The 113,245-nt window shown below is 40.0% G+C and overlaps 1 protein-coding gene across 1 annotated transcript; it reads left to right on the top strand.

Annotated features, from left to right (window-relative positions):
• The first annotated feature begins 50,978 nt into the window (after window positions 1-50,978).
• On the top strand, window positions 50,979-87,635 carry MEP1B (meprin A subunit beta). Its single transcript, XM_049901346.1, has 15 exons — window positions 50,979-51,041; window positions 58,931-58,949; window positions 60,684-60,728; window positions 60,814-60,857; window positions 64,182-64,260; window positions 71,546-71,663; window positions 72,565-72,743; window positions 74,468-74,686; window positions 76,278-76,430; window positions 78,564-78,779; window positions 79,797-80,240; window positions 81,706-81,885; window positions 83,788-83,914; window positions 85,945-86,149; window positions 87,348-87,635. Exons 1-15 carry the CDS (start codon window positions 50,979-50,981, stop codon window positions 87,633-87,635), a joined length of 2,379 nt encoding a protein of 792 aa, XP_049757303.1.
• Window positions 87,636-113,245: the final 25,610 nt, after the last annotated feature.

The following is a 113,245-nucleotide window of genomic DNA, read 5'->3' on the forward strand; positions in this document are numbered from 1 at the left end:
CTCTAATGGCTAATAATCGTGAGCATTTCCACATGTATCTTTTGGCCACCTAAATGTCTTCTTTGAAATGTCTTCTTTGGTGAAGTGCCTGTTCATATCTTTGCTCATTTTTTAATTGGGTTGTTTGTCTTATTGTTGTTGAGGTTTTGCAGTATCTTGTAGTTTTTAGAGATTAGATGCTGATCAGATTTGTCATAGCCAAAATTTTTTTTCCCACTCTGTAGATTGTCTTTTTACAGTTTTGGTGAAGTCTTTGGGTGACTATAAGTGTTTGATTTTTAGGAACTCTCATTTATCTAGTTTCTCTTCTGATATTTGTGCATTGTTAGTAATGTTTTGTATACTGTTTATGCCATGTATTAGGGCTCCTAGCATTGTCCTTATTTTTTCTTTCATGAGCTTTATCATTTTAGATTTTGTATTTATGACTGATCCATTTTGAGTTAGTTTTTGTGCATAGTTTGAAGTATAGGTCTTGTTTCATTTTTTTGTAGATGGATATCCTGTTATGCCAGCACCATTTATTAAAGAGACTGTCTTTTCTCCAATTAATGGACTTTGGGTCTTTGTCAAATATCAGCTGCTCGTAAGTGATGAATTTATGTCTGGATTCTCAATTCCACTCCATTGGTCTATGTATCTGTTGTTGTACCAGTACCAGGCTGTTTTGACTACTGTGGTGGTATAATAAGTTCTAAAATCAGGAGTGTGAGGCCTTCCACTTTGTCCTTCTTTTTCAGTAATGCTTTACTTATCCGGGACCTCAGGAATTTTCTTTATGTGTCACATAAGTAACATGTTGTTCTTAAATGCCAGGTAGAGTTAGCGGTGGTGATAATGTAATTATTAAGGTATGTGTCAACTTGGTTAGGCCATGATTCTCAGTGGTTTGGTAGATATTACTTAATTAACCTCCATTTTGTGATCTGATGTGAGCAGCCAATCAGTTGAAAGGGGAGTTTCCTTGGGGGTGTGGCCTACATCCAATATATATGGAAGTTCTGGCAAAGCTTGCAGTCTCTCTATTCTGCATCCAACTCGTCATCTTTTGACCTGTGGCTCTTGGGTCGTGAGCTAGCAGACTTCCACCTGATCTGCTGATTTTGGGTTCATCAGCCTCTGGAACCGTGTGAGTCAGGAGAAACCTCCAGCCTGACGCCTGACCCACGGATTTGGGACTGGCCAGCCTCCACCACTGCACGAGCCATTTCCTTGAAATAAATCTGTCTCTCTATATTTATATTTACAAGCTTCACTGATTTTGCTCCTCTAGAGAACCCAGCTTAAGACATAATGAAAATGCAGAAGGTATTAGGAATGTCATCAAATTACAAATGTAACTAAGTGATATTCACATTAAAAGGTGACAGCATGGATGAACCTTGGAAACATGCTGAGTGAAATAAATCAGACCCAAAAGGACAAATTTGAACAATCTCAGTTATATGAAATACCTGAAATAGGCAAATGCATAGAGACCAATGTTTGGTGGTTACCACGGGCTGAGGAGGGGGGAAAGGGGGGAGTTATTCCTTAAGGGGCACTGAGTTTCGATTTAGAGGGATTAAAAATTTGGAAAAAACCCAATAGCTTGAACTTTGTCCGCCATGTTGGGCAAACATCGCCACTATGCCATGTGTTGTCCCTCTCAGGACTGATCTATGGGTATGTACTATTGGGAGATGGGAAAGCAGGAGAGTGGTGATGTTTGTAAGACATGGTGAATATAATTCATGTCATTGAATTAGGCACATAGAAAATATTGCAATGTAAATGCTTTATTATACGTATTTTTACCACTGAAAAAACAAAACTGGTCAAAATACATACACTAAATAGCCACAAGGTGGCAGCTTAGAACTATGACATGACATTATCGATGGAAAAATCAAAGACCAAACATTTTAGAATAATGGCCAAAGTGGAGAATTGGAGAGCAAGTATATTGGGGCAATTACGACGGGGAAAGGAGCCTTGGTGCCGCAAAATTAAGTGCCTGGCTGCTAACTGAAAGGCTGGCAGTTCAAATCCACCCACAGGCTACACGGGAGAAACACCTGGCTAACTGTTCTCCTAAAGATTACAGCCAAGAAAACCCTGTGGGGGCAGTTCTACCCTGTTAAATGGGATCGCAATGAGTCAAAATCCACTTGACGGTACCTAACAACAAAGGATGGGGAAGGGAGAAAAAACCATGATACGAAAAAGGACACACACATAAATACACTCATCACTCACATACCAGCAAAGTCTCATCAAATGCACATTTAACTAGTGTCTCTCTGCTCAAGGAGTATTAGCTCCACAGTGAGCCTGAGATGCAAGCGTGGGTTAGCTGTTTCCCCAGGTGGGCCTCACTTTTTTTGTATCTGTTATGGTATGATTTTACAGATTATTTAAGGGCATTTCAAGGGTGATTTTACTTATATTTGGGTAATTTTGTTTACATATTTACTTTAGAATCTAACCCTATTATAAAATACTACTCTCCTTTGCTTTTGAAAATGTATGATATATATAACATATAGTGATAAATCAGGGGACCAGTGCTATCCATCATGCCTTGTACACAGTAGGCGCTCAAAATATGTGTGTTGAATTGAACTGAAGAGAAACAGAGATGAAGTGTCCAGAAAAAGGAAGATGAGGACTTAGCAGCAGAGCAAATTCAACATAATGTAGAACATCTTAAAGGGGTAAAAAGCAACAAGGAAAAAAAGAGTGCTCACTTCTCAGAGCAAACCTGCTGTATCCAGGGGTTCATAAAACACAGTGTCCCCTTCCTAGTTTGCTTTTTTCATTCCCAATTTTAACCCACACTGTCACCATGTCCACTCATCCTTTTAGTGACTTGACACCATTTTTAGTAACATGATTGTGGAACTTAAGGATAAATAATAGTATCATGAAAGTAATTGATAGAAGGCAACTACCCAATAAAAAGCCTAAGAGCAAAGCACTGAACCACGAGAATATGAGAAATTACAGCAATTCCCATCCTAGAGATATACCAGAAGAAGCGAAAGCAGGACCACACACAGAAACCTGTATACCAATGTTCATTGCAACCCTTTTCACAATATCCAAAAGGTAGAAACAACCTAAATACCCATCAACAGATGAATGGATAAGCAAAATGTGGTATATGCATACAATGGAACAGTATTCAGCCATAAAGAGGAATGAAGTCCTGATGCATGCCACAACATGGATGAACCTGGAAAACATGCTTAGTGAAATAAGTCAGTCACAAAAGCACAAATACTGTATGCTCTGACTTATATGAAATAAGCAAATATACAGAAACCAAAGATTATTAGTGGGTACTAGGAGTGGGAGGGAGTACGAAAAAAGAGCTTTTGCATAAAGGCTGTTGAGTTTATGTTAATGGTGATGGAATAATTTTGAAAACGGGTAACAACAAAGGTTGCATGTAAAGTATGTAATTGATGTCACTGAATCATACATGTGGAAATTGTTGAATTGGTGAAGGTTTTGTTGTGTATATATTCACAATTAAAAAAATGTAGGGAATGGATGAAGTATTTAAAAGGAAATGTTATTTATAGTAAACCTTATATACCCACTCCTCACTTACTGTCATGGTTATGTTCCAAAAACCAGGTCATTATGAAAAACAGCATTATACAAAAAAGGAGGATGACCACATCAGATCACAAAATGGAGGATGACTCCATCATTACACGACTGCCGAATTACATCATTACATAGCTGCCAAACCACTGAGAATCATGGCTTAGCCAAGATCGCACATAACCGTAACCATCATAGCCAGCATTACTCTTGCTTCTCTCCTCAGCATTGGTTACAGCCAGATGTATGTTGTTAATGCACAAGACGGTTGGATAGTAGATTTTTTACTATTGTTGTAAATGTGAAATGGAGATGATGAGATACTCGATGAATGTTGTTGTTGTTATTAGGTGCCGTCGAGTCAGTTCCGACTCATAGCAACCCTTTGCACAACAGAACGAAACACCGCCTAGTCCTGAGCCATCCTTACATTCATTGTTATGCTTGAGCTCATTGTTGCAGCCACTGTGTCAATCCACCTCGTTGAGGGTCTTCCTCTTTTCTGCTGACCCTGTACTCTGCCAAGCATGATGTCCTTCTCCAGGGACTGATCCCTCCTGCCAACGTGTCCAAAGTATGTAAGACGCAGTCTTGCCGTCCTTGCCTCTAAGAAGCATGCTGGCCGCACTTCTTCCAAGACAGATTTGTTCGTTCTTTGGCAGTCCATGGTATATTCAATATTCTTCACCAAAACCACAATTCAAAGACAACAACTCTTCTTCAGTCTTCTTTATTCATTGTCCAGCTTTCACATGCTTATGATGAGATTGAAAATACCATGGCTTGGGTCAGGCACACCTTAGTCTTCAGGGTGACATCTCTGCTCTTCAACACTTTGAAGAGATCCTTTGCAGCAGATTTACCCAATGTGATGCGTCTTTTGATTTCTTGACTGCTGCTTCCATGGCTGCTGATTGTGGATCCAAGTAAAATGAAATCCTCGACAACTTCAATCTTTTCTCTGTTTATCATGATGTTGCTTATTGGTCCCTTCGTGAGGATTTTTGTTTTCTTTATGTTGAGGTGTAATCCATACTGAAGGCTGTGGTCTTTGATCTTCATTAGTAAGTGCTTCAGGTCCTCTTCACTTTCAGCAAGCAAGGTTGTGTCATCTGCATAACGAAGGTTGTTAATGAGTCTTCCTCCAAACTTGATGGGCCATTCTTCTTCATTTAGTCCAGCTTCTCGTATTATTTGTTCAGCATACAGCTTAAATAGGTATAGTGAAAGAATACAACCCTGACGCACACCTTTCCTGACTTTAAACCAATCAGTATCCCCTTGTTCTGTCCAAACAACTGCCTCTTGATCTATGTAAGTGTTCCTCATGAGCCCAACTAAGTGTTCTGGAATTCTCAATAAGTGAGGAGTAGGTATATATATGAGATATGAAACTTAACTTTTGTTAAGTTACTAACAAATCAAAATTACATTTTAGCAATATCACATTTTCTCAGACCGGCACCAGGCTAAAAACTATGGATATAGGCCAGAAAGTACTCTACCATCCTTGCCTTCGAGGAAATTTGTTTATTGGGAAAAAACATATTCAGCAATGTATGGCAAAAATAAGTGCTGTACATCTGCAGGAGGGACAGACCACTTAGTTGATATTAAGGAGGCCTCTCCTAGAGGACAGTGGTATGGCCTGGACTTTACAAGGTGAATCATACCTAGATAACAACAGAAGGGAGAAAAATTCTCAGTGCAGAGGTCCAGGAAGCCGACTCAGGAAGGCGTGTTCAGGAAAGGGTGACAGCAGAATGTCAAAGCAGAAGTTCATGGAAGGGTATGGCAGAAGATAAGACTATGAATCAGATGGGGACAGATTGGGAGAACTCCTGAGAGCCAAGTACGGAGTCTGTTCTCTACCCCAGAGACACAGATGGTCTTAGAACAGGGTAATGACCTGATGGAGGGTGCAAGTTACATAGATTATATTGGTCTGGAGTATGATTAGAGAGTTATATGGTGCTTTGTTTTACTTAAAAAAAAAAATCATCCAAATACCATCAAATGCAACGTGTAGCTACCACGTACACTGGTGGCACAGACAGTTTGTGTTTAGCCATGGGCACCCGCCCATTCAGTGGCATTGTGGGAGAAAGTCCTGATGATCTGCTTCTGTAAAGATTAAAAAAAAAAAACACCCACTTCCGATTACAGCCAAGGAAATCCTATGGAGTACAGTTCTATTCCGTGACACGTGGGGTCACCATGAGTCAGAATTGACTGGACAGCAGTGGGTTTTGTTTTGTTTTTTTAAACTACTATGCATTTATGACTCTGTGTATTCCTTCCATCTTCTTTTGATGCTTCCTGTGTCGTTTAATATTTTCCCCATGGAATCCTTCACCATTGCAGCTCGAGGCTTGAGCTTTTTCTTCAGTTCTTTCAGCTTGAGAAACGCCAAGCGTGTTCTTCCCTTTTAGTTTTCCATCTCCAGGTCTTTGCACATGTTATTATAATACTTTATTTTGTCTTCTCGAGAGGCCCTTTGATATCTTCTATTCAGTTCTTTCACTTCATCAATTCGTCCTTTTGCTTTAGCTACTCAACGCTCAAGAGCAAGTTTCAGAGTCTCCTCTGACATCCACCTTGGTCTTTTCTTTCTTTCCTGTCTTTTCAGTGACCTCTTGCTTTCTTCATGGATGGCGTCCTTAATGTCATTCCACAACTCGTCTGGTCTTCGGTCAGTAGTGTTCAATGCATCAAATCTATTCTTGAGATGGTCTCTAAATTCAGGTGGGATGTACTCAAGGTCATATTTTGGCTCTCGTGGACTTGCTCAGATTTTCTTCAGTTTCAGCTTGAACTTGCATATGAGCAATTGATGGTCTGTTCCACAGTCGGCCTCTGGCCTTGTTCTGACGGATGATATTGAGCTTTTCCATCGTTTCTTTCCACAGATGTAGTCAATTTGATTTCTGTGTGTTCCTTCTGGTGAGGTCCATGTGTGTAGTCGCCGTTTATGTTGGCGAAAGAAGGTATTTGCAATGAAGAAGTCATTGGTCTTGCAAAATTCTATCATTCGATCTCTGGCATTGTTTCTATCACCAAGGCCATATTTTCCAATTACTGATCCTTCTTCTTTGTTTCCAACTTTTGCATTCCAATCGCCAGTAATTATAAATGTCGTTATAACAAAAAGAATTAGTCGATATTCAACCATTCCAAGAGGTGGCATATGATCAGGAACCGATGGTACTGAAGGAAGAAGTCCAAGCTGCTCTGAAGGCATTGGCGAAAAACAAGGCTCCAGGAATTGGTGGAATATCAATTGAGATGTTTCAACAAACAGACGCAGCGCTAGAGTTGCTCACTCGTCTATGCCAAGAAATATGGAAGACAGCTTCCTGGCCAACTGACTGGAAGAGATCCATATTTATGCCTACTCCCAAGAAAGGTGATCCAACCAAATGTGGAAATTATAGAGTAATATCATTAATATCACACGCAAGCAAAATTCTGCTGAAGATCATTCAAAAACGGCTGTAGCAGTGTATCGACAGGGAACTGCCAGAAATTCAGGCTGGTTTCGGAAGAGGATGTGGAACCAGGGATATCATTGCTGATGTCAGATGGATCCTGGCTGAAAGCAGAGAATACCAGAAGGATGTTGACCTGTGTTTTATTGATTATGCAAAGGCGTTTGACTGTGTGGATCATAACAAACTATGGATAACACTGCGAAGAATGGGAATTCCAGAACACTTAATTGTGCTCATGAGGAACGTTTAAATAGATCAAGAGGCAGTTGTTTGGACAGAACAAGGGGATACTGATTGGTTTAAAGTCAGGAAAGGTGTGCGTCAGGGTTGTATTCTTTCACTATACCTATTTAAGCTGTATGCTGAACAAATAATACGAGAAGCTGGACTAAATGAAGAAGAATGGCCCATCAAGTTTGGAGGAAGACTCATTAACAACCTTCGTTATGCAGATGACACAACCTTGCTTGCTGAAAGTGAAGAGGACTTGAAGCACTTACTAATGACGATCAAAGACCACAACCTTCAGTATGGATTACACCTCAACATAAAGAAAACAAAAATCCTCACGAATGGACCAATGAGCAACATCATGATAAACGGAGAAAAGATTGAAGTTGTCAAGGATTTCATTTTACTTGGATCCACAATCAGCAGCCATGGAAGCAGCAGTCAAGAAATCAAAAGACACATCACATTGGGCAAATCTGCTGCAAAGGATCTCTTCAAAGTGTTGAAGAGCAAAGATGTCACTCTGAAGACTAAGGTGCGCCTGACCCAAGGTATGGTATTTTCAACCGCATCATATGCACGTGAAAGCTGGACAATGAATAAGGAAGACCGAAGAAGAGTTGACGCCTTTGAACTGTGGTGTTGGCAAAGAATATTGAATATACCAGGAACTGCCAAAATAACAAACAAATCTGTCTTAGAAGAAGTACAACCAAAACGCGCCTTAGAAGCAAGGATGGCGAGACTGCGTCTTACATACTTTGGACATGTTGTCAGAAGGGATCAGTCCCTGGAGAAAGACATCATGCTTGGCAGAGTACAGGGTCAGCAGAAAAGAGGAAGACCCTCAACGAGGTGGATTGACACAGTGGCTGCAACAATGAGCTCAAGCATAATAACGATTGTAAGGATGGCGCAGGACCGGGCAGTGTTTTGTTCTGTTGTGCGTAGGGTCGCTATGAGTTGGACTTGACTCGACGGCACCTAACCACAACAACAACATGCGTTTATAAGTGTTCAAACATATTATAACCAATAGATTCTCCACACACTTATGATTGATTACAGAATAAAGTTGACAATCACACGCTATTTTATAATTCAGTGTTTAACTTCTTGAAGAACTGCCAGATTGTTTTCCACAGTGGTTGTGCCATTTCACAATTTCACCAGCAATGAATGAGAGTTTCAATTTTTCCATATTCTTGCCAACACCTGTTGTTTTCTGGTTTTTAATCATAGCCATTTTAGTGGATGTGAAGTGGTATCTCATTGTGTTTTGTTTTTTTTTTGCAATCAAAATCTTTTTATATAAAATTACACTAGGTTGCATACAAAAAGACAAAACAAAGAAAAACCCCTGGGTCCAAAACACATTGGGACAAGTTTTCTATTGTTGTTGTTGTTGTTGCTAGGTGCCATCGAGTTGGTTTTGACTCTTAGCAACCCTACGTGCCACAAAAGGAAACACTGCCTGGTCCTGTGTCATGCTCACAATCATTGTTATGCTTGAGCCCATTGTTGCAGCCACTGTGTCAATCCATCTCGTTGAGGGTCTTCCTCTTTTCTGCTGACCCTGTACTTCACCAAGAATTATGTTCTTCTTCAGGAACTGATCCCTTCTGACAACATGTCCAAAGTGTGTAAGATGCAGTCTCGCTATCCTTGCTTCTAAGGAGCATTTTGGTTTTACTTTTTCCAAGACAGATTTGTTTGTTCTTTTGGCAGTCCATGGTTTATTCAATATTCTTTGCCAGCACCACAACTGAAAAGCATCAATACAGATGAAGATCAAAGACCACAGCCTTCAGTATGTATTACACCTCAACATAAAGAAAACAAAAATCCTCATAACTGGAGCAATAAGCAGCATCATGATAAATGGAGAAAAGTTCGAAGCTGTCAAAGATTTCATTTTACTTGGATCCATAATCAACACCCATGGAAGCAGCAGTCAAGAAATCAAAAGATGCATTGCATTGGGCAAATCTGCTGCAAAGGACTTCTTTAAAGTGTTGAAAAGCAAAGATGTCGCCTGGAAGACTAAGGTGCACCTGACCAAAGCCATGGTATTTTCAATCGCATCATATGCATGCAGAAGTTGGACAAGTTTTATGTTAGTGCACAATTATTTAAAGCTTTATACAACAAAATATATGATTACAGCTGAAAGGTTATGTGAAAACCAAAAATCAAACTAGTTTCGCCTGAGTTGCCTCTGACTCATGGAGCCTGTCTAAGTTATCTAGTGCTGCTGTAACAGAACTACCACAAGTGGAGAGTTTTAACAAACAGAAGTATATTCTCTCACATTTTAGGAAGCTAGAAGCCTGAATTCAGGGTGCCAGCTCTAGGGGAAGGATTTCTGTCTCTGTTGGCTCTAGGGGTAGCTACTTGTCATCAATCTTCCCCTGGTTCCCTGTGGTTTTAACTTTCATTTCCCTAAGGACTAATGAAAGAACTCCTGGTGGCACAACAGTTAACCCTCCCCTGCTAACCAAAAGATTGGCAGTTCAAACCCAGCCAGCAGCCATGCAGAGAAAGAACTGACAATCTGCTCCCATAAAGATTACAGCTTAGAAAACCCTCTGGGGCAGTTCTACTCTGTCGCACGGGGCCACTGTGAGTCAATACGGACTTGAAGACACCTAACAAGAAGAACAATGACTAATGAGGAGTCCCTTGGTGGTGCAAACAGTTAACAAGCTTGACTAGTAACAAGAAATTTGTATTTGAATCCACCGAGAGACCCCTGGGAAGAAAGTCCTGGTGATCTAGTTCCAGAAAATCTGCTGCTGAAAACCCTGTGGAGCACAGCCCTGCTTTGACACACCTGGGGTCACCATGGGCCAAAAACCCTGTGGAGCACAGTCCTGCTCTGACACCCGTGGGGTCACCATGGGCCGAAAACCCTGTGGAGCACAGTCCTGCTCTGACACCCGTGGGGTCACCATGGGCCGAAAACCCTGTGGAGCACAGTCCTGCTCTGACACCCGTGGGGTCACCATGGGCCAGAAACGACCAGAGAGCAACTGGTTTTTAATGACTAATAACATCGAACATCTTTTCAGGCATTTGTTGGCCATTCATATTTCTCCTCTGGTGAAATGTCTGTTCAAATCATTTGCCCATCTTTTTTTTTTAGTTGTACTTTAGATGAAGATATATAGAACAAACTAGCTTCTCATTAAACAGTACACATACTGTTTTGTGACATTGGTTACAAACCGCAAGACATGTCAACACCTCCCTTCTTGACCTTGGGTCCCCAATCACCAGGTTCCTGTTGCCTCCTGCCTTCTAGTCCTTGCCCGGTGCTGGTGTGCCCCTTTAGTCTCATTTTGTTTCATGGGTCTGTCTAATTTTTTGATGAACAGCGAACCTCAGTGACTACTTTACTGAGCTAAGAGGGTGTCTGGGAGCCATACTCTCAGGGTTTCTCCTGTCTCTGTCAGGCCAGTAAGTCTGTTCTTTTTTGTGAGTTAGAATTTTGTTCTACATTTTTCTCCAGCTCTGTCTGGGGACCCTCTATTATGATCCCTGTCACAGCAGTCAGTGGTGGTAGCCGGGCACTATCTAGTTGTGTTGGACTCAGTCAGGTGGAGGTTGTGGTAGTTGTGGTCCATTAGTCCTCTGGACTAATCTTTCCTTTGTGTCTTTAGTTTTCTTCATTCTCCCTTTTTCCTGATGGAATAAGACCAGTGGAGTATCTTAGATGGCTGCTCACAAGCTTTTAAGACCCCAGACGCTACTCACCAAAGTAGAATGTAGAACATTTTCTTTAAAAACTATGTTATGGTAATTGAGCTAAATGTTCCCTGAGATCATGGTCCCCAACCCTCAGCTCAGGAATTCGGTCCCTTAGGGAGTTTGGATGTGTCTAAGGAGCTTCCATGACCTTGTCTTGGTCAAGTTGTGCTGGCTTCCCCAGTATTGTGCACTGTCTTACCCTTCACCAAAGTTACCACTTAACTATTGTCTATTTAGTGTTTTTCCATCCCCACCCCTCCCCTCCCTTGTTACCATCAAAGTTCGTTTCCTTTTGTGTGTAAACCTTTTTATGAGTTTTTTTTTTATTAACTTTTATTAAGCTTCAAGTGAACATTTACAAATCCAATCAGTCTGTCACATATAAGTTTACATACATATTATTCCGTACTCCCACTTGCTCTCCCCCTATCGAGTCAGCCCTTTCAGTCTCTACTTTCGTGACAATTTTGCCAGCTTCCCTCTCTCTCTATCCTCCCATCCCCCCTCCAGTCAAGAGTTGCCAACACAATCTCAAGTGACCACCTGATATAATTAGCTCACTCTTCATCAGCATCTCTCTCCCGCGCGCTGACCAGTCCCTTTCATGTCTGATGAGTTGTCTTCGGGGATGGCTCCCATCCTGTGCCGACAGAAGGTCTGGGGAGCATGGCCGCCGGGATTCCTCCAGTCTCAGTCAGACCATTAAGTATGGTCTTTTTATGAGAATTTGGGGTCTGCATCCCACTGATGTCCTGCTCCCTCAGGGGTTCTCTGTTGTGCTCCCTGTCAGGGCAGTCATCGATTGTGGCCGGGCACCAACTAGTTCTTCTGGTCTCAGGGTGATGTAGGTCTCTGGTTCATGTGGCCCTTTCTGTCTCTTGGGCTCCTAGTTGTCGTGTGACCTTGGTGTTCTTCATTTTCCTTTGCTCCAGGTGGGTTGAGACCAATTGATGCATCTTAGATGGCCGCTTGTTAGCATTTAAGACCCCAGACGCCACATTTCAAAGTGGGATCTTTTTATGAGTTTTTATAGTAGAAGTCTCATACACTATTTGTCCTTTTGTGATTGACTTATTTCACTCAGCATAATGCCCTCCAGATTCATCCATGTCGTGAGATGCTTCATAGATTCATCATTTTTCTCTATTGTTGCATAGTACTCCATTGTGTGTATGTACCATAGTTTGTTTATCCATTCATCTATTGATGGGCATCTAGGTTGTTTCCATATTTTTGCTATTGTGAACAATGCTGCAACGAACACGGGTGTGCATATGTCTATTTGTTTGATGGCTCTTATTTCTCTAGGATATATCCCTAGGAGCGGAATTGCTCGATCATATGGTATTTCTATTTCTAGCTTCCTAAGGACTGGGCAGTGTTTCATACTGTTATACATAAGGTCGCTATGAGTCGAAACCAACTCAATGGCACCTAACAACAACAACACCAACAAGGAAGTGCCATATCATTTTCCAAAATGGTTGTACCATTTTGCATTTCCATCAGTAGTGCATAAGGGTTCCAATCTCCCCACGGCCTCTCCAACATTTGCTATTTTGTATTTTTTTTTATTTGTGCCAGTAATGCTGGGGTGAGTAATGGTGTCATAGATTGAGTTACGTTCCCCCAAAATACCTGTCAACTTGGCTAGGTCATGATTCCCAGCATTCTATGATTGCCTACCATGTTGTCATCTGATGTGATTTTCCTATGTGTCGTAAATCCTATCGTTATGATATAATGAAATGGATTAAATGAAATGGATTAGCAGCAGTTATATTGATGAGACCTACAAGATTAGAAAGTGTCTTAAGCCAATCTCTTCTGAGATATAAAAGAGAGAAGGGAGCAGAGATACATGGGGGACCTGATACCACCAAGAAAGCAGCGCCGGGAGCAGAGCGCATCATTTGGACCTGAGGTTCCTGCTCGGAGAAGCTCCTAGACCAAGGGAAGATTGATGACAAGGACATTCCTTCAGAGCTGAGAGAGAGAGAAAGCCTTCCCCTGGTGCTGACACCCTGAATTTGGACTTGTAGTCTACTAGACTTTAAGAGAATAAATTTCTTTTTGTTAAAGCTGTTGACTTGTGATATTTCTGTTATAGCAGCACTAGACGACTAAGACAGATGGTATCTCATTGTGGTTTTGATATGCATTTCTCTAATGGCTAGTGATTGCAAGCATTTCCTCATGTGTCTGTTGGCCACTTGAATGTCTTCTTTGGTGAAGTGTCTGTTCATTTCCTTTGTCCATTTTTTAATTGGATTATTTGTCTTTTTGTCGTAGAGATGTTGGATTTTCCTGTGTATTTTAGAAATTAAACCTTTGTTGGGTTTGTCATAGCCAAAATTCTTTTCCCAGCCTGTATGTTACCAAGTGGAGACCCCAGGTTCTTATTTGGCATGACTCGTATTGGCCAATAAGCGAGACTGAGGTGGGAGAACAAGAAAGGTACCTTTATTTTATCGTACAAGGAACCGGAGTCTGTCAGAGCTGCTGCTGCCGAGACTGCACACTCAGGGCGGGCAGATAAATTACTTCTAAAAGGGTTTATACAAGTTATGTCAGCAACATTCTTAATCATAGTACGCAGGAGCAATGGGGTTTACATATAACCTCCAAGCAAAAGCAGGATTCAAATGCAAAGCTGGCGGGGGAGGGCAGGCAGCTAGCAAAGGAAATGATTTTTTGATACAACATTGTAGGGGAGGAAGCCAGGTAAAGAATACTGCACTGTGGGGGCTCTGCCTCATGTAGGTGCTCTTTTTAGTCTTTTGATAAAGTCTTTTGATGAGCATAAGGGTTTAATTTTTAGAAGATCTCAGATATCTAGCTTATCTTCTAGTGTTTGTGTATTGTTAGTTATGGTTTCTATCCTATTTATGCTGTGTATTAGGGCCTCTAGAATTGGTCCCATTTTTTCTTCTCTGATCTTTATAGTTTTTGGTTTTATATTTAGTTCTTTGATCCGCTTTGAATTAGTATTTGTGTATGGTGTGAAGTATGGGTCCTGTTTCATTTTTTTACAGATGAACATCCAGTTTTGCCAGCACCATTTATTAAAAAGACTGTTTTTTCCCCATTTAATGGACGTTGGGACTTTATCGAGGATCAGGTGAATGTAGGTGGATGGATTTACAGCTGGGTTCTCCATTCAGTTCCATTGATCAATGTGTCTGTTGTTGTACCAGTATCAGGCTGTTTTGACTATTGTAGATGTATAGTAGGTTCTGAGCTCTGGTAGTGCGAGTCCTCTTACTTTGCTTTTCTTCAATAGCACTTTATTTATCCAGGGCCTCTTTCCTTTCCATGTAGAGTTAATAATTAGTTTTTCCATCTCATCACAGAATGTTGATGGTATTTGGATAGAGATTGCATTGTATTTGTAGATTTGTTTGGGCAGAATTGACATTTTCACAACATTGAGTCTATTCATAAGCATGGTATATTTTTCCATTTATGTAGGACTCTGGTTTCTTGCAGTCGTGTTTTATAGTTTTCTTTGTATAGGTCTTTATTTCTAAGTATTTTATGTTTTTAGGGGCTATTATAAATGGTATTGCTTTTCTGATTTCCTTTTCGTAGTTCTCTTTATTGGTATATAGGAATCCAACTGATTTTTGTATGTTTATCTTGTATCTTGCTACTCTGCTGAATCTTTCTATTAGTTCAAGTAGCTTTCTTGTGGAGTCTTTTGAGCCTCTCTATGTATTACACCATGTGAAAATAGGAAGAATTTTGCTTTTTCCTTACCAATTTGGATGTTCTTTATTTCTTTTTCTTGCCTTATTGCTTTGGCTAGGACATCAACACAATGTTAAGTAGGAGTTGTGATATATGGCATCCTTGTCTTGTTCCTGTTCTCAGGGGGGAATGTTTTCAGCCTCTCTCTGTTGAGAATGCTGTTGGCTGTTGGTTTTGCATAGATGCCCTTTATTATGTTGAGGATTTTCCCTTCTGTTTCTATTTTATTCAGAGTGTTGTCAGGAATGGATGTTGGACTTTATTGAATGCCTTTTCTGTGTTAATTGAGATGATCATGTGATTCTTTTGTTTCATCTGTGCAGTAGATTACATTGATTGGTTTTCTAATGTTGAACCATCCTTGAATTCCAGTTGGTTGTGGTAAGTTATTTTTTGATATGATGCTGAATTCTATTGGCTAGAATTTTTGAATCTGTATTCGTGGGAGATATTGGTCTGTAATTTTCTTTTTTGTGTGGTGTCTTATGCTGGCTTCACAGAATGAATTTGGAAGTATCCCTTCCTTTTCTATGTTCTGAAATAGCTTCAGTAGTACTGGTACAATCTTTACTTTAAATGTTTGGTAGAATTCTCCAGTGAAGCCATCTAGGCCAGGGCTTTTTTTTTGTTTGGAGTTTTTTTTTTTTACCTTTTCAATTTCTTCTCTTGTTATGGGTGTGTTCAGATTTTCGACATCAGTTTGTGTTAGTTTAAGTAGGTACTGTGTTTCTAGAAATTTGTCCATTTCCTGTAGGTTTTCAAATTTGTTGGAGTATTGCTTTTCATAATACTCTGTTATGATCCTTTTTATTTCAGTTGGATCTGTTGTAGTGTCCCCCATTTCACTTCTTATTTGGGTTATTTGTGTTTTTCTCCTGTTTTTCTTTTGTCAGTTTGGCCAATGGTTTGTTGATCCTTTCAAAGAAGCAACTTTTGGTTTTATTGATACTTTCTGTTGTTTTTCTACTCTCATTTAGTTGTGCTCTGATCTTTATTATTTCTTTTCTTCTGGTGGCTGTGGGCTTCTTTTGCTGTTCTCTTTCTATTTGTTCAAATTGTAGGGCTAACATTTTTATTTTGATGCTTTCTTTTTTGATGTGTGCATCTATTGCTATAAATTGACCTCTGAGCACTGCTTTTTCTGTGTCCCAAAGATTTTGGTATGATGTGTTTTCATTCTCATTTGATTCTAAGAATTTTTTTATTCCATGTTTTATTTCTTCTATTACTCAGTGGTTTTTAAGCAAGGTGTTATTTCCATTTTTTTTTTTCCTTGCTCTTCCTGTTGTTAATTTCTACTTTTATGGTGTTGTGATCACAGAAGATGCTTTACATTATCTCAGTGTTTTGGATTTTGTTGAGGGTTACTTTGTGGCCTAAGATGTAGTCTATTCTGGAGAATGTTCTGTGTGCGTTGGAAAGAATGTTCACTTTGCTGCTGTCGGGTGAAGTGTCCTATATATGTCTATGAGGTCAAGTTGGTTGGTTGTGGCCTTTAGATCTTCTGTATCTTTGCTGAGTTTCTCTCTAGATGTTTTGTCCTTTACGGAGCATGAAGTCCCCTACTATTATTGTGAAACTGTCAATTTCTCTTTATAGTGCTGTTAGAGTTTGTTTTATGTATTTTGGAGCCCTGCCATTGGGTGCATAGATATTTATTATGGCTATGTCCTCATGGTGGATTGTCCCATTAATCATTATACAAAGTCCTTCCTTGTCTTTTATGGTGGATTTTAAGTCTATTTTATCTGAGATTAGTATTGCCACTCTTATTTTTTTTGGTTGCCATTTGTTCGATATATTCTTTTTCATCCTTTGATTTTTAATATATTTGTGTCTTTGCTTTTAAAGTGTGTCTTGTAGACAACATATTGATGGGTCCTGTTTATTATCCTTTGTGTCACTATCTCTTTATGGGTACATATAAGCCATTTACATTTAGTGGGATTATTGATAGGTGTGAGTTTATTGTTATCATTTTGTAGTTTTTTTTTTTTTGTGGTGCTGATGTTTTCTTTGTTCCTCTTTCTGTCTGTGCTGAATTCCTTTTGTTTGTGGATTTTCTTTTTGTTTCTTTTGTTTTTGTAGATTTTGTGTTCACTGAGGCTTTATGTTTTTCTTCCTTATTTTGATGAGTAGATTTGTTGTTTCTTTGTGACTGTCTTGAAATTTACCCTTATCTTCCTAAGTTTAAAGCAGTCTTTTATTACTTAATATCACCTTGACTTCTTCTCCCTTTAAAATTCTATACTTACACCATTTATTCCCTCTTTTATTATTCTGACTTTATTGTCATTTCCAGATTGATTGTCTCTGGCTCACTGTTGTAAATCTTTTAGTTTTGTTTTTATCCTTGACAGTTCATTACCTATGTTGGTATCTGGCTGATGCTGTCCTGTGTCCTAGATTCAAGTTATTGTCTGATGTTGTTTGTTTTCTAACTGAAGGACTCCTTTTAATAATTCTTGTAAGTTTGGTTTGGCTTTTACATATTCCTTTAATTTCTGTTTATCTGGAAATGTTCTAATTTCACTATCATATTTGAGCGAGTTTTGTAGAATGTATTATTTCTGGTTGACAATTTTTCTCTTTCAAGGTTTTATATATGTCATTCCATTGCCTTCTTGCTTGTATGGTTTCTGTCAAGTTAGCAGAGCTTAGTCTTGTTGTTTTCCCTCTGTATGTGACTTTTGATTTTTCTCGAGCTGCTCTCAGGGTTTTTTCTTTATCTTTGGTTTTGGTGAGTGTGATTATGATATGGCTTGGTGAATTTCTTTTGGGGTTTATCCTATATGGGGTTCATTGAGTTTCTTGGATGGTCAGCTTTTTATCTTTCACAATATCGGGGAAGATTTGTGTCAGCAAATCGTCAATGATCCTCTCTATGTTCTCCATTTTGTCCACTTGTTTTGGGACTCTGATCACACACAAATTTTTCTCTTGATTGTATCCCACATTGTTCTCAGGGTTTTTTTCATTTTTTTCTTCATTCTTTTCTCTGATTTTTCCTCACACAAAGTGGTTTCTCAGGATTTGTCTTCAATTTCACTGGTCCTGTCTTCCATTGTTTCAAATTTTCTCCTAAAGCCTTCTATTGCACTGTTCATTTCTGAAATCTTATTGTTTACCTTTTGGATTTCTAATTGCCGTTTTTGTATGATTTCTAGTTGTTTATTTGTTTTGACATTTTGTTCCTGTAATAGTTTCCTGAATTCTTCCATTGCTTTGTTTGTGTTTTCCCTGATTTTGTCTGTATTTTTCATGATTTTGCCTATTTTTCTCTTATTATTGTCTGGTTTTCCTTAATCTCTTTCCTAATCTCTTGGAGAGCCCTGCATATTAGACTTTTGAATTCCTGATCAGGCAGGTCCAGTGACTTTTCTTCTAGCAGAAGGTCATCTGGTGTTTTATCTTGGTTGCTTATTGAAGCCACCCTGCCCCCTTTTTTTTTATGCTTTGATATTATCTTCTGTCTCCTGGATATTCAGGAATTCTTTTCTTTCTTTCTTTTTTTTTTTTTTTTTACTGATTTCAGATGGTTTGTTTCATTCTGCTTTTTTTGTTTTATTTAGTTATGTCTGGGTAGGTGGGCTGGGCGTGTTTTGTTACTTGCTTGTCTGTGTCCATGATATGCCTCCTCACCTTGTCCAGGTGGGCAGGGCCAGTCACTCTGCTATGGTGCAGCAGGGCAGGTCCTGTGGGGGGGAGGGGCGGGGTTGGGTCATTTGCAGCACTAACTGGGGGTGGCAGGTCCAGTGGGGCCAGCAGGGGCAGTGTGGTATGGAGTCTAGGGGTCTGGGGATCTGCACTGGTGCTGCTCAGGGGCACAGAGCTCAGTGTGCAGTGCAGATGTGCAGGAAGGAGGGGAGAAGATTTGATGTATGGAGCCAATTAGATATTGTCAAAGAAGAGAGAGAAACAGAGGCAGAAAAAAGCAAAAAAAAAAAAAAGGAAAAAAGTAAATAAAATGGCAGCATGGTGGGATTTAGCAGATGGGAGCAGGGCAGGCCTGGGGAGACCATATGCCATTGGCTCACTAGCTCAGCAGTGCAACACAGCCTGTCAAGAAGGGACAGAGCTGGCACACAGGGCTAGATGGGCAGGAGAAAGGAAAGGAAAGAAGGGATACAGAGAGAAAACAAACAAAAACCCAAAAATAAACAAGAAAATAATTATGGTGCTGAAGGAACCAGCTGGTGGGGGTGGCCCAGATGCTGGGAGGCTGTGTGGCAGTGGCTCTTTAGACAAGCAGTGCAACATGGTCCATCAAGAAGGGGCAGGGGCAGCACATGGGGCTAGGTGGATGGGAGAAAGGAAAGGAAGGAAGGGAGAGAGAGAGAGAGAAGAAACAGAAAGGAAAAAAAATGGCACTGAGGGAGCTGACCAGTGAGGGTAGCATGGAGCCGGGGGCTGTGCCACTGGCTCTCTAGCTGAGTAGTATGGTACAACCCATCAAGAAGGGGTGGGGACAGTGCATGGGGCTAGCTGGGTGGGAGAAAGGAAAGGAAGGAAGGGAGAGAGAGAAATGAAAAAAAAAAAAACTGTAGCAAAAAAAAATTAAAAATGGTGCTGAAGGAGCCGGCTCTTGGGGGCAGGGTGGATCCAGGTGGCAGTGAGCTTGTGTCTCACTGGCCAAATGCACATGGCCCATTGGAAAGTGGTGGAGGCCTAATAGAGGGGAAAAGGGTGGGGTGTGGGAAAGCATGTAACCTTGGTTGCCAGGTGCTCTCTCCCCTATTGGAAGCTCCGTGAAGTTGTTTTCCCATACTCCCTGTCTTCAGCTCTTGTTGGCTGTAGTCCAAGATGGTGAATCTATGCTGCATTAGCTGATAGGGGACCTCCATTCTGTAGCTATTCTCTGTTCTCTGTCGGTTGCTTATTGTGTTCTGTATTTGATCAAGTTCTTTATCCCTTCATTTGATGCTTAGGGTTCCAGGATTGACGCTTGCATCTGTTTTACTTAGTTTTTCAGGCCTTTGCCTCAGAGGGATGGCATGGTGATTCCATCTAGAGTGCCGTGTTGGCTCTGCCTCCATGTATTGGGCTTTTGGATGTAATATTGTGAGAGCCGTGGAAGTCAGGGAGAGTCCCCTGGAGGTGATAGTGCCTAAGTCAAAAATGGAAAGGTGATCAGGCATTAGTAGAGGTATTAAGCAGTTTGGGGCATGTGGTTTGATGGAGGGTTGTTGTCATTGCTTCATATTATTGGCATATAAATTACAAGACTGGGAGGGGCAGGAGATATAGCTAAGTATGGAGACATAGCACAGAAGGCTTTGAGTGCCAGGCTCAATAGATTGGGCTATATCCTGCAGCTTGCAGGATGCCCCTGAGGGGTCTAACTCAGAATGTGACATGGTATTTTGCATTTTGGACAGATCACCTTGTATATGTGGAAGAGAGATTCCATGTTGGCAGAAGGGTCCAGTTATTAGGCCAAAGTTAAGGAGTGAGATGCTGTGAGTTTTAGAAAGGGTAGAGTAGTAGAGATGATGGGTGCTAAGGAGAAAAGGAGGTTCCAAAATGTTGAGGAGGAAAAATGAGCCAAACTTGACACAGCTCCTTAGGTGTGAATATGAGGGAGAAGAGGAAATTTAGAAGACTAAGGAGTTCTGGTTGATGTGCCCAGGTAGAAGGAGAAGCCATTAACTGAGATAAGCAAGTAGGAGATAGAGTTCCATGGTGGGGGCAGGGGAAGGGGAGGAGGGAACAAAGTGAGTTGAATTCTAGGTTTGCTGATTTTGAGAGATGTACAGCAGGAACTGGATTTTGAATCTGAAGGTTAAGGATGGGAGGTCATTGAAACCATGTGAACACATGAGCTCACCCAGAAAGGTTTATAATAATATTTATTGTTAACATTGATTACATACCCTCACGTATGTATCAACTTAATTCTCCCAACAAATCTATTCAGCTGATGTTTTCACACCATTTGTGCAGAAATGAGAAGTTAGAAATAATAAGAAAAGAGCTTCCACAGCCTCCTGTTCCCCAACAACCTACCTATCTACCTACCTAATGTACTCAATCTACTGACCTTAGTACTTGGTCTACCATGGATGAAAGTTACTTTTCTCAGAATCCAATTCCTTTACTTGTATACTAGATTCCTCCTCTCTAACCTGCTAATGGACATTCCTTCAGCTGTTGTCTCCTCTTTCTGTCCATAAAAAAATTTTTTTTCTTTCTGTACTGGATCATTCCTATAGCATACAGACATACTATTATTTCTCCCAGTTCAAACAAAAACAAAACCGCAGCTCTTTCTTGACCCCATCCTGCCTTCTAGTTCATACTCCTTTTTTCCCTTTTACTCTAAAACACTTCAAAAAATTGTCTACACTCATTGTTGCTAACTCCTCTATTTCATTCTCATTTGAATTCACTCTGATAAGGCATTTATTGCTTCTAGTTTGCCAGATTTTATGTTTGGCTAAGCAGAAGGCCAAAGAAACAGAAATGGATTGACAACAATGGACTCAGACATGCCAATGATCGTGAAGATGATGCAGGACTGGGCAACATTAAGTTCTGTTATACATAAGATTGCCGGGTGTCAGAGCCAACTTGATGACAGCAACAATAACAACAACAGTCTGCCGAAATTGTTCTTTACGGGGCGGCCAAAGACCTCCATTTTGCTGAACGTAACAGTTCTCATTTTATTTGACCTCTCTGTAGCATTTGGCTCTTCTTTTTCTCACTTGCTTTGGAGGCTACCACGCTCTATATGTTCTTCTCTTACTTCTCTGGTCATTCCTTCTTAGTTTTCTTTGCTTGTTCCTCTGCGTATCCCTGACTTTTTAGGAGGAAGAGCCCTAGGGCCCAGCCCTTGCACCTCTTTTCTTTTCTATTTACACTCAGTCCCTTGGCGACATCATCCAATCTCATGGTTTTAAACACTCTCTGCAAGCTGTTTCTCCCTAGTGTGTACCTTTAGTGCATACCTATCCCCTAAACTTCAGGCACACAGAGATACAATTATTCATAGATCCAACTGTCAATTCTGATTTAATACCTAAAAGAAAGCTCAAACTTAATTTGCCCAAGCTGAACTCCTGATCTCCCCCCTTCTCATCCAAGATTGGTTGTCCTTCAATTTTTACAATTTTAGTTAATAACAACTCTATTATTTTAGTTGCATAGGCCAAACACCTGGATTCACGCTTGACTCCTCTCTTTCTCCCACAACACATATCCAGTCCAAATTCTGCTGACTCTACCTTCAAAAGAGATGTCCAATCCAACATCTGTGCACCATCTCCACTGTTACTCCCCTGGTCTAAACCATCATCATCTCCCCCATGGATTTTTGAAATAACCTCCTAGTTTGCATTTGCTGACCTTTCAATCTATTCCTAATATAGTAGACAGAATAATGCTGCTAAGACTTGTTTGATCTTATTATTCCACTGCTTAAAATCCTGCAGTGGTTTCTTATTCTACAAAGGGTAGAAGTCGAGGTCTTCAAAAAGGCCTACAACCTCTCCCCCCACACTCAGACCATCTGGCACTGTGACCTCTGACCTCCTCTTACTGTTAGTGTGGGTATAAGAAAGAGCACTGAAGTTCTTGCTTTTCCTTGGCTTTTCTGGTGCTTTTAAGTAAATGTATCATTTTTCAAATACTTGCCAAATGTTTTTTCTTCTCTTTTTTGCTCCATTTGGCACCCATGGATTTTAATCCTCTGACTAATCAGTTAAACAAATTTAAAAAAGCCTTTCCCCTGCTCTGGGGTTCCTTTCTTCAGAAGTAACTCTTATTGACAGTTTCTTGTGTATTTCTTATATAGTTCCTGGTCCTAGACGGTAGTCCCTAGGTGGCATAAACAGCTAAGCCCTAGACTATTATATAGAAGTTTGGTGGTTTGAACCCACCTAGAGGCACCTCAGAAGACAGGCCTGGCGATCTGCTTCTGAAAGGTGACAGCCTTGAAAAACCTATGAAGCCATTCTACCCTGGAAACATGGGGTCACCATGAGTTAGAATTGACTCTATGGCAACTAACAACAACAAAACAGGCCTAGATAAGGCCTCCTCCAAAACCCTCCAAAGGAGAATGCCCAGTGCTACCCAAAAGGAGGAAATACAGGCACAGCAATTTCTCCTCTTGGTATCACTACTCAAGGTGACAAAGATGGGCTTATCTAAGGTTTTTCAGAAAACCAGACACACAGCACTTATGATGGAGAGAGACAAAGCCAAGAGAGACAACTTACTCACCTTGACTCCCACAGGACTAGGTGCCTGTCCTTAGCTGTTCAGAGATCTGCGCTGCAGAAAGCCCAGCTAATATCCCAGTGAAGCCCGAAATGGTCGAGTTTGCAGAACCCTAGAAGAAATGTTAATGCTGAGACTTCTTCACCATCTCAGAGGGGATGAGGCCACCAGAAAGAAGAGGGCCGAGGGAGCTTGGTGGGAGGATTGGGAAACCTGTGAGAGTGAGTGGAAAGGGGTGTCAATGTTAGGAATCTTTCCAAGCCTAAATTCTGAGGCTGTGCTCCTTGTGTGAGCCAAAATGATGAGTTACAACTTCCTGTCAGGGCTGTCTTGAGACCTTTGAAGGCCTCTGCCTGCCCTCTTAGTTTGACACGCCATCACACGTTCTTTCAAAGATACTAAATGTACTGACAGTCCTCCTTAAATACGTATTTTTCATAGAATATTGCATGCATTTTTTAATTTTGCTTTTGAAAACATTTGCCTGTGAGTTACTTTTAATTTTCTATTCAGTTTCTTCACAATCATCCTTACTTGCAGGATATCTTGCAGAGTGAGAACATCTGATCTGTAGATAATATTTGTGAATATTAAATTTAATAACAAATGAGACTGACATGTAGTATTTGGTAGAGCATCTAATTAAGCATTTATTAATTTCACATCTATAGCTTTATTTTGGAAAACCTGGTGGTGTAGCAGTTAAGAGCTATGGCTATTAACCAAAAGGCTGGCAATTTGAACCCACCAGGCATTCCTTGGAAACCCTGTGGGGCTGTTCTACTCTGTCCAATAGGTCACTATGAGTCAGAATCAACTCGATGACTACAGGTATGTATGGTATATAGCTTTATTTTAAGTTTAGAGCAAATGTTTTTCCCCCCTAGGTCTCAAACATTTTTTTTTTTTAATTAACTTTTATTAAGCTTCAAGTGAACATTTACAAATCCAGTCTGTCACATGTAAGTTTACATACATCTTACTCCCTTCTCCCACTTGCTCTCCCCCTATTGAGTCAGCCCTTTCAGTCTCTAGTTTCGTGCCAATTTTGCCATCTTCCCTCTCTCTCTATCTTCCCACCCCCCCTCCAGTCAAGAGTTGCCAACACACTGTCCAGTGTCCACCTAATTTAATTGGCTCACTCTTCATCAGCATCTCTCTCCCCCCCCGCTGACCAGTCCCTTTCATATCTGATGAGTTGTCTTCGGGGATGGTTCCTGTCCTGTGCCAACAGAAGGTCTGGGGAGCATTGTCTCCGGGATTCCTCTAGTCGCAGTCATACCATTAAGTATGGTCTTTTTATGAGAATTTGGGGTCTGCATCCCACTGATCTCCTGCTCCCTCAGGAGTTCTCTGTTGTCCTCCCTGACAGGGCAGTCATCGATTGTGGCTGGGCACCAATTAGTTTTTCTGGTCTCAGGATAATGTAGGTCTCTGGTTCATGTGGCCCTTTCTGTCTCTTGGGTTCTTAGTTGTTGTGTGACCTTGGTGTTCTTCATTTTCCTTTGCTCCAGGTGGGTTGAGACCAATTGACGTATCTTAGATGGCTGCTTCTTAGCATTTAGGACCCCAGACGCCACATTTCAAAGTGGGATGCAGAATGTTTTCATAATAGAATTATTTTGCCAATTGACTTAGAAGTGCCCTCAAACCATGTTCCCCGGACCCCCGCCCCTGCTCTGCTGACCTTTGAAGCATTCATTTTATCCCGGAAACCTCTTTGCTTTTAGTCCAGTCCAATTGGGCTGACCTTCCTTGTATTGAGTGTTGTCTTTCCCTTCACCCAAAGCAGTTCTTATCTACTGATTGATCAATAAAAAACCCTCTCCCTCCCTCCCTCCCCCCTTCGTAACCACAAAAGTATGTGTTCTTCTCCGTTTTTTCTATTTCTCAAGATCTTATAATAGTGGTCTTATACAATATTTGTCCTTTTGCCTCTGACTCATTTAGCTCAGCATAATGCCTTCCAGATTCCTCCATGTTATGAAATGTTTCACAGATTCGTCACTGTTCTTTATCCATTGTGTGAATATACCACAATTTATTTACCCATTCATCCGTTGACGGACACCTTGGTTGCTTCCAGCTTTTTGCTATTGTAAACAGAGCTGCAATAAACATGGGTGTGCATATATCTGTTTGTGTAAAGGCTCTTGTATCTCTAGGGTATATTCCGAGGAGTGGGATTTCTGGGTTGTACGGTAGTTCTATTTCTAACTGTTTAAGGTAACGCCAGATGGATTTCCAAAGTCTTGTACCATTTTACATTCCCACCAGCAGTGTATGAGACTTCCAATCTCTCCGCAGCCTCTCCAAAATTTATTATTTTGTGTTTTTTGGATTAATGCCAGTCTAGTTGGTGTGAGATGGAATCTCATCGTAGTTTTAATTTGCATTTCTCTAATGGCTAATGATCGGGAGCATTTTCTCATGTATCTGTTGGTTGCCTGAATATCTTCTTTAGTGAAATGTGTGTTCATATCCTTTGCCCACTTCTTGATTGGGTTGTTTGTCTTTTTGTGGTTGAGTTTTGACAGAATCATGTAGATTTTAGAGATCAGGCGCTGGTCGGAGATGTCATAGCTGAATATTCTTTCCCAGTCTGTAGGTGGTCATTTTACTCTTTTGGTGAAGTCTTTAGATGAGCATAGGTGTTTGATTTTTTTTTTTAATTAATTTTTATTAAGCTTCAAGTGAACACTTACCATTCCAATCAGTCTGTCACATGTAGGTTTACATACATCATACTCCCTTCTCCCACTTGCTCTCCCCCTATTGAGTCAGCCCTTTCAGTCTCTCGTTTCGTGCCAATTTTGCCATCTTCCCTCTCTCTCTATCTTCCCATCCCCCCTCCAGTCAAGAGTTGCCAACACACTCTCCAGTGTCCACCTAATTTAATTGGCTCACTCTTCATCAGCATCTCTCTCCCCGCCGCTGACCAGTCCTTTTCATGCCTGATGAGTTGTCTTCAGGGATGGTTCCTGTCCTGTGCCATCAGAAGTTCTGGGGAGCATTGTCTCTGGGATTCCTCTAGTCGCTTTCATATCATTAGGTATGGTCTTTTTATGAGAATTTGGGGTCTGTATCCCATTGGCCTCCTGCTCCCTCAGGAGTTGTCTGTTGTGCTCCCTAGCAGGGCAGACATCGATTGTGGCCGGGCACCAACTAGTTCTTCTGGTCTCAGGATAATGTAGGTCTCTGGTTCATGTGGCCCTTTCTGTCTCTTGGGTTCTTAGTTGTCGTGTGGCCTTGGTGTTCTTCCTTTGCTTTGCTCCAGGTGGGTTGAGACCAATTGATGTATCTTAGATGGCTGCTTGTTGGGATTTAGGACCCCAGGCGCCACAATTCAAAGTGGGATGCAGAATGTTTTCATAATAGAATTATTTTGCCCGTTGACTTAGAAGTCTCCTCAAACCATGTTCCCCAGACCCCTGCCCCTGCTCCGCTGACCTTTGAAGCTTTCATTTTATCCCGGAAACCTCTTTGCTTTTAGTCCAGTCCAATTAGGCTGACCTTCCTTGTATTGAGTGTTGTCTTTCCCTTCACCCAAAGCAGTTCTTATCTACTGATTGATCAATAAAAAACCCTCTCCGTCCCTCCCTCCCTCCCCCCTTTGTAACCACAAAAGTATGTGTTCTTCCCCGTTTTTTCTATTTCTCAAGATCTTATAATAGTGGTCTTATACAATATTTGTCCTTTTGCCTCTGACTCATTTCGCTCAGCAAAATGCCTTCCAGATTCCTCCATGTTATGAAATGTTTCAGAGATTCATCACTGTTCTTTATCGATGCGTAGTATTCCATTGTGTGAATATACCACAATTTATTTACCCATTCATCCATTGACGGACACCTTGGTTGCTTCCAGCTTTTTGCTATTGTAAACAGAGCTGCAATAAACATGGGTGTGCATATGTCTGTTTGTGTAAAGGCTCTTGTATCTCTAGGGTATATTCCGAGGAGTGGGATTTTTTTTTTTTTTATGGTAGTTCTATTTCTAACTGTTTAAGGTAACGCCAGATGGATTTCCAAAGTCTTGTACCATTTTACATTCCCACCAGCAGTGTATGAGACTTCCATTCTCTCCGCAGCCTCTCCAACATTTATTATTTTGTGTTTTTTGGATTAATGCCAGTCTAGTTGGTGTGAGATGGAATCTCATCGTAGTTTTAATTTGCATTTCTCTAATGGCTAATGATCGGGAGCATTTTCTCATGTATCTGTTGGCTGCCTGAATATCTTCTTTAGTGAAATGTGTGTTCATATCCTTTGCTCACTTCTTGATTGGGTTGTTTGTCTTTTTGTGGTTGAGTTTTGACAGAATCATGTAGATTTTAGAGATCAGGCGCTGGTCGGAGATGTCATAGCTGAATATTCTTTCCCAGTCTGTAGGTGGTCTTTTTACTCTTTTGGTGAAGTCCTTAGATGAGCATAGGTGTTTGATTTTTAGGAGCTCCCAGTTATCTGGTTTCTCTTCATCATTTTTGGTAATGTTTTGTATTCTGTTTATGCCCTGTATTAGGGCTCCTAGGGTTGTCCCTATTTTTTCTTCCATGATCTTTATCGTTGTAGTCTTTATGTTTAGGTCTTTGATCCACTTGGAGTTAGTTTTTGTGCATGGTGTGAGGTATGGGTCCTGTTTCATTTTTTTGCAAATGGATATCCAGTTATGCCAGCACCATTTGTTAAAAAGACTATCATTTCCCCAATTAACTGACACTGGTCCTTTGTCAAATATCAGCTGCTCATACATGGATGGATTTGTATCTGGGTTCTCAATTCTGTTCCATTGGCCTATGTGCCTGTTGTTGTACCAGTACCAGGCTGTTTTGACTACTGTGGCTGTATAAGAGGTTCTGAAATCAGGTAGAGTGAGGCCTCCCACTTTCTTCTTCTTCTTCAGTAATGCTTTGCTTATCCGGGGGTTCTTTCCCTTCCATATGAAATTGGTGATTTGTTTCTCTATCCCCTTAAAATATGACATTGGAATTTGGATCGGAAGTGCATTATATGTATAGATAGCTTTTGGTAGAATAGACATTTTTACTATGTTAAGTCTTCCTATCCATGAGCAGGGTATGTTTTTCCACTTAAGTATGTCCTTTTGAATTTCTTGTAGTAGAGCTTTGTAGTTTTCTTTGTATAGGTCTTTTACATCCTTGGTAAGATTTATTCCTAAGTATTTTATCTTCTTGGGGGCTACTGTGAATGGTATTGATTTGGTTATTTCCTCTTCGGTGTTCTTTTTGTTGATGTAGAGGAATCCAAGTGATTTTTGTGTGTTTATTTTATAACCTGAGACTCTTCCAAACTCTTCTATTAGTTTCAGTAGTTTTATGGAGGATTCCTTAGGGTTTTCCGTGTATACGATCATGTCATCTGCAAATAGTGATAGCTTTACTTCCTCCTTGCCAATCCGGATACGCTTTATTTCTTTGTCTAGCCTAATTGCCCTGGCTAGGACTTCAAGTACGATGTTGAATAAGAGCGGTGATAAAGGGCATCCTCGTCTGGTTCCCGTTCTCAAGGGAAATGCTTTCAGGTTCTCTCCATTTAGAGTGATATTGGCTGTTGGCTTTGCATAGATGCCCTTTATTATGTTGAGGAATTTTCCTTCAATTCCTATTTTGGTAAGAGTTTTTATCATAAATGGGTGTTGAACTTTGTCAAATGCCTTTTCTGCATCTATTGATAAGATCATGTGGTTTTTATCTTTTGTTTTATTTATGTGATGGATTACATTAATGGTTTTTCTGATATTAAACCAGCCTTGCATAGCTGGTATAAATCCCACTTGATCAGGGTGAATTATTTTTTTGATGTGTTGTTGGATTCTATTGACTAGAATTTTGTTGAGGATTTTTGCATCTATGTCCATGAGGGATATAGGTCTATAATTTTCTTTTTTTGTAATGTCTTTACCTGGTTTTGGTATCAGAGAGATGGTAGCTTCATAGAATGAGTTGGGTAGTATTCCATCATTTTCTATGCTTTGAAATACCTTCAGTAGTAGTGGTGTTAAGTCTTCTCTGAAGGTTTGGTAGAACTCTGCAGTGAAGCCGTCTGGGCCAGGGCTTTTTTTTGTTGGAAGTTTTTTGATTACCGTTTCAATCTCTTTTTTTGTTATGGGTCTATTTAGTTGTTCTACTTCTGAATGTGTTAGTTTAGGTAGGTAGTGTTTTTCGAAGAATTCATCCATTTCTTCTAGGTTTTCAAATTTGTTAGAGTACAATTTTTCGTAGTAATCTAAAATGATTCTTTTAATTTCATTTGGTTCTGTTGTGATGTGGTGCTTCTCGTTTCTTATTCGGGTTATTTGTTTCCTTTCCTGTTTTTCTTTAGTCAGTCTAGCCAATGGTTTATCAATTTTGTTAATTTTTTCGAAGAACCAGCTTTTGGCTTTGTTAATTCTTTCACTTGTTTTTCTTTTCTCTAATTCATTTAGTTCAGCTCTAATTTTTATTATTTGTTTTCGTCTGGTGCCTGATGGGTTCTTTTGTTGCTCACTTTCTATTTGTTCAAGTTGTAGGGACAGTTCTCTGCTTTTGGCTCTTTCTTCTTTTTGTATGTGTGCATTTATCGATATAAATTGGCCTCTGAGCACTGCTTTTGCTGTGTCCCAGAGGTTTTGATAGGAAGTATTTTCATTCTCGTTGCATTCTATGAATTTCCTTATTCCCTCCTTGATGTCTTCTATAACCCAGTCTTTTTTCAGGAGGGTATTGTTCATTTTCTAAGTATTTGATTTCTTTTCCCTAGTTTTTCTGTTATTGGTTTCTAGTTTCATTGCCTTGTGGTCTGAGAAGATGCATTGTAATATTTCGATGTTTTGGATTCTGCAAAGATTTGTTTTATGACCTAATATGTGGTCTATTCTAGAGAATGTTCCATGTGCACTAGAAAAAAAAGTATACTTTGCAGCAGTTGGGTGGAGAGTTCTGTATAAGTCAATGAGGTCAAGTTGGTTGATTGTTGTAAGTAGGTCTTCCATGTCTCTATTGAGCTTCTTACTGGATGTCCTGTCCTTCTCCTAAAGTGGTGTGTTGAAGTCTCCTACTATTAATGTGGAGGTGTCTATCTCAGTTTTCAATTCTGTAAAAATTTGATTTATGTATCTTGCAGCCCTGTCATTGGGTGCATAAATATTTAATATGGTTATGTCTTCCTCATCAATTGTCCCTTTTATCATTATATAGTGTCCTTCTGTATCCTTTGTGGTGGATTTAAGTCTAAAGTCTATTTTGTCAGAAATTAATATTGCTACTCCTCTTCTTTTTTGCTCATTATTTGCTTGATATATTTTTTTCCATCCTTTGAGTTTTAGTTTGTTTGTGTCTCTAAGTCCAAGGTGTGTCTCTTGTAGGCAGCATATAGATGGATCGTGTTTCTTTATCCAGTCCGTGACTCTCTGTCTCTTTATTGGTGCATTTAGTCCATTTACATTCAGCGTAATTATAGATAAATAAGTTTTTAGTGCTGTCATTTTGATGCCTTTTCAGGTGTGTTGTTGGCAATTTCATTTTTGCACATACTTTTTTGTGCTGAGACGTTTTTCTTATTAGATTGTGAGATTCTCATTTTCATAATGTTTAACTTTGTGTTAGTTGAGTCTTTACGTTTCTCTTGGCTTTTTTCTTGAGTTATGGAGTTGATATTCCTTTTTGTAGTTACCTTATTATTTACCCCTATTTTTCTAAGTAAAAACCTAACTTGTATCGTTCCATATCGCCTTGTATCACTCTCCATATGGCAGTTCAATGCCTCCTATATTTAGTCCCTCTTTTTGATTATCGTGATCTTTTCCCTATTGACTTCCATGATTCCCTGTTATGTGTATTATTTTATTTATTTATTTACTTTTTAGAATTAATCTTAATTTGTTTGTTTTTTTGCTTTCCCTATTTGAGTTGATATCAGGACGTTCTGTTTTGTGACCTTGTATTGTGCTGGTACCTGATATTATTGGTCATTTGACCAAACAATCTCCTTTAGCATTTCTTGTAGCCTTGGTTTGGTTTTTGCAAATTCTCTAAACTTGTGTTTATGTGTAAATATCTTAATTTCTCCTTCATATTTCAGAGAGAGTTTTGCTGGATAGATGATCCTTGGTTGGCAGTTTTTCTCCTTCAGTGCTCTGTATACGTCGTCCCATTCCCTTCTTGCCTGCATGGTTTCTGCTGAGTAGTCTCAACTTATTCTTATTGATTCTCCCTTGAAGGAAACCTTTCTTTTCTCCCTGGCTGCTTTTAAAATTGTCTGTTTATCTTTGGTTTTGGCAAGTTTGATGATAATATGTCTTGGTTTTTTTTCTTTTTGGATCAATCTTAAATGGGGTTCGATGAGCATCTTGGATAGATATCCTTTCGTCTTTCATGATGTCAGGGAAGTTTTGTGTCAGGAGTTCTTCAACTATTTTCTCAGTGTTTTCTGTCCCCCCTCCCTGTTCTGGGACTCCAATCACTCGCAAGTTATCCTTCTTGATAGAGTCCCACATGATTCTTAGGGTTTCTTCATTTTTTTTAATTCTTTAATCTGATTTTTTTTCAGCTATGTTGGTGTTGATTCCCTGGTCCTCCAGATGTCCCAGTCTACATTTTAATTGCTCGAGTCTGCTCCTCTGACTTCCTATTGCATTGTCTAATTCTGTAATTTTATTGTTAATCTTTTGGATTTCTACATGCTGTCTCTCTATGGATTCTTGCAACTCATTAATTTTTCCACTATGTTCTTGAATAATCTTTTTGAGTTCTTCAACAGTTTTATCAGTGTGTTCCTTGGCTTTTTCTGCAGTTATCCTAATTTCATTTGTGATGTCTTGAAGCATTCTGTAAATTAGTTTTTTATATTCTGTATCTGATAATTCCAGGATTGTATCTTCATTTGGGAAAGATTTTGATTCTTTTGTTTGGGGGGTTTTAGAGGCTGTCATGGTCTGCTTGTTTATGTGGTTTGATATGGACTGCTGTCTCCGAGCCATCACTGGGAAACTAGTTTTTCCAGAAAATCCGCTAAAAAAAAAATGTAGTCAGATCCCTATCAGAGTTCTCCCTCTGGCTCAGGCTATTCGGATGTTAATGGAGCCACCTGGGGAGGGTGGGGGAGCGATCAGAGAGCTAGGAGTGTAGCACCTCAGAATATAGCCTGAGTTGTTTGTCTTACTTGGAATGACTCTTATATCTGAGATTTCCGCGGGGCGCGTCACCTATATATACTGGCTGTGTGGAGATTGCCCCCTGGGGGGTCTGGCCCGCTGGCGTCACAGTCAGATCCTCCGCTGTCAGCCCCACCCCCAAGGTTAAGGCTCCCCTACTGGGACGGTGCACTCCCGACTCCAAAATCAGTCGCTGCCTCCCGGGGACTCCCCGTCCTGCCAGCCGCATCGAGCGCCGCTCCCGCGAACCGGGTGGGCTCCCCCCCGTCAGCTCAGGAGAGCGGAGCAGCTCCCCGTGCCTGAGCCGCGACTGCGCGTCCCGGCTGGGATGCTGCTCTCCCCGCTCCAAGACCAGCCACTGCCTCCTGGGGACTTCTTCCACCGGCTGCTCTGCCACGCCGCCCGCGCGAACTGGCTGGGCCCGTGCGAACTGGTTCGGACCACCCCGGGGTCAATTCAGGGGAATGTAGCTGATCCCCACACTCACACCCCGCCTGCGCCCGCCAAAATCCCGGCGGGATGGCTCCCCAGCTGGGACGCTGCTCTCCCCACTCCAAGACCTGTCACTGCCTCCCGGGGACTTCTCCCTTCGGCGTGCCGCGCCGCTCGCGCGAACTGGGTGGGCGCTGCCCTCATGAACAGCTGGGCCCCCCCCGGGGTCAATTCAGGGGAATGGAGCTGGTCCCCGCGCTCACGCCATGCCCGCTCCCCGCCTAAATCCCAGCGGGATGGCTCCCCGGCTGGGACGCTGCTCTCCCCGCTCCAAGACCTGTCACTGCTTCCCGGGGACTTTTCCCTCCGGCTGCGCCGCCACGCCGCCCGCGCCAACCAGCTGGGCTCCCTCCCGGGATGAGTTCGGGGGCTAGGGCTGGGCCCCTTGTCTGTGGCATCTGCCCCCTGGGCTCTGCCCCAAATTGGGCTCCGAAGGTCACCTGCCTGGTACGCTGGCTTCTGGTTCTGAAAACAATCGCCTTCTCCCTGTATTTGTTCATTCTCTGTCTCTAAATCTGTGTTTCTTGTTCGGAGTTCGTAGATTGTTATGTATGTGATCGATTCACTTGTTTTTCCGAGTCTTTGTTGCAAGAGGGATCCGTGGTAGCGTCCACCTAGTCCGCCATCTTGGCCCCGCCTCCTCAAACATTTTTGTAGACAGCATTGTTCAGAATTGGCCCCAGGTCCTGTTTCTATGGGGCCTAATGAATGAAACAGCTTGCTGACAGTCCTCTGTCTTGATGGTGTGGGCTAGTTCCTGGAACTGTCATGAAAAACCATCTATCCCTTCCTGAGAACTCAGAGCGTATTCATCCAGGGAAGGGATAGGGCACAATGGAAAGGTGCAACTCACGCTCTGGGGCAGGGTTTCTATTCCTCATCGCAGACTCCTTTGTCAGTTTGGTGAAACTCATGGTTCCTTTCTCAGAATAATGTTTTTAAATGCATAAAATAACATACGTAGGATTATAAACAAAATCAATTACAGTTGGCCCTCCACAACCATAGATTCCGTATTTGTGGATTCAACCAACTGCAGATCCAAAATATCTGAAAAAAAGTTCCAAAAAGCAAAACAATACAGTATAACAACTATTTATATAGCATTTACATTGTGTTAGGTTTTTATAAGTAATCTAGAGATGATTATATGCAATATAATTATAATCTAGAGGTTATATGTAAATACTGTGCCATTTTATAAAGGGACTTGAACATCCATGGATTCTGGTATCCATGGGGGTCCTGGAATCAATCACCCAAGGATACTGAGGAATGACTGTACATTGAAATATAGTTAACAAATTATTAAAGTAAATTTTCAATATGGCAATATGTTTCTTTATTAATGTATTGAATGAAAAGTTGTGGTAAAAATGGTTAACACTCTCAACTGCTAACTGAAAGGTTGGAGGTTCAAGCCCTCCCGGAGGTGCATTGAAAGAAACATCTGGTAATCTACTTCTGAAAAACCAGTCATTCAAAACTCTATGGAGCATAGTTCTTCTCTGACACACGTGGGGCCACCATGTGTTGGTGTCAACTCAACAGCAACTGGAAAAACTGTAGCCCTAATAACTACCATAATAAAGTAGCCATGTGTACAAACAATATTTTGAGATATTAGCACTTACTGCCATGTAATAAGAAAATATTTGTTATTTCTGTTGGTGACAAAGTCACAGGTACTAATAGTACTACTACAGTTTGTTGCCTACATTGATAATTGAAGGAAATGCTACATTTTAGTTAGATGTTAATGAAATCAAGATGTAATAAGTTCTCTATCTAGTTCAATGAACCCTTGAATTCTACCTATGGCCATGGACCCTGTCATGGAGTGAATTGTGTCTCTTAAAAACATGTGTGAGCTGGCTAGGCCATGATTTCCAGTATTGTGTGGTTGTCCTTCATTTTGTGATCTGATGTAATTATTCTCCATTTTGTGATGTGTTGTAAATTCTAACCTCTATATGTTAATGAGGATCAGTGTGAGGTGTATCTTGAGTCACAGCCTTACTCAAGTCACACCCTTACTTAAGTCACACTCTTGCTTGAGTAACACCTTTTATCCTACAAGAGATAAAAGGAGAGAGAAGCAAGCAGAGAGGAAAGAGAACTCACTACCACCAAGAAAGAAGAGCTAGGAATGAAGCACATCCTTTGAACCCAGGGCCCCTGTGCTGAGAAGCTCCTAGACTCAGGGTAAGATTGATGCCAAGAGACATGGAGATCACCAAGAAACACTAGGCCCGCAGATGTTGGAAGGAGACAAGGACTTTCCCCCAGAGCTGACACAAAGAGAAAACCTTTCCCTAGAGCTGGCACCCTGAATTCGGACTTCTAGCCTCTTAAAATGTGAGAGAATAAATTCGTTTGTTAAAGCCATCCACTTCTGGTATTTCTGCTATAGTAGCACTAGATAACTAAGACAGACCCCAAGTTAAGATTAGTGGAGGGTGAGGAATGCCCTCCACCATGGTGAAGGTAGAGAGGATTACAGACACCAGATAACTCTTAAGCTTGATAGATTCTTAGGTTGAGTCTCCAGACCTCTCATTCCTAGCACCACTGTTCTCTCAACTCCCCTGACATAGTATCAGTGGGATAGAAAATAAGCGCCCTTTACTGAGATAGAGTATTTGAGACGTTCACGGCAATTTCCAATTTCCAGTTTGACGCCAGAGCTATGAATCTGAATTGTGCTCTCCATTCTCTGGGCGAATGGTCCCAGACAGTTCTCTTGCGGTACCCCACCTTAGAAAATTTTCATTTCGTGCTAATGTTTATCCATCTTGGGCACCAAAACTCACATTTCATACTAAATTACTCATTATCCCACTTTCCATCCATCTACCTACCCACCCACTCATCCATCCCAACATTTAACCCTATATTTAAATAATGACACCATGTTGTAAAGGCATGAATGTGTAACTTATCTCCCTTTCCAAATTCTCTTCTTGTTTGTAATGTCATACTGGGAAATGTCTATATTAGTGCAAAGTACCATCTATGATAGAGCCATTCTCAGAAGTTTTTAGCTTAATTAAAACAAATCAAATTATCTCACTATGCAGGACTGGTTTTAGGGCCAATTTGTGAAATATGCAGGTTATCCTAGGCTTCTGGTCCTCAGGACTGTTATGTATGGCACCGATAGTGAAATTCCCTGCCTCATATGTGAAATGATACTTATTTCCATGATTGCTCGTTACATCTTTCTTTTACCTCTTTCCTCTCTCAGATAAAGATGGGACAGCAGCCTGACTTCCTAGTCATCTGTTTTGTCAGAAAATAAGATGACCCAATCTGTTTTGTCTGTATGGTGTTTTTTCATGCTGTAGGCACTGGCATACCCATTCACAACTCTCTCCTGCGTAGCAAATTTCATGGAAATACCAGCCACTTAAATATGACAGGAGCAGATGTTTTTGTTTCCTTTTTATTCTTACCTAAATCTGCAGTGAATCACATCTCACCAACCCTTCTGGCCAGAGTAAAGTCAACAACTGGAGAACCCAGCACCAACAACAGCAACTGTCAAAGCTGAAGTTATCAGTCATAGAACAGCTGAGGATTGTCATAAACCTTAAGGTTCCCACAATATGAATGTAAGGAACTAGCTTCTCCTTCTCACCATCATGTTGGGGACCTGAAAATCCGGTGCTCATGACAGTGTCACCATGACTCTCTTCCCCATCCAAGAGCACAACTTATAGTTCAGAATGATAAAGCTCCCTCTTAGCTCTTCATGCACTTTAGTGGCCCAGTAAACTTTGCCAAAGCTAGACTCTCTGTAGTCCTTGGGCTGTCCAAGAGCCCATCTTCCTTTTTAAATTGGCTTCCTAAATCCAGTTGTGGATTTTGAGCAAATATTTCACTCTTTGACCTTCATAGGTGCATACCTTTCTTACAACACTGATTAGGCTGAGCCTTTATGGTTGATTTAAGCCTATGCCCTTGTAAACTATTTAAGAGTGGGGACCATGCCATTTGTTTCTCCATCTCCATTGTCTAGCACAGTGCTTGGCTGTGGCTCTCAATAAATACTACACTCAATGAAGAAAGACTGAGAGCTTTCCCATCAAGATCAGGAACAAGACAAGGATGCCTGCTCTCACTACTGCTATTCAATATCATACTAGAAGTTCTAAACAGAACAATTAGGCAAGAAAAAGAAATAAAAGGTATCAAAATGAGGAAGGAAGAAGTAAACTATCCCTATTCTCAGATAACATGATCCTATATATAGAAAATACCAAAGAATCCACAAGAAAGCTTCTAGAACTAATAGAGGGATTCAGCAAAGTTGCAGGATACAAGGTCAGCACACAAAAATCCGTTGGGTTTCTATATATCAGCAATGAGCAATCTGAGAAAGAAATTAAAACAATTCCATTTACAATAACATCTAAAAGAATAAAATAATTATGAATAAATTTAACCAGGAATATGAAAGACTAATACAATGAAAATTATAAAACATTACTGAAAGATATTAAAGAAGACCTAAATAAATACAAAGACTTTTCATGTTTATACATTGGAAGACTTAACATCATTAAGCTGTCAATACTAACCAAAGTGATGTATAGATTTGATGCAATCCTGATCAAAATTCCAACAACCTTCTTTGCAGAAATGGAAAAACCAGTCCGCAAATCTGTCTGGAATTTCAATGGGCCCCAAATAGCCAAAGCAATCTTGAAGAAGAAGAATCAAGCAGAAGGACTCACATTTCCCAATTTTAAGACATACTATAAAGCTATTTTTTTTTTTTTTCATAAAGCTATAGTAATCAAAACAGTTTGTTACTGGTATAACAACAGACACATAGACCAATGGAAAAGAACTAAGAGTCCAGAAATAAATCCACAAATCTACGGTAAACTGTTTTTTTTTTTTTTTTTGCCAAGGATGCTAAGTCCATAAAATGGGTAAAGAAGTGTCTCTAATAAATGGTGCTGGGACAACTGGATTTCCACATACAAAAGAATAAAGCTGGACTCATACTTCACATCATATATGAAAATTATCTCAAAATGGATCAAGGACCTAAGTGTAAGAACTAAAACCATAAAATTTTTAGAAGAAAGCATAGGGGTATTGTTTTGGGACCTAGTTTTTAACAATTGATTCTTAGTACAACACCAAAAGCACAAGCAACAAAAGACAAAATAGATAAATTGGCCTTCATCAAAATTAAAAATTTTGTTCATCAAAGGACTTTAACAACAGTGAAGAGACAACCTATATGTTGGGAGATCATTTTTGGGAACCATATGCCTGATAAGAATTTAATACCTAGAATATGGAAATAACTTCCACAACCTTACAACAAAAAGACAAACAATCCAATCAAAAAAATGGGCAAAAGTTTTGAATAGACATTTCACCAAAGAAGACATACAAATGGCCAACAAGAACATGAAAAGATGCTCAACATTTTTAGCCATTACCAAAAACCAAACCGTTAGCCATTAGGGAGATGCAAATCAGAGCCACAATGAGATACCATTTCACCACCATTAGAATGGCTAAGATAAAAGAACTGGAAAATAGCAAATGTTGGCAAGGATGTTGTGAAATTCGAACCCTCATCCATTGCTGGTGGGAATGTAAAATGATACAGTCACTGTGGAAATAGTTTGGTAATTTCTCAAAAAGGTAAACATAGAACTGCCACATTGTTGTTGTAGGTGCCATTGAGTCAGTTCCAACTCACAGCGACCCTATGCACAACAGAATGAAACACTGCCCGGTCCTGTGCCATCCTTACAGTTGTTTATATGCTCGAGCTCATTGTTGTAGCCACTGTGTCAATCCACCTTGTTGAGGGTCTTCCTCTTTTCCACTGACCCTGTACTTTGCCAAGGAAGATGTCCTTCTCCAGGGACTAATCCCTCCTGATAACATGTCCAAAGTATGTAAGATGCAGTCTCACCATCCTTGCTTCTAAGGAACATTCTGGCTGTACTTCTTTCAAGACGGATTTGTTCCTTCTTTTGGCAGTCCATGGTATATTCAATATTCTTCGCCAAAACCACAATTCAAAGGCATCAATTCTTCTTCGGTCTTCCTTATTCATTGTCCAGCTTTCACATGCATATGATGTGGTTGAAAATACCATGGCTTGGGTCAGGCGCACCTTAGTCTTCAAGGTGACATCTTTTTTTTTTTGACACTTTCAAGAGGTCCTTTGCAGCAGATTTACCCAATGCAATGCGTCTTTTGATTTCTTGACTGCTGCTTCCATGGTTGTTGATTGTGGACCCAAGTAAAATGAAATCCTTGACAACATCAATCTTTTCTCCGTCTATCATGATGTTGCTCATTGGTCCACTCTTGAGGATTTTTGTTTTTTTATGTTGAGGTGCAATCCATACTGAAGGCTGTGGTCTTTGATCGTCATCAGTAAGTGCTTCAAGTCCTCTTCACTTTCAGCAGGCAAGGTTGTGTCATCTGCATATCGCAGGGTATTAATGAGTCTTCTCCAATCCTGATGCCTCATTCTTCTTCATACAGTCCAGCTGGGCTATAAGAACTGCCATACAAACCAGCAATTCCACTCCTAGGTATATATCCAAGAGACTAGAAAGCAGAAATGCATACAGACACGTGTACACCAATGTTCATTGCAGCACTATTCACAATAGCCAAAAGGTGGAAACAACCAAAGTGTCCACCAAGAGAAGAATGGATAAACAAAATGTGAGACATACATACAATGGAATATTCCTCAGGCATGAAAAGAAGTGAAGTGCTGATACATACTACGACATGGGTGAACCTTGAAAACATTAGGCTGAGTGAAGTAAGTCAATCACAAAAGGTCAAATCTTGTATGATCCCACTTATATGTAATATCAAGAACAGGCAAATGCATAGAGACCAAAGTTTATTAATGGTTATCAGGGGCAGGGGGGAGGTGAAGAAGGGGAGTCATTGTTTAGGAAGCACTGAGTATCTGTTTATGGGGATGGAAAACTTGGCAATGGATACTGGTGATGGTTGCACAACATGATTAATATAGGTGGTGTCACTGAATTGTACGTGTCAAAGATGTTGAATTGAAGAATGTTATGTTATATGTATATATATTTACCACAAAAGTAGGACCCAGAAGACAGAAATATCCCTAGGGCAAAAAAAAAAGTACTGAGAATTTTAAAAATTTCAAGAGAAAGACATGATTAAAAAGCCCCTGGTGTTACTGTACCAGTTCAATAGCCACAGCTTAGAAATACACATTTTTACAAAGAGCTGACATCTAGGAAAGGTTTTTCCGCTTCTTTTGGACTTATTCCCCAAACTGATTTGGGCTGATAATTTTTTTTCTGGTTCCTTACCATTTAAAAAGCACAAAAACATTATTTAAACTAGAGATACAATGCATTATTCACTCTAGCCTGAGCATGGGTATGTGGATTCTGTTTGTTACCAGATATTACAGGTATTTTACAGTGGCCACAAAAATTTCTTTGGTTCTCCATGTTACAATGACTAATATCCAGCAAAATTTCTGCTGTCATGAATACCGACAACAGAGAAGACAAAAGATGGGTGTACCCTAAGGCGTGACTTCCACATACAAAATTCCTTTAGAAATCGTTGCTTTTTCACTTTGCTCAGAATTTTCAGTCACAAAATATTTCAGTGAAAAATTGAGATACAAACCCAGAAGAGTACCTCTAATATCATTTTATGTGGACACTCAGATCCCAAACTTAAATACTTTAAAACCCATAATTTGGCTGCCATTGAATCAGCCCCTCTACTCATGAGGGCCCCAAACCTAACAGAAAAACGAGGTCCTGTGCCATCCAATGAATGGTTGTGATACATAGGGTCTTTGGCTGATTTTTGGAAGGAATTAGAGAGCCAGGACTTTCTTCCGAGTCCATCTTAGTCTGGAAGCTCTGCTGAAACCTGTTCAGCATCGCAGCACAAGTCTCTAGTGACAAAATGGCGGTGGCTCTGTATGAGGTGCATTGGCTGAGAACTGAACCAGAATCTCCGTGTGGAAAGAGAGAATTCTGCCACGGAACCACCAATTCCTTGTTTCTAAGGCTGACTTCTCCTGAATATTGCCTACCCTCACATCTTCAGATAAACCACCTAAGAAGCTTGCAAAACAGGGAAGAGTGTTGATCTTCTGCTGATGCAAGTTCTTAGCACCCGTTATTCAAAGACTGATATCCAGGTGTTCAGTCACACCTTTTCAGTCTTCTCTACTTTGTAATAAAGCAAAACAATTTTGCTTTCCCCTGCAACTTAGCAAACTGCTAAGCACCTTACAAAGTTTCCAAGCAACTTTTGTCTCTTCCAACCAACAATTTTACTCGTATTAATCATACGAGTTAACTAATAATAATTTATTAGTATTAACTAGTCTTTTCTTTGCCCATGAGTGCTGTTATATACACTTCCTAGAGCTCTGCCTACTGATTTTTCCTCTAGCGAATTCCTTTCAACCCACGTTTTCTTTCACCCTCATCCTCTGGGCTATAAGCCTAACTAAACCTCTCCCGGTACCAGTGCTGAGTTGTGTCCCCCCCCCCCCCCCCCCCGTAAAACTCCCACCTAAGGTCCTCAGATTTGAACAGTAACTTTGTAATTTCATTAAGAAAATTCAAGTAAAAAAAAAAAAAGGAGCACAAGGAATCACATCTTTCCCTTCTGTCAGTAACCTGTAATGCTGAGCAGAATGCCCCAACTAGACCTGCTGTCACTACACACAGAATTTGGACAAGACCAGTTTGTACCCTCCCAGATTTAGCATAACCCCAGAAACCAAACCTGTTCCCATCAAGTTGATTTCTGACTCATCGTGATCTCATGTGTGTCAGAGTAGAATTGTACTCCATACGGTTTTCAATAACTGATTTTTCAGAAGCAGATTGCCAGGACTTTCTTCTAAGGCATCCTTGGGTGGCCTAGAACCTCCAATTTTTCCATGAACAGACAAGTGGCAACTCAATTACCCCTGAGTTTTCCTGTCTGCCTTATCCAAATATCCTCTTTGCCTAAGGCATTTCAAACTTGAACTAACAGTTTTCCCCAACACAAAGGTTAAATCATCACACTAATATTTCTTCCAGCTAATATGCAGGTAGGCAGGCAGGCAGGTAGGAAGGTAGGTGACAGGGCCGTGGGGCTCCATCTGCAAGCTCCATCTACAAGGCCTCACTCTGCATGTGGTATTAATGCTAAAATTCTAGAGTTTAGAATCTTCTTGAAGCAAGGTTCGTAGCACAGAACTAGTATATGAAAATAAAAAAAAAAGTATATGAAGGTAGGCTCAATTTAAAAGATGCAACATCTGAAAACTTCTACCCCTCTCCCCCCCAGGAAAGAAGGGGTGCCTGATGGCATTCACGTGCCCACAGGCTGGTGCTGCTGGGATCAAACACTCAAAGCAACACATCTGCTCATGGCCCATCAAGCTGGATACATCTGCTTTGGATTTTTTTTCCAAGATTTTCTTTTCATAAGCCCATCTGAAAACCTTAAATGGTGGCTTCCTGAATACAGGGCACCCTGAGCAAGGCCTGGAAAAATGCTGGCATGGATTTAATTGTGTCCTCCCAAAATGTACATCAATTTGACTAGGCCATGATTCCCAGTATTTTGTGATTATCCACCATTTCCATCATCATATGTGATTTTCCTGTGTATTGCAAATCCTGCCTCTATATGAGGTTAATGAGGCAAGACTAGAGGCAGTATGTTAATAAGGCAGGACTCCATATGTAAGATTAGGTTGTGTTTTAAGCCAATCTCTTTTGAGATATAAAAGTCAGAACTGAGAGAGATGGGGGACCTCATACCACCAAGAAAACAACGCTGGGAGTAGAGTGTGTCCTTTGGATCTGAGGTTCCTGTGCTGAGAAGCTCCTAGACCAGGGGAAGGTTGATGACAAGGACAGTCCCCCAGAGCTGACGCAGAGAGAAAGCCATCCCCTGGGGCTGGCACCCTGAATTTGAACTTCTAGCCTACTAGATTGTGAGAGAATAAATTTCTTTTTTGAAGCCATCTGCTTGTGGTATTTCTGTTATAGCAGCCCTAGATAACTAAGACACCAGGCATTGCTGTTTCCACCTCCTAAGCCTCTGGCAATACAATTTTCAGGCATCTATTCAGGCAGGCTATCTCCTTTCGTGTCTGTTCTTCTGCACAGCTAGACTCACACCTGGCCAGGGGTGCCATTTCTTCTGCTGCCATCAGATTGCCATGATGAATACTATAGTAACAAACCACGATCCATTAGTCGTTTTCATTACTCAGCTGGTCCTATAACTGGGGGTCCACCCAAGGCTGCATCTTCAGTCCCCACTCTCTCCACAGGCAAGTAACTGGTTTTTCCAACGCTCTAGCCCTGGGGCCTGGAGTGGGGCCTCACCAACCCGCTCCACACAGGGCCTCAACAGGGCTGCCTTTCCTCCTTCATTATTACCAGCAATACTGACTCCAACAAGGACTTCAGCTTAGGTTACTGGATTACCAGAGCAATTTTTTAAGTGAATGAATAACTTGAGAGAGTTAAAAGATGGAGGAGGGGAAGAGTGAGCTCACAGAAGAGGTCAATTTCAGACCCAGAAGAGAAAGTCCAAAAGGGAGAATTGCCACCTGGAAAACAAATATTGCCACCTGGCCAATTTTGCCCATAGACACACAGAGCTCCTACCTCAGCAGACCCGTCTGTCAGGCACATTAGATGCAATACCAGTAACCAGTTAGGATGGCTCCCTACCTCCTGAATCACTCCTTCAACCACCCCTCCATGACCAGGGGCCTCACCTCACACCCAGACCTGGGTTCCTCAGGCTGGGCTGGCCTGGACCCTGCTGGAGGTGGAGCCAACTGTACATACCACCCTGGGCCAAAGCTATCAGCTCTGTGAAGCTAAGTTCAGTCTCCCCAAGTGCAGGCCTCATCCGCAGGTGGGTTCACACCCTTTGCCTGGAAAAAAAGGGGCTCCTGGTATGGACAAGTTCAAGATCTCTCGGCTCTCCTGCAACCTGCACCCCACAGCCTTCCTTCTTGATCATTTCCAGAGCAACAAGTGATCAATCCACTTCTTTTCCTTCAGGGGTGGGGAAACTTCCAGTCTCCTCTTGTCTCTTCTCGCTTTCCCTCCTTCCACACAAACCAGGGCACCCCGGGCTCCCTCAGCACATGTAGAGGCGGCACCCACCCAAAAGTCTGGGCCGCCTTTTATAGAAGCCTGCAGGGACTGACTGGCCTGGAGTGTTGCTGTCCTCCCCCTGGAGTTGCTGTACTCCCCCTAAAGTGTTGCTGCAGGCACTTTCTTTTTCTTTTTTTAGTGTGCTTCAGGTGAAAGTTTACAGCTCAAGTTAATTTCTCATACAAAAATTTATACACATATTGCTATGTGACATAAGTTGCAATCCCTATAACATGATGGCACATTCCCCCTTTCCACCCTGAGTTTCTTGTGTCCATTCAAATCAGTTCCTGCCACTTCCTCCTGCCTCTGGGCAGAAGCTGCCCATCTGGTTTCCTGTATCTGATTGAACTAAGAAACACACTCTTCATGAGTATTATTTTATGTTTTATAGTCCTGTTTAATCTTTGTCTGTAGAGGGGGCTTCGGGAATGGTTTTAGCTCTGGGTAACTGAGCATCCAGGAGCCATGGCTTCGGGGGTTCCTTCCAGTCTCAGTCAGACCATTAAGTCTGGTCTTTTTTTAAATTTTATTTATTGTGCTTTAAGTGAAAGTTTACAAATCCAGTCAGTCTCTCATACAAAAACTTACACACACCTTGCTATGTACTCCTAAATGCTCTCCCCCTAATGAGACAGCACACCCTTTCTCTCCACCCTGTATTCCCTCTGTCCATTCAACCAGCTCCTATCCCCCTCTGCCTTCTCATCTCTCCTCCAGACAGGAGTTGCCCACATAGTCTCATGTGTCTACTTGAGCCAAGAAGCTTACTCTTCACCAGTATCATTTTCTGTCTTATAGTCCAGTCCAATCCCTGTCTGAAGAGTTGGCTTCGGGAATGGTTCCAATCTTGGGCTAACAAAGGGTCCAGGGACCATGACCTCTGGGGTCCCTCTAGTCTCAGTCGGACCATTAAGTCTGGCCTTTTTACAAGGATTTGAGGTCTGCATCTCACTGCTCTCCTGCTCCATTAGGGGTTCTCTGTTGTGTTCCCTGTCAGGGCAGTCATTGGTTGTAGCTGGGCACCATCTAGTTCTTCCAGTCTCTGGTTTATGTGGCCCTTTCTGTAAGTCTGGTCTTTTTATGTGAATATGAGTTTTGCTCTGAACTTTTCTCCCACTTCATCCCAGACTCTGTTGTATTCCCTGCCAGGGCAGTCATCAGTTGTAGCTTGGTACCATCTAGTTCTTCTGGTCTCAGGCTGATGGAGTCTCTGGTTGATGTGGCCCTTTTGTCTCCTGGGCTAATGTTTTCCTAAAGTCTTTTGTAGTCTTCATTCTCCTTTGCTCCAAGTGGGTTGGGACCAACTGATGCATCTTAGATGGCCACTCACAAGTTTTAAGACCTCAGACGCCACTCACCAAAGTGGGATGCAGAACATTTTCTTAATAAACTTGTTATGCCAGTTGACCCAGATGTTACCTGAAGCCATGGTCACCAGGCCCCAGCTGCAGACACTTGCAGTGCAGCTTTCCCCAGACAGTACTTCCTTCAGCTAGTCTTCTTTTTAGGCACCTCGGTGGTACAAATGGTTAATAAGCTCGGTTGCTAAACAGTAGGTTAGTGGTTTCAGTTCACCGAGTTCACTGAGAGACACTTCAGAAGAAAGGTCTGGCAATTTGCTTCTGAAAAATCAGTCATTGTAAACCCTGTGGAGCACAGTTCTACTCTGATGCACATGCTGGTTGCCATGAGTCAGGGTCACAATGCGTCTGGGTCAATTCAAGGTCAACTTTTTTTTTTAATCTCCTTTTTAACTGTCGTTCATCTTGCACACCCATCCCCTGAGTCTTATCTGACTCTGCCGACTTCTGCATCTGTCCGTGAGGCCCTCAACTAGCAACTTTCTCCCTCATAAATAAACTCAGGTGCCCTGCCCTCCCTTGGCACTAACTCCTCAATTTGCATACTTTTGTTAAAAACTAATGAATGAGACTGGTCCCCTAGTTAGTTATTTGGGTGAGGCAGATTTATAAATAATGAATTGTAATCCTGAGTAACAAGTGTCTTATACAAGTGTAATCAAAGTACAGAAGAGGAGTGATTAATCTCTTCCACCAGATGTTTGCAGGCCTGAGCTTCAGTGGCAGTAAACTGGACTTGAGTTTGAGGGAATTAGACCAGTTGCCTGTCAATGAAGAAAATCTTGTACTTCATTAGGAGTGAAAGAAAAGTAGTTTTATTGAGCAATAGAACAGCTACTGCTGGGTAGCACTAGGTAAAAATACAAAGTGTTGCAACTTTCACAAAGGAATGCAGGGTTTTTATATAAGACTAGTGTGACTGCAAACACAAACAGACCTTTCTTCATATTAGTTAATCCATTTTCAAATGCATTCTTCCTGAGGGCAAGCACACATGTCCTAGAAACAAGAATAACCACATGGGTTTACAAAACAAGACTTGTTTACCGAAAAGCAGTGCTCATACTTTACAAGCAGAAGTGGGAGCTTAAGACAAAATGGCAACTAATCCAGACCTGTGTCAACCAATTTAGTTATGCCAAGTGCCTCAGTTTTAAAGTGCTCTTTCACATGCCATAGAGTCAGTTTTGACTCATCAAGACCCCATGTATGTCAGAATAGAACTGCGTGACCTACAGTTTTCGATGGCTGATTTTTCAGAAGTAGATTACCAGGCATTTCTTCTGACATACTTCTGGATATACTCAAACCTCCAGCTTTCCACCTAGGTTCAATTCTTGGTCACTGTTCCTCAAGGGAATCCACCATCTGTCTGTCAGAGGCTTGCTATGACGCTGAAAGTTTTCAGCAGCACTTCCAGACTAAGATGGACTAGGAAGAAAGGGCTGGAGATCTCCCAGAAACCTGACAGTGAAAACGCTATGGATTACAATGGTCTGATGCACAATCGGTCATAGGAATGGTGCAGGACTGGGCAGTGTTTTGTTCTGTTGTGCATGGAGTGGCCGTGTGTAATGGTTAAGGTTGTGCGTCAACTTGGCTGGGCCATGATTCTCAGTGGTTTGGCAGTTATGATGTAGTTTGGCAGTTACATAATGATATAATCACCCCCATGAGATCTGATGTAATGTAATCTCCATGATGAGATCTGCTATGAGCTGCCGATCAGTTGAAGGGAGTCCTGCATCCAATACATATGAACTTTCTGGCAAAACTCATTGCTTTTGCTTTGCTCTGGATCCTGCATTTGGCTGGTTATCATCTGAACTCTGGTTCTTGGGACTTGAGCCAGCAGCTTGCCATCTTACCTGCCAAACTTGGATTCATCAGCTTCTGCTGCAGGTGAGCCAGCAGCTTGCTGGTTGATCTGCTTATCTTGGGTTCATCAATCCTTGCAGCTACCTGAGTCAGGAAAAGCCTCCAGCCTGATGCTTGACCCAAGGACTTGGAACTTTCTAGGTTCTACAACCATGTAAGCCATTTCCTTGATATAAATCTCTCCCTTTCTCTCTCTCTCTCTTTCTCTGTGTGTATGTATATATATATATATATATACACGCTTCAGTGGTTTTGCTTCTCTAGAGAACCCAGCCTAAGGCACCATGAGTCGAGAACTGTTATTACAATAGCTAACTTATAAACGGGTAATCGTGAAGAGTCCGGCAAATATTAGAAGAGAAGCAAAAATATACCACAATTTTGAAAATGGACTAAGAGGTGGTACTTCAGTGGAGAAGCTTGAGAGATATGCATGAAAAATGTATTTTAGTATGCCCAATACCAGGGCATAGGGTTTCTTAGGCAAATGTCTCATGAGCTCCTCTGTTTTTTAATTGGTGGGCCCCTGTTGAATGTATGCCCTAATAGTTGCCCAGGGACTTAGTCGCCCCACCCCTACTCTTTTCCTTTTCCCCGGATCCATTTAATTTAAATCCATGTATATGTACCTCCTCAATATGTTATAGAAATATTTATAAGATTTCATAAGGAGCTAGTATTAGGAAACTCATGAAATAACTTAGTTTTTTTTTTTTTTTTGGAGATGAAGGAAATGGGTATTGCAAGAGGAAAGATATAAAGTCTTCTGGATCTTTTGTTGAAAACTTTGTACTATTTCCTGCTAGAAAGCTTTTTACTTTCATGATCTGCCATCCTCTGGTCTAGTATGTACTCATATTCCATGGGAATTTTGAGAATTACATTGCTAACAGAAAGATGTTTTCCTGATGAATCTGGGAGATCTCAGAGAATCCATAGGACTAGAATCTCAAGTGTTGGATTTCCTGTTCATGATTTTGCTTAGGGAGAAATGAAGACCAGAGGTGGATTGGCAACCAGAGGCAGAGACATTTTCCTTCCTGGATGCCATGATGAAGCTCGTAAAGCCTTCCTAAGGGCTGTATTCAAGTGGGAGCTGAAGGTATGTTAGGCTAGCCAAGTGTAGCTTCTGCATTCAAGAGCTTCACTGACGACTCCAAAAATACTGAAGTGTCCATTAATCGTAGTCAAAGCACATTTCTGGAGTTGGATTTCGGTCATGCCTCAGTGACTTTTCATGAGATTCCTAATGAGGCCCTTTCCACAGAGAATTCAGGATTCAAAACAGACTCCAACAGTCCCACACAATGTTGGTTCCTACCCTCCCCACTTCCATTTTTTCTACCTTTGAATATGAGCTGCTTGTCCCAACACATAGAATGCAGTTAGATGTTTCAGTTAAAATTTAGCTCACACACACGCACTCACACATACAGACACACACAAAACAGATGTACAGAGTAAAGAGTAAATACCTTTATTTTTCCATAATGGTAATTATTATTTTGGGTCCCCATTCACATAAAAAACCCATTGCCATCAAGTCGATTCCAACTCATAGTAACCCTATAGGGTAGAGTAGAACTGCCCCATAGGGTTTCCAAGGAGTGGCTGGTGAATTTGAACTGCTGACCTTTTGGTTAGCAGCCAAGCTCTTAACCACTGTGCCACCAGGGCTCCACCTCCACCCACATAGGTGGTGAAAATTTAATCTCAGCCAATTCAGGACTCCCAACTTTTATCCCTAGGCTTTTACTTAAACTTAATAGTCCCTAATTCCATCTATCCTCGAAGGCATCCTCTGAAACATCAGCCCTCTGTCCTGGATGTCATTCTGTCCAGCCTGCTATGGAGCATCCTTATTTCTGTCTGCATGACCCTTTAAGTCTGGTGGCTCTCTCTGATACTTCTATGCTACTCTTGGCCTCACTGAGTTGTTCTCCTCTTCCTGGGACATGCTTTCTTCTGTGGAGTATTGTTATTTTCTTGGGGCTGTAGCCAGGAAATAGATGCAGTTGGTTTTGTACCCTACAAGTTATCTGGGGAATCCCAGGGAGCAAGTTAGAAATTGATCAATATCTACCAATTTTAACTTTCCCCTTTAACTCTTGTCTTACAGAGGGTGGGAATGACTTACTCATGAAGCATTATACCAAATCCTTTGTCTACGCTACATGTCTTTTCATATCCTTTCTTCTAATTTTTTTTTGACTTAAATTTTTTTTTCTGTTGTGGAGAAATATATATACCAAAACATTTTCCATTTCGACCCTTATTATGTGTACAATTCAGTGACATTAATTACGTTCCCCATGTTGTACAACCATCACCACTATTTTTTTTTAATTGTACTTTAGATGAAGATTTACAGAGCAAACTAGTTTCTCACTAAACAATTAATACACACATTGTTTGGTGACATTGGTTGCTGACACCATGACTTGTTGACACTCTCCCTTTCTTGACTTTGGGTTCCCCATTATCAGCTTTCCTGTCCCCTCCTCACTTCTCATCCTTGCCCCTGGGCTGGTGTGTCCATTTAGTCTTCCTTTTGTTTTATGGGCCTCTCTAATCTTTGGCTGAAGGAAAACGCTTAGGAGGGACTTCATTACTGAGCTATAAGCGTGTCCTGAGGCCATACTCTCAGGGTTTCTCCAGTCTCTGTCAGACCAGTGAATCTGGTCTTTTTACTCACCACTAATTGTTTCCAATTTTTTTCATCACCATATCCTTTCTTTCAGCACAGAATGGGGCAAATATCAAGCTGGAGTAGGGAAGGAAATACGGTGGAAAAAATTAATATTTCAAAAACATTATCCTCCTACACAAGTAAATTGAAATTTAAACATAGGAAATTGAGTTAGAGGGTAGTATAACTTCTCTTTAGAAGAAGGAAAAGCTCAGAAATAACTGAGACATGGGTTGAGAACATTATTTTATTAGAAAACCAGTGATCATTCCTAGCCTTTTTTTACCCTGACCCCCACCTAGTTTTCTTGATGGAAATTTTCACATATGAGTTATATTGATATTTTGTTACTTTATATCTGAATATCAAATATGGCAGATGTCTAGCACATGAATGAATTTTGTAATCCAATAAATAATAAATGATCAAGTTTTCTTTCTGTTTTAATTATTTTTTGTCATTGAGAATATACACAGCAGAACATACGCCAATTCAACAATTTCTACATGTACAATTCAGTGCCATTGATTATATTCTTCAAGCTGCAACCATTCTCACCCTCCTTTGCCAAGTTGCTCCTCCCCCTTTAACATAAACTCACTGTCCCTAAGTTTCCTGTCTAACCTTTTGAGTTGCTGTTGTCAATTTGATTCCTTTTAGGTAGTTCTATAAAAGAGCACAATGCTCAAGGCAGACATTCTTTACTAATTAAGCTAAACTACTCAGTAAGTTTTTAATAAAAAAATGAATAAACAAAATAGTGGACATAGCTAGAGATATTAAAACAGTACAAGTCTATATGAGCAGGAGGAGCTTCATAAATGCTTACTAGAAAGATTGAGATTAAAAATTAATTTGGTATTTTCTTTTACTCGCCTGGTATTTAATAGTCTTGGGACCAGTAGGTATATATTAGAAGAATTAAACTTCAGCCAGGCACCTGGCTGTTGAATGTTAGACACAGGAAAAAAAAAAAAAAAAAAAAAAACCCTCTGTAGAGCTGTGTTAAAGATACTGGACTTTAACTCCTTGGTTAGAAATATTACTATGGCAGTCAGCTGGCCTGCAAGATGGATGATTGAGATCAAAGGCTATATGTTATGATGTTTACCTTTTAAAAAGTAAAACCTATTCTGAATTTCACAGTGTGCAGCTTTCAGCTGGAAGCTACAGCATGAACTCATGCTCTCTGCCTTGGTTTCTGTCCTTTGCCGCTTTCCTCGTGGTTTCTGGTTTGGTAAGGAACTAATATAGAAGAAATGATTAGAAAAATGTGGGGGAGTTGATACTCATTGTTAAAGGACAAATTGTTTTTCGTTTTTTAAATAATTTCAGTGTTAGTGACATGAGTGTTTCTTTTCGGTTGGTGGAGAAGGCTGGGTATAGGGAGTGAGAAGAGAGAAGGAGTCAGGGACATTGACATAAAGTTATTATTTTCTTATATTTTGATAAGATAGAAAATGTGAATTTTGAAAATTATTCCGGTTTTACTGTTGAATAAAATGCACACTGTTGCTAAAATAACTTGAGGCGTGAAAGCATAGACTGATAAATGTCACAGGTACAGTAAAAACTTATACAGCTTTGTTCCATGGGATTTTCCTTCTGCTTCTTTATCATTTTAGACCAATCTTTCTACAGTGGCAGGTAGTTTGTACCATGAGAAACCCAGGGCTTTAAATGAAGTTTCAAATGCATGGGGGAAAGCCTTTAGTTGTGATTCTAAGATTACAGATATCTGGAGCCGATTGTCTATGAACAGGACCTACAGCACTGAGGACAAGAGATACCATTTACTACATGTTAAACCTGACAGTTTGAACAAATGCTTGTTCATTCAGGAGATGCACTGGCATTCCTTGGTAGTGTGTGCCTGTGTGTAGTTAAAGTGTGGGAAATTAGGGCACTTGTTAATGTCAGAAAGGATGGTAACTTTCTAACCAGTTTATTCCCACAAAGCTTGTCAAACGTTTGAAATGATTCTAGTATTTAGATATTTGAATAAAATTGTACCTTACATTTGTGTGACATTTTAGCATAGTTTACAAAGTGATTACCCATTACATCGTATAACCCTTACAATACTCATGCAGAGCAGGTACTGACTGTGTTTTACAGATAGTCTGACTATTAGGAAGGTAAGCTGACTTGCCTTTGTTTGGTGTAACCAGGAATATAATCCACTTCTACTGTCTACTGGTCCCATGAGCTTTTTTATTAAGCTACACCAATCAAGAAATATATCAAATTTGCTTAATTTTTTTCCATTGTGCATATAGCCTGGGTCTCATTTGGTTATTTGTGGAGAATCTATTTTCAGAAATTTTTTTTAATCACAAAATATATCAATTGATTTTTTTTCTTAAACATTTGGTATTTGAAAGCAGAATCGAGGGAAATATGAAAGTAAAACATGATTAATGAAATCTTGATTAAAATTTCTTTTAAAGGATTGTTATAATATTTCTACATTGGGAATAAATCATTTGGTTTTTCAAATGTTGCTTTATGAATACTTCAGAAAATAATTTTTATCCAAAATCAAAGACAAAGAAAGGCTCCTGAGAGCAGCTAGGAAAAAATGAAAGCTCACCTAGAAAGGGGAGCAATAACAATAAGCCCTCACTTCTCAGCAGAAACCACGCAAGCAAGAAGGGAATGGGATGAATATATAAAACCCTGAAAGAAAAAAATTGCCAACCAAGAATCATATATCCAGTAAAATTTTCCCTCAAATACAATGGTGAAATTAGGGACATTTCCAGATAAACAGAAATTAAGGGAATTTGTAAAAACCAGACCAACCTTACAAGAAATATCAAAGAGAGTCCTACAGACACAGAATCATCAACATAAGACAACAAGCTGAGATTAAGACACATGACAGCATCAGCTAGATACCAAGCCAGGTAAAAAATTCTCCAAAACAAAACAATGATAAAAGACTGAAAACAGGGAATGAGAGATGTCAATCTGTAAACAGTGACAACTTCAAAACAAAAAAGGAAAAATAAATTCTGTAAATATAGCGCTTCCATATGGAGAGCAAGTCAAGGTGGTATCAAGAAATAAAGGATTGCGTTAAACTTAGGAAGGCAAAGGTGAATCTTAGGGTAATGACAAAGAAAATTAACAAACCTACTCATCAAAATAAAAAAGAAGAAAACCATAAAGACCCAGTAAACACAAAATTGATAGCAATGAAAGAAATGAAAAGAAAATCCACAAACAAAAAGAACTCAGCACAAAAAATTAGGTGGAACAAAGAAACTGTTAACATCATACCAAAAATAAAATAAAATGGCAGCAGTGAACTGATAGCAGTGATAGGTAGTGATAATCACTTTAAATGCAACATTAAAGAGACAAGAGTGGCAAAATGGATTAAAAAAACAACCCATCAATATGCTGTCTACAAGAGACACGCCTTAGATACAAAGATATAAATAAACTAAAATTAAAAGGATGGAAAAAAATATTTATCAAGCAAGCAATAACCAAAAAAAGAGCAGGAGTGGTAATATTAATCTCTGATAAAATAGATTTTAAGGCAAAATCTACCATGAATGACAAGGAAGGACATTATATAATGATTAAAGGTTCAATCCACCGAAAAGACCTAACCATAACAAATAAATACGTATCCAATGACAGGACTCCAAAATATATAAAACAAATTCTAACAGCATTGAAAAGAGAAATAGACAATTCCACAGTGATAGTAGGAGACTTTAATACACCACTTTTGCTGAAGGACATAACAACTAGAAAGAAACTCAACGAAGATACAGAAGATCTAAATATCATAACAAACGAACTCAACCTCATGGACATATACAGGACACTCCACCCAACAGCAGCAAGGTATAATTCTTTTCCAACATACACAGAACATCTTCCAGAATAGGCCACATTTTAGGCCACAGAGCAAGCCTCAATAAATTCGAAAACATTGAAATAATGCAAAGCATTTTCTCAGACCACAATGCTGTGAAAGTAGAAATCAGTAACAGGAAAACCAAGGAAAAAATATCAAATACATGGAAACTGAATAATACCTTGCTTAAATGTGACTGGGTAATTGAAGAAATAAAAGATGAAATTAAAAAACTCCTAGAATCAAACAAGAATGAAAACAAAACATACCAAAATCTTTGAGACACGGTAAAAGCGGTACTTAGAGTGCAACTTACAGCTGTAAACACACATACCAAAAAAGCAGAGAGGACAAAAATCAAAGTGTTAACGCTACAACTTGAACAAATAGAAAGAGAGCAACAGAAGATGCACACAGTCACCAGAAGAAAGGAAATAATAAAGGTTAGAGCAGAAATTAGTGAAATAGAGAACAGAAAAACAACAGAAAGAATCAACAAGACTAGAAGCTGGTTCTTTGAAAGCATCAATAAAATCGACAAACCACTGGCCAAATTGACAAAAGAAAACAGGAGAAGATGCAAATAACCCAAATAAGAAATGATATGGGTGATGTTACAACAGAACCAATTGAAATAAAAAAGATCATAACAGAATACTATGAAAAATTGCACTCCAACAAATTTGAAAACCTAGAGAAAATAGACAAATTTCTAGAAACACTCTACCTATCTAAGCTAACACAAACTGAAGTAGAAAGTCTGACCAGACCTATATCAAAAGGAGAAATTGATGAGATAATTTTAAAAAACTCCCAACCAAAAAAGTACTGGGCTGTACAATTCACTGGAGAATTCTACCAACCATTCAGAGAAAAGCTAACACCAATACTACTCAAACTATCTCAGAACACAGAAAAGGAAAGAATTCTTCCAAACTCATTCTATGAAGCCAGCATAACCCTGATACCAAGGCCAAAGACATCGCCAAAAATGAAAATTATAGACCAGTATCCCTCATGAATATAGAGGCAAAAATTCTCAACAAAATTCTAGCCAAAAAAATTCAACAGCATATCCAAAAAATAATACATCATGACCAAATGGAATTCACATGAGGTATGCAAGGATGGTTCAACAATAGAAAATCGATCAATGTAATTCATGACATAAATAAAACAAAAGAACCACATGATCATCTCAATGGATGCAGAAAGGGCATTTGATGAAGCGCAACACACATCCCTGGTAAAAACTCAGCAAAATAAGAATTGAAGAAAAATTCCTCAATATAGTAAAGAGCAATTACACACAAAACCAACAGCCAACATTATCCTCAATGGACAGAGACTAAAAGATTCTCCTTGAAAACAGAAACTAGGCCAGTGTGTCCTTTATCCCCATTCCTATTCAACATTGTACTGGGAGTCCTAGCTAGAGCAACTAGGCAATAAAAAGAAATAAAGGGCATTCAGACTTGCAAGGAAGAAGTTAAACTATCTCTATTTGCAGATGATATGATCCTTTACATAGAAGATCCCAAAGATTCCACAAGAAAGCTACAGGAACTAATATAAGGATTTAGCAAAGTAGCAGGATACAAGATCAACATACAAAAATCAGCCAGATTCCTCTACACCAACAAATAGAACTTTGAAAAGGAAATCAGGAAAATAATACCATTTACAATACCCCTACCCGCCTCCCCCTCAAAAAAAAAAAAAAAAAAACTTTGGAATAAATCTAACCAAGGATGTAAAAAGACTCATACAAAGAAAACTACAAAGCGCTACAGGAAGAAATGAAAAAAGATCTATATAAATGGAAAAACATACGATACTCATGGAAAGGAAGACTTAACGTTGTGAAAACGTAAATACTAACCAAAGTAATCGATAGATATAATGCAATTCTAATCCAAATTCCAACAGCATTCTTTAACAAGACAGAAAAAATAATCCCAAACTTTATATGAAAAGGAAAAGAGGCCACGAATAAGTAAAGCATTATTGAAGAAGAAGAACAAGGTAGGAGGCTTCATATCTCCTGATCTCAGAATCTACTACACAGCCACAGTAGTCAGAACAGTCTGGTACTGGTACAATGACAGACACATAGATCAATGAAACAGAATTGAGAACCCAGAGGTAAATCCATCCACTCATGGACAACTGATATTCGACAAAGGGCCAAAGTCCATTAAATAGGGAAGAGACAGTCTCTTTAATAAATGGTGCTGGCAAAACTGGATCTATCTGTAGAAAAATGAAACAGGACCCATATTCTACACCAAACACAGACACTAATTCAAAAGGGACAAAAGACCTAGATATAAAACCTACGACTCTAAAGATCATGGAAGAAAAAATAAGGTCAACTCTAGGGGCCCTAATACATGGCATAAATAATATACCAACCATAACCAAAAATGCACAGGCAGCAGAAGATAAACCAGGTGAATGGAACCTCCTAAAACTTAAATACTTATGCTCATCAAAAGACTTCTCCAAAAGAATAAAATGAGAACCTACAGGTTTGGACAAAAATTTCTGCTATGACATATCCAACAAGGGGTCAATCTCTAAAATTTATAGAAAACTTCAGCACTTCAACAACAGAAAGATAAATAGTCCAACTGAAAAATGGGCAAAGGACATGAACAGACACTTCTCCAAAGAAGACATTCAAGCAGCTAATAAACACATGAAGAAATTCTTGCTATTATTACCCATTAGAAAGATGCACATTAAAACTAAAATGAGATACCATCTCACCCCGAAATCCATGGCACTAATAAAAAAATCAGAAAATAACAAATGCTGGCAAGGTTGTGGGGAGACTGGAGCTCTTATACACTGCTGGTGGGAATGTAAAATAGTACAACCACTACTGAAAACGCTTCGGTGCTTCCTTTAAAAGGTAGAAATAGAAATACCATATGATCCAGCAACCCCACTCCTAGGTATATACCCTAGAGAAATAAGAACTGTGACATGAATAGACATATGCACAACCACCTTCATTTCAGCATTATTCACAATAGCAAAAAAAAGGAAATAAGTGCCCATCAATGGATGAATGGACAAACTGTGGTACATACACACAATGGAATACTATGCAACAATAAAGAATAATGATGAATCTGTGAAACATCTCACAACATGGATGAATTTGGAGGACTTTATGCTGAGTGAGTACAGCCTTGATTATATCCCACCTGAATTTAGAGAAGATCTCAAGAATAGATTTGACGCATTGAGCACTAATGACTGAAGACCAGACGAATTGTGGAATCACATCAAGGACATCATACATGAAGAAAGCAAGAGGTCATTGAAAAGACAGGAAAGAAAGAAAAGATCAAAATGGGTGTCAGAAGAGACTCTGAAGCTTTCTGTTGAAAGTAGCTAAATGTAGATATATATGCTAAACAGACATGGGAAGATGGAACTGAGCAGGCTCACCTGCAGGTATAGGTTAGGTTGTGGGTATATCTACATAAATATTTGTAGATGTTGCATGTATACTAATATAGACAATAGACCACACAAGGGGCACAGTCACGGAAACTTCTTATGCACAACCAACTTCCAGGAATGAAGACACTAGGCTTGAAGCCTAGGGATCATGGACTTGGACATCTACATCAATTGGCATAACAATGCATAAAAGTAATATTCTACATCCTACTTTGGTGAGTAGTGTCTGAGGTCTTAAAAGCTTTCGAGTGGCCATCTAAGATATAGCTAGTGGTCTCTTCTGGTCTGGAGTAAAGAAGAGTGAAGAAAACAAAAGACTCAAAGTTGCAATTAGTCTAAAGGATTAACAGACCACAAGCACCACAGTGTACACAATCCTGAGACCAGAAGAACTACCACTACCGACCACTCTGACCAGGATCACAATAGAGGGTCCCGACAGAAAGAGAGGAAGATGTAGAACAAAAAAATCAAATTAGTAAAAAAAAAAAAGACAATGCTTACCAGCCTGAAGGAACCCCCAAGACTAGGGCACTATGATAATCCTCTGACTTGGAACTGCAGCCATTCTTGGGAACCACTTTCCAGCCAAGCAAGAGAGAGGCCTGTAAAATAAACAATAACACCTGAAAAGAATGTGCTCTTGTATAAGCAATTATACAAGACCAAAAGGGAAACATTTAGCCCAAAAGCATAGATGAGAAGGCAGGAAGGGGTAGGAAAACCAGACAAAGGGAAACAGGGAACCCAGGGTGGAAATGGAGAGAGTGCTGACACAGTGTGGGGATTGCCATCAATGTCAGGAATACTTAGTGTATAATTTGTTGAATGGTAAACTAACTTACTTTGTAAACTTTCACTTAAAACACAATATTTTTAAAAAAAAAGAAAAAAGAATTTTTTTTTAAATTGTATTTTAGATGAAGGTTTGCAGAACAAACTAGCTTCTCATTAAACAATTGGTACATATCTTGTTTTGTGACATTGGTTGCCAATCCTACAACATGTCAATATTCTCCCCTTCTAGATCTTGGGTTCCCTATTACCAGCTTTCCTGTCCCCTCTTACCTTCTTGTCCTTGCCCCGGGCCTGAAGTGTCCATTTAGTCTTGTTTTGTTTTATGGGCCTGTCTGATCTTTGGCTGAACGGTGAACCTTAGGGGTGACTTCATTACTGAGCTAAAAGGGTGTTTGGGGGCCATACTTTTTGGGGGCCAGACTCTGTCAGACCAGTAAGTCTGGTCTTTTTTTGTGTGTGTGAGTTAGAATTTTGTTCTTCATTTTTCTCCAGCTCTATCCGGGACCCTCTATTGTGATCCCTGTCAGAGCAGTCGGTGGTAGTAGCTGGGCTCCATCTAGTTGTGCTGGACTCAGTCTGGTGGAGGCTGTAGTGCTTGTTGTCCATTAGTCATTTGGGCTAATCTTTCCAAAATGAAATAATTTTTAAAGTGCACATAATATTTATTTATTTGAGAGCTAGAATCTTATCTTCTGTCTTCTTTTTAATCTGTGAAGTTAGTTTCTTATTTCCTTCACCCTCAAATTCATGTAACAGGCAGTTTCATTTTCTATATGAAATAAGAAGGCCCTTTGGTCAATGAAATTATGTTAGACTCCAATTTAGCAGTCTTGGATATAAGCCACGAAGTTATCCATAATATTAATGAAAAAAGCAAATGTCTAGATATAAGTTAGGACCAAGAAAACAATTTATGTCATGAGTATCTTAATAATAATCTTTTTTTTTTTCTTTTTATTGTGTTTGTTTTCCAGCCAACTCCAGAAAACTTTGGTGAGTCTTTTGAATTTTTCTCTAACTTATAGTAAAAGAAGATTATGGGGATAAAAGAAGGCAGAACAGAATTCAGGACATACTTAATGCTGAGCACTGTGTCCTGGTTTACCATAGTTTTACTGAACAGTCACCAAACTCTGGCTTCTTTTGATTTATTGAGGGACATTTTATTAACACATGTTTCAGGGGCCCATATGCCCAGCAGAAAAATAGATGTTGGTAAAGAAAAGGCCAAAGATTGGAGCATAGATACCCCATAAATAAAAGAAAAAACAACAGCAACCAGTTGACATTGTGTAGTATCATGGATTGAATTGTGTCCCCCAAGAATACGTATCAACTTGGTTAGGCCATGATTCCCAGTATCGTGTGGGTGTCCTCCATTTTGTGATTTTCCTATGTGTTAAAATCATAATCTCTGCCTGTGGTTAAAGAGAATTAGGGGGGGACACAACACCCTTTCTCAGGTCACATCCCCGATCCAATGTAAAGGGAGTTTCCCTGGCGTGTGGCCTGCACCACCTTTTATCTTACAAGAGATAAAAGGTAAGCAAGCAGAGAGTTGGAGGCCTCATACCACCAAGAAAGCAGTGCCGGGAGCAGAGCGAGTCTTTGGCTCGGGGTTCCTGTGTGGAGAAGTGCCTAGTCCAGGGGAAGATCAATGAGGAGCACTTTCTTCCAGAGCCGACAGAGAGAGAAAGCCTTCCCCTGGAGCTGATGCCCTGAATTTGGACTTTTAGCCTACTAGACTGAGCAAGTAAATTTCTCTTTGTTAAAGCCATCCACTTGTGGTATTTCTGTTCTAGCAGCACTAGATGACTAAGACAAGTAGATTCCAACTTAAGGCAACTCCATGTATGCAGAGTAGAACTGCTCTATAAGGTTTTCAGGGCTGTGACCTTTCAGGCTTGCCTTCCAAGGAGCCTCTGGGTGGGTTTGAACCACCAGTCTTTTGGTTAGTAGTTGAGTAATTAACTGCATACATCACAAAGGAACTCCTAGATACCATATAAATGGTTGCTATTATTATTTTTGTTATTTCATGTCAAATCAAGATGGAGCTGATGATACAGTCTACTTCTATTCAGTTGGCTATTTGGCCCGATTAATAAAAAACAAAAACAAGAAACCTGTTGCCGTTGAATCTATTCCTACTTATATTGACTCTATAGGACAGAATAGAATTGCCCCCAAGGGTTTCCAAGGAGTGGCTTGTGGATTCGCACTGCTGACCTTTTGGTTAGCAGCAGTAGGTCTTAACCACCATCCCACGAGGGCTCCACTTGAAAGAATAATTCAAGCTTAATTTAGGAATTTTTCTTGAGAGTTCCAAGTTATACAGGGAAGAACTGTACATACATGGATAGATTTGGCTGGTTGGATAACATTTAAACATTTGTTTCTTATTTAATCTAGTCATCTAATCTAATCCCAATCTCATCTTCCAAATCGAGCTGAATATTAGACAGAGTGATCAGTTTGTTTCTTATTCCTGAAGTCATTTGGCACTCAGGGAAGTGAGTAGGGCAGACTATATGTGCGAAAGTCCCTCAGCCCAGAGGTTCGCTCATGGGAGTTTTTCTGTCAACCAATATGCGTTGAATCAGAACCTAGTAGTCACTTATGTAAGCCAAAAGAATCTTGCTTATTTCTAACTCAAAAATTGATAAAAGTTTCTCTTTTAATAAATGTAATCCTCAGTATGTTCTTTCTTTGTTGTCTTAGTCAGAGATGTAGATGGTGGAATCAATCAGGACATATTCGATATTAATGAAGGTTTGTGAATATTTTTTAAAAAGTCATCTTTTAAGTGGGGAGTTTGAATCCAAATGCTAACATAAATTTTGATCTTACTTCTTAGATTTGGGACTGGATCTTTTTGAGGGTGACATCAGACTTGATGGGGTGAGTTGAAACAATGCCAGCAGGCTAAAATACAGGGTATCTGAGAAGGACTGGGCATCATGGGCTTGGTTAAGTTCAACCATCTATAAGGGCAGCTAATCAAAGATGAGGCATTTATTCCACAAATACATTGTACTAGAAGGGACTCATACCAGTGTATTCTTCATCCATTACTCAGACTTACTGTGTGATCAAAGTCACCATCACTTACTATGTATGCTTTATCTTATTGATCTGATTGATTTTCATCATTGAAACAATATGACATTTTCAATTTAAAATAAAACCTCACTGATTAAATCTAGTTGAAGCAAAATTAAACAGAATTTGTAAATGTCCTCAATAAATCAGGCTCTCTACCGTAAGAAATAGTTTTTGTGGCTTCTGACTTTAGCTAAAAATACTGTTGCCAAGGAACTTATTACTAAAGAGTACACCTTCTTCATTTATCAACTACCTTGTTATCTGACGTTTTGCATTTACAACATTAGTAAAAAAAATCTACTATCCAATTATTCCGCACATTAACGTGACCAATGGGATATATAGTGCCCACCTACATTTTCCACATCTTGGGGTTATTGGGAAGCTACTGTCCCAGTGATAGTACAGACCTATATAACTTTGAAATAGAAGAAACAGATGCTCCATTTTCTCATAATGCTGATTTAGCATAACTACTTGGTCTTCGAAACCTAACCATGTCAGTAAGTGAGGAGAAGTTGCACTGATTCTCATCTAAGTCATTATGTCACACAGATGAACATAGGTACCTTATACGTAGTTTAAAGGCACCTAATTTTTTTTTTTAAACATTTGTCGTCATAAGTAATGCTGTTGTTGTGTACCTATGAGTCAATTCTGACTTGTAGCAACCCTATATGACAGAGTAGAACTGCCCCATAGGATGTTCTAGGTTGAAATATTTATGGGAGCAGATTGTCAGGTCTTTTCTCCCATGGAGCAGCAGATGGGTTTGAATCACTGAACTGACGTTTTAGTTAGCCACCAAGTGCTTAACTCTCGCACCACCAGGGCTCCTTTTAAGTAATATTAACAGCCCTTAAACCCCCACTGTGAGCTTCCCACCCCCCCCAGAAACAGTGCTGCAGTGCTTAATTCTGGGTCATGGTTCGACTCTTCCTTCATCTCACCTTGTGTCCAGGCTTTAAATATCATCTATACGCTGATGACTCCAAATGTATAACTCTTGTCCTCTTCTGAGTCCCTAGGTGGCACAGTTAACTACTGGACTATTAACCGAAAGGTTGGTGGTTCAAACCCACTCAGAGTCACCTCAGAAGAAGGGTCTGACATTCTGCTTCCCAAAGTTCACAGCCTTGAAACCCCTATGAGCAGTTCCACAGGGTTGCCAGGAGGTGGAATCAACTGGATGGAAACTAACAACAACAACAACAACAGCTCTCTTCTTCTCCTGAGCTCCAGACTGTTCTATACAAGCGTCAATTTGTCAGCTCCATTTTTTGATGTCTAAAATGTCTCAAACCTAAGGTGTCCTAAACCAAACTCACAAGTTCCATCTCAGGCTTCCCTCTTTGTAAAGTTACCAGCACTGCCCTACCGCACTCCACTTAAGTAAAAAATACACGCATCTCCTTTGTTTCTTCCCTTTCCTTCACTCCTCCATCCAATCCATCAGCAAGTTCTATAGGTTCTATCTCCAGCCTATATTCCAAAGCAGCTCCTTTCCCCCATAATTCAAGCCCACCATCACCTATTATTTGAGATTTTTCAATAGCCTCCTAATTGTCTTTCTATTTCAAATATTGCCTCCTATAATCTTTTCCAAGGAGGCCTGGTGGTGCAATAGTTAAGCACTAGGCTTCTAACTGAAAGGTTGGCAGTTCAAACCCACCCAGTGGCTCCTCAGGAAAAAAGACCCGGTGATCTGCTCTTGTAAAGATTATAGCTTAGGAAACCCTATAGGACAGCCCTACTCTGTCACATTGGGTCGCTTTGAGTCGGAATCTACTCAATGGAGGCTAACAACAACAACAACATAATCTTTTCTATTCTATGCATGCTCCTCACCCCCCACATCAAAGTGGTCTTATGCATAGACAAATGACGTCATTTCACTTCCCTGCTTGAAACTCTTCAACAGCTTCCCATTGCCATTAAAAATAATATCTAAATTTAGCCGTAGCCTTCAAGGTTTTGCATGATCTAACTTCTGTCTGGAAACCCTGGTGGCGTAGCGGTTAAGAGCTACTGCTGCGAACCAAAAGGTCGACTGTTCAATTTCACAGGCGCTCTTTGGAAATCCTATGGGGTATCTCTACTCTGTCCTATAGTGTAGCTATGAGTTGGAATTGACTCGAAGGCAACGGGTTTGGTTTGGAGTTTTGGAACTTCTGTCTACCTCTCTTCTCACCTGGCCTTTTTTCTCCCTTAACTCAGTAGGCTACTGGTCTCAAAACATTCTCAAACCATACCAAGCATATTCCCACCTCAGAACCACAGCAACTGTTTTGTCCTTTGTTTAAAACGACCTTCCCAGAGTCCGTTTCAATCATGGCTCTTTCTTTGTTTTCCCATCTCAGCTTGAATTGAATAAGCATTTTGATTACAACAGTGATAAAAAAAGCGAAGAGAATTGGGAGCATACTGAAGGGGCATTTAAAGAGCCCTGTCCTAACCCTTTACCTAGTATATCCTTCCAATCCTTTACTCTTGTCCACATCTCCCTTCAGTAGTGTTACATTTATGCTGTTTGATTATTTGTTTTCTTATAATCTGTCTCCTCCACTAGATCTAAGGTTCAGGAAGGCAGAAACCTTGGTGGTTTCTTTAACCACTGGATCCCTAGACTTTAGAACAGTGTTCAATTTATGGGTTCAATGAATACATTAATAAAATATTAGTTTTCTACAATAAAATCTAAACCCTTAAACAATTTTTAAAAACTTTGACCCAACCAATGTGTTTTTTTGATATTGTGAGATGCTGATAAGTGAGGTTTTGCTATCATTTCCTTCTTGTACGTTTTTAATCTCTAGTGTGGGAAGGTAATCTATGATTCTACCAATATTTATAGTTCTGTTTTCCAAAAAATTGTTCTTTACATAGTTTTGCATTGCATCTTTAACTTTATCTACAAAATTAATATAGAAATGATTTCCTCCTAGAAACTTCATTGTATTATAATAAAAGTAGGGATACACACACACATACACACACTGTGTTTAGGCAGACTGGGAAAGTTTTAACTTCATTTTTTCATAGATTATATAACAATTGATCGTTTATGAAATTGCTACCTAATTTCATTTTATTAGCTGTTTTTGCACTTTTTTTTGACAGGCAGAACAGAGAAATTCCATCATTGGAGAAGAATACAGATGGCCTCATACCATTCCATATGTACTAGACGACAGCTTGGGTTAGTAAACACCATAGAGTATCAATAACTAATGTCTGTCCCTGACTGAATATGATTACAATATTTTCAAGGGTAGATGCGTATGGTCTTTAAGTTTTTGTTTGTTTGTGGTTTTGGGTGGCCATGTGCATTTACTTAAAAAAAATAGACAATGGGGGTAAGGGATTTAGGAGAGTTATTTCTTAATGGGTAAAGATTTTCTGTTTGGGGTAATGAAAAATTTTGGAAATAGATGGTGCTGATGTTAGCACAACATTGTAAGCATCATTAATGCCATTGAGTTGTACACTTAAAACTGATTACAATGACAAAAAATATATTTATATATATAAATAATGATTAAAATGACAAATATATATGAATATAAATAAATATGTATATATATAATAGAGAGCGAGAGAGGCATCCTTGGGTGAAGCATATGGTTAAGCGCTCAACTGCTAGCTGAAAGTATGGCGGTTCAAACCCACCCAGAGGCACCTCAGAAGACAGGCCTGGTGATCTGCTTCTGAAAAGTCCCAGCCTTGAAAACCTTATGGGGCAGTTCTACTCTGCTCACATGGGGGTCACTATGAGTTGGAATTGGCTCAGTAGCAATCACCACCATCACCACTACCACTTACACACACACACACACACACATTAACCAAATTGAAAAATGAAAAGTAAGAACTTAAATGATTATGTCTGAAATACTTGCTGAGTTTTGATCAATATGGTAATTAAATCAACCAGTACATATTGAATGCCTATTCTGTGCCAGGTACCGTACTGGATGCCAGAAATACAAAAACAAAAGAGCTGGTCTTTATCTTAAAACAGGTTTTTCTCATATGCCCCGATTTAATGTAGGAATAACAAACAAAAAACAACCAACCAAACAAAACTTTGGGGACTGACATCATTTTACCAGCATTTGATTTTGCCAAGTAAGGAATTTAAAACAAGAGTCCAGGAAAGAATCTTTTAATACTAAAAATCAGAAGGATCTAATCTAGAATTAAAAACAGCTTTTATGTTGAAGAAATCTAACTATAATGGTCCTCATTTTTTCCGTAGACTGTTGAAAACAAATGTCACAGACCATCATCAGTTTAGGAACTGTTATGTAGATAACTTTTCCTTAAAGGTAATGCATTTCATTGCAGATTTAGACAAGTTAAAAACTAACTATAATAGAACTGAATAAACATGATGATTAGTGATATGGTCAAAGAGCTATGGGAGCACATTGAAGGGGCATTTCATTCAACCTAGATATAAAGGCATATCATTAGGGAGCAGGTGCCACTAGGCAGAAGAGCCACCACAAAGGTTGTACAAGTTGTACCCCATACATAGGTTTCTAGTAGAGGGCAAATGGGCTGAAATCCAGTTTGCCTTCTGCGTACCAAGGGGCATACGTTTCTTTGCATTAACATTTTGTTCACCCACTTACCAAGCCAACACACAGAGCGTCCCCAAGATGAGGTGCTTCTTTTTAATTTGCACAAAGGCACCATATGGGCTAATGTGGCCTCAGATAGTGAAGGAAGTATGTTCTAGGCAGATAGATCACTACGTGCAAAGGCATGGAGAAGGGAAAAACTGCTTAACTGGCATTTAGATTGGGAGTAGGGCAATAAAGAGGTGGAGCAGATAGGCAGGCTCCAGACTGGAGAGGAATTGAGTCTTTCCCTTGTTAAAGAGCTTGGTACGCATACTGATGGTTATGTGGAGCCGCCAAAAGCTTTTTTGTGGAAGTGAGGTTGTTGTATTTGCATTTTAGAATAATCGCTCTGGCTGGAGTATAGAAAGTGTATTATAATTGGGGTAAAAAGACAACAGGAAGATAAATTTGGAGGCTATTGAAGAAATTCAGGTAAGAAGTAAATTCATGTTTAGAACCCAGGATTCTCAGTGGTGATAGACAAGAGTGGATTTAGAGGAAATTAATAGATTTGGTGACTGACTGAAGAGGTCAAGGAAAAGGTAGGGTTTAGATAATGGGATGCTAGTGTCTAGGTTTTGGTTTTGAGTAACTGGGTGGATGGTAGTGCCTTTAACACCAATGGGGAATATATCTTGAGAAGAGTGGGGTAGAGAAGTGTAGTGAAATTTAGTTTTGGTGTTCAGAATTAAAATTCAGGGTCACCAAGGTGGAGATACCAAGTAAAGTGCTGGTATATGGGATGATCATTTAAAAAAAAAAAAGATCATTAGAGATAGAGAAATATTTGGGAGTTCTTAGGATGTAGTTGGTTAAAGCCATGGGTATGGATAAGCATCTCACACAGTGCCATGCACATAACAAATACTCCATAGATAATTGAATCTTACTGAATGACAGTCACTTGAGAAAATTGTGTTGAGTGAGAAGATGGCCAAGAATGAAATTCACACTGGGAGAACAACTTTTTGGGATTGGTACAGAAAGATCAGTTGATAGAAGTTATTGAGAAGGGAGGATTGGATTGGTCAGAAACATAGATGAAAAAACCAAAAATAAGGTAGAAAAAACAAAACAAAAAAGAAACCTGTTGCTGTCGAGTCGATTTCAACCCATAGTGACCCTATAGGACAGAGTAGAGCTGCCCCATAGGGATTCCAAGGAGCAGCTGGTGGATTCAAACTGCCAACCTTTTGGTTAGCAGCCAAACGCTTAACAACTATGACACCAAAGAAAACCAAGGGGGGAGTAATTAATGGAGTCAGTGTCTTAGCTATTTAGTGCTGCTACAACAGAAATACCACAAGTGGTTGGTTTTAACAAACTGAAATTTGTTTTCTCACAGTGTAGGAGACTAGAAGTCCAAATTCAGGGTGCCGTCTCTAGGGCAAGGATTTTTCTTTCTGTCAGCAGTGGAGGAAGCTCCTTATCTTTTCAGCTCTTCTGTATCCTAGTTCTTTGGAGATCTCCATGTGGCTTGGCATCTATCTTCCCCCCTCTCTGCTTGCTTGTTTAATCTCTTTTTTATCTCAAAAGAGATTGACTCAAAACATACCCTATGCTAATCTTGCCTCATTGACATAACAAAAGACCATTCTCAAATGGGATTACGACCACAGGCATGCCCAAGCCCAAGCCCAGTGCCCTTGAATCGATTCTGACTCATAGCGACCCTATAGAGGTTAGAATTTACAACACATATTTTGGGGGGACACCATTCAATCCATAGCAGTTAAAAACTATAAAGAGCTCAAGTAATATGAAGAGGGAAAGATGCTCACTGGCTTTTGCAATCAGGAAAGATCTAAAAGATTTTAGGTGTTTTTCTATTTTAATCTTTTTTTGTTTTAGAATTTATTTTATTTTTGTTGTCATTGAGAATATACAAAGCAGAACATACATGAATTCAATAATATCTACATGTGCAATTCAGTGACATCGATTACATTTGAGTTGTACAACCATTCTCATCTTCCTTTTCTGAACTGTTCCTCCCTCAATAACATAAACTCTTTGCCCCATATGTTTCCTATCTAATCTTTCAAGTTGCTGTTGTCAATTTGATCCCATATAGATAGATCATAAAAGAGCACAATTTTCAAGACAGACATTCTTTACTAGTTAAGCCAAACTACTGTTTGGTTTTAAGAAAACTTCAGGGGATATTTTTGGTTTGAGGTTTAAAGATTATCTCAAGGCAATAGTTCTGGGAGTTCATCCAGCCTCCATGGTTCTGGATTCCATGAGAATTTGAAATTCTGTTCTGCACATCCCCCCTTTTGATCAGGATTCTTTTATCGAATCTTTGTTCAAAGTGTTCAGTAGTGATATCTGAGCACCATCCAGTTTTTTTGGTCTCACAGCAAAGGGGGCAATTGTTCACAGAGGCAATTAGCCATACATTCCATTTGCTCCTCCTATTCCTGACTCTCCTTCTTTCTCTATTTCTCCAGGCGAATAGAAAAACCAATTGTTGTGTCTTGTTTTAATCTTTTGATCAAAACTTTTATACACTTGTCTTTTATATATTTCTTTTAAAAATTTTATTCTCCTAAGTGTATTCCATGGAAGACGTGTGAGCTTTAATTTGATTGTATCTCTTAGGTTATTTTTGTCATGTTTTTTAACCAAAGTTACCCTACCCTATATTACCCGATGAGCTTTATTTATTTGTCTGTAAAGAAAATTATAAAACTAGATAGTGAGTTCCTTGAGGACAGGACTAGTTTTCATCTTGCATATCTGAGGCTTAGCACAGTTCCTTGCACATAATAGGCAATTAATACATATTTGAAAAATAAACTGATAAACATATACATGAACGGAACACACTAGATGAAAATTTCAACCCAGATCTTACCATGCAAACTGTGCAAATTTTAAAAAGTTACAGTATTTTAAATTTTTGTTCTACTTTTTTTTACTTAACATGGTTGCATCTTTCCATGCTGTGCACTCTTTATAATATAATAAAAATAAAAATCTTAACGACCATTTCTTTTCATTTCTGTGATTTTGATTCTTATTTAGAAAATACTTTATCCCTGTGTAATGTAGAATTTTTTTTTTTTATTCAAAATAAGAAGAGTGTCCTCTCACGTCCCAGGAATTTACAAGATCTTGAAATGACTCAGAGCAATAGAATCACTAAGCAAGGTCATGCTTACATGTAGCAAAAGTAAGTAGCTATGAATGGTTTTCTGGCAGTGATTTCTGGAAAGTCCATTCAGGTGAGCCAACATGTAAAATTCTACCAGTAGGCTTTAGTCTTTCAGCTTAAACTTCAGGTGTTATTTGGCTGCCAGAGGCAACTCACCTGAAAGGGGTAACACTTCAGGTGGCCATTTATAGCTCCCAGTGAGTAAGTTACAATTCCTTGCTTGAGTGCCAAATTTTGGAGGGTTGGGTAAAAGGAAAGGAGCCCTGGTGGTACAGTGGTTAAAGTCCTTGGCTACTAACCAAAAGGTCAGTGGTTGGAACCTACCAGTCTCAGTGGGAGAAAGGTGTGGCAGTCTGCTTCCATAAAGATTTACAGCCTTGGAAACACTATGGAGCATTTCTACCCTGTCCTATAGAGTTGCTATATGTTGGAATCCACTGGACAGCAGTGGGTTTTGTTTGAAGTAAAGGAAGTGGGGATGGAAATAAAGATGGAAATAAAAGTCAAGGTGCTAAGAACCTGAAGGGACAAATGAGGGAAAATAATTCTGAGCAGCTGCTTGCTTAATTCCCAGGCTTGCCTTATCCTTCACGCCTAGGAAGTTAGATGATCCCAGGTAGAATTTTTCTGCATCTATGACACAAAGTTAGTTAAGGCCCTTGGTAAATAAACCGATTGCCGTTGAATCAATTCCGACTCATAGAGACCCTACAGGGCAGAGTAGAACTGCCCCACAGAGTTTCCAAGGAGCACCTGGTGGATTTGAACTGCTGACCTTTTGGTTAGCAGCCAAATACTTAACCACTCTGCCAGGAGGGCTCCTTGGTAAATAAGGATCTTATCTTGGTAGAAGGTTCTATGGTTTACAAAGCTTTCACATAGTTTCCTTATTTGATTGTCAAAACAATTCAATGTCAGGGTAGAAACGTCCTCCCTGGGCTTTGATAGAATGTTTAGGGTGCACCAGCGTTTTCCTTTTACATTCACTTCTAGAGTAGAGTTATGGGGGTTGGCATCATCATGCCTTATTTTAAGGAGGTGTTAGATTTGAAATAGTGATCCAAATGTGATATTTATAGTAGAGAAAATTTTAAAACAATTTAAATATTTGACACTACGGAATTACTTAAAATATGTTACAGACAATGCAGCCACTAAAATGATGAAGATAATACTTAATGATGAAGAAAGATTTTACTGATATATAGTAAAATATATAGTTTATAAAATATTATGTAGACTATGATTTCATTTTTTCTAAAATTATATGTATGTTATGTATATATTCATAACAGAAAAGGTCTGAAAAGGTAAGAATGGTTGATTATTCTTGGCTGTTAGTGTTTTAAGTGTCATCCTTTTGGTTTATATGTATTTTCTGCCTTATTTACAATGAAGGTGTATGAGTTGCATGGAATTGTGCAAGGTTGACCTCTGAATGTCTTTTATGGATGCATGGATTTTAGAACATCATCTATGTAAATCCTTCTCTTGACTTAGACCTGCCTTGACAGAGGGTTTCAGAGGAATCTTCCCCAATGTCTGGGCAACGGTCACTTAAGAAGGGAGGAAGGAAATGAACATTGAATAAATGGTCGTGTTCCTTGGAAACTCACATTCATTTTCTCTTCTTAGTTGTTTATACTCATAATGTTCCTGCAAAGTTGATTTACTTCCTCATTTAACTGAGGATTTAACACCAAAGCTCTAAAGACTAGGATAGGAAAGAACTTAGGTGTGTCTGGCTCCAGAGTACAAGCGCCTTCCTCCGCCATACTGTTTGCCCACCTCCCGGCAGGCCAGCATCTTTCACTGGTACCCAATCCCACTTGTGTGGTGTCTCCTTGTGTAGCTGATAGAGCCTCTCCCTCCAGATTCCCCCCAGAGCTTCTTTTCCTGCATTTCTTCGTGGCTTTCATGCCTCTGCTTTCTTTGAGCTCCATATCTATCTGTCCTGATAGCATCATTCTTTTCTTCAAAGCAGTGATTCTTCACCCTATTTTAGGCCTTGGATTAACTTGAGAATCTTTTTTGAAAGCTCTCCCAGAAAACGCACTTTACACACACACACACACACACACACTTACTCTGCATACTATTTCGGAGTATGCACGGGCTCTACCTACAATTTCAAGGTCCTCATATTAAAAGCCCTACTTAAAAAAACCCCTGTGGCATAGTGGTTAAGAGCTACAGCTGCTAACGAAAAGGTTGGCAGTTCAGATCCACCAGGCACTCCGTGGAAACCCTACGGGACAGGTCTTCTCTGTCCTATAGGGTCTCTATGAGTCGGAATGGACTCGACTGTAAAGGGTTTGGTTTTTGGTTGGTTTAATGCGTTTTGTAGCTTCTCTCATGAAGCATGTGATGAGGATTATTTATTTTGGTTTCCTGTGATCCAGTGTGTACCTTCTCTTAGGTAAGGAATGCCCTTTTTCTAGTTCTGTAATGCCCCTCTAATGGCTCCTGAGAGATAACTATGAAGGAGAGACAAAATAAGGGATCTTAAGATTAATCAAATGCTTACACATGATACTTGTTTAATTGGTACCGAATATTCAATTTTGTGAAAACAAAACACTGAATATTCCTGAAGGGACTAACTCAAACAGTATAACTCATGGCCTATTTTCATGATGAATTGCTCAGTGTGATTATTGTATTTAAGTATATTTTTGTTTGTTTTCTTTCTTCAGAAATGAATGCTAAAGGAGTGATCCTTAATGCATTTGAACGCTATCGCCTAAAAACATGCATTGACTTCAAGCCTTGGGCTGGAGAAGCTAACTATATATCAGTGTTCAAGGGCAGTGGGTATGTTGAAAAGTTGGTCTTCTAAGGGTTCTAAAGAGAGCTGTTGTGCCTGTCGAACTGCCCTAGGCTCTGACCTTTAACATGGGGGCTTCCCTTGCTGGTTACCAGAGAATAAAAGATGAGCTCAGTCTAGTTCCTCTAGCCATAAAATAAATAATATTTTCATACATGCAACCAGCCTACCAATGTCATTAAGATAAGGCGGGTGGAATCGATGCCATCTATCCCACAACCTTGTGAAGTTCAACCCATTTACAATTTACATGCTCTTTATTTCCCCCTTCAAGTAACGTCAGCCTAGTAAAGACCAAGTTCTTTAGAGAATGGTTGAATGGTAAGAATGGTTGATTTTTCTTGGGTGTTAGTTTTAAGTTTTCTTCTTTTTGTTTATATGCACTTTTTAACTTATTTACAGTGAACCTGTATTACTTGTGTGGCATTGTGAAAGGGTGAATTCTGAGTATCTTTTATGGGCACATGGATTACATATATATTTAACAATTCATAACTTGAGTGAAGAAGGTGACAGTGTTATCTACACCAAGCCCAGAAATTCTGAGTGGTTACTATCCTTATAAAATCCTTGTTAATGGGCATCAATGTACCAAGGACAACCTCAAAGACTTTGAAATTTTCAGGAAAAATCAGGACTAGTCTGATTGGGGCATGACTTGCTTCTGTGTAATATTTAGTGTTAGGACAAGCTCTCCAAAGATCATCTATCTGGGCGGGTTTTCATACCTCACCTGGGTTGTGAGAAAAGTACACAGTGTTCTGATATAAGAGTGAAGGCTCTAGGGAAGAAAACTAAGTGGACTAGACATTGAGGATTCTGCTCTGAAAAGTCAAACCTGCACCATAGTAACACTCTCTCCCCCTTCTCATGAAATTCTCCTGTAAGCTGCTGGTCTTCAGTGGGAAACAGGCATGTTGGGAAGCAAGATCTTTCCATTGGGACAAACTGTGACCGAATAGCAACGGTTCAACATGAGTTCCTTCACGCACTGGGATTCTGGCATGAGCAGTCGCGTTCTGACCGGGATGACTATGTCAATATCATTTGGGAGAGAATTCAGTCAGGTACACCTCTGCTGTTTTCTCACGCTTTTAGTTGAAGACTGAGTTTTTAAGCATATGCCCTCTCCTACCATCTGTACCAACTATTAATAATTGAAAAACTCTGATGTTTTGATGTCTTACTTCACTTAGCTGTAATCTAGTATGAGCTGTCAGGTGCCTTAAAGTTGTTCGGGCTCTGTCGTTGTTAGGTGCTGTCGAGTCTGTTTCAACTATAGCAACCCTATAGGACAGAGTAGAACTGCTCCATAGGGTTTCCAAGGAGTGGCTGGTGGATTTGAACTGCCAACCTTTTGGTTAGCAGCCGAGCTCTTAACCACTAAACCACCAGGGCTCCAGTACTTTTCAGCATGATGTAACCTTATAAATTGTCTATTTTAGTGTTTCCCAAAATGTGCTTTATGGAGTGCTGTCCAACAATATGGTCACAGGTGTTGTGTGGATTGGGATCTGTGGTCTATGAGTTTTGGAAATCTGGGTTACAAATTTAAACTTATGTTTCTTTAAATGACTGCACTGTTCAGAGTCTTTGCTACAATAACACAAATTGGGAGCATTTCCCAAAGAGATTTGACCATGGATTTTTGGGGGATATCTTGTGGGTCTGTTGTTCTATAGAACCCATGTCGGAAACACTGAAGTAGTGGAACAACCTGAACGTTGTGACTCCGTGTTCAAAGTTGCAAAGGTCTTAATAAAATGTATGAGTAGAGCTCATGTTTCCCACATTTTTTTCTGCAGCGACACTTAGCCTCCTGATCTGTCCTGCCTGGGTGGGGGGAATGATATTACTGTCAGTGAGAGGCACTGTGAGAACTGCCCTGTATTGATGCCCCTGACATCAAGTCTTGAAGACACAGCTCTCAGGCCTAGCAGGAAACTCGAAGATTCCTATGATAAGAGGAGCATTTGACTTTAATTCCTGGCTTCCCTCTTTCGGATTTCCAAAGACTTGTTTTTGATAGAAACTTCTGCCTACATTTGATAGAGGATTTATATACTTAGGAGATCAGAGCCACGTCATGTGTCCACAAAATCACCTGATTTCAAGCTGCCGTCAGTTGCCCACTACTGTGATGCTAAGCAGCCTGATAGCTTTTCTGAATACACTTGTTAAAATACACCTATACATATTCCAAACCAGTGGCTGTTGAGTTGATTCCAACTCATGGTGACCCCATGTGTGTCAGAGAGAATTTTGTGCTCCGTAATGTTTTCAGTGGCTGATTTTTGGGAAACGGATCAGGCCTTTCTTCTCAGGTCCCTCTGGATGGACTTAAACCTCCAACCTTTTGGTTAGTAGTTGAGTGCATTAGCCATTGGCTTCACTCAGGGACTCCACGAGTATTCCAGTAACCATGAAATCCTTGACTATGTCAATCCTTTCTAATGACTGTTGCTTACGTTGTCGTTCTCAGGTCTCATCCTACCACACCTCCCAAAGGTCCTCTTACTTTCTTCTCCATCTGCTGTCATTGTTCGCCAATGCCAAAGTTCCAACTTTGGGCTATAATGAAATCTTAGCTCTATGCTCTGTGAGATTGCTGATATCACAATTGTAAGGTTGAATATTATATGAAACACTCTTGAAATACAGTATATCAGTTGTAGCAAAGGTTATTCCACATGTATTACATTCTCCACTTTTAAGTTAACAAAATTTGGAGTAAGATAAGCTGAATTTCGTGAACGCCAAGTCATTAATTTTTTTTTCGTTTATCATTTAGGCAGAGAACACAATTTTAACACCTATAATGATCAGCAATCGGACTCTCTGAATGTTCCCTATGATTATACTTCAGTAATGCACTACAGCAAAACTGCATTCCAGAATGGGACGGAGCCAACCATTGTAACAAGAATCCCCGACTTCATGGATGTGATTGGCCAACGAATGGATTTCAGTGACTACGATCTCCTAAAGTTGAATCGACTGTACAACTGCTGTATGTGGCAGGTTCTCGGAAATGATTTCTATTTCCCTCAGCTATGTAGCAAGACGTTATGCTCTGTGACATTTTGCTGAGCATTACTGGGTTTTCTGAAAGAATAAATGTTTGATAGTCAGAAAAAAAAAAACAAAACAGAAGAGATCCCAATCTATAACTTGGAAGCAGCACTATTCTTCTCACAAGGTCTGACCTTCAGATCTAATAACAAATTGGGTCCTGTACAAACATGCCCAGACAGATTTTTGAAAAAAAAAATGAAGCAGTTACTAATTCAAACCTTGACATTGAGAACGGTTTTCAGCCAAAATGAGGTACACGATTGTAATATAAATGGGGCCAAATAATCCGGGTTGTGACTTTAAAATCTAAATGACTAGAGGACTGTAGACTCAAGTCTCTACCAATTTCTTGCTGTTGGTTGCTGTTGAGTCAATTCTGATTCATGGCCATCCCACATGTTACAGGGTAGAACTGCTCCACAGGGTTTTCTTGGGCTGTAACCTTAACAGAAGCAGATCACCAGGCCTTTTCTTCCACAGTACTGCTGGGTGAGTTAGATAATTAAAAAACAGACTTGGAGCAGATGGAAACCCTTGTGGTGTAGTGGTTAAGAGCTACGGCTGCTAACCAAAAGGTCAGCGGTGCGAATCCACTAGGTGCTTCTTGGAAACTCTATGGGGCGGTTCTACTCTGTCCTGTAGGGTTGCCATGAGTCAGAATTGACTCGACAGCAATGGGTGTTTTCCCTTTTTTTTTTTTGAGCAGATAGTTTATTCAGATCTATAGAGTTAATCCATCTCTTGGCAGTGATTCTGCAGATAATGAGGGTTCTTCAAGCCACCATCATCCAGAATCAGTGAGATGTTCCCTCTAATGCCACCCTGGCTTTCCTGGAACTTCGGTGATAAGCTCAGTTTCTTTTTTTTTTTAATAATAAAAAATATTTATTTATTTTGCTGTTGTTATTGAGAATATAAACAGCAAAACACACACCAACTCAACAGTTTCCACATATTCTGTTTAGTGACATTGATTACATTCTTCTAGTTGTGTAACAATTCTTATCCTCCTTTTCCAAGTTTTTCCTCCCCCATTAACATAAATTCACTGCCACCTAAGTTTCCTATCTAATCTTTGGAGTTGCTGTTGTCAATTTGATCCCATATACATAGTTCTTAAAAAAGCATAATTCTCAAGGTAGATTTATTTTACTAGTTAGGAAAAAGTATTTTTTGATTCTAAGAAGACTTCCAGGGATATTTTTGGTTGAGGTTTTAAAGGTAACCTCAAGGCAATAGTTTCAGGGGTTCATCCAACCTTCACAGCTCCATAAAGTCTGGATTCCATGAGCATTTGAAATTCTGTTCTGCATCTTCCCCCTTCTGATCAGGAATTTCTATGGAATCTTTGATCAAAATGTTCAGTAATGGTAGCCAGACATCATCATCCAATTCTTCTGGTCTCATGGCAAAGGAAGCAGTTATCCCTGGACGCAATTAGCCACACATTCTAGATAAGCTCAGTTTTTATTGCTTACATTATGTTGCAAGAATGTCAATAACTTTTTTTTTTTTTGCTTTTGTAGCCTCTTCCTTGAGCTTTATGGACTCATGCAATTTTGAACTGGAAAATGTGTGTGGTATGATCCAAAGTTCAGGGGATAGTGCTGACTGGCAGCGGGTTTCCCAGGTTCCTGGGGGGCCAGAGAATGATCACTCCAACATGGGCCAGTGCAAAGGTAACAGGAGTGAGGTCCTTCTTGAGTTGACACCCAGTGGCTCCAGCCTTTTCCTTTGCTATGAAAGACTAGGACTTTATTTGTAATTTCTCTGAGAATTATTAATGATAATCCATTAGATTGCTACAAAGGAATAGGTTCTGTGCCTTATAATAAGGACATGGTTTATTTCTTTGCCTTTCTTCTCTGAGTTTGTTTTTCTGGGAGTCAGAGCTGGGATCTGCGATGCCTCTACCAATAGATTCCCCTAGAGAAGAGGATGGCACCTTCTGGAAGGGCTCTTACTTCAGGGGTTGAGTGGGGTTGTTTTCTAGCAGTTTGTGGAAGACAAGGGACTCTCTCCATTGAACACCATTAGGCTGGGAATCATTCAGTTTCAGAATTTCAGATTGCGATTTACATGCCCCTATTTTTTTTTTATTACAAAAATACTTAAAATGAAGGCAAAAAGTACAATTTATTTACTTTTCTTCAGATGAGTATCCTTTTCCATTGTAATTTTGTTTTTAAATTAAATAGTCATCTATTTGGCTGAGTACTAAATTTTTATTTGGTCATTTCTGGAAGCAAATACATAAAGCTAGACTTCAGAATTTAGGGCCATTGCTTGATAGCTCCAATGATCTAGGCAGGGAACAATTCCAAAAAGATAAAAACAGAAAAATGAGTAGTCATGAATCAATTCCAACTTATAATGACCCTATAGGACAGAGTAGAACTGCCCCATAGGGTTTCCAAGTCTATATATCCTTATGGAAGCAGACTGCCTCATCTTTCCCCTGTGGAGTGGCTGGGTAGGTTTGAACAACCTACCTTTCAGCTAGCAGCCAAGTGTTTTACCACTGTACTACCAGGGCTCCTTAGGGGATGATTAGAGGGTGAAGTGAAGGAGTTCTGTTGGTGCAGTGATTAAGCACTTGGAGTTTGTTTTTTGACTTTAATAGAGAAGTAGGAGTTGGGGTTAAGGGGAGTGAGAACTTGGGGGGAAAGGGAGTACAGACCAGGTAGCTGACACCTTTTTCTGTTTTCAAAAGCTAATGGCTGTCTTTCACAAACTGCCTGCTTCTAGAACCATAGTTAAATGCCTAGTACAGTGCCCTGAGTATAGTGGGAACAAAGCAAATATTTGAAATAAGATAAGGAAAATGAATAGACACTCAAACCAGACTTGCTATCTCTGTGTGTCTTTAGAGTTGACTTAGAACTAGGCTGAGCTTTGCAAATAACAGAAGCAGAGAACTGGGAGGGACCTTTGAAATGACCTAGTTCAGTTATTCACAAATTTTCTTTATGAATATCATGTTTTAAACATTAAAATATGGGCCTCTCCTGATGGTTGCTATACTTCTAATATCTCCAAAGGCTGAGTTACTTTTTTTGGTCAGCTAAAGTCAAAGAATTTAGGGAGCACTAAAAAAAATGGGCAGGTCAGCAAAAGTCCTAGTTTCTGGATTAGAGTCTTTGTCCTGCCCTCAGCACAGTGTGTTTTTAGTCCTCTGGAAGCACTTACAAGCCTCTCTTTGAATCAAGCTTGGAAGACACCGATGCAAGAACGTACCTAGCGTTCAAGCCCCAATCCCCCTTTATGGCTTAATTTCCATTTTCCTTTTTCATGTTCTCGGAGGAGGGGACAGCTCTCTGTGGCATCTTGCTGGGGTAACTGTTCCCAGTTGGAGATGGACTAGGGTGGGGGACACTTGCAGGGGGTTCTTCACGCCATCTGCCTTTTGGTCCTGCTGTTAGGTATGACCTGAAGCCTAATTTCTGTAGCACATTAGCATTTTTCTTTTTTGGTTAGCATTTGATACTTAAGCTTACCGTACCTTTGTAGCTCACAGCAAGTGAAAGTAAGCAAAGGTCCATGCCCACAAGAAAACTCCTACTATTATAAGCAAACGTTTCATAATTTTTTTCATAAATAATAGATAGATTTGAGTTTTATTTTACTATACTGATCAGCTAGCTTTTCCAAATGCCAGACCTGTAGTTTAGACTTCGAAAGTTTCTACCTTGTGATTTATATATCAATGTTAGCTGGGCCATGGGTAAAGGATCTCAAACCACCACTGACAAATACGCATTCCAATACTCAGTATGTGTTTCTTCTCAATTCTGCTTTTGTCCTATTAACAGGTTCTGGTTTCTTCATGCATTTTGACAGTAGCTCTGTGAACGTGGGCGCCACAGCACTGCTGGAAAGTCGAATACTGTACCCTAAAAGAGGATTTCAGTGCTTGCAATTTTATTTATATAACAGTGGAAATGACAACGACCAACTGAACATCTATATCAGGGAGTATTCTGCAGGCAGTGTGAATGGTACTTTAACCCTTGTGGAAGAAATAAAAGGTACCTTTATCAACATTCTTATTAATTGCTTGGGTTCAGATCGTGGTAGTCTTAACTCTTTACTTAATGCCACAACTTACAATAGTGTAGGGGCTATGGACTCATTGCTTTATAGCTTAGAAGTTGATCCTCCTTATTTCATGCCTTGGTAGGGAAACTAGCAACAATGATCCTTTGTGTGCTGTGTTATATGACAGTCACTTAGGAAACTGTGGCTCTGTCTCTGACACTGTAGAGGTCAGTTCTTGGCAAGTAATAAAAATACAATGTGAGTTAGCTTAGACAAAATGGGAAAACTTACTGACTCAGAGTAACTGAATTGTGGAATGGATGAGGGAGGAACTGGCCTCAGGGGAGATGGGACTTGTCCCTGAACATTGTCAATGGCCTCTCTTTTTATCCCCCAATGGCTTTGTCCATAAGACTGTACTTTGGCTATTTCAACCCCCAGCTTATATCTTATCAGATGTGCCCACAGAGCGGAAAAGGGACTCTCCTTCTAATTTCTAACTTAAAAAATAAACCCCGGTGAAAGACTCTGATTGTCTTGACTTAAATGCAATTTCTGGAGCACTTCCAGGGTAGGGAGAGGCCTTCGGCCTTCGTAGAATCATGTGTCAGAGAGGTGGGTCATGTTGACCACGTATGCAAGCAGAAGATGAGGAGGAGGGGTTGTGGGTTGGCAAATATATTGCTGTCTGCTCCACACGTAAGTAGAGCACGGAGTACTCATGAGTTAGATGCTGTGGTTTGCTCATCCGTCTCTGGGAAAGGGTGACCTTTCTGGGAAACAACTAGATTAGCATCCAGTATTCAAGGGCACAGTCTGATCCCACAGAAGTGCCTTGAAATAAATGGACCTGGCCTGGAGGAGTGAGAAAACTATACCTCAGATCTGTAGGTATCAGTAACTGTTGGATAATCATTTGTCCATGAAGGTTAGAGCTCTAATGCTGATTTGCAGTTGGTTCATTGTCTTTTGTCTTGTTTGAAATAATAATAATCACTGTTTTACAGAAATACCCATTGGGAGCTGGCAACTGTACCATGTAACACTGACAGTGACCAACACATTTAGAGTGGTGTTTGGAGGAATCAGAGGCTCTGGTGCATCGTCGGGTGGTCTGTCTATTGATGACATAAATCTTTCAGAAACACGGTGCCCTCATCATATCTGGCATATAAAGAATTTCACACAGTTCATTGGCAGCCCAAATGGAAAACTATATAGCCCTCCATTTTATTCTTCTAAAGGTTATGCCTTTCAGATTTACTTGAATCTAAACCATTCGACTGATGTCGGGATATATTTCCACTTGATCTCTGGAGCCAATGATGATCAATTACAGTGGCCGTGTCCTTGGCAACAAGCCACGATGACACTCTTGGATCAAAATCCTGACATTCGGCAGAGTATGTCCAATCAGCGGAGTATAACTACAGACCCATTTATGACCATTGGTTCGTGACTCATTTTCTTTATTGCTGATACATGTTCATTCCTCTGGGAGGGGTGGATGATATGAGAATGGGAGACTGCACAGCCAAGTACCTAGGGAACTTTGAGCCCAAAATCTTAGAAACAGAAGATATTTAGAGGGAGAGTTTCAGAAGTTGTAGATAGAGTCTCCCAGGAAGAAGAAAGTCAGGAATGTCAGCAAGGACTCCGAGAAATCCAAAAGAAGATATTGACTATATTCCTGGGACTTGAGAACCATACCTGGATTCCAAGTGTTGGGCTAGGATTGTTAGTTTTAGAGTCTAAAGGACCTGGGGTCAGATTCAAGGTTTGTTCTTCACTAGCTAAGTGACCCTAAGCAAATCATCTCTTAGTATCCTCAGCTGTAAAACTGAGCAGTAATAACAGCCCCACAGGTTTGTCATGAGAATTAGGTCAGCTCAAGTATGGAAGCTTGTGGAAGGGCCTGGTACAGACAGGCTTGCAGATTATGAGTTCTCTTAACTCACGCTTTTCTGGTCATGCCACTGGGGTTGTCAAAAATGATTCAGCTCTTGTAGCAGGGAATGTTTTTTGATCAGAAGGAAGATGTTGGGCAGGTGCCCTGACTGGAGTACTGAGAAGGGTGTGGGAATGGATTATAACTACTTATGAAAGAGTTCTGGAGGACTAGCCAATGGTGATATCATTCCTAGTCTTTCCAGCACCCAAAAGGAGCGTTGCCCAGAAAGTAATGATCACATTTCTAATTTTAATAATCTTTTGCCCTCTGGGAACCTAATAAAAAATGGCAAGCTGAATATTATTGCCAAGTCCAAATCCTGTATATTAAAAGGGTGGACCCAAGTGTCAGAAAAAACAAACTTAATCTGATGGGAAAAAAGAATATTCTCAGAAGGAATAGAATTGTAGGGATTTGACACTCAGAATTTATTCATTTTTTTAAAAAACATTTCTCACTGAATGACATTTAGAAGGGTTCAGGGTTGGGTGGGTCATCACCTTTTCCCAGAAGCAAAGCTTCTTACAGTCTTCTCCTAAAGGACTTTGGTGAATAATTCAGTTAATGAGATAAAATGTTAAAAACCCTCTCAAAACATATTGCTTTAACTCAGGTAAACGCAATATCTATAGCTCAGAAGGCCACTAAGGAATACTTCTCATGGGCAGGGCAATTTCTACACTGGTCATTCAATATAGATGTGATATCCCCACCTAGGAAACTTTGGGTACCTCCCCACTCAAATTCCAGAGTATGGTCCCTCCTGCCAGACAATCTTATTTCTTTTAGGACAGTATAAATGAACAAGCCTCAGTGATTTGCCAGGGAATACATCACGGGTCAATAGCAATCATTTAATTATTTGAGCTCCATCCTAATTGTGTTTCACATTGCCTGTTCTTTTCCTACCACTGAAAGCTATAATGATACTAAACACAATCCATTAATATAAATTGCTTTTTCAGATAATGGAATCTATGTTTGGGACAGACCTTCCAAAGTGGGAAGAGTGGCTTTTTTCACTAATGGAACTCAGTTTAGAAGAGGTATAGGCCTTGGAACCAGTGTCTTTATAACCCACGAGAGGCTGCAAAGCAGAGATTTTATAAAAGGAAATGATGTTTACATCCTTCTGACAGTGGAAGGTATGTCAATAAAAATAGCTTTACATAAGCGATTCTTTTTGTTGTGGCCATTGATTACTTTCTGTGTTCTTCTGTGTTCCAATTTTAGGTATCTTAGATAGGGATGTGGGAGGAAATGGGCATGAGTGATTTTTGAGGAATATGAATCATTAATAATATGAAAACAATTTAAATTGAAACAGTGAGGCTCCCAGGATAAAGGATTTTATTACCACCACACGGAGCAGTAGAAGGCAACCTTTAGGCTGGAAAAGTTTAGAACTAAATTAAAGGACTCTATGGCTATTATTGGAAACCCTGTCGAGTAGATAGCACTATTTTGTTTTGTATGGCTATTATACTCTAGGATTAAAAAAATTCTGAGAATTCCAGAAATAAAAATGTCACACAAGCACATGAAATTAAACTGGAAATGGCCTGTATTTATGGTTTTTCAAAAAAGATATATCTATAGCTATATAGTATGTAATTTATTTTATATATAATATATATTTCGACTACTAACTCAACTCAACCACTAACCAAAAGGTTGGCAGTTCAAACCTGCCCAGAAGCACCTTGGGAGAAAGGCCTGGCGATCTGCTCCCAAAAGGTCATAGCCTTGAAAACCCTATGGAGTGCAGTTCTGCTTGGCACACATGGGGTTGCCATGAGTTGGAATCTACTCTGTGGCAACTGGTTTGTTTTTTAATATATCCCTTGGCAGTACTAGGATTTGTCTGTTGTCTTCTAAAATCACTCATGGCAGCCAATAAGTACATTTTTCAGCAATTCTTGTGGTTTCCATGTTTTATGTGGTACAGTTTTAACTCATCTACCGTTAAAGATCCACTTCCCCATAACACCAACCCACTGCTATTGAGTTGATCCCAACTCACAGTGACCCTATAAGTCAGAGAAGAACTGTCCCATAGGGTTTTCAAGGCTGTAATCTGTACGGAACAGGCTGCTACGTCTTTCTCCTGTGGAGTGACTGGTGTGTTTGAACCACTGGCCTTTTGGTTATCGGCTGAGCGCTCAACCTCTGTGCCACCAGGGCTCCTTAAAGATCCACTTATATCTCAGTAAACTATCCATTTGTGATGGAAGATGGCACAATAAAAATCCATGAAATGTTGACCTTCAGTGCTAACTACGGTAAAGCTAGATTGTACTTCTTGGAACAAATTATTCAGGAATAACTTTTGTAGAGGGATAAAAACATTTTTTGAAGTGGAGAGAAAGTTACAAATTCATCAGTTCTGTTTGGTTCTATTTTGACCAGAAATGACATAAAACACTGCAGAGAACATAAGCCTGGCTGTCAGGGGCCTGGTGTTTTGCTCCAAACCTCAACCAACTAGCTTCACCAAGCAAAAGACCATTGACTTTGGGAAAGGCCCCTCAACTGCTTTACATGTGAGCTTTGGTTTTCTTCTTTGTACCTTGAGGGTTGGTTTCAAGTGCTTTGGCCCCTTGGAACTCCAACAGCCCAGAAAGCATGTCTTTCCAGGAAGGTTGTGGTTAGGCCGTAGCTCCAGCAGGCTGGCCCAGCTTCCCTTTGCCTCTAAATGTCAACCTGCCTACATATTACAGTGAAACCTGTGAGAGCTGGAACTCGACGGGACTGCCTTATTTTTTGGAGTCTTTCAAGTTTTTCACCTTTGACAGGATGCAGTCTTACCACTTTTCTATTGCTCTCTATTGGAGAAAATATTTGAGTTTTCCTTCTCTAACAGCTTTCTGCCTTACACAGGTTTTACCGTACTTCACCGCCTATGAATGCTGCTGAAGTAGGCTTCAGGGTTACCTAAATATCTCACATACCTGAAACTTGAACATCTTCTATTTTGAAACTTAATGATCGAATGTTTTTTATAGCAAAAGCTGACTTGCATCCCTGCTCTTCCCCGCCCTCTTTAGACATATCCCACCTTAATTCTACACAAACGGAGCTGACCCCAGGCTCTACCACCAAGGACCTCTGTGCAAACATCATCTGTGAGAATGACGGCATCTGCACTGTCCACAATGACAAAACCGAGTGCAGGTAATGGGGTCACTGAGATGAGATCTCTGCATTCTTTTGTAGAAATCTTATCATTCACACAATGGGTGGTTAAATACTGATATTTCATGGGAAGGAAATCCCTCTATCAAACCATTCATAGACTATTTTTTGATTTCCATTCAGAACTGAGCATAGCCACCAGAACAGTGAAATAATTTATGGAAAAAAAAATAGCACATTACATTCTAATTGCCTGAAAAAGTCCTCTTTACATTACATTCTAATTATCTGAAATATTCCTCACAAGTTACATATCTTATTAAATTCTCACCATAGTCTGGTGCCATAAGTGCACCTGATCCCATCTTCCAAATGAAGAGTTATAGACTGAATTATGGCCTCCCAAAACATGGTGTTGAAGTCCTAACCCCTGTACCTGTAAATATGACCCTGTTTGGAAATAAAAGGTTTCTTTGTTATGTTAATAAAGTCATAGAGAGGGTCCTGAACCTAATCCCTTCCAAGGACAGGTAGTCCCTGATTTACAGTTGGGTTCCATTCAGCTGTAATTTGGTTCTGACATAAGTCAAATACCTCATTTTTTTTTTTTTTTTGAGCTTTCATTATTATTGCCTTTTATTATCAGTACCTTTATAAATGTGATCTTTATTTGTCTTTGGGTGTTGGAAACATCACATATAAACTTACAGATATATTTTAATACATGTTGGTGCTGTTGTTGTCAGGTAGTGTCAAGTCGGTTCCAACTCATAACGACCCCATGTACAACAGAACGAGACACTGCCTGGTCATCCTTGCCATCTTTGCTATGCTTGAGCCCACTGTTGCAGCCACTGTGTCAATCAATCTCCTTGAGGGTCTTTCTCTTTTTTGCTGACCCTCTACTTTACCAAGCATGATGTCCTTCTCCAGGGACTGGCCCCTCCTGATAACATATCCAAAGTACTTGAGACAAAGTCTCACCATTCTTGCTTCTAAGGAGCATTCTGGCTGTATTTCTTCCAAGGCAGACTTTTATTCTTTGCCAACACCATAATTTGAAAAGCGTCACTTCTCTGGTCTTCCTTATTCATTGTCCAGCTTTCGCATGCATATGCGGCGATTGAAAACACCATGGCTTGGGTCAGGTGCACTTTAGTTTTTAAAGTGACATCCTTGCTTTTTAACTATTTGGAAAAGGAGGATGAGAATGGTTGCACAATTCAAAGAATGTAATCAATGTCACCGAATTGTACATGTAGAAAGTGTTGAATTGGTTTGTGTTCTGCTGTGTATATTTTCAACAACAACAACAACAACAAAATAAAGTAAATTATATATTAAAAAAAGAGCAGACAAGACACAGAAACACATAGGGGAAGACAGATACAGTATGAAGATACGTCTACAAGCAGGCAGGAAATGCCTGGGGCTACAGAAGGGGAAAGAGCCAAGCGTCTTTCCCTAGAGCCCACAGAAAAAGAGGGAACCTAGCTATGCCAACACCCTGAATTCATAGTCTTAGCTTCCAAAACTGTGAGACAATAAATTCCTATTCTTTAATGCTACCCACTTGCAGTGTTTTTTGTTAAATCAGCACCGGGAAATTACGACACTTATGCTATCTCCTTCTCCTACTTTGGGGCTGGTATTTTAATACCAGATTAGGAGTAATTCTGGGAGTCCCTGGGTGGTGAAAACAGTTAAGTGCTTGACTGGTAGCTGAAAGGTTGGTGGTTTGAATCCACCCAGAGAAGAAAGGCCTAGCCATGTGCTTCTGAAAGGTTACAGCCTTGAAACCGTGTGGAGCAGTTCTACTCTGCCCACACGGGGACATCATGTGTTAGAATCAACTGGACAGCAACTAACAACAACAAGAGTAATTCCATTTTCCATTCCATTGTCCCTGTCTGGTCTCCAGGTGCTAGTCTAACAGTTTTCTCCAGTCCAGAGTCTGTGAAATAGTTCAATATGCCAGTGACCTAAATGTTTACCAACACTTTTCACTGTGAAGATTTTCAGATTTAAATTTCAGTTCATAACCTTAAGTCATGTTCTTAAATGTGTAGGTGTCCATCAGGGGAAGACTGGTGGTACATGGGAGAAAGGTGTGAAAAGAGAGGCTCAACTCGAGACACTGTTGTTATTGCCGCTTCTTCTACTGCCGCTGTGTTTGCCCTGATGTTGATGGTCACCCTTGTCAGTGTCTATTGTACCAAGAAGAAATATCATAAAAAGACAAGTTCAAAAACAGCAGATGAGAATCCAGGAAATGTAAGTGTGCCTGGTATTTGCTTATTCAAAAGCTATTGATGAAATTCTATGGAGAAGTGGGACATTTATGTGTGTGTGATTTTATTGTGATTATATATATGTATATATATATCTCATTGCTGTTGAGTCGATTCTGACTCATAGTGACCCTATAGGACAGAGTAGAACTGCCCCATAGAGTTTCCAAGGAACGCCTGGTGGATTTGAACTGCCAACCTTTTGGTTAACAGCTGTAGCACTTAACCGCTACGCCACCAGGGTTTCCATATATACATGTATAGAGAGAGAGAGAGCGAGCCCTGGTGGCACAGTGGTTAAGAACTCAGGCTGTTAACTGAAAGGTCGGCAGTTGGAATCTACCAGCAGCTCTTTGGAAACTCTACGGAGCATATATATATATATAAATAAAGAGGAAGACCCTCAATGAGATGGATTGATGCAGTGGCTGCAACAATGGGCTTAAGCATAATAATGATTTTGAGGATGGCACAAGACTGGGCAGTGTTTCGTTCTGTTGTACATAGGGTCGCCAAGAGTCCAAATCAACTCAACGGCACCTAACAACAACATATATATATATATAACATAAAAGTTGTCATTTTAATCATTTTTAAGTGTACAATTCAACGACACTAATCATATTCACAGTGGTGTGCAACTATCATTGTTATTTCCAAAATTTAGAAGTAGGATATTTTTAACACACATTTTTTTTTTTTAAAACTTCCTCTCCATTTCTTCTGCTTGGGACAACTGATTTGAGATGATAAGTTTCTGCCACCTTCACTATAAACCAATAGCTCTTAAATTAGGGTCCATGGGAGGCTCTTGGGAGAGTTCATTGCTCTCCTGGAATCGTAACCAAAATTGGATACAGAAGTACGTTTATTCTGGAGTGAGAGTCTGTGACTCTCCTGAAAGGCATAACTGATTTTGCGTATGGATTCCAACCTTCCCGGTAGAGGGAGAAGTGATCTGTGTTTTCGTTCAAAAGGTCTTTCAGTGATGGCTGAGCTCAGGATTGTAGGAAGTGTGTGCAGGCATGTTTGGGAAGCTTTTCCATTAAAAAAGGGTGCAACTAATTCATCTGAGTAACTAAGTTTGAGAGAAGATTTTCACGTAGAGAGTTTTAAGTTTTGCCTCAGAAAAATCTCTAAAATGGCATAGACTTTTAAAACTGCCCTGTCTCTGTCTCTAGCTGGGTTCTCCTGAGAAGCAGACTCTGAGATGGATATTTGCATGTGGCAGGCTTATTGGAGCATGTTCTCGGAACAACCCCTGTAGGGTGCGATTGAACTCTGATGCATCTGCAGCGGAGGCCTCAGCCTCTGATTTGAGGCATGGGGGCTGGGCCCTTGTACTCCCTACATCAGCAGTCATTGGACGGGGACTGCCTCCCAAGAAAGTTGTAAAATTGGGAAGGCAGTGCCCTTTAGGGAGAGGGCATTGTCTGCATGAGAACCTTCGTCCTGAGGGGCAGGACTGAGCAGTGGACCTCAGCACCCACTGCATACTCCAGAGTGGAGAACACAGGCTTTCTTATGCAGATTCATTTTCTCACTCATGAAAGAGCGCAGAGAAAATGGCATAAAATTTGAATGTTACTTAAAAGTGTAACTTTAAAGTTCTTCCAACTTTATTTCATCCGAAATAGAGTCTCTGAAAATGATTAGTGAGACTAAAGAAAAAAGATGCCCAATTAAAATATACCCAGTCCTTACTTATTGACCTGGTTAGGTTCCAAAGACGAGGTTGTTATGTGAAAATTGGCGTTATGTGAAAACGTAGGATGACATCAGATCACAAAATGGAAGATGACTACATCATTACATAACTGTCAAATCACATCATTACATAACTGCCAAACCACTGAGAATCATGGCCCACCCAAGCTGACACATAACCTTAGCCATCAGGGCCAGTGTTACTCTTGTTTCACACCTTGGCGTTTGTGACTGCCAGGCATAAGTCATTAACATGCAAAATAGTAGGGTAATAGATTTTTTACTGTTGTCATAAATGTGAAATCTTGGATAACGAGATAGTCGATAAATAAGGAGCAGGTGTAAATCTAAAAATTAAAGTACTGCAATTAACTAAAGTGAGAGAATATTTTCTTAAGAAAAACTATTATTCAAGGCATACTATATTTCAAAGTTAGGATTTTAAAAATGAACAGCCTGGCATCAAGTTGCTAAATTTGTTTGCAAAGTCAATAGATAGACAGTGATGAGCAAAGGGGTTCAGGTAGGAAAGGTGGGGCAGTGGTTAGGGAGGAGAGGACCAATTGGATGCATGGCACTTGCTAGGATAAACCAGTTGCCATCAAGTTGATTCCAACTCGTGGTGACCCCATGTGTGTCAGAGCAGAACTGTGCTCCATAGGATTTTCAATGGCTGATTTTTGGAAGCAGATCAGCGGGCCTTTCTTCTGAGATGCCTCTAGGTGTACTTGAACCTCCAAACTTTTGTTTAGCCACTGAGCGCATAAACTATTTGCACCACCCAAGGACTCCTCTTGCCAGAATATTCCCTTTGGAAACTAGGAAATTTAAGAGCTAATAACAGGGCTCTGACTTAGCGAGTAAAAATTGAAAGAAATTAAGGAAGATGATAAAGGAGAGAGAGAGGAGGGGAGAGAAAGAGGCCAAGTCAGTAAAGGGGGTACATGGTAAGGTAGGTGAATACACACACACACACACACACACGCATGCACACATGCACACACATACACACCACAACAACCACCGTAATACTACAACAGGACTGTTTGCCTCATCAGAGATTCCCTCAGACAAGGACTTGACTTAGATTTTCTTCGGTCTAGACACTTCTGCAGTTCATTTACTGATAACAGATCCTCCAGAGATTTAATTCGTATCTTAAATCAGAATAGCCTTCTCTCTGGGGCCAAGCGTGTGCCCACCCTAATGTTTCAGTGTCGGAATAGTGTAAGCCCACAGGCCGGGGCATCCGCCTGGAGGCTGCAGGGGATGCTGGTGCGGGGCCACCTGCCAGCTGGGAGGGATGCCAGGAGACGCTGATGGGGACTTCATTTAAAACTTAGACTGTTACATTGTGATCCATTTACATGACAGCTTTTAAATTTAGAAATTAAGTCATCAATTGTTCTTTCCCCTTTTAGCAACACGCTTTTTGAAGATTAACTCGTCAGCCAGCAAGTGAAATTAAAAAGGATTCTTCATCATGGATTTCACCTAAAATATATTAAACCATGAGAAATGCAGTTTTAAATATTTGCCATTGTCGCAATCTTCTAAAAATGGACCTTCTCAGTAAATAACTGGATTACTATAAATCAGCATTTTGGTAAAAGTCAAATTGGTGAAATTGTGGATGTTCTTTTTAAATACGTTACTAAAATGTGACAAATGTTAATTTATTAAAGGTTAATTGTAACTGGAACCTGAAGCCATGTCAATAAACTTGTTCTCTGTGACAGTAAAATCTGTTGATTTTTTTTTTTAATGAGGGAAAGCAATTCAGTCTACTCTGAAGTAAAATATTGTCTATAAAGGGGAGAGCAATAGTTAGAGTAGGTTTTTCAAATTACTAACCCTTCCACTATTTGGGGAGCAAGTGTAGTGGCCTCACAAGTGACCCACAGAAACTATTGGAAATACCCAATGGGAAGGTCCTTCCGTGTGGAATCTCAGCAATTCCAGTGCTGTCCTGTCCTGAGGTAGTGACAATGGGACAGTTCTCTTTCCCTCTGCAGATGTCTGTGCTTCTCTCCAAAACATGCTCACTCTCCTACTTTAAATTTTCTTACATAATTTCTTTGATATGTGACAATCAACGAGAAAAGTTTGAACTACTAGAGCAGCGGTTCTCCAACTGTTAGGTCTCAGGAACCATTACACTCTTACAAGTTGTTGACAACCTCCAAAGCACTTTTGCTTTTGTGCATTACATTTATCAGTATTTACTTTCATATAGATGGAATAATTTCTAGGAAATTAAAAATATGTGCTTATTAATTCATGAAAAACAATAAGCCTATTACATGTCAACAAATAATTTTATAAAAAGTAACTATGTTTCCAAAATGAAAGTTAGTGAAAAGAAGGACACGGGTTTACTTTTTTTGAAAATCTCTAATGTCTGACTTAATCGAAGGCAGATGGATTCTCATATGTGCTTCTGTACTTATCCTGTTGCAATATATTATTATGGTCAAAGGATTATGAATAAAATCTGGTCTCACATCGATGTATATTCGAATGGTCTTTTCATATAATTGTGGATGTTCTTTTTAAATACGTTACTAAAATGTGACAAATGTTAATTTATTAAAGGTTAATTGTAACTGGAACCTGAAGCCATGTCAATAAACTTGTTCTCTGTGACAGTAAAATCTGTTGTTCTGTCTTGTATTTTGAATAGAATTTCACCAATGCATAATTTTGTAATATTGTGCATTGATCATTTAGAAGATATTGGATTCTCTGGGTGGTGCAAATCATTAAGCACTTGGCTACTAACCCAGCGGCTGGCGGGCCAAACCTACTCGGAGGTGTCTTTGAAGAAAGGCCTGGTGATCTGCTTTTGAAAGGTCACAGCCATGAAAACCCTATGGAGCAGTTCTACTCAGTAACACACGGGGTCGCCATGAATCAGAGTCAACTTGACAGCTACTGGTATGCTAGTGGAGTTATGTGGGTCTTCTAATTTTGAGACATTTGATATACAATATCAAACAATAACAATACTTAATATCACCAATGATGTCATCAAAAAGTCTTTAACTATTGGGAAATTGTTTATGCTCGCAGTGGTAGAAACAACTTTTCCAAATTTCTAGTTTTATCATAGGCAACAAATACTGTTTTCCTTGTAACGACAGGCTCACTTTATTCAATTTTTTTAAATTAAACTTTTTATTTTGAGATCATTGGAGGTTTACACGCAATTGTAAGAAATAACACAGAGAGATCCTGTGTACTCTTAATCAGTTTCCCCAGATGGTAGGTGACATCTTGCAAAACTCTTGTTATATCACAACCAGTACGTTGACATTGATGCAGGCAAGATACAGAGCCTTTCTAACACCGCAAGGATCCATCATGCTGCCCTTTTCCAGTCATGTGCACTTCCCTCTTATTCCCATCTCCTCCTTAAACACTTGCAACCACTAATCTGCTCTCTGTTTCTATAATCTTGTAATTTCAGAAAGGTTGTATAAATTGAATCTTACAGTATGGAGCCTTTGGGATTGGCTTTTTCCCACACAGCATAATTTCCTGGAGATTGAGGTAGGTGGTTGTGTGCACATGTATAGGTTTTTGTGTAACATAAGTTTTCATTTCTCTGGGGTAAATGCTCAGGAGTGCAATTGCTGGACCAAATGGTCTGATTTGCAGTTGATGGTGGGGATGGCGCAGGACCTGGCAGCATTTGGTTCAGTTGTATATGGGGTCATCTTGAGTTGGGGGCCTACTCAATGGTAGCTGCTAACAAAAAAAGCAACAATGTGGTAGTTGGATGTTTAGTTTTTTAAGAAACTGATAATATTTCCAGAGTGGCTGTACCATTTTATACACATACGAGGAATATATGAGTCATCCAGTTTCTCTGCATCCTTACCAGCTATTTTTTATATTAGCCATTCCGACAAATACGTAGTAGTACCTCATTGTGGTTTTAATTTTCACTTCTGTAATGGTTAACGGTGCCAAACGTTTTTTGTGTGCTTATTTGACATCTGGAAACCGTGGTGGTGTAGTGGTTAAGTGCTACGGCTGCTAACCAAGAGGCTGACAGTTCAAATCCACCAGCCGCTCCTTGGAAACTCTATGGGGCAGTTCTACTCTGTCCTGTACAGTCACTATGAGTCGGAATCGACTCGACGGCACTGGGTTTGGTTTTTTGTTATTTGACATCTGTATATCTTTTTAGATGAAATGTCTCTTCACATCTTTTGCCCATGTTCTAACTGGATTGTTTGCTTTTTTACTCTTGAGTTTTGAGAGTCCTTTATATAGCCTGGATACTATCCCTTTTCCGAATATGTGATTTGCAAATTTTTCTCCCACTCTGTAACTTGTCTTTTCATTTTCTACACAGGGCATTTGCAGAGCAAAATTTGAAAATTTTGATGGAGTCTAATTTCTCCATTTTTCTTTTTATGGATCATGCTTTTGGTGTCAAGTCTAAGAACTCTTTACCTAGCCCTAGATCCTGAAGATTTTATACTATGCTTTTTATAAAAAGTTTTGACTTTATTTGTATGTTTTATATTTAGGCCCATGATTCATTTTGAGTTTATTTTTGTCTAAGGTATGAGACTTAAGGTTCATTTTTATTTTTGGCCTATAGTAGTCCAATTGTTCCAGCACCATTTATTGAAAAGACTGTCTTTCCTCCATTGAATTGCTTTCGCATTTTTGTCAAAAATCAATTGAGCATATTTGTGTGGGTCTATTTTTGGGTCTCTATTCTGTTGTTTATTCTGTTGTGTTGAATCTACGTGCCTATCCCTCTTGATTACTGTGGTTATATAGTAAGTCTTGAAACTGGTTTTTCAATCTGTCTTGAAACTGACTTCTCCCACTTTATTCTTTTTTTTCAAAATTGTTTTAGCTATACTAGTTCCTTTGCCTTTCCATATATATTTTAGGATATGTTTGTTTGCATCTACAAAAAATCTTGCCAGGATAATGATAAGAATTGCATTAAACCTGCATATCAATTTGGGGAGAATTGATGTGTTCACTATATTGAGTCTCCCAATCCATGAACACAGTATGCTTCTCCACTTATTTAAATCTTTTTATTTCTTTTCTCAGTGTTGTGTAGTTTTCAGCATACAGGTCGTGATTTGTTAGATTTATGCCTACGTATTCATTTTGGGGATGACTATTGTAAATAGTATTTAAAAAAAATTAGTATCCATGTATTTATTATTAGTACATAGAAATACAACTGATTTTTGTACATTGATCTTATATCTTGCAACCTTGCAGATTTCACTTATTAGTGAATTCATTTTAAAAGTTACCTGTTAGTTTTATTTGGTTTTTTTGTTTGTTTGTTTTGTTTTTGGTATATTCCTTGGGATTTTCTACTTAGACAACTGTCATCTGCAAATAAAGGCAGTTTTATTTTCACCTTTCTGATCTATTTCCTGTTCTTGCTTTATTGCACTGACTAGAACGTCTAACACTATCTTGAATAAGAATGGCGAGAGAGGACAGCCTTGCCTAATTTTCAGTTGTAGAGGGAAAGTATTCAGCCTTTCACGTTACATTTAATATTAGCTGTAGATTTTTTGTAGATGCTTTTCATCAAGTTGAGGAAGTTCAGCTTTGCCTATATTGTTATATATGAAGTGAGTTTCTTGTAAACAGCATATAGTTGGGTCATAATCTTTAATGTACTCTGACAATCTTTGTCTTCTAATTTGTATATTTAGACAATTTGCATTTAATGTATTTATTGATATGTAAGGGCTTTAAGGGCTTATATCTGCCATTTAATTCTTTGTTTTGTTTGTCATCTTTGTTTTTCATTTCTGTTTTATTTTTTCCGCCCTCCTGTGGTTTACTTGAACATTTCCTAGAATTTGATTATGATTTTCTGTAGTATTTTTTTTTATTAACTTTTATTAAGCTTCAAGTGAACGTTTATAAATCCAATCAGTCTGTCACATATAAGTTTACATACGTCTTACTCCGTACTCCCACCTGCTCTCCCCCTATTGAGTCAACCCTTTCAGTCTCTCCTTTCATGACAATTTTGCCAGCTTCCCTCTCTCTCTATCCTCCCATCCGCCCTCCAGACAAGAGTTGCCAACACAATCTCAAGTGTCCACCTGATATAATTAGCTCACTCTTCATCAGCATCTCTCTCCCACCCGCTGACCAGTCCCTTTCATGTCTGATGAGTTGTCTTCGGGGATGGTTCCTGTCCTGTGCCAACAGAAGGTCTGGGGAGCATGGCCGCCGGGATTCCTCTAGTCTCAGTCAGACCATTAAGTATGGTCTTTTTATGAGAATTTGGGGTCTGCATCCCACTGATCTCCTGTTCCCTCAGGAGTTCTCTGTTGTGCTCCCTGTCAGGGCAGTCATCGATTGTGGCCGAGCACCAACTAGTTCTTCTGGTCTCAGGATGATGTAGGTCTCTGGTTCATGTGGCCCTTTCTGTCTCTTGGGCTCTTAGTTGTCGTGTGACCGTGGTGTTCTTCATTCTCCTTTGCTCCCGGTGGGTTGAGACCAATTGATGCATCTTAGATGGCCGCTTGTTAGCATTTAAGACCCCAGATGCCACATTTCAAAGTGGGATGCAGAATGTTTTCATAATAGAATTATTTTGCCAATTGACTTAGAAGTCCCCTCAAACCATGTTCCCCAGACCCCCGCCCCTGCTCTGCTGACCTTTGAAGCATTCATTTTATCCCGGAAACTTCTTTGCTTTTGATCCAGTCCAATTGAGCTGACCTTCCATGTGTTGAGTGTTGTCTTTCCCTTCACCCAAAGCAGTTCTTATCTACTGATGAGTCAATAAAAAACCCTCTCCCTCCCTCCCTCCCTCCCCCCTTCGTAACCACAAAATATGTGTTCTTCTCAGTTTTTACTATTTCTCAAGATCTTATAATAGTGGTCTTATACAATATTTGTCCTTTTGCCTCTGACTCATTTCGTTCAGCTAATGCCTTCCAGGTTCCTCCATGTTATGAAATGTTTCACAGATTCATCACTGTTCTTTATTGATGCGTAGTATTCCATTGTGTGAATATACCACAATTTATTTACCCATTCATCCATTGATGGACACCTTGGTTGCTTCCAGCTTTTTGCTATTGTAAACAGAGCTGCAATAAACATGGGTGTGCATATATCTGTTTGTGTGAAGGCTCTTGTATCTCTAGGGTATGTTCCGAGGAGTGGGATTTCTGGGTTGTATGGTTGTTCTATTTCTAACTGTTTGAGGTAACGCCACATAGATTTCCAAAGTGGTTGTACCATTTGACATTCCCACCAGCAGTGTATGAGAGTTCCAATCTCTCCGCAGCCTCTCCAACATTTATTCTTTTGTGTTTTTTGGATTAATGCCAGCCTTGCTGGTGTGAGATGGAATCTCATCGTAGTTTTAATTTGCATTTCTCTAATGGCTAATGATCGTGAGCATTTTCTCATGTACCTGTTGGCTGCCTGAATATCTTCTTTAGTGAAATGTGTGTTCATATCCTTTGCCCACCTTTTGATTGGGTTGTTTGTCTTTTTGTGGTTGAGTTTTGACAGAATCATGTAGATTTTAGAGATCAGGCGCTGGTCGGAGATGTCATAGCTGAAAATTCTTTCCCAATCTGTAGGTGGTCTTTTTACTCTTTTGGTGAAGTCTTTAGATGAGCATAGGTGTTTGATTTTTAGGAGCTCCCAGTTATCGGGCTTCTCTTCATCATTTTTGGTAATGTTTTGTATTCTGTTTATGCCTTGTATTAGGGCTCCTAGGGTTGTCCCTATTTTTTCTTCCATGATCTTTATCGTTTTAGTCTTTATGTTTAGGTCTTTGATCCACTTGGAGTTAGTTTTTGTGCGTGGTGTAAGGTAAGGGTCCTGTTTCATTTTTTTGCAAATGAATATCCAGTTATGCCAGCACCATTTGTTAAAAAGGCTTTCTTTTCCCCAATTAATTGACACTGGTCCTTTGTCAAATATCAGCTGTTTATACGTGGATGGATCTATGTCTGGGTTCTCAATTCTGTTCCATTGGTCTATGTGCCTGTTGTTGTACCAGTACCAGGCTGTTTTGACTACTGTGGCTGTATAATATCTTCTGAAATCAGGTAGAGTGAGGCCTCCCACTTTCTTCTTCTTTTTCAGTAATGCTTTGCTTATCCGGGGGTTCTTTCCCTTCCATATGAAATTGGTGATTTGTTTCTCTATCCCCTTAAAATATGACATTGGAATTTGGATCGGAAGTGCGTTAAATGTGTAGATGGCTTTTGGTAGAATAGACATTTTTACTATGTTAAGTCTTCCTATCCATGAGCAAGGTATGTTTTTCCACTTAAGTATATCCTTTTGAATTTCTTGTAGTAGAGCTTTGTAGTTTTCTTTGTATAGGTCTTTTACATCCTTGGTAAGATTTATTCCTAAGTATCTTATCTTCTTGGGGGCTACTGTGAATGGTATTGATTTGGTTGTTTCCTCTTCGGTGTTCTTTTTGTTGATGTAGAGGAATCCAAGTGATTTTTGTATGTTTATTTTATAACCTGAGACTCTGCCAAACTCTTCTATTAGTTTCAGTAGTTTTCTGGAGGATTCCTTAGGGTTTTCTGTGTATATAATCATGTCATCTGCAAATAGTGATAACTTTACTTCTTCCTTGCCAATCCAGATACCTTTTATTTCTTTGTCTAGCCTAATTGCCCTGGCTAGGACTTCCAGCACGATGTTGAATAAGAGCGGTGATAAAGGGCATCCTTGTCTGGTTCCCGTTCTCAAGGGAAATGCTTTCAGGTTCTCTCCATTTAGAGTGATATTGGCTGTTGGCTTTGCATAGATGCCCTTTATTATGTTGAGGAATTTTCCTTCAATTCCTATTTTGGTAAGAGTTTTTATCATAAATGGGTGTTGGACTTTGTCAAATGCCTTTTCTGCATCAATTGATAAGATCATGTGGTTTTTGTCTTTTGTTTTATTTATGTGATGGATTACATTAATGGTTTTTCTGATATTAAACCAGCCTTGCATACCTGGTATAAATCCCACTTGATCAGGGTGAATTATTTTTTTGATGTGTTGTTGGATTCTATTGGCTAGAATTTTGTTGAGGATTTTTGCATCTATGTTCATGAGGGATATAGGTCTATAATTTTCTTTTTTTGTAATGTCTTTACCTGGTTTTGGTATCAGGGAGATGGTGGCTTCATAGAATGAGTTGGGTAGTATTCCGTCATTTTCTATGCTTTGAAATACCTTCAGTAGTAGTGGTGTTAACTCTTCTCTGAAAGTTTGGCAGAACTCTGCAGTGAAGCCGTCTGGGCCAGGGCTTTTTTTTTGTTGAAAGTTTTTTGATTACTGTTTCAATCTCTTTTTTTGTTATGAGTCTATTTAGTTGTTCTACTTCTGAATGTGTTAGTTTAGGTAGGTAGTGTTTTTCCAAGAATTCATCCATTTCTTCTAGGTTTTCAAATTTGTTAGAGTACAATTTTTCAGAGTAATCTGAAATGATTCTTTTAATTTCATTTGGCTCTGTTGTGATGTGGTCCTTCTCGTTTCTTATTCGGGTTATTTGCTTCCTTTCCTGTATTTCTTTAGTCAGTCTAGCCAATGGTTTATCAATTTTGTTAATTTTTTCAAAGAACCAGCTTTTGGCTTTGTTAATTCTTTCAGTTGTTTTTCTGTTCTCTAATTAATTTAGTTCAGCTCTAATTTTTATTATTTGTTTTCTTCTGGTGCCTGATGGGTTCTTTTGTTGCTCACTTTCTATTTGTTCAAGTTGTAGGAACAGTTCTCTGATTTTGGTTCTTTCTTCTTTTTGTATGTGTGCATTTATCGATATAAATTGGCCTCTGAGCACTGCTTTTGCTGTGTCCCAGAGGTTTTGATAGGAAGTATTTTCATTCTCGTTGCATTCTATGAATTTCCTTATTCCCTCCTTGATGTCTTCTATAACCCAGTCTTTTTTCAGGAGGGTATTGTTCATTTTCCAAGTATTTGATTTCTTTTCCCTGGTTTTTCTGTTATTGATTTCTACTTTTATTGCCTTGTGGTCTGAGAAGATGCTTTGTAATATTTCGATGTTTTGGACTCTGCAAAGATTTGTTTTATGACCTAATATGTGGTCTATTCTAGAGAATGTTCCATGTGCACTAGAAAAAAAAATATACTTTGCAGCAGTTGGGTGGAGAGTTCTGTAAAAGTCAATGAGGTCTAGTTGGTTGATTGTTGTAAGTAGGTCTTCCGTGTCTCTATTGAGCTTCTTACTGGATGTCCTGTCCTTCTCCGAAAGTGGTGTGTTGAAGTCTCCTACTATAATTGTGGAGGTGCCTATCTCAGTTTTCAATTCTGTTAAAATTTGATTTATGTATCTTGCAGCCCTGTCATTGGGTGCATAAATATTTAATATGGTTATGTCTTCCTGATCAATTGTCCCTTTTATCATTATATAGTGTCCTTCTTTATCCTTTGTGGTGGATTTAAGTCGAAAGTCTATTTTGTCAGAAATTAATATTGCTACTCCTCTTCTCTTTTGCTTCTTGTTTGCTTGATATATTTTTTTCCATCCTTTGAGTTTTAGTCTGTTTGTGTCTCTAAGTCTAAGGTGTGTCTCTTGTAGGCAGCATATAGATGGATCGTGTTTCTTTGTCCAGTCCGTGACTCTCTGTCTCTTTATTGGTGCATTTAGTCCATTTACATTCAGGGTAATTATAGATAAATAAGTTTTTAGTGCTGTCATTTTGATGCCTTTTCATGTGTGTTGTTGGCAATTTCATTTTTCCACATACTTTTTTGTGCTGAGACGTTTTTGTTAGTAAATTGTGAGATCCTCATTTTCATAGTGTTTGACTTTATGTTAGTTGAGTCGTTACGTTTTTCTTGGCTTTTTTCTTGAGTTATGGAGTTGTTATACCTCTTTGTGGTTACCTTATTATTTACCCCTATTTTTCTAAGTAAAAACCTAACTTGTATCGTTCTATATCACCTTGTATCACTCTCCATATGGCAGTTCAATGCCTCCCGTATTTAGTCCCTCTTTTTGATTATTGTGATCTTTTACCTATTGACTTCCATGATTCCCTGTTATGTGTATTATTATTATTATTTTTTTTAATTAATCTTACTTTGTTTTTGTGATTTCCCTATTTGAGTTGATATCAGGACGTTCTGTTTTGTGACCTTGTATTGTGCTGGTATCTGATATTATTGGTTTTCTGACCAAACAATATCCTTTAGTATTTCTTGTAGCTTTGGTTTGGTTTTTGCAAATTCTCTAAACTTGTGTTTATCTGTAAATATCTTAATTTCTCCTTCATATTTCAGAGAGAGTTTTGCTGGATAGATGATCCTTGGCTGGCAGTTTTTCTCCTTCAGTGCTCTGTATATGTCGTCCCATTCCCTTCTTGCCTGCATGGTTTCTGCTGAGTAGTCTGAACTTATTCTTATTGATTCTCCCTTGAAGGAAACCTTTCTTTTCTCCCTGGCTGCTTTTAAAATTGTCTGTTTGTCTTTGGTTTTGGCGAGTTTGATGATAATATGTCTTGGTGTTTTTCTTTTTGGATCAATCTTAAATGGGGTTCGATGAGCATCTTGGATAGATATCCTTTCGTCTTTTATGATGTCAGGGAAGTTTTCTGTCAGGAGTTCTTCAACTATTTTCTCTGTGTTTTCTGTCCTCCCTCCCTGTTCTGGGACTCCAATCACTCGCAAGTTATCCTTCTTGATAGAGTCCCACATGATTCTTAGGGTTTCTTCATTTTTTAAAATTCTTTTATCTGATTTTTTTTCAGCTATGTTGGTGTTGATTCCCTGGTCCTCCAGATGTCCCAGTCTGCATTCTAATTGCTCGAGTCTGCTCCTCTGACTTCCTATTGCGTTGTCTAATTTTGTAACTTTATTGTTAATCTTTTGGATTTCTACATGCTGTCTCTCTATGGATTCTTGCAACTTATTAATTTTTCCACTATGTTCTTGAATAATCTTTTTGAGTTCTTCAACAGTTTTATCGGTGTGTTCCTTGGCTTTTTCTGCAGGTTGCCTTATTTCGTTTGTGATGTCTTGAAGCATTCTGTAAATTAGTTTTTTATATTCTGTATCTGATAATTCCAGGATTGTATCTTCATTTGGGAAAGATTTTGATTCTTTCGTTTGGGGGGGTTGGAGAAGCTGTCATGGTCTGCTTCTTTATGTGGTTTGATATGGACTGCTGTCTCCGAGCCATCACTGGGAAACTAGTTTTTCCAGAAAATCCGCTAAAAAAAAAATGTAGTCAGATCCCTATCAGAGTTCTCCCTCTGGCTCAGGCTATTCGGATGTTAATGAAGCCGCCTGGGTAGGGTGGGGGAGGGATCAGAGAGATAGGAGAGTAGCACCTCAGAATATAGCCAGAGTTGCTTGTCTTGCTTGGAATGACTATTATGTCTGAGATTTCTATGGGGCACGTCACCTATGTGTGCTGGGTGTGTGGAGATTGCCCCCAGGTCTGGCCCACTGGAGTCACGGTCAGATACTGCGCTGCCAGCCCCACACCCAATGTCAGGGTTCCCCTACTGGGACGGTGCACTCCCAACTCCAAAATCAGTTGCTGCCTCGCGGGGACTCCCCGTCCTGCCAGCGGCATCACTGCGCCGCCCCTGTGAACTGGCTGGCCCCCCCCCGGGGTCAGCTCAGGTGAGCGGAGCAGCTCCCCGCGCCTGCACCACGACTGAGAGTCCTGGCTGGGACGCTGCTCTCCCCACTCCAAGACCAGTTGCTGCCCCCCGGGGACCTCCCCCACTGGCCGCGTCGCCACACTGCCCACGCAAACCGGATGGCCCACCCACCGGGGCTAGTTCAGGGGGGTGGAGCAGCTCTCCGCGCCTATGCCGTGCCTGCGCCCAGTCAAAATTCTGGCGGGACGGTTCCCTGGCTGGGACGCTGCTCACCCTGCTCCAAGACCAGTCACTTTCTCCCGGGGACTTCTCCCACCGGCTGCGTCGCCACACTGCCATCGAGAACCGGCTGGGCCCCCCCCGGGGTCAGTTCAGGGGGGTGGAGCAGCTCTCTGCGCCTATGCCGTACCTGCGCCCCGCCAAAATCCCGACGGGACGGCTCCCCAGCTGGGACTCTGCTCTCCCCGCTCCCAGACCAGTCACTGCCTCCCGGGGACTTCTCCCACCGGCTGCGCCGCCACGCCGCCCGTGCCAACTGGCTGGGCCCCCTCCCGGAATGAGTTCTGGGGCCAGGGCTGGGCCCCTTGTTTGTGCCATGTGCCCCCCTGGGCTCTGCCCCAAATCGGGCGCTGAAGGTCACCTGACTGGTACGCTGGCTCCAGGCTCTGAAAACAATCGCTACCTCCCCGTATTTGTTCGTTCTCCATCTCTAAATCTGTGTTTGTTGTTCAGGGTTTGTAGATTGTTATGTATGTTATCGATTCACTTGTTTTTCCGAGTCTTTGTTGCAAGAGGGATCTGCGGTAGCGTCCACCTAGTCCGCCATCTTGGCCCCGCCTCTCGATTTTCTGTAGTATTTTTGAAGGAGTCTTCATGGTGCAATAGTTAAGCACTTGGCTGCTATGCTAAAGGTTGGCATTTCAAATTACCCAGCGGCTCCCTGGGAGAAAGACCTGATGATCTGCTTCCATAAAGATTATTGCCTAGAAGACCCTAGGGGCAGTTCTACTCTGTCACATGGGATTGCTGAGTTGAAAATCAATTCTATGGTAACTACCAACAACAACCGCAACATAGTGTTTTTTGCATAAATCTTTTTGTACAGATATTTTAGTGGTTGCTGTTATTGCTCTATAATCAGGAATTCCAAAAGTGAGATGGAGATAAATTTTTGAGGGTTTTATACTTTCGATTTGAGGACCATAGAGGAAAGCATCTCCAATTTCTTATATGTGAAAATAATTATATTACTGATATGTGTTATATGAATATATCATAAGGATAAGGGAATGAGCAGGTATATATACACATTAGTAAAATACCATTCATTAGTATCATTCAGCTATTTTGGACCCCTGTTTTAGAAGTTACCTGTTACTTTCAGATTTTAAGCTTATACTTAAGACGGTGTTGTTTGGTGCCATTGAGTTGGTTCAGCTGATAGCGACCCCATGCACAGCAGAATGAAACATTGACTGGTCATGCACCATCCTCACAATTGTTGCTATGTTTGAGCCCATTGTTGCAGCCACTGTATCAGTTCATCTCGTCGAGGGTCTTCCCCTTTTTTGCTGACCTCTGCCTTACCAAGCACGATGCCCTTCTCCAGGAACTGGTCCTTTCTTGATAACATGTCCAAAGTATTTTTGTTGAGATGTAATCCATACCGAAGGCTGTAGTCTTTGATCTTTATCAGTAAGTGCTTCAAGTCCTCTTCACTTTCAGTGAGCAAGGTTGTGTCATCTGCATATCGCAGGTTGTTAATGAGTCTTCCACCAATCCTGATAATGTGTTCTTCTTTATACAGTCCAGCTTCTCAGCCTATCTGCTCAGCATATAGAGTGAATACGTATGACACACATCTTTCCTGATTTTACCCCCTTGTTCTGTTTGAATGACTGCCTCTTGGTATATGTACAGGTTCTGCATCCACACAATTAAGTGTTCTGAAATTCCCATTCTTTGAAATGTTATCCACAATTTGTTTTGATCCACACAATTAAATGCCTTTGCATAGTCAATAAAACACAGGCAAACATCTTTCTGGTATTATCTACTTTCAGCCAGGATCCATCTGATATTAGCAATGATATCCCTTGTTCCACATCCTCTTCTGAATTGCCTCTTCTTGAATTTCTGGCAGTTCCCTGTTGATGTACTTACTGTTGCAACCGCTTTTGAATTATCTTCAGCAAAAATTTACTTGCCTGTAATATTATTGATATTGTTAATTTCTGCATTCTATTTGATCACCTTTCTTTGGAATGGGCATGTATATGGATCTCTTCCAGTTAGTTGGCCAGGGAGCCGCCTTCCAAATTTCTTAGCATAGATGAGTCAGCACCTCCAGTGCTGCATCCATTGGTTGAAATGTCTCAATTGGTATTCCATCAGTTCCTGGACTCTTGTTTTTCACCAATGCCTTCACTGTAGCTTGGCCTTCTTCCTTCAATACTATTGGTTCTCACTCATGTGCTTCCTCCAGAAATGACTGAACATTGACCAATTCTTTTTGGTGCAGTGATTCTGTGTATTTCTCCTATCTTCTTTTGATGTTTCCTATGTCATTTAGTATCTTCCCCATAAAAAACCAAAAAAACCAAACCTAGTGCTATCGAGTCAATTCCGACTCATAGCGACCCTATAGGACAGACTAGAACTGCCTCATAGAGTTTCCAAGGAGCACCTGGCAGATTCGAACTGCCAACCCTTCAGTTAGCAGCCATAGCACTTAACCACTACGCCACCAGGGTTTCCAATAGAATCCTTCAATATTGCGACTTGAAGCTTTAATTTTTTCTTCATTTCTTTCAGCTTGATAAATGCTGAGTGTATTCTTCCCTTTGGGTTTTCTAGCTCCATCCAGGTCTTTGCACATTTCATTGTAATACTTTACTTTGTCTTCTCAAGCTGCCCTTTGAAATCTTCTGTTCAGCTCTCTTATTTTATTATTTCTTCCTTTCGCTTTAGCTACTCTAGTTCAAGAGCAAGTTTCACAGTCTCTTCTGACATCCATTTTGGCCTTTTCTTTCTTTCCTGTCTTTTTAATGATCTTTCACTTTCTTCAAGTATGATATCCTTGATGTCATTCCACAACTCCTCTGGTCCTCGGTCATTAGCACTCAATGTGTCAAGTCTATTCTTGAAATGGTCTCCAAAATCAGGTGGGATATACTCAAGATCATATTTTGGTTCTCTTGTACTTGTTTTAAACTTTTTCATCTTCAACTTGAACCTGCATATGAGCAATTACATGGTCTCTTCCACAATTGGCCCCTAGCCTTGTTCTTGAGTTTTCCATTGTGTCTTTCCACAGATGTAGTCAAATCTGATTCCTGTGGTTTTCATCAGGTGAATTCCACGTGTAGAGTCATTGTTTATATTGTTGAAAAAAGTATTTGCAACGAATAAGTTGTTGGTCTTGCAAAATTCTATCATGCGATCTCTAGCAGTGTTTCTATAACCTTTAGGCTTAAGACTTTAGTGTATGGATTTTTGGTTTGTAGTTTTTTTCCTAAGGTTACGAGTGGAGCTTACATAGCAATATGAGATGGGTAGCAATGTTTCCTCTTTTTCAATTGTACAAGAACTCCCACCTCATTCCCGTTTATCTTTAAAGTGAGAGGAAAAATGGAAATATCCCAGCCTGTCATGATCCATCACCTGCCACGATACTGGCACCCGGACACTTTCATTTGATTACTTTTTTTGTTGGTCCCTGTTCTCTGTGATTATTTAAGATACATGCCTGAGGTAATAATTAATGCTCAGCTGCTAACCTGGAAGGAAGGGGTTCTAGCCCACCAGTATCTTCCCAGGAGAAAAGACCTGGCGATCTGCTCTTGTAAAGATTACAGCCTAGGAAATCCTTTGGGAAGTTTCTATTCTGTCTTATAGGGCTCTTATGAGTTGGAAACCAGCCAACAGCATACAACAACTTCCCTAGGAGGTGGCATTCAAGAAATTTCAACATCATTTCAATGCAGAGAATAGATCCTTTCGATGGAATACTTCATCCCCTGTGAAGTGGGGGTTTTAGATTTGATAATCGAAAGACCTTTTCCCATGTTATCATTCCACAGCCAGTCCAGCCCAGTGTTCAAGGTATAATTGTGAGTTCATACGGTTATTTGTTTCTACTCGTTTTGACTGACGAAAGGCAATGTATATTTCTGGAAACCAGCTAATGTGACACTGCCCTGTACTTACAGCATAATCAGAGTTTTCAAGTCCTGTGGGTCACTAGTTTCAAAATTATGAGATTCTTGAGGAATTTTAAATTTGGGATGTTTCATATTATTTAATCTTTACATAGAGGCTTTATTAATACATTTAATATTGTGTTATTTCAAATGTCTAATATTACATTTTGGATAGAATTTAATGACACCATACTTTATAGGCAAAATCACATGCTAGTAGTTAAATATGCCTGGAAGCACTTTTACTCTTTTGTGCCAATTGGTGCTGGGGATATTGATGGGTTAATTTACTTTCTTAAGCACTGGGGAGAAACTGAACATTATTTAATCTTGGGCTCAAAAAGATTTTAAAGTTCTTGCATTTCTACTGATTCCACCCCTTAGTCCCTGGAGGGAACAAGGTTCTGATCAGACTATCTTCAATATCACTAAATTGTATTTAAATAAAAATGTGGACTGCGGGAAGGACAATTATTCTTTGGCATCTAGAGTTTTAACATAAAACCAAATTCAACACTGAAATCAACTTTGACTGCCCAAACCATTAGACTAGGAGCATTCAAGAACATTACATCTAGTACTGGGATTTATTTTACACTAGAAACGAAGTGCTTGCCATCATTAGAGTTATTGATTATAAGAAACTTTCTTCAGAGCACTAAGGTGGGTAGCTAGGAAATGCTGTTATGGAAAGGAATAATTGATCACTGGCCCTTTATCCAGCCGTGAGATTTTATGTCAAATCAACCCAGGATGTGGAATCAAACCACTGGAGGTAGATAAGGCATAAATTTTGGGGCCCTTGGAGATCATCACTCACTGGTCAGAAGGCAACTCATGTTTTTTGGGCCTGGTTGCGTAGTGGTTAAGAGTTTGGCTGCTAACCAAAAGGCTGGCAGTTCAAAACCACCAGGCACTCCTTGGAAACCCTATGGGACAGCTCTACTCTGTCCAATAGGGTTGCTACAAGTTGGAATCGACTCCATGGCAATGGGTTTTGTTGGTTTACTCAATTTTAGGCCCAGTGTAAGGTGTTTTGTATATGTTCTTATTTAATCCTCAAAACAGTCCTTTGTGACAGGTGATATTATTCTAATTTGGCAGAGGAGAAATATTAGGTTCATATTTAGGTCAATTGTGTTGTACTGTGGTGGCTTACACATTGCTATGATGCTGGAAGCTAGCTATGCACCTGTATTTCAAATACCAGCAGGATCACCCATGGTAGACAGGTTTCTGTGGAGCTTCCAGACTAAGACAAAGAAGAAAGGCCTGGTGATTTACTTCCAAAAATTTGCCAATAAAAACCCTATGTATCACAACAGAATACTGCCCTATATACTGCTAGAGGATGTGCCCCCTAGGTTGGATGGTGCTCAGAATAGACGGTGGCCACAATGGACTTGAGCACACCAACGATTGTGAAGATGGTGCAGGACCAGGCAATGTTTTCTGTTGTACAGAAGGTTGCTCTGCACTGGAGCCAACTAACAACAAAAAGAAGCCTTAAACTCATGCGTTTTCTGCTCTGTCACACATGTGTGTTGCTCCAGCTAGGCGTGCCATCCTACTGAGGGGCCAGCCCTGACTCAGGGGTGGGAGATAGCACATCTTGTCTACCCTTTAAGTGCACCTCATTCAGAACCTACATGGAACTCTTCAGGGTGGTAAAGTATCAAGCAGAACCAAACCAAATCAAACCTCAGCTCCACAACAAATGGAAAGGAAATTATTCTGATAAGCATGGAAACATGAGGTAAAAAATCTGACTTACAATTTGATTGAGTCTACAATGGAGGCTTTTCCTCAAACTGAGCACTTTGCTTTACTAAGGGGCTTATTTGATCTGCCAATCCTTGGGCCTAAGGCCTTTCCTTGTGTCTGCTTTTAACTGATCTTGACCTTCCTAAGTCTTAAAGCCAGGTTCCAGGTTTGGAAATTCAGTGTAGCCTTTCTGCCCCAGAGCTGATGACCATAGCAGTTTACAAAAGGATGGACCCACACATGTATAAACACATAAACAGGTGTCCTGGGGATTTAGGAGAAGTCTACAGGGGCAGGAGAATGAGAGAAAGAGGGAGAAGGTATAAACTTTTTTTTTTTCTAATTTTTTAAATGATTGGATTTTATTTTTTGAACATGTTTTCCAATCACTAGAATTAGGTCATTTAAACTGTGAGAGAAGGAACCCTGGTGGCACATGGTTAAGCGCTCAGCTGCTAACTGAAAGGTTGGTGGTTCAAATCCACCAGTGGCTTCGCAGAAGAAAAGACCTGGCAATCTGGGTGAGTAAAGATTACACTGTAGGAAACCCTATAGGGCAGTTCTACTCTGTCCTATAGGGTAGATTCTATGGCACACAATAGCAACAACAATCTGTGAGATGAATTGCTATTCTCTAAATTTTACTTATTTTGTTGTTGTTGAAAACCTACACAACAAAACATACACCAAGTAGTCAACGTTTCTACATGCACAATTCAGTGACATTGATCACATTCTTCAAGTTGTGCCACCATTCTCAACCTTCTTTTCTGAGTTGTTCCTCCCTCGTTAACATAAACGCACTGCCCCCTAGGGTTCCTATCTAATCTTTCAAGTTGCTGTTGTCTGTGAGATGAATTTTTTCAAAGGGATCTTATTTGTACGTCTTCCATATAACCACTTCAAGTGTGTATTGCTTAGATAACGTGTGGCATTAGGTGTCTGCTTTTCCTTTTTTCTTTTCTAAGTACTTTCAAGTATTATGTGCTCTGTCTCTAAAAATTTTACTGTCGTCTTACTCTAATGGTCACAGTAAAAATATTCAATTTTTTCCATCATTTTTCTGATAATTATAAAGTAAACAAAACAGAACAAAAAACCTCCCCCACATCATCAAGAACTTAACTTTCCTGGATGAAAACCCTTAGGTCAAAGGTGTCCCCTTTCTGGGAAATGACAAGACCATCATAAACTAATGTCTGTTATTTGGTGCACCTGAAAGCAGCGAGGATTGTGAAACATTTCGTTTTAGATGGAGCCTGGAAAACTACCACGTGTTATAAACAAGATGGAATTGTCAGAGTTGACTAATAAGGCAGACCCTTACAACGTACAACAAACGCTTGCTTATCAGTAAACCTTAGCCACGGAAGCATCCATCTCATCAGGGAGACCTCGGCTTCCACGGTTTGGTAGTCTCTCATGAAGTAATTGCCATAGTCTTCTCTGAAAGCTTCTAAGCCAATATTAGGGTAAATATATAAAGGGTCTGGTTGCAGTCGAGTCTATTCCAACTCGTAGTGACCTTATAGAACAGAGTTATCGAGTGAAAGATTCTGTAATCTTTATGGAACCAGACTGCCACATCTTTCTCTTGTGAAGAGGCTAGTGAGTTTGAACTGCTGAATTTTTAGTTAGCAGCCAAGTGCTTAACCATTACACCACCAGGGCAGTTAACATCAAAAAGAACGGAATACATTTCTCATTTGGAAGCACTAACAGTCCCAAAAAAGTATCCATCTTCTACCCTTTATCTTCTATTGGATGACATTACCTCTGTGTTATTTTTCTCTTCATTATAACTCCCTGGATCATTTATAATGACAATACAAAAAGAAACAGGAAAGGAAGAACAGGCTAGACTGATGATGGCCCTAAGTGACAGATGGGAATGCTTCCTTGAGATAATGCTCCAAGAGACCACTGCCTAGAGACATGCATAAGCTGTGTGATATGCCGACCTCCAAGCTGCCCAGGAAAAGAAGGAGTCCCAGTTAAATAGGGTCCATTTAAACAGAGCAGAAGTCCCTGTGTGGTACAAACGGTTAGTGTGCTTGGTTGCTAACTCATCCAGAGGTGCTTTGGAAGAAAGATCTGGCAATCTACTTCAGAAAAACCAGTGATTGGAAATCGTGTGGAGCACAGTTCTATTCTGACACACACGGGATTGCCGTGAGTCAGAATAGACTTGTCAGCAACTGGTTTTTAGTTTCAAACAGATCCCTTTTCCAGGCGTCACCACTGGGCCTTTATCTCCCAGCTAGCAAGTGCTGGAGCTAGGATTTAACCTAGGCCTTTGGACTCCAGAGCCACTGTACTTCACTGCTACCTGGCCAGAACTATGAGAAACGAGAGAGAAATTCTAGCTGTCTAAAAGACAGTAAAATTACTGCTAGTTAGTCATTGATATCCCAGTGGAACCCAGGTGATGGAGAAAGAAACTATAAACAGCTGAGCTAAAACATGATTCCTGTCTGTATAATTCAAGACTCATTGGGTTGTAGGAGCCCTGGTGATGCAATGGTTGAGTTCAGCTGCTAACCAAAAGGTGAGCAGTTTGAATCCACCAGCCGCTCCTTGGAAGCCCTACGGGGCAGTTCTACTCTGTCCTGCAGGGTGCCTGTGAGTCGGAATTGACTCAATGGCAACTGGTTTGGTTTGGGTTTTAAGTGAAGAGCTTACAAACTAGCATAATCAAATAGGGATGTTATTGGCCCATAAATACTAACCCTTGGAAGACCAAGGCCTTAACTGGCCCAGGAGTGACAGGAATCAGAAACACTCATGCCACCAGGACTTCCTCTTGTCCTCTCTCTTGCGGTGGCCTTGTCTATCAAGTCAGTTCCCTTTGTGTGGCAGGGGATGTGGCTGCTGGTGGTGCCAGACTCAGATCCTAACAGCTCAGCCACGGAGAGGACATGGTTCTTTGTGCCCCAGCTCTTTGTTTTTAATATTTTTTTTATTGTGCTTTAGATGAAGGTTTACAGAGCAAATTAGTTTCTCATTAAACAATTAATACACGTATTATTTTGTGATATTGGTTGCAATCCCACAATGTGTCAACATTCTCCCCTTCTTGACCTTGGGCTCTCCATTACCAGCTTTGCTGTCCCTTCCTGCCTTCTCGTCCTTGCCCCTGGGTTGGTGTGCCCATTTAGTCTCATTTTGTTTTATGGGCCTGTCTAATCAAAAGTTTTTTTTTTTTTTTTTAATCTTTGGCTGAAGGGTGAACCTCAGGAGTGACTTCGGTACTAAGTTCAAAGGGTGTCTGGGTGCCATACTCTCAGGGTTTCTCCAGCCTCTGTCAGACCAGTTAGTCTGGACTTTTTTGTGAGTTAGAATTTTGTTCTACATTCTTCTCCAGCTCTGTCCGGGACCCTCTATTGAGATCCCTGTCAGAGCAGATGGTGGAGATAGCTGGGCACCATCTAGTGCTGGACTTGCTCTGGTGGAGACTGTGGTAGTTGTGGTCCATTAACCCTTTGAACTAATCTTTCCCATGTGTCTTTGGTTTTCTTCATTTTCCCTTGCTCCAGACCAGTGGGACCAGTGGAGTATCTTAGAAGACTGCACACAAGCTTTTAAGACCCCAGATGCTACTCACCAATGTAGGATGTAGAACATTTCTTTTATAAACTATGTTATGCCAACTGAGCTAGATGCTCCCCAAGACCATCGTCTCCAGCCCTCATCCTAGTAATTTGGTCTCTCAGGGAGTTTGGATGTGCCTCCATTCTATTTTGAAGCACTGTGGGGAAGGGTTTTGATTCACCTGGCTTAGGTCACATGCCAATTTCTTGTGCCAAGGTTGATGTATCACGGTTGGCTCACTTTGGCTTGAGTGCACACCCCTATGGTCAAAGGAGGGGGTGAAAACATGGCCACTGGAAAATCACTGGGAATTGCGTGGTCACTCTTCTGTGCCTGTTGTTAGGTGCCGTGGAGTCGATTTCCACTTCTGCTTAATTCTAGATCATCTCTGAGGTTTGACTCTGACGCGTTTCGTTTTCCAGGCCACAGAGATCACAGAGAATGCAGTGATGCAATAGCTCAGCATCCTTCTCAGAACACTTGAAGCTGACTAATCTGAGAGTGTCATATTCTTTTGTAAAAGAAACTGAGCAAAAGTTCTTAGAAATTCAGCTCTGCAGAATACAATGACAGAATGTGAGCATTTATGTTTGTGAGTATTTGCATTATTCTCCTGATACAATTTCATGTCTAAAACTTACACTTGTTCATTTTGGACTTCTATCTAAAGGAAAAACTGCCATTCTAAGTTACACACAGGGCAGCTTAGAACGTGGATTCAGGTACCTTACAAGAGACCTGTTGTTGTCGAGTGCTGTCCAGTCGATTCTGACTCATGGAGACTCCATGTGACAGAGTAGAACTGCCCCATGGGGTTTTCTAGACTGTAATCTTTATGGGAGCAGATTGCCAGGTCTTTTCTCCCTCGGACTGCCAGGTTAGTTGAACTGCCAGCCTTTGGGTAAGCAACCGAGCACTTAACTGTTGCACCACCAGGGCTCCTTTTATTTTGTGCCTACTACAAGTAATTGATGTTGGAATCACACACACACACACATACAAAGAATAAGATTATGTTTTTCAAGCAGTTATGCTAGAAGTCAGATTCCTTAATCGCTTGATCATGGAGCTAGACTCATTGATTATTCTTTTTTCTGTTTGAATAAACCAATCAATCACTGGGGAAGGATTTGAGGGAAACTTCCTGCTACATATTCCTCTGTGGGGCATAGCAGACCTGGCTATAGAGTCTCCCTCTGCTCCTCTCCACAAAACCCTGGCTCCCCGCTCACAGGCTGCATTACTCTTGAAAACTTCAGGTCAAGAGAAAGCAGCTAATGGTCCCCAAAGTTGGCGATTACTGAAGTATATGCCTCAAATAGCTATCCTTTAGAGATGTTTTTCTAATTCTTCATTAAAAGGAATTAAAGCTTCTACCTTTTTTGCATTTGAACTTCTTATATTTAATCTCATTTTGTTCTTTCCATTTAATCTTAAAAATAGCACATATTAAGATTTGCAGACATGGAGAAAATGCTTAATTGTTAGAAAAAAAAGCCCCAGTTATCATTCAGAGAGGAGTCCTTGGGTGGTGCAAATGGTTAAGTGCTCGACTACTAGCCAAAAGTTTGGCTATTTGAACCCACCCAGAGGCTCCTCAGAAGACAAGCCCGGCAATCTGCTTCCGAAAGTTCACAACCTTGAAAACCCTGTGGAGCTGTTCTATTTTGTAACACGTGGGGTTGCTATGAGTCAGAATTGACTCAATGGCAACCAGTTTTTTGGTTTAACATTCAAAAATTTTTATGGTAGTGGAGAAGAAAAAAATAATTATAAATAAAGGAAATGAAGAAATAAAAATTTTACTTTTTGTAGATTTTATGAGTTTATCACTGGAAAATTAAAAGAATCTATCAAAAATTACCAGTAGTAGTATGTTTGTGGTGCAATGGTTAAGCACTTGGCTGCTAACCAAAAGGCTGGTGATTCAAACCCACCTAGCAACTCCGTCGGAGAAAGACCTGGCAATCTGCTTCCGTAAAGATTCCAGCAAAGGGGTCTCAACCCACCTGGAGCAAAGGAGAATGAAGAACACCAAAGACACAAGGTAAATATGAGCCCAAGAGACAGAACGGGCTACATAAACCAGAGACTCCATCAGCCTGAGACCACCGATCACTGTCTTGACAGAGAACACAACAGAGAATCCCTGATGGAACAGGAGAACAGTGGGATGCAGATCTTAAATTCCTGTAAAAAGACCAGGCTTAATGGTCTGACTGAGACTGGAGGGACCCTGATGGTCATGGTCCCTGGACCCTTTGATAGCCCAAAATTGGAACCATTCCTGAAACCAACTCTGCAATTAGGGATTGGCCTGGACTATAAGATAGACAATGATGCTGGTGAGGCGCGAACTTCGTGGCTCAAGTAGACACGTGAGACTATGTGGGCGACTCCTGTCTGGTGGCGAGATGAGAAGGAAGAGGGAGACAGGAGCTGGTTGAATGGACACGGGGAATACAGAGTGGAGAGGAGGAATGTGCTGTCTCATTAAGGGGAGAAGAGCTGGGAGTGCACGGTGGGGTGTGTATGGCTTTTTGTCTGAGAGACTGACTTGACTTGTAAACTTTCACCTAAAAAAAAAAAAAAAAAGATTCCCACCAAGGAAACCCTATGGGATGGTTCTACTCTGTCACGTAGGGTCACTATGAGTTGAAATTGACTCAACCACACCTAACAACAACAACAACAATTGTATATCGGAAATAAACATGCAAAATTCATTGTTATCTGTATATGTGAATGCTATAATGCTAAAATATACAATGATAATGAAATATTTTATTTTTCCTTTGTGCAAATATTGAGTTATTGAGAATTAATTCAGGATATCCACACACACCATTCAAGAAAATCATAAAATCCTAACAGGAAAAATAAGGACAAAAATAAAGGGACAAAGTTCCCAGCTGAGAATTTTAAGAAGATGATAGTCCCTAATTAAATAAAATCCATAGAGTTAGACATCACTGGTGCATTATCAACTGAAGTTATAACAGGATAGAAAATACAGCTTGACAATTTGATAGTTACCTGGAGGACTAAAGGACTGAATAAACCAAATCAAACTCCCACTTACAGCAACCTGATATGACAGAGAACTGCCCCATAGGCTTTCCAAGGTTGTAATCTTTATGCAAGCAGACTGCCACATCATTCTCCCAAGAAGAAGCTGGTGGGTTGGACTCGCAGGCCTTG

Source organism: Elephas maximus, chromosome 11 (assembly GCF_024166365.1).
Source record: "Elephas maximus indicus isolate mEleMax1 chromosome 11, mEleMax1 primary haplotype, whole genome shotgun sequence".
NCBI classification, from domain to species: Eukaryota; Metazoa; Chordata; class Mammalia; order Proboscidea; family Elephantidae; genus Elephas; species Elephas maximus.

Excerpts from the sequence above, each read along its gene's own strand:
- MEP1B (XM_049901346.1), top strand. The coding sequence starts at position 50,979 with ATGAACTCATGCTCTCTGCCTTGGTTTCTGTCCTTTGCCGCTTTCCTC. Across the intron at positions 74,687-76,277 it reads GAATCGACTGTACAACTGCT|CCTCTTCCTTGAGCTTTATG; the intron begins GTATGTGGCAGG and ends TTGCTTTTGTAG. Across the intron at positions 76,431-78,563 it reads CAACATGGGCCAGTGCAAAG|GTTCTGGTTTCTTCATGCAT; the intron begins GTAACAGGAGTG and ends TCCTATTAACAG.